General features: G+C 42.3%; 3 protein-coding genes across 3 annotated transcripts in view; all 3 read right to left on the bottom strand.

Annotated features, from left to right (window-relative positions):
• The window catches only part of LOC140133030 (transmembrane protein 14C-like), a 13,366-nt gene extending 9,286 nt beyond the window's left edge, over nt 1–4,080 (bottom strand). The window contains exons 1-3 of the mRNA XM_072152582.1: nt 3,959–4,080; nt 3,501–3,577; nt 1,386–1,487 (exon numbers count right to left, since the gene is read on the bottom strand). Coding sequence (XP_072008683.1) covers nt 1,386–1,487; nt 3,501–3,576 — 178 coding nt within the window. The 5' untranslated portion in view covers nt 3,577; nt 3,959–4,080. The remainder of the gene's footprint in view (nt 1–1,385; nt 1,488–3,500; nt 3,578–3,958) is intronic.
• Nucleotides 4,081–12,849: 8,769 nt separating this feature from the next.
• On the bottom strand, nt 12,850–36,645 carry PAK1IP1 (PAK1 interacting protein 1). The gene is made up of 10 exons (XM_072152579.1): nt 36,367–36,645; nt 32,488–32,650; nt 29,471–29,591; nt 29,257–29,331; nt 27,402–27,454; nt 25,100–25,245; nt 20,014–20,111; nt 19,831–19,930; nt 18,881–19,007; nt 12,850–13,074 (listed from the first exon to the last, which is right to left on the bottom strand). The coding sequence occupies exons 1-10, from the start codon at nt 36,442–36,444 to the stop codon at nt 12,920–12,922; spliced, it is 1,116 nt and encodes a 371-aa protein (XP_072008680.1). The 5' UTR covers nt 36,445–36,645; the 3' UTR covers nt 12,850–12,919.
• Nucleotides 36,646–52,843: 16,198 nt separating this feature from the next.
• Nucleotides 52,844–119,358, bottom strand: LOC140133027 (N-acetyllactosaminide beta-1,6-N-acetylglucosaminyl-transferase-like). Its single transcript, XM_072152577.1, has 3 exons — nt 118,105–119,358; nt 73,594–73,683; nt 52,844–56,529 (listed from the first exon to the last, which is right to left on the bottom strand). The coding sequence occupies exons 1-3, from the start codon at nt 119,066–119,068 to the stop codon at nt 56,339–56,341; spliced, it is 1,245 nt and encodes a 414-aa protein (XP_072008678.1). The 5' UTR covers nt 119,069–119,358; the 3' UTR covers nt 52,844–56,338.
• Nucleotides 119,359–144,179: the final 24,821 nt, after the last annotated feature.

The raw sequence follows: 144,179 nt of genomic DNA, 5'->3' as shown, positions 1-144,179 counted from the left end.
GCAGAGTCTGCAGATCGGTTTCTTATAGCCCTCTAGTAGTGTACGGAAGCACATACTGCATTTTTTAACAGGAATCCTGCTTTTTTCAGGTTTTTCTCTACTCTTTTCCTTTCCTGATTTCTCTTCCTTGCCTTTCCCCTTAGAAACTTGCTCCTAGGGAAGGAAGGCAAGGAGACAATGACTTGGAGCTCACACAAAAAACAGTTGTATATGTTGCCATACAGCACCACTCACGTGCACCGGGGGGTGGAGTAGGCCCAAGTCTGCCTCATCAGCCATTATGATGTCTGGGACGGCCGGCCAAGAAGAAAACGAGTCATAGACCTCAGACCAACTGACTACCCGCTATTTGAGGATTTAAATACCTGCATGGGGAGCCCATCCCCCTGTCGGTGGCTCCTACTGCGTCCCGCGCCCGGTCCGCGGTCACTTCCGGTCGCGACCGGAAGTCGTCATCGAACAGGGGGAATTCTGGGAAACGTAGTTTCCTGCGTCCGCGCGAGAGTCTGGTGACCAGCCCGCCGGAGAGGACGCCAGCCGGAACGAAGATAACTTCCAGGGAGAGCCCGCAGCCGCCGGGCTAACCGAGGATCTGTCCGGAGGGGAACTTGGACCGCAGTCGGCGTAACCCCAGGTAAGGCTTGGTGAGTATGGAGATCCTTCTCCGTTTTTTTTTTTTTTTTTTTTTTCAAAACCTCCCCCCCCTCCCTTAGGAGGAGAGAGACCCTCTCTTGACCTGACCCCTGTAGGGACAGGAAGACACTGGCGGGAGGATGTGGGGGGAGGCTTTTAACCTCTCTGCTTCCTGTCCCTACAGAGGTCAAGGGTCATCCTCCTAGTGGGCCGTCATGGGGGACGTTATGGAAAGGTTTATTACCAAGTTTCCTTTAGACAATAAAAATTAGGAATGTCCATTAACTGACCTTCTCAGACCTCTAGTAACTATGCATGGTTAAGGCCCAGTTCATATCTCTATTAGGTCTAATAGAGACGACCTAATGAAGGTGTGAACAGAGCCCAAGACATATGTGACCTGTAGTGGGGAACCAAAAACTACATCTCCCCTGAGCACACGGACACTGTGCTTTTGGGGGGTGACAATGCTTTATATTGAAAAATCATTGTTAATATTCTTTACTTTTCAAATATGATGAAATGCATCAGAAGTAATGCCGTGGGACAATCCCTTTGATAAAATTTTAAGTACAGCAAAGTGTACGACTATAGCCTTGAGGAATACCCATGGTCTAATGTCATTCCCGCCACCTGTTAGGATCGGCACTTTAAACCACATCTGTTCCCTTTTTTTACATCTGTGTGTAGTTAAGAAGTACATAACAAAACACCAGGGTCTTAAGGACAGAAACCTGGATTAAGATACTTACTCAGTGAAACTAAGACATTCTTTGGGTCTTGTGACATCTGATAGGCTCCAAGGCCAGCCAAACCTCCAAACAGAAGACCAGCGGCGAGAGAAGGAACACTACCTGAGAAGAACAAAAGAAACACAATCAAAAATGCCCAACTTTTATCTCAAGTGAAAAGAGCTGAGCTGCAGTAACTCAGAACAGCCACTACAAGAAGCTGCCAAGCTCCACATCCATGGCTGCTGATATCGGCTGATCAGAGGTGCTGGCTATACAGATATCCCAAGCATAGATCATCAGTATGTTTTGTGGAGTATGGCTAGAAGATACTGCTGATCAGACAAATGGACTCTTAGGAGCCGACTCATGTATTTTTCTTTGTTATTGCATTTTCGTACATTTAATGCTTTGTGCTGTGGATAATATCCTTAGGCTTGCTGTACTTCAGGATTAAAGGTTAATAGAGGCCAAGCTTGCCTGAATATGAATACGTCTCCTCATAAAGTACATCAGATACAATGTTACTGATGTCACCCCACTAGTAACCAGCTGTAGGAGGAGAGAGTTCCTCTTCTTGTCCAGACTTCAGTGTCAGGCGCCATGCACAGGACCTCTAATCCTCCAGCTAAGCTAATCTTTCAGCCATTTCTGCTGGTATAGCACAGAATATCTGAATGAGGAAATATTAGGTAAACAGTGTGGGAGCAGATCTTGCAGTTTAGGGCTCATTCACACGGCCGTTCATGGGGATGTACAAGTCTTTAAGTCCCCATAGACGGTAATGGCGGCCCGGCGGTGGTACGGTGCCACACATGTCTGGCACCAACAGCATGCTTTATCTTTCTGTGAGTGTCCAGCCGTGCGCCACTGTTTTCTATGGAGGGAGGAGGGGTCTCCTCCTCCTTACCTCTGGCACATGGTGGGCATACCGCATGTGAATGAACCCTGGGGTGGTGACACACATGGCATTTTTAGTAGTGCGTTTTCAGATCGGAAAAAAACGAATGCGTTTTTGACTAGTTTGAATTAAGATAGTTGGTCAAACCTGTCAAAAACCTGTAAAATCGGCTCAAAAAACGGCATAAAAACGCCACGTGCGTCACCACCCTCAGACAAACAAGTCTACTGGAGCATACAGCTGGGAGCAGGAGAGAGGAGGGGTAAGGTGTCCCCCTCCATAGAAAGACTAACGGACGGCACCTTATGGCAACATATAGGAAATTTATTCTGTGCTGGATCACGGTTCCCATTATATTTGTGTGCATTAGGCCTTACTTAAACTGAAAGAAATCTCACAACTAGACACAACATCTGAGGGGTCTGTGATCAGAGTTACTGCACCAAGTCATTTAAAACATTTTCTGTGGATATATGGCAGATATCACAAATGGGTTAAAGGGAATCAGCAATTTAGGCCCCATACAGCTGTAGGCTGTGCAAGTTAGTACTCCTGGAGATCTGTGTAACCTTTGTGTAGATTGTTAGCAGCAGGACTAACAAATTCATTTAAATTCCAAAATTGTTGCTGGACTTGGAACACTGCTAAGTTGGAGCCTTTCACCGAACACATCATGGCCTCCAACCCTGGGGTAATTTCTGTAATATTAGTAGAGAAGCCTCCTACTCCAGACACACATAACAGAGGGGAGAGGCTTCAAAGATCAAACCAGTGCACCAAGTCCAGCTACATTTTTTGAATAGAATTCCTTTTTCCACAAACATGATTCTAGCAACAACTCACACAAAAGTATAACTAAACACAGATCCCCAGACATCTGTAGCTTTGTAGGGTCAAAACTGCTGATATTTTCCCTTTATGCTATTCCACTGCCACAACAGCACCAAGCAGCTGAAAAGAAGTTATGGTGCCTCATCTTTACAGGACAGCAACAGCACATGGCCTGCAGCAATTTTCCATTAAAATATTGGACTGGGCTGCAATACCAAGCACTGACACTTTACTATAGCTAGTGCCATGCTTGTGAAATAGTAAAGAGGCAGAGTTGTATTCTCCTGAAACATCTCATCTGCTGGGTGCCGGCTGTCGTAAGTCACCTCTTTCAAAAGGTCAAATAAATAATTTCAGAAAACCCCTTTAAGGTCATGGAAAAAGCCTGTAACACAATATCTTACCAGCTTTTGCGTAGCCGATGATGCCTCCTGTTGCGACCAGAGCTGCATATCCGAAACCAAACCACTCCACACCCATTCTACAGAAAGAATTATATACATTTATACAGAAATTATATTCGGCGTAATCTTGTCTTGTGCAGGGGATAGGGCAGAGGGCTGGTCACAAGACCAATGGGAGTATTGTAGCAGAATAATGACTTGTGACGCAGCATTGGAAATACAGTGTGAACACGCATCTAATAAGAGGGAGGGAGTACATTAGATATCGGAGAGATCCCCCTTCTATACCTCAGGCCTCCCGTACACATCCACTATAATGCAGGAGATAGAACAGGATAGGCCTGCAGCATGAGAGAGAAGGACAGGACCTCTCACCCAATACACTAGCAGTAGAGAAGCTACTCCCTCCCTGTATGCCGGCTCCGGTGTATGCGGGCGTTGCAGGAGCATGAAGTTACCTGGCGACTACAAGTGTCCGGTAATGTGCAGGGGACAGCGGGGACTCCACTACCGCCAGGGAACAGGAGGCGGAACGTGAGTCACATGATCTCTACACGTGTCACCGATAGACTCCGCCCCCAGAAGCGGCGACAAGTGCAGAACTCTCGTGTATATATTTATAGGGTTACCTTGCCTGAGATGGGGCGTATAGTATATATAATGCTGTTGCATTAGCAATGTGTTACATTACATTAATACAATTTTTCATATTTCATTCCTCAATTACAGCGAAGCTGAAGGGCACATGACTGTACACCCTCTGCATGTCATTGTCACAATTAGCTTCTCACACAAGGGGGGGGGGGAGGGGTGGACTTGTTACAAGTGTCTCAGGGCGCATTCACATGATGTGCCGCGTTGTGCGTTGCGTTTTTGACGCATTCCACTGGCTTCGGTCCTGATTACATGCTAAGGTTACATTGCGTTTCCACTGCATTTGCTAAAACGCAGTGTAACCTTAGCATGTAATCAGGGCTGAAGCCAGTGGAATGCGTCAAAAACGCAATGCATCATGTGAATGCGCCCTGAGAGAAAAAGTGGTGTATTTGCTAATGGCAACCAATAAGCGATAGATCTTCTGATAGATCTAATTATAATATTATTGCTTATTACAAGTGAAGTTTCAAGTTGGAAAATCCACAGTGTAAGGCTACATTAACACGATGTATGCCCGCCGTACCGTAGTACGGCGGGCATACATCGGCGCTGCGGAGAGGAGCAGGGGATGAGCGCTGCTCACCCCCGCCCCTCTCCATAGGGAGATACAGCGCACGGCGCCGTAATACGGGAAAAGATAGGACATGTCCTATCTTTTCCAGTGCTACGGAGCGGTACGGTGCCGCACGTGTGCGGCACTGTACCGCTCCCGTACAGGGCCGTGAGCCCATAGGAGCGTATGGGGGACGTATATCGGCCGTATATACGTCGGCCATATATACGTCCCCCATACATGTGTGTGAATGTAGCCTAAGGCTACATTCACACAAACATGTGGCCGTCATACGCGTCAGCGCACAGGAGAGGAGGAGGGGTCTCTGCTGCTCACCCCTGCCCCTCTCCATTGAGATATATGGAACAGGGTACCGTAATTTGGGGAAGGATGTCCTATTTTTTCCCAGGGTACGGTGCCGCACGTGTGAATATAAGTCCGCCAACGGTTGTGCAACGATCTTGAGAATTTAACCTAAGGACGCTTTTAGGGTGCGGTCACACGTACCACTAGGTTTGTAAACGGGGGGCGGACCTCGGCCTGATCACTTATTCATTTCTGTGGAAACGCATGGGATCTGTAACCAGAACCCTGTGTATTGCACATGGAGGAGCAGGGGACACGTACAGTGCACATACAGGATGTATATGGTGACAGCCTGGCAGCTTCCATTACATGGAGGAGCAGGGGACGTTTAATAAGTGGTAGAAATCATTTGTACACCAGTTACATGCAGTCTATAGTTTGTGCCGTGTGAGCACTAAGGGTTAATAGCTTATCTGGACAGAGCTGATACTGTGGATGGCAAGGTGGGGGAAGTGGGCAGCATGAAGAGTAGAATCACAGACTGGGATAGAGGGACTGATAGGGAACATGGGAGATCTTGTACCTCCCTATTCTGTGCAGGAGTCTGCATTCACTGTTCTGTAGACTTCCAGCTCTGCTACATTCACTGACACATGACCTCTTCTCCTATGAGCAGGGAGCAGAAGCTCTTTTCTCCTATGATTCCATAGTGTAAACAAGATAGCCTCTCATATGGATTATGAGCACATGGAGGGGAGGCAGCCACTGCAGCAAAGAGGTAATATGAGAGGGATAACAAAGAAACTACTGAATATAGGTAATAAAGATAATAGGCAAAGTTGTTTTACATCCCAAGAGATATTGATTTGTGAAAAATAAAAAACCTTTACAGTTATTCTTTAAATAATTTTTTGTACAGGATGCCTAACATTATTATGAATGGTTTGCATGGGAAAAGGGGGGAATGTTAACTTTTTTTTTAAATATTAACAATTTTTAATTGTGTTAGGTTGTTTGAACCTTAATGAATCTGAACCCCCAATACGGTACAATAAACTGCAGTTCTGTCTCCAGCAATATGGTAAAGCAACCACAAACCCTGTATTACTAGATACACTCCAGTACAGAGCAGTTGATTTATTTTTTTACTATAACCCCTGCCTCCCCAAAATCCCAAGCAATCATTGTTTTGTTTAAAGAGGACATTTCACCACCTCACACATGTGGAGATGAATTAAGTAGGGGCTGCTACAAAGATTAAAGGGCACATACAATTTTCTTTCTAGACCCTACTGTTGGTCAGATATCAGTCCCAGTATCTGACTATTATAATTGTCTTGACTGTCAGAGAGGAGGTACTGGTGTGGAGGAGTGGACCGCCCAGTTTCTACCTTCGACGAGACGTGCAATCGCCCAGGGTGGAGGACAGGTGGAGGGTGCACAGATCCTTCTCCTCTACACCAGGGATAGAATTGAGAAAGCACTTACCGTATACACTCGAGTACAAGCCGACCCGAGTATAAGCCGAGACCCCTAATTTTACCATCAAAAACTGGGAAAACCTATTGACTCGAGTATAAACCGAGGGTGGGAAATGCATTGGTCACAGACCCCCCCCCCAGTATGTATACAGCCTGCCCCCAGTAGTATACAGCCAGTCCCAGTAGTATACAGCCTGCCCCCAGTAGTATACAGCACTGCCCCAGAAGTATACAGCTTGCCCCCAGTAGTATACAGTCTGCCCCCAGTAGTATACAGCACTGCCCCAGAAGTATACAGCTTGCCTATAGTAATATACAGCCAGCCCAGCATTTAAAGAAAATAATAAACTTATATACTCACCCTCCGGTGGCCCCGATGTCCGCGCGGGTCCTCTTCTGGCTTCGGCGCCCGTCTTCTTTCTTCACTAACTTCGTGCTGGGCGCTGCCATTGTTCTCCCCCGGACGGCGCATAGTATGACGGGCCGCTGCTGACGTCATACTAGGTGCCGCCTGAAGTAAAAACATGGCGACGCCCAGCATGAAGTTAGAGAAGACAGAAGACGGGCGCGGAAGCAAGAAGTGGAGCCGCGCGGACATCGGGGGAGCAGCGCTGCAGGTCGGGGCCACCGGAGGGTGAGTATTAAAGTTTATTATTTTTTAAATATTTTTTATGACTGTTTGATTTATGTATGACTCGAGGGGGCGTTTTGTGCTGAAAAACTCGGCTTATACACGAGTATATACGGTATGTCAGGTTGAACGGCTTACTACTGCTGACAGAAGTTCTCTATGGGCACATTAATCATAGGCTGCCACTGAGTGTACAACAATGTGCCCCCGTTCCCCACTGGATCTATCTGTAGGCTTCAGGTCATGCACTACTAAACTGGGGCACTAGAATTAAGATGATCTTTTATTAGTCCCACAGTGGGGAAATTCAGTGTTACAGCAGCAGAGAGTACAGTTCATTCAATGACAGAACAATAATATTAGAGATAAATGAACAAAGAATAGCCTGTGCCTGAACATGGCAGGCTATATGCATTGCGCAGGCTGGGGCAGGTATGCCTCCCACTGGCTCAGAGAGCCAAGAATTCACAATTACCCGCATTCAAAGTTTTCAGGCATACAAGCTGTGCTAAATGTGTCCCTTTGTGCTAGATCACCTGCTTTACACTACAACCGTATCTGTTCAGACAAGACAGACCTGGAAAAACACCTCCTGGAGCTCAGGTCTGAATTTCTCCAGCTGGGCTACCGACCAAAAGTGACTGATAACCAAATAGGTAAAGCAGCAGCCATCAACAGAGACCATTTACTCACATATAAGGAGACCCAACAGGAGGCCAGAGTACCCCTAGTAGTAAATTACAGCCCAAAACTGGAGATCATACGTCACATTGCCAAGGAACTCCAACCGATTCTACATAAAGATACAAGACTAAAAGAAATATTTCCAGTCCTTCCGGCAACCACCAAACCTGAAACAACTGGTTGTCCGGAGTGCCCCGAGACCTCCATCAGAAAATGGTACCTCACCCTGCCTGCAAAGCAGGTGTAAAACGTGCCAGCACATTCGCACAGGTGACCAGGTACCTGTACCTCAATCACAGCAGGTACATCAGATCAAGGGGACCTTTTCCTGAAGGTCTTTTAATGTTCTCTACCTTATCATGTGTCAGCAGTGTCCAACCACAGGCCTTTATGTTGGGGAAACATGCCAAGAGACTCCATCAGCGCATGAACTCGCACCGATCTTATATTAAAAATGAAAGGAAAGATCTCCCAGTAGCTGCACATTTCTCCAGAGAGAACCACACCATGGAACATTTGAGTATTATTATTTTAATGGGACATTTCAAGACAAAGAGGTTAAGGAAAAAATGGGAGTACAAATGAATGCGTGGATTCAACACCTTACAAAGTGGTCTTAACATTCATGGCAGTTTCATGACCTCCAATGGCCGGTGGCACATGTGGCGTTTTGAACCTGTTTCTGGCCATTTTTAAGCAGTCCATTAAAAAACGCAAGCCCTTTTGAAAAGCGCATGCATTCTTTGAAAATGCATCCGTCTTTGACCCGTTTTAATCAAGATAATTGGTAAAACCGGTCAAAAACACATGGGTTTTCAAAAAACGCATGTGTTTTTTTTTTAACGGACTGCTTAAAAACGGGTACCAAAAACGGGTTTAAAACGCCACGTTTGCCGCCGGCCTACCTCTGACCTGGAAGCCACAAGCAAATAAGAGCCAGGGCTCTCTTGTCTCGCCTCACAGGTTTTTAGTGTGTTTATTGCTGTCCCGTCGTAAATAAGATGCTCCTGCATTTATCAATCTGTTGTGTTGTAGTTTTTTCTATATCCTTTGATCAACACTGCCGTGTATATAAAATGCTCTGAATTTTCTGTTTCATGCATAACATCATGTGTGACCAAAAAAACTAGTATTCTCGAAAGCTCACCATCAAAAATACTCAAAAAGGTATTGCTTGATTTCTTCACTCTTCTTCTGCTTTGCTTGCCACAGTCCTAAACAAGCCTCTGCTTAGAATGTGTAACATCCAAGCACTGCTCCATGTGACTGGGGAAAAGGACAAGAGTGGCATAGTTTGTAAAGAGCAGTAAATCTGCGATGGAGGTGATGGAGGGCGCTGTGCACATGCTGCACAGCTGTTCATTTCCTGTTTTAGTGTCCCTCTGCCCTGTGTGATGCAGTACATTGTATGTTATATGTACATATACAGTATAGACCAAAAGTTTGAACACAACTTCTCTTTCAAAGAGTTTTCTGTATTTTCATGACTATAAAAATTGTAGATTCACACTGAAGCCATTAAAACTATGAACACATGTGGAATTATATACTTAAAGGATACCTACCATTTCAAATGGTAGGTTTAAGCTGTAAACACCGAGCACCAGCTCAGGGTGAGCTGGTGCCGGTGCTTAGTTTCGTTAGTGTTAAAACCGTGGTATCGCGGTTTTAACACTTTTTAAACTTTATAGCAGAAGCCGCTTTGGCGCTGCGCGCGACCATGCGCGCGCAACGCCTGTGGCATTTCCTATGTAGGCGTGCGCACGCAGCGCCGAAGCAGTTTATGCTATAAAGTTTAAAAAGTGTTAAAACCGCGATACCGCGGTTTTAACACTAACGAAACTAAGCACCGGCACCAGCTCACCCTGAGCTGGTGCTCGGTGTTTACAGCTTGAACCTACCATTTGAAATGGTAGGTTTCCTTTGGGTGCTGTCACACGTTGCTTTTACTGCATGCGTTTAAAAACGCATTGCTACAGCTGAAGGGGTATTTCCCTAATTAAACAGCTGTTAACGCTTGCGTTTACAAAACGCAAGCGTTAACGCATGTGTTAACATCGCGGTTAACGCATGCGTTAACCGCGATGTTAGCGCATGCGTTTTGTAAACGCAAGCGTTAACAGCTGTTTAATTAGGGAAATATCCCTTCAGCTGTAGCAATGCGTTTTTAAACGCATGCAGTAAACGCGACGTGTGACAGCACCCTTTAACAAAAAAAAAGTGTGAAACAGCTGAAAACATGTCTGATATTCTGGGTTCTTCAAATTAGCCTCCTTTTGCTTTGATTACTGCTTTACACACTCTTAGATACTCTTGATGAACTTCAAAAGGAAGTCACCAGAAAAGGTTTTCACATCACTGGTGATTAGGTTTAATAATGTGGATTTCTTGCCTTATAAATAGGGTTGGGACCATGGAGATGGAGTTCCAAGACTGCCATTTTATATCCCCTTCCCAGCCGCTTAGAAGATCCGGGCCCAGTACTCACCATGTCTGACCTGGCGGATATTTCAACTAGATTCGAAATCAGCACACTTTATGGAAAACATAAGGGTATCCACCACACAGCAATATCCTTAGAGAGTTTTCATGATTTATTTATTTTCCAAGTTAAAAATGGTTATGACGCCATAATAGATTTTAAAAAAAATGACGCGCTTCAAATGTCGTTGTCCGGTAGTCTGGATTATTATGCTTATGAGCGGCAAATGAAAGCTAAATAGCCAAGTCTCTTTCTGTTCCTTTCCAGATCCCGCATTTTTAACTTGGAATGAAATAAATGTGTTTTTAATCATGAAACCTCTGTAAGGATTTGGCCATGTGCTGGATACCCTTATGTTTTCCGTGGAGATTTCAACTACAGGCGGTACCCTACTAGTTTTATATATAAAAGGAGCTTCTACAAAGAGGAGTCACTTTGCAAGGCTAAGTTCTTCTATGCATTAAACAGATTGGCAGTCTTATGCCACTGATGCTGTGTAATGCTTATTTTTAGAGGGGTTTAAAAACCATATACATTTTTGCCATACCCTGTAGGTTCCAGTATGTGCATCACTCGCAAGTTGCCTCCAATTACAGCAAATGAGTTTGAAAACTAACCAGGTGAACAAGTAAGTGAAATGCCTTTAAATTATGCAATAGTGCCCTCTAGTGGCTGATGCTGGTGTGCACGCAAGCCATAGGAAGATTTGTATTAGTGCCTCCCTCTGCTATACACAGTCAATTCAGTATCAGGAGACATTTAGAAAAATAAATCATGATAAAAGTTTGGAACTGTTCTGCTAGGAAGAAAGATCTCTAGGCTTCAAATATCCTACCTGCATCCGGAACAGCATCTGTGAAACACGGCCACCACAGGGTCCAATTGAACAGTACTTTCACTTATTGTGGCCTTTATGGCTTACATTAAGTCTCTAGTTCTCCAATTATTTGGATCTTCTTCTCCTTTATTTATGGACTATACAATGTATCCATGTCTGTATGATTTATGGTTTCTGTTTTATTATTATACACAGATCGAGGTCCGGGATGGACTGTTTTAATAACTAAAGAGTGCAACTTTATTTGTGAATAACTCATGCTGGATGGTTACAATTTGTGTAGATGAAAATCCTTGCAAGTGAAAACACCATTTTCCACAGAGCACCACTCAAGATGTACAATAAGTTTATGCTAACAACGTCATATATGCTGCACTGATCAATCAGGAATCCTCCAGAGGCACATGCCTTGCTTTGTCTGTTTGTGTTGTCACACTAGATTAAAAGCAATACCTTTTAACCCGTTCACGACCCGTGACGTAATAGCACTTCACGGGTCAGCCGCGGGTGCATGGAGAGGGCTCACGCGCTGAGCCCTCTCCATAGCCGGTAAGTCTTGCATATTGCAGCAAAGGCTTACCGGTAACACCCGTGATCGGTGCTAGACCCTAGGGAGTCTGAAAAATACTAAAAATAAAAAAAAAGTTAAAAAAAAATAAATAAAAAACTCTAAAACCCCCTCAAATCACCCCCCTTTCCCTAGAACTGATAGAAATATAAATAAACAGTACAAATCAAACACATTAGGTATCGCCGTGTGCAAAAAAGCCCGATCTATCAAAATATGATAACGGTTTTTCACTGCGTTTAATCCCGTAACGGAAAATCGGGCCCAAAGTCGAAAATGGCATTTTTTTGTCATTATAAAAAGTGATCACAAGGTCGAACAGTCCTAAAATTGATAACATTGTAAACGTCTTCAAAATCCGCAAAAAACGACACCACCCACAGCTCTGTACACCAAAGTATAAAAAAGTTATTAGCGCCAGATGATGGCAAAATCCCCAAAAAATTTTTTGTACAGGAGGTTTTAATTTTTTTTAAATGTATGAAAACTTTATAAAACCTATATAAATTTGGTATCCCCGTAATAGCACAGACCCAAAGAATAAAGTAGACGTGTCATTTTGGGCGCACAGTGAAATCCATAAGATCCAAGCCCACAAGAAGACGGCACAAATGCGTTTCTTTTACCAATTTCACTGCATTTGGAATTTTTTTCCCCGCTTCCTAGTACACAGCATGGAATATTTAATACCATCACTATGAAGTGCAATTAGTTACGCAGAAAATAAGCCGTCACACAGCTCTGGACATGGAAAAATAAAAAAGTTATGGATTTTTGATCATGGGGAGTAAAAAAATGAAAATAAAAAAACAAAAAAGGGCCAGGTTCTGAAAGGGTTAATAGATCAGGACCAGCAGATGTTATTTTATAGGGACCGTGCAACCGATCTGTGGAGCATGCCTTAGTCCGAGCCATTTTTCATAGATCACTGTAGTTAATAAGGATCCATTAAAAAACATGCTGAGGCAAACTGGTGGTGTGAAAAACTGACAATAGCAGCAATTTTTGCCTGGTTCAAGTGCGGATAGCCTTGAGGGCTTACACTGGGGGCACCTGTGATTACAGACCAATAGTGGATGCTGAGCTGGCAGTGTTATGCTTCACTTTTTAAGATAAACAGAGTTGACTCAGAAAAAATAAAACCCAACGTCAATTACCACAAAATAAGTTTTACTGTGTATACAGCCTCCTTTCATAGAGATAAATTCAATTTTGAGACTTAGTCCTTCTTTTGTTTCTTCCGTTTTTTTCGTTCAGCTGCAATGTTCGTCTTCTCGTGTACCACCTGGTCCACGCTTTGCAGTTCTGTGCTAGTTTCCTCTGCTTGCTCCTTAGGGACCTTTCTTTTCTTCTTGGGACACGCAGATTCTTTTTCTGAAAAACCAAACAAGGTTTATAACCAATGAGTAAACTGTATATAATCAGGTATGACTGGTCCGTAGAACGGTAGGTGCTCTAAACCTCACATACATCAGGATAATATTAGAAGGTGTGTAACACAGCCCCTCATTCATTTACAGGGCCCATTATGTTACAAGAGCATCTGGGAAAAAGAGAATTATTCTCACCGTTAATTCGGTTTCCATTAGTCCACCATGACGGCCCCAACTGGAGGATGACCCTTGACCTCTGTAGGGACAGGAAGCAGAGAGGTTAAATACCCCACCCCGGCATCCGTACACCAGTGGCTACCAAATAACTACACCGGCCTTGGATGCAACCCATTTATTGTATGTTATCAATTCACACATAACAAATAGGCAATTTTAACTTAATCAAAATACAGGGTGGGAAATATATATGGGCCGTCATGGTGGACTAATGGAAACCGAATTAACGGTGAGAATAATTCTCTTTTTCCATAGCGTCCCCCATGACGGCCCCAACTGGAGATGTACCAGATTACATAGTTAGGGGGGGACAACAGCTTGTAAGACCTTCCTTCCGAAGGTTAGGTCTCTAGCACTTTGGACATCTAGCCTATAGTGTTTAGCAAAAGTCAGGTGAGTAGACCAGGTGGCTGCTCTACATATGTCCTCTAGAGAGGCCCCACGTTTTTCCGCCCAAGAGGCTGCCACCCCTCTGGTCGAGTGGGCCCTAATAGTCCCTGAAATGTCCAGGTTGTTGGCATCATAAGCTTCTTTGATGACCGTTCTGATCCACCTGGCGATGGATGCTTTTGAAGCTTTTCTGCCTTTGTTTTTTCCCCTAAATTGTAGGAGAATGTTGTCGTCCTTTCTCCAGGATTTGGTCTCTTCGAGATAATGTAGCAGGCATCTTCTGACATCCAATGTATGCCACTCCCGTTCTTTGGTATGCTTTGGGTTCTGGCAGAAGGAAGGTAGAACAATCTCTTGATTACGATGAAAAGATGATGCTACTTTAGGTGTGAAGGTTTTATCTAACATTAGCACAATTTTATCCTCACACAGTCTAAGATATGGTTCTTTAATTGATAAACTCTGGATTTCCCCTACACGCCTAGCTGTTGTTATGGCTATGAGAAAGGAAATTTTCAGAGTTAATTCTCTGAGTTTAACCGTCTCGAGAGGTTCAAATGGTATTTTTGTGAGGTAATCTAGTACTAACGAAAGATCCCAGTTTGGGATATTTTGCTTTATATGTGGTCTTAGTCTAGCAGTAGCTTTGACAAACCTTTGGATCCATCTGTTTTCTGCTAATGAGGTGTCGAAAAAGGCACTGAGGGCTGAAATCTGGACTTTTAAAGAACTCGTTTTTAGGCCCTTGTCGAATCCCGCCTGCAGGAAGTCTAGCACCTGTGAAATATTAGGGGATAGTTGGTTAGGAGGAGTCCTACCACAAAAGGATACAAATTTACCCCATATTCTTGAATAGATCTTGTGGGTGACTGGTTTGCGGCTTGCTTTAAGTGTAGAAATTACCTCGCTTGACAGTCCTTTGGCAATCAGCAACATCCTTTCAGGATCCACGCCGAGAGCTGGAGAGCCTGTGGATTTGGATGGTACACTGGACCCTGGAATAGGAGATTGTTTACTGGTTCCAGCCTGACAGGTTCTTCTAATGCCATCTTCCCTAGCCACGGAAACCAGTTCCTCTTTGGCCACCAGGGAACAACGAGAATAACTTTCGCTTGGTCTTCTCTGATCTTTTGAACAACTCTCGCTATGAGAGGTATAGGAGGAAAAGCATACATTAGAGGCCCACTCCAAGTTTGACTGAAGGCATCCCTCTGGCCAAACGGAGTATTTGGTTCCAGAGAGAAGAAATGGGGAACCTTGGTATTTTTGCTGGAGGCAAAGAGATCTGTCACTGGTTGTCCCCATTTTTGTGTGAGATGTAGAAAGATGTTCTCGTTCAAGCACCATTCGTTGTGGTCTATAGTCTGACGACTCAGATAGTCCGCTATTAAATTCTTTTCCCCCTTTAGATGGGTGGCTGAGAGAGAGCAGATGTTTGCTTCTGCCCAAGCAAATATTTTGTCTGAGAGACTGAGGAGATCTGGGTTCCTGGTACCCCCCTGATGACGGAGATACGCCACTGTGGTGGTGTTGTCTGAGTAAATTCTTATATGACTCTCCTTCAGGCTTTGAGTGCTGGCTCTTAAAGTCTCCAGGACAGCTCTTAATTCTCGAAAGTTCGAGGAACGGGATCTGATTGTCGATGGCCATAGCCCCTGAATGGGTCGCCCTGCTATGTCTGCTCCCCAACCTGACTGACTTGCGTCCGTCTGAATGTTTATCACTGGCCAGGGATGCCATGACACTCCTCTTTCCAGGTTTGAAGTATTTGTCCACCACTCCAGGGATTGCTTGACTGCTATCGATATCTGGACTTTCTGATTCAAGTGTTGGGGATTTTTGTCCCAGGAGGTCAAAACCCAGTTTTGAAGGGCTCTGGTGTGACTTTGACTCCACTGTACGCTTTGAATGGAGGATGTCATAAGCCCCAGTATCCTCATGGCTTCCCTTATTGTGCAATGATTCCTTTTTTGAAACGTCATAATCTGTTGTCTCAGTCTTGCTGCTTTTTCTGGTGGCAAAAAGGACATCTGCTGGATCGAATCCAACAATGTTCCTAGAAACACGACTTTTGTATTTGGGACTAGTCTGGATTTTTCCAGATTTATCATCCATCCTAACTGTTGTAGGATTGTCCTTGTAATATCTCGGTGGCGTATTAGCTCCTGTTCTGAACCGGCCACCACTAGCAGATCGTCCAGGTAGGGGATGACTAGTATCCCTTTTTGCCTCAGATAAGCTATCACCTCGACCATGATCTTTGTGAATGTCCTTGGGGCTGAAGAAATCCCAAAGGGCAGTGCCTTGTACTGGTAGTGGACCTCTTCTCCCCAAGGCGATCGAACTGCAAATCTGAGGAACTTCTGAGATTTTGGATGTATCGGCACATGGTAATATGCATCTCTCAGGTCTATTGTACACATAAACGCTCCTTGTTGTATCAGGACGACAGCCGAGCTCACGGTTTCCATCTTGAATTTTCGATAGAGTATATGGCTGTTTAATCTTTTTAGATTGCAAATCATTCTGAAGGCACCGTTCGGTTTTTTTATTAAGAAGAGGTGGGAGTAGTGTCCCTCTCTTAACTGTTTTTGAGCTACCGGGATGATGACGTCCAGTCGAATTAGTTTTTGTATCTCCAACCATAATGAGTCTGAGAGATTTTCTGAGGGCTGCTTGGTCAGAACAAATTTTCTGGGAGGAAGAGAAGTCAATTCTAAATGGTAACCTTCCCGAAGAATACTTAGTATCCAGGGGTTTGATGTTATTTGAGTCCATTGAGAGTGGAACTTTAACAGTCTTCCCCCCACCCTGGCGTCATTGTTTTCTATAAGCCGGGGCAGAGTTGCTGGCACTGAGTAGGAAGCCTCTTCCTTTCCCTCCTTTAGGGTAGCTCCATCTACCTTGCTTGCCTTTCCCTCTAAAGGGCTGTTTTCTGTCCTTAGCGTCCCGAAAGGGCTGTTTCCTGGGGTTACTCCTGGACTCCGGGAACCCCTTTTTCCTATCCGCCGCCTTCTCCAAAAGCGTGTCGAGTTCCGAACCGAAAAGATATTCCCCCTCGAATGGAATTCCACATAACTTTGATTTTGACCTGAAATCACCGGTCCATTGGCGAAGCCAGAGTGACCTTCTAACCGAATTTGACAGTGCCCCTTCCTTGGCACTTATCCTTACTCCCTCCGCTGAGGCATCTGCAATGAAGGCTGTAGCTGCTTTTAAGGTGGAGAATGTGCCCAATAACATTTCTCTTGGAGTGCCGTCTCTAACATGACCTTCCAATTCTGAAATCCAATGAAACAGAGTGCGCGCCATGGACGTCGTAGTAATATTAGATTTTAGATTCAACATGGCACATTCCCATGTCTTTTTTAGAAGGCTGTCCGCCTTCCTATCCAGAGGATCCCTTAGCTGAATTGCATCCTCGAATGGAAGATCCGTCTTTTTAGTCATTTTGGTGACTTGAACATCGACTTTGGGGGTAGAGTTCCAAATTTTTGCTTCTGTTTCATCAAAGGAGAGACGGTTTTTAAACTCTCTAGAAATGGAGATTCTACTCTCCGGTTCTCTCCATTCTTCAAGTATCAGCTCCTTAAGAGTGTTACTTATGGGAAACACTCGCCTCTTCTTAACCTTAAGGAGTCCAAATAACTCATCTTGAATGGATTTAGTTTCCTCTATCTCCTCGATCTTGAGGGTATCCCTCATAGCCTTTAGAAGTGGTTCCAGATCTTCTGAAGCTAGTAAATATCTAGATTCCATTTTACATGCTGAATTGGATGGTCCTGGCTCCATATCAATAGATTCCTTGGTCCCTTCCGAGTCCGATGCGGAGTCTGACATGGATTCCATAACTCGTTGTCTTTTATGCAGAGGCTCTTGAGGTATAAGAGCTGTTATAGATGAGGCTATAGATGTTTTAACCTCATCCCTTATAAAACTGCGCATTTCATCCACAAAAGAAGACCTCTCTTCTCTGAGTAGGTTATCCACACAGGTTTTACAGACTGGTTTTTTGTAGTCTGCAGGGAGCTTTTCTGAGCACATGTTGCACTTCCTTGAAGCGGCTCTTTTCGCGCTCGACTGATCTTTAGCTCTCCCTTTATCCTTCTCCTTTTCCCTGGGCTCCTACCAAGGAGAAGGAGAAGTAATTAGTCCTTAACCGGACCCTATGTGATAATACAGGGATATGAGGGTGACCCACCACCCTATCCCTAATTAACCCTACTTACAGGGTTCAAGGATAAGAGATCCAGACTCGCAGCCTCCATGCCATGCGTCTCCATATTCCCAATTGTGGGACCACAGGTATCAGTAAGCCTAAACATTTTAACAGAAAGTGAAATAAATTCTGCTATTAACCAATTGGAATACAAATAAAGGAGTACCTGAGGTATCTTGAAATGAGGGATATACTGCACAGGTCCCTAAGAGAGACACACACATGTATATAGGCCTGGATCTGGATAAGACACATATGAGGCAACAAAACAGCATGTAACCGACCTTGATGGCTGGAAATGCCTAGAATAGCGTCCGATCTCAGGGTATGCTTGAGTCAGGGCTAAAGGAGCGACTGTTAGACCTCAGATCAACATGACTATCTCGCTTTTGAATCTTACCGCTCCACGCTCCTGTTTCCGGGCCGCGCCATCGTGACGTCACATCCGGTCCCGTCATTTCCGGCGGAAGTCGTCACCAGAGTCGGACGGCAGCCGGTTCCACGTGACTTCTGCGATGGACACGCTCCGGGTGTCCTTAGCTGCGCAGAGCTGCGGGCAGAGCCGGAGAAAATGGCGTCTCTGCTTGTGGCAGAGGAAAGGACCGAAGTCCGATCGAGGCCGAGACCGCCTTAGGGTAAGGGACGACTCCCTGCGCCACTTAGGTCCCCCCTCACCGTCCCAACCGCTGGGGATGAGGAGAGACTTCTCTCTACCACCTGCCCTGTGTAGGGACAGGAAGCCACTGGTGTACGGATGCCGGGGTGGGGTATTTAACCTCTCTGCTTCCTGTCCCTACAGAGGTCAAGGGTCATCCTCCAGTTGGGGCCGTCATGGGGGACGCTATGGAAACACAGAGTACAAAATATATTAACATTTGGAGAGAATCTATTCATGGACCTTGGAAACAAAGGGAGGGTTAAAAAAACAAACAAAAAACACACAACTAAATACTCAGCTTACCAGACGAGACTTCAGGGCCTGACTTTTCCGTTTTGCTGTCATCATTGACTCCACAATGCCATACTGCAAGACAAGTTAGCCTGGCTGATGTGCTAACTTCACAAAGCAGTGTGGGTGCAGTGGTCACCTATTAAAACACACACATCATTTTAAGGCCTCGTGCACACAACGTTTTTCATGGCTGTGAACAGGCCACAGTTTGTGCAGTTCTACTTTGCACTGGTCTAATGCACAGCACATTAATACATCTCCCACAATGACTCAATTCTCTCAGAAACCAGGGAGATTCTGGACTGCGACTCAGATCCTTGCTGGCTTTATGCAGCTGGCTGATAAGAATTATACCCATTATTTTTTCAACCTATGATAGTCACGTATAGACCATCTCTACCCATCTATAGTTACTCTGTGCTGCATCTATTGAAGAAATCATATTCCCAGATTGAATTGAAATGGGGTCTAATACTTTGGCCTCATTGCTTGTGTTAGGGAGTTTAGCTTTCCCACAAGGGATAATTCTTCAATTTAGAATATGGTGGGATGGGAGTAGGTATGTAAACAATGCAGCTGGGGAGAAAAGCAAAAAAACTGAATCAAAGGCTGCTGCAGGCTGCAAGAGAGTTGGCATTTAAGAGAAAATAACATTAGGAGATAATGCTCCCATGTCATTTTAATCCACAGGAATAGCCCCATGAGGATAAATCTGACACTTTTCACCATAATCTCAGGGTAGGGAGCTGTAGTCCCTTCTATTCTCCTTCAATTCTCCAGGATGTATGAAATATGACAATTTATTATTGAAAATTTCATACTCTACTAGAAATTCTCCTGAAAACTGGCAGAGGAGCATTACCACCATTCTGGGAAAATGTTAGTGCGACCTCTGCACCCCCTTACATTGATTTATAGTACATGGTCTAACAATGTAAACTCAGTTTTTTCTTTCTCACCTTATTTAAATCTAGTTTCCACAACTTAGCATAACCGTCACTCGATGAAGACGCAATAACAGGAGATCCCTTATACTCAAGAGAATAAAGACTTTTTACCCTGTTAAAAGTAAAAAAAAAAAATAGGTTTAAGAAGAACACATGTTTATAGGTAAAAGGTAAAAGAGAAAAAAACAAGCTTACCTGGTTTCGTGAGCTTTAAACTCACACAAGAATTTTTGGGAGTTTGGGTCATATATCCTGATGAGGTCATCATCTCCAGCCACGGCTAGAAGGGTATCCTGATGGTTAAAAGTTAGAGACAAGTTACACTTACATTTCTCATCCTTACTGAATGTATCTTATAACATCATAGCTTAATTACCGTATATACTCGAGTATAACACCAGGTACCGAGTATAAGCCGAGGGCGGGACCACTGTAGGTTCTCTTATTGTTTTGTAGCTTTGGGTCTTTGCGTTTGGCCAGCACACACAAGGACGTCAGCCCCTTGCGAGCTGAGAAGCGAAACGACCCAAAGAACCCGTATAGGAACAGGAGCATCGGAAGCAAGAAGAGGACCTCGGCTTATACTCAAGTATATACGGTAATAAAAACTGCTTCAATCCAAGCGTCACTATGCCAAAAGATCCAGGGCCTGTGCAAGACACTTGTCCTGCCCCTACAGATTTTAATGGCTGCCGTTCTCAGCGCAGTGAGCACACTGTGCATCATTGAGTGGGGCGGCCTTGCCACAAAGAATAAGACTTGTCCTATACTTTGCCTGATATGCTGTTCGCCCGCTTTTCTGCCTATGGAGGGAGGAGAGGTGACAATCATTCACCTTTCCTCCTCTTGTCGCTGTGGTCGCCCAGGATAGTTTATTCTAATAAAAACTTTTTTTTTTTTTTTTAAATCTTACTGTACCACATTTATGCCCGTGTGCCAAAAATACTACTGACCCAGCAGAACTGGTTTATTTTACGCCAGAAAACTAGGACAAAACTAGGGAGGTGCAAAGTACGACTAGACAGTCTTATACTACGACATATTTATCAATCAGCATCAGACTCCTAAACCTTGTGCAGAATAAGACCGTCTTACCTTAGGACACTTTTCATAAATGTTGTGTGCATCAATTAAAATTTGTGCATATAAAGTCTGGGTATTAAATTCCAGTTTGTTCACACAAGATAATGGCAAGCAATAAATAATAGAACATTGCTGGCATAAGCGAAAGGATAATGGCAATTTCTAATGATATATTCATGCATAATTAATAAATCATAGTGTAAATACAACAAAACATGATGTATCAGAACTCCATTCATCTCAGGAGACAAGTAATTACACCCCCCCACACACACACCAAAATGGATGTACCTCCTATTACAGCCTGTTCTATTAGAACAGTGATGGCAAACCTTTTAGTGACCGAGTGCCCAAACTACAACTAAGACCCACTTATTTATCGCAAAGTGCCAACATAGAAATGTAATTTGTGATTTATACTCCCTTCTCTGTCACAACTTTCATTGATACCAGCCCCTGAGGACACCAATAAAGCAGAAAATAGAAGAAATTTGGATGATCATTGTAGCTTTCCTCCAGGGTGCCATAAACAGGAAGAATTGTCAGTGCCGGAGCAGGAGCTACAATGATTATCCAGATCTGCCCCCTCCACTCATCCATTAGTCCCTGGTAGAGTTCCCACATTAAAATAACTCTGTGCACAGCACAGTCATAACAGCAAAAAAACTTAATAACTAACATTCACCGAATGTCTACTTTATGCCTCCATGGTTTTTTACGCATACTCTTATTTCTGTAGGATGTTATGGGGCTTTGAACGTTAGGTGCAATTTTTCCCATTTTCATAAAAAAGCAAAATCCTGCTATTGAGGGACCTGCTCAGGTTTCAAGTCACTTTGAGAGGCCTAAATAAAAGTAAAAACCCATAAATTACCCCATAATAGAAACTACACCCCTCAACGTACGTAAAACAACTTTTATGAAGTTTAAAGTAAATTTTTTTTGGCTAAATGAATGTGTTTTTCAAAAAAATGGACAAATTCTCAGTGGATAATATACCAAAACGCTCCACAAAATTTGATACCCAATCCCTCCCTCATAACAATACCCCATATGTGGTGGTAACCTGCTGTATGGGCAAACACCAGGGCATTGAGGAGGGAGCTGCGCCATTCAGAACAGATTATGCATTGTCACTTTTTATTGGCTATACAATCTTTATTTTTTTGGCAATTTGGACATTAAAGGGCTCATTTTTTGCGACATGAGATGCACTTTACAAATACTTCATTTTAGTGGGTCATTAGCTTATTCATAAGATTTTATTAACTCTTGAATGTATGGGTGAAAACAAAAATTGTCAATTTTGGTTTCCTTTTTTTTGTATCTTTTGGGGGTCATACACCATACACTAAAAATATTATATTATCTTTATTCTACAGATCACTATGATTACGGTGATACCTCATTTATATAGTTTTTCATTTATTTTTACAATTTTACTGGAAAAAACGAATATAGAGGAAATCTCATTTGTTTTTGCATCGCCATCTTTTCGGAGACATAACTTTAATATGTCGTTTTTTGGGCGATTTTGTGTTTTTTTTTTTTAACTTAATTACATGTGTATAGGGAATGTTTGTGTTTAGGGGACTTTAACCTTAATTCTTTTTATTAAAAAATGTTTTTATTTAATGTTTTTAACTGTTTTAATTCACTTTTACAGGTTAGCTTGAACAAGCGATCCACTGATCACTTGTCCAAGCTATTCTTCACCTTACACAGTGTAATACAGATGTACAGATGCTGCGCATGCTCAGTGTGTTACAGCCAGGTCCTGCCAGAATGCAGGACCCGGTTCCAGGATCGGGGCTGCGATCGGGACCACGGACCCCCGGTAAGCGCTGCGTCAGATTCTTGCTGACCGCGCCGTGTTAGGGGTTACCACCCACGATCGGAGAAATCTCCGATTGCAGGTGTTAGAGGCGGGTGTCGGCTATAATATATAGCTGACACCCGCAGCTTCTGGCCCCGTTCAGGAGCCGGGGCCAGAAGTTTGACGTAATAGTACTGCATTTTGCGAGAACACACCTCTCGCAATGCAGTACTATTACGTCAAATGTCGGGAAGGGGTTAAGCAGACCCTTCATGATTTCTCTGTGCTAGGAGATGCTGTGTGCTGACAATGGGAAAATGATTATCAGGGTTTAGCTACACTCTTATTTAGCTTCTTAACGTTCTACTAGTATCGGACACATAGAGAGATGAGATCCACGAGATGGATATAGAACACAATGGGGCAGATTTACTTGCCTGGTCCATTCGCGATCCAGCGGCGCGTTCTCTGCGGTGGATTCGGGTCCGGCCAGGATTCACTAAGGCAGTTCCTCCGACGTCCACCATGTGGCGCTGCTGCGCTGAAGTTCCCCGAGGCCCGCTGGAATGCACTCAAGTTCACCGGCCTATTCCGCGACACTTTTTTTTTTTTAATTCAGCGGTTTTTCCGAATCCGTCGGGTTTTCATTTGGCCACGCCCCCCGATTTCCATTGCGTGCATGCCGGCGCCGATGCGCCACAATCCGATCGCGTGCGGCAAAATCCCAGGGCAATACAGGGAAAACTAACTCACCTACAACACACGTTGGCAGCTTTGTTATGCATCTTATCTTATCTGATTTGTCTTCATTGGAATACCCCTATAACCCGTTAAGGACACAACTATTTTGTGACAATGCAGAGGTTAAATTTATGAAAAATTTGCCCCAAAAATTCTAAATGATCTGCTTTCTCAGACATAAATAATTTAGGTGGTAAAACTTAAGGAGCATTTCCCACATCTCTGCTTTCATCATTTTTAACACGTCCTATTTTAATACATTAGTTTACAAATTGATCTGTGAATTTCCTTATTTTTAAAGAAATTTTGTAACATACATTTTTGTTTTAAATGAGATTTGAAATATATAATTTTAGAAACCTATTACCCCATTTTCAAAAAGTACACCCCTCATACTATTAGAAACATTTTTAATCAGTCATTGAAACAAATGAAGTTGAAATTTAGACTTGTCTAATTTTGTCAGTAATTCATTTAGTCAGTGTTTTGTCAGCACAGGCAGTCCCCAGGTTACATACAAGATAGGTTTGTTCTTAAGTTGAATTTGTATGCAAGTTGGAACTGTATATTTTATCATTCTAATCCCAGCCAGAACTGTTTTGGTCTTTTGACAATTGGATTTGAAAAATGTTGGGTTGTCATAAGAATCAGGATTAACAATAAAGCTTCATTACAGACACCTGTGATAACTGTTACAGCTGATCATTGTAGCCTAGGACTAAAGCACAATAAATTAACAATATCCAGAGGTCCGTTTTTAACTAGGGGTCGTACGTAAGTCGAGTGTTCTTAAGAAGGGGACCTCCTGTAATTCATTTAGCCCTAAAATGTATACATTAGCAAATTCGCCCGTTTTACCCTACAGGATTTGCCGTTTTTAGCACACCTTCTATATTTTTTTTCTAATTTTTTTCTCAGGTTTCACTCAAAATTAGTAATCCGTAATGTTGGTACAAAAAAAAAAAAAAAAAAGCCATCTTCCAAACGGCTTACGCAAATCGTGAGGGGAGGGGCTTGAGGACCGCAAGTATTACACAGGTAGCTTTGAGCTGACATCCCATGTTTTCTGGTTCGGCTCCGGGGAGGAGATAAGTTACACTACCTGTACGACATGGAGTATTAAGGGGTAAACAAAAGCTCATGTATTTTCTATAATGATTATGACAAGGTCGATGTGAGAAGTTAAAATATCTTAAAAATAGTCAATATACCCATCTATATTCGATGCTCCCCTGCATTTGAATGGAGAGTAGCTGTGCATTAAAAGGCATCTGTCCATTTGTGAGAAGGAAGAGGTCAGTGTACCCCAGTTTTTGAAATGGGTGCAGTTCCTAGAATTGTCAGAGGTGGGACCTGCATCTGTATGAATCCTGGTTTACAGCAAGACAAATTCTACTTTCTAGTGGAAACATTTATTCTTCTGTGTCATGTACAATACTGGGAAAACCTTCCAAATGCGAAGACATTGACAAAAATGCAGTTGTGTGATTTCTTACAGGCTACGGTTTACTAATTTTACAGTGTAGTCCCCTTTATTCTTTGGCCAAATAAAAAAATACATCTGCATTTAGCCAATATTACAGAATATGTTTCGTGGGTAAAAAGTGGGCAAGCAACAGGCTACACTTGTGAATTACTTACAGTAATGAATCGTATTGAAGAGATCCTCGTTTTATTCTTGATTGTTCCAGTAACTGATGCAGTTTCAAGCTCGTATACATCCACCTTGTCATGTATCACTACGACATATTTCTCTCCGCTAGGAGACCATTGAACAATATGGGCAACTGTAAGAGACAGATGAGTCATATTTTACCTAACAATCTAGAATATAATGCATTCAAAGCAGCAGCCTCAAAACCAATGACCTATTCTAAGGTTTTATTTTCGCTTTTACGAAACTTTAGAAGTAAAGTTTTCCCATCATATGGACATACACCATCACCGTATTTTCCTACAACACTGAGGATACCATTCTTGTGATTTCTACAGATCCCTACAACCAGACATTAATAAATGTCATATAATGAAAAACGCGCTTCAAACAAAAGAAAGCGAGTTCTAGAAGCCTCTAGAGGCAGTTAGGCTGATAAATACATATTAGATGTGGATTCAAGTGATTTTATTGATCCTCTATACTTCATATAAGAAAACAAGTTTAAATAGATGGAGAAAGCTGTTTGAAGTTGACCTGCTATAAAAACCCACATCTTGTTCAAGAAAATGAGTTGCAATACCAAAGACTGCCTCTATACAATGCACAGGGTTTGGTAGACTGAAGTAACCACAGCATCCAGGTCAAACAACTGATCAGCAGGCGTTTTGTCTCATAAAAGGGAATCTGTCAACAGTTTTGACCCTACAAAGCTGGTCCGTACGATCTGTGTAATCATGCCTGTGTCGTTTGTGAAAAATGTAAATGCTTTTTTTTTTTTTTTTTTTACAGTCCTGCTGCTACTAATAGCACACACAGTACCCAACACCATCTGCTGCTATATATAGTCAAAACTACCGAAAGACTCCTTAGACATCATCCACAGGCTTAGGTGTCTAAGAGATAAAAATAAAGAGCAGCACTGCAAGAGACAACCACAGAATAGCAGAATTATTCTATTTTCTTGTATAAAAGGTGGTAGCAGCACTATTTAAGTATAAACAATGCACAGCTCATCCTAATGTGCGTGGACTTTTTTATTTCTGGGGTAATGATACAATTCTCCGAATTTTGCTGTCTACTTGACCATGACAGGAAGCATTTGAATGCAGTAGTATGGTCAAGTATGGGAGGCCGCTCCATTGAATATGGGGAAGAGGAGATATATCAGAACTTGTACACAAGGTTTTTTTGGGTATACAGGTCCCAAAATAGTCAAATTGCATCTGTTTTACAAAACCTCCATGGTAAGTTGGCATGCAGGGTTGGGAAGGGGGCCAGGCAGTGTTGGATGGCATTGGCATAGAATAGCACCGCCACACACAAACCAACAAATACATCTAGAGCAGTGATTTTCAACCAGTGTGCCGCGACACATGGTCGGGTGTGCCGCGGGGAAAGTTCCCCAAACTATGGTGCTCCCTGTGTTTTGTTTCCCAGCAATGCGCAGTCACGGCTTCTTACAATGTAGGAGCCGTGTACACTAACACATGCGCAATCTTTAAACCTCGCGCGACAAAATGACGTCACCGAGGCCGGCGCATCATCCTGAGAGCGAAGAGACTCTCGCATTTGCCCAGCTCCAAGGTAATGCCCGCCAATAATGCTGACTATATGAGCTTTTGCCTGAGTATATGAACTGTTGGCAGAATACTCAGCATATGAGCTGGTACTTTTAGTACTCCAGCAGTATACTGCATATAACAATGAGAAATATAAAATGAGAAATACTATAGTCATGAGGCTGGAGTACTACAAGTACCAGCTCATATGCTGAGTATATGAGCTGGTACTTGTCCTCTGGCCTCATGGCCATAGTACTTCTCATTGTACCCCTTTATATTGCAGTATATGAGCCACATAATAATCAGCACCATATACTAAAAAGAGGGAGAAACTGAGAACTGTTGAGGAAGAGCTTCGTGTGCGTCTTTCCACCATTCCTGCCAGGATATCCCTTTTGTGTTTATCGAAACAGGCCCAGGTTTCACACTGAGTGAGTAAAATAAATTTAGAATCTATATTATTAACTATATGTATAATATGACTGTTTTAATGTCATTTTGTGTTATTTTGGTTGGTGGTGTGCCCCAGGATTTTCTAAGTATAAAAAGTGTGCCGCGGCTCGAAAGAGGTTGAAAATCACTGATCTAGAGGATGAAGATTCTAAATATATCTGGTGCAGTGGGCTGACATCACGCGCTGGTGCACCTTTACATAATAAATCCCCTCTAATGTCTAGGAGGCACAGATTAAAATAAATGAGAATAATTAATTGTACAGACTTACTTTGTTTTATATTTTTAATGAATGCAGAACGACCTTCCACAAGGTTCCAGGTTCTAGAGAAAAGAGCACATAGATTAATTGCATGGCCAATGTTTCACATTTGAAGGAAACCTACCAATTAGAAAAGGATCAATGTAAACTAAGCACACTCATATTTAGCTGTTGGTAACCTGAAGCAGGCGCTTCTCTTTACAATCCCAAAACCTTGTAGTTTCTTCAGAAAACAGCTTTTTCATCTATGCAAATTAGGACCGGGCGCTCCTGTGCACATCACACAGGGCACTATTCTGCTTATAATTTATTTACACCTCCTATTCTATCCCACCCCCTCACAGTTTCCAAGAGGTCTGCTTCAATCCTGCCTCCTCTGCTTCCCGAGAGCCAGTGGATGGAAGCGGAGAAGGTGGTGTGAATAAATCATAACAAGAGGGACGAGCGCCTGTGTGATGAGTCTTATTTGCATAGAGTAAAAAGCAGTTTTCTGAAGAAACAACACGGTTTTGTGAAGATAAAGAGAAGCGCCTGCAAAAGGTCTAACAGCTAAATGTGAGTTTGCTTGGTTTCAACTGATCTTTTCAAAGTAGTAGATTTCGTTTAAGCATCATCAGGACACTTACTTATAGATCCAGGCACTGTGACTGTGGTATTCTTGTAATATTTATTACCCATGGCCTTCTTCTAAAGTAAACTTTTAAAATTATTCCAATTAAGCTACCCAATTTTAAAAGTTGATTATAGAAGGAAGGAGGCCAAGGATAACACATATAAGAAGATTCCCAGTGTCATGTTGTCTGGAGCCATGATTAAAGTGTCCCTAGTTTATAATGATCAATGATGGAATATTTCTTTCAATTCCCCCTCGAAACATTGCTGAATACTTAGAATTAAAAGAGAGAATATTAAAAACAAAAATTTAACGTATATACTTGTGTATAAGCCGAGTTTTTCAGCATAAAAAATGTGCTGAAAATCCTCAACTCTGCTTATACACAAGTCAATACAGCCAGCCCAGTGCAGGTCCTCTTCCGTCTTCGGTAACATCCTGCAGGGTGCCGCCATGTTTTTCTCCTGGCCATCGCATAGTATGACGTCAGCAGCGGCCATGTCATACTATGCACCTGCCGACCAGGAAGAACATAGCCACGCCCTGCAGTATGTTACCAAAGACAGAAGAGGAGCCGTGCGGACATCAGGGCCACCAGAGGGTGAGTATATAGATTTAAGGCGGGGCTGGCTGTACACTACTGGGTGTGTCTGTGATCAATGCATTTCCCATCCTCGGCTTATACTCTAGTCAATAGGTTTTCCCAGTTTTTGGTGGCAAAATTAGGGGTCTCGGCTTATACTCGGGTCAGCTTATACGTTATGTAAAAGAGCACTGTGCTCAAACTCTCCAAGGGACTGTAAAGGCAATCTGGAAACTAAACAAATTGAGAGTGGTACATGATTTTGCTAATTTTTCAGTAGTTTTATTTTTTTCTTTAAGGTGGATAACTTCTTTAAAGTGCAACTGTCGTTTGAGATAATTTTATATAATAGTATGTTTGCCTGTGTGTGCGTTTCTGAGTTTGGGTGAACATTTTTCTATAAACAGAAATAAAAATAAGTCCAGTCTTCAGCCTGATAGACAGATAAGCCTTGACAATGGAGAAGTAAAGTCGTTACTAAGGGGCACTTTACAGCCCGTTTTATTACAAACTAAGCAGAAATGACAATCCTGGTATTGAATCGTTTCGATGTATTGCACAACTTAATTATGGAGATATTGTATTATTAACAGGTTAAGCATGGGGGACCACAAATATTTTGCAAATCTAATTTTGGGACCGCTTATGTGTTTGGAAACTGCACTTACCTTAAGCTTTTATCTGTGCCAACGGATAATGCTAGTTTTCCAGATGGATGGATTGAAAGAGACAAAACATGACCCCTGCAGAGAAATAAATATTATCTTACTTGTATATGATCTATAGGCAAGTCCTCCATCTCCAACACTTAAAACTACAGTAAATGAGTATGTACCCATTCATAAAAAGAAATAAAAAATAAACATCCTAATTCTGACTTACTTGTGAGCTCTAAAAGTCTGCTGGCATTCCCACTTTTTCGTGTTCCACACACACATCAATCCATCTTCAGCCCCACTTAACAAATGGGTATTGCCAAAAAACTCCAAGCATGTAATGCTACCTGGTGGAAATATAAATGTGCAAGTGGTTCCAGCAAAGGTGTACAAGTTATGTTTACCACATAAAACTAAAGCATCACATTTGGACAATATGCAATTCATACACTAAATGCTGCAACCCAATAAATACCCCAGAAAAATAACCCCACTAAAAACGCCAACAAGATAAGGCTAGTCTCAAACTGGGGCAGATTTAAGCCAGCAGCATATTACAAATTGATATTCATGCAGAATCTCTGCTGGGTAATACAGTATAGTATTATTACATTGTGTGAGATATTCACAATCTCATATACATTTTTACTGTGTGAAAATTTAACACATGGGTTATATTTTTTTTTGTGCGCCTGCGTATGATGAAATCCCCATACCTCCGGATACATCAAGAGGCGTAGGCCTGCTAATGTATCTGTCAGGGTGGCTTTGAAGCATATATTTACACACAAGTTAGAAATATGTTGCAGCCTATAAAACTTTCACATGGCTGCGAGTGCGCAGTTGTGAGGAGAAACCCCCCCCCTCCCCCCCCAAAGCAATCTGCCACAAAGAGGATTATAATCGCATTGCCTGGTGGTTCGCAAGGCATTGCAATTATTTCAGAACTTCCATGTTAATAAAAAATTTTTAAAATACTGTCTACTAAAATGCCTAGCTGCCAAAATAAATGGAAAACTGTAATGGGATTCAAGGGTGTTTCATAATCAACAATAGAGCTTTTGTTAGCAGTTCATAAACGTTGACTGACATGAGCGTCCCAGATGTGTTGCCAGATTGGCTGCCAAACAGTTAAGCAAGTTGACGCTGGCTGACTAGCCATGGCTGCGATTGCCAAGGGGCATCAATTTGCTGGATTGGCTGTTCGGCAATATGGCCGGGATGCATCCGAATGGAAAGCTACTGTAAAGCACTGCATGTCTTATCTAAATGATGGACAACACAACTGATGCCCAACCGATTATAAGTTTTTGTAAGCAGTTTACCCATTATGGGCAAACTAAGCTCCCATCTATTGCCATAAGACCCTGAGGCCTGCACACCTGATAAATGGATTTAACTCTTGACCTATTCCATTAGTTTCTTTTGATTTTTTTTTTCCAATGACTTTACAGCATTTTTAGGCCTAGTTAACATCTGTGTTATGTCGGCAGTTATTGTAAGCCAAAGCCAGAAGTGGTTGGACACCAAGAACAGGTTCAAGTCTTTCCAGCGACTACAGAGGTAAAGTATATTGGAAATATTTGGACCTGTTCTGAGTGTTTGACCACTCCTGGTTTTGGCTCAGAAAAACTGATGAAAGTAACTGTGGACCTAACGGAGAAGTGAACTAGAAGTAAAATGTTTAAAATTTAATAAAACCTCAGACCAGTCTACTACATAAGCACGTCAACCCCCGGCTTGTTTTCCTTCCTGAAAGACGCTGCTATATGAGATTGTGGGAAACTAATACGCTTGGGCCATCACAAGCTGCTGCTATCCCAGAACATAACTAGAGCTAGACTTTCAAATACAGCTATTTATTCATCAATTATATACACAATTTAACCACAGCAGCTGCACAGACTATTACTGGGCAACAATTGCTGAAAAAAACCACACCTATAATTGGCTTATGCACAGTGGATTTTCCATAAGTGGCTAGGCTATTAAAAATGTATCACTCCAGGATATAAGGACACAAACAATAACTCGTAATGGAACCAGGAATAAAGAGCTCATTCCATGAATTCTTTAAAGTAAGACTATTGGAAATTAAGTTACACTATTTGGATCACAGCAGATTTTTCTTGCTGCTTACTTCTGTTTAGGTTAAGTTTAAAGGTGACAAGAAATCTATGGCAATTTACAGTACAATATAGGAAGAAGAGACTTTAATATCCCCATTCACAGGTACCGAGTTGTAAAAGAGAGCAAAAAAAAAAAAAAAAAAAATCAGGGAATGCAGCATTCAAAACTTATGAGGACGTCTTTAGAACAGGACGTCTGGGAAGGGCAATGAAGAATAGAACGTCATCGTCTGCATTTACTTACTGCATAAAATGTGCTTTTTAACAGAGGCGGCTTCTCACAGATCAAACTATTTATTATGACCATTGATAACATTAGTAGGTTTTACTCAGATCAGTTTTAAAAGATAAAGGCGCACCTATGCACCCATAATACTTGAGTGTATTGAAAGTCTATGGAATCTGTGGATTCATTTTCTAGGTACTACACATAATATTTACTGAGGGACAATTGGGGACTGGTGGAGAATTGGACTAAGAGGACAGAATCACACAGCGCGGTGGATCCCTACTCCATCGTGATACTTGATGACGATAGTGCTGGAAGTTTGTTCTATCGGCAGAGTAAATAGGAGTGGAGAGACGCCCGCGGTATCCACTTTATTCCCGCATGTCCGCAATCAGATGCTGACCACACAAGTGCCAGAATCACCCGTTCGGTCTGTGAGGATACAGGGAGGCGGAGCCAAGGAACAATGTTGAGGAGGGATGGAATTTTTAATGCATAATAAAGGAAGATGTGTCGTTAGTGGAGGAGGCATACTTGCTTTGAGCAAGGATGACCACACCCACAGGACCAGGGACGCAAACAGGCAGGGAGCCAAGTAAATTTTTATATTCCAAAACTTTGACCCAAGTCATGCAGTGTAAGGGCAATGGTACCAAATATTAACCCTAAAAATTCTCTTGTTATTCTGGCATGTAGCAAATATAAATTCCATTCTTCTACTCCTAGTAAAATTATTAAAATGACAGGCACCAAAAAGCCAAGCAAATTATGGAATAGCGAGACACCTGTTCAGGAACAAAAATAAAATATTCTTTGAGATGCGTTGTGGCCTCCATGGGTGAGCTATCACTGCACGCATTCTCCATTAATGCAGTGGTAACATACCATTGTGATGTAGTAAGGCACCATGTTCAACCTTCTTCTTCATATCATAGATCTGAATTGTTTCATCTTTGCTTCCAGTTGCTACAAATCTGTTATTTACAGCTACCACGGATAAAGAGGCTGTATGTGAATGATTGGTGAAATCTGCCGTGGCTGTCCATTGCTGTAAAGAGAAAGAAGATAAAACATGCTCACCAATTTAGAACAGTGTAAAATATGGATTTCCTTCCAAATGAGCCGGATAAAAAAAAAAATCCACAGAATCAGCGGAAAAGGCTACAGGGAATAAGTCTCCTCCCTCATCTCAGCCTGTTGTCCAACCCAACACATTCTCTTTGACCTGTCAGTGATCTAACAATATTCTCATCTTTAATTTGATCCTCCCACATAAGATTTTTCCCAAGCTGCATCGATTTTCTTGAATACCTTGGACTATTAGGCTAATATCCAACTAAAGCTTCAGATGTGCCCTTGATACGCATCTTTTCAGGCAGTTCCATCACATTCCCTTACTGCATGGAACTTCAACTCTACAGTCCTATTCTCCTTGGACTCTGTATATAAGATGATGGCTGAAAGCCCGCAGTCTGTGACACCTGTGACAGGGTGGGAGGGGAGAGTTTGCAGGATCTAATCTGATCTCTGTATCTGGTCAGACTAAGGCTACATTCACACTACCGTATGGAGGACGTATATACAGCCGATATACGTCCTCCATAGACGGCAATGGGCGCACGGCATGCTACGGGAGTGGTACGGAGCAGCACACGTGCGGCACTGTACCGCTCCGTACCCGGGAAAAAGATAGGACCTGTCCTATCTTTACCCGTAGTACGGCGCCGTGCGCCATAACTTCCTATGGAGAGGGGCGGGGGTGAGCTGCGCTCACCTCCTCCTCTCCCCGTGCACTGCCGTTGCCCGCTACGGTACGGGCTGTCAACGGCAGTGTGAATATAGCCTTAGGCTACATTCACACGACCGTATGATTTCTCCAGTCCCGTATTTACAGGCCGTATGAGCCTGTATATACGTGACGTTTTTTATCCGTATGCAGCACGTATGTAATCCGTATTTTATACGTGCCCATAGACTTCTAGGGCATACATAACTGAAATACGGGAGAAAATAGGACATGCTCTATATTTTTACGGTACGGTACACTACAGTGTCACAAACGGCAATATAAATGGTTGGACGTATGAGTCTGGCCGTATGTAACCGGTAAAAAAAAACGGTATGGATACGGCTGTTTTCATACATCCATGTGAATGTAGCCTTACTGTGCTGTATTCACTTTGCTGTGCTTAGAATACATCAGTTACAATTATTTTCTGTTTAATATATGGAAAACTAAGAAAATAATTTTTCAAAAGAAAAAAAAAAAAAAAAAGATGGTGGCTGATGACTGGTTCATAAAGCATAATGTATTTAATCTATTTATTCTTATCCCTTATAAACCTGGCGGTGACCCTATGGCATGCATACCATTAAGGGAATGCACAGCCCTCTATGTCGGCACGTACGCTGTTGCTGCCGAATTAATATTGGAGCTGAGGCTCCAGAGTGAGGCTCCAATGCTTGTCCAAAGCTTGTTTCAACAGTATTGGTGTTCATAGGACACCAATACAGGCAGTCCATGCGTTACTTACAAGATGTTGGTCTATAAGTCAGGTGTCCTTAAGTCAGAGACCACCAGTACTGTTGAAAGCTGTGGCAGAACAGGGCAAAATAAGTCAGCTCCCTGCTCGGACACAGACAGCACAGGAGGTCTGCATCCCAAAGCCAACAACTTGATGAAGTGACGTCACCGCATCTCTGCAGTATTTCCTTGAAAGGGCATCTAACACCAGGATGAAGGACTATATACAAATGAAACTGAGGGGCTCCAGGCTCCATTAGCACATATGGAGCTAGGAGCCCCTCTGGCTTATATGCATACAGTCCTTCATCCTGGTGGTAGATGCCTTTAACCCTTTAAGGACCTCGCCTCACCCTTTTTTGGTTTTTTTAATTTTTATTTTTCACTCCCCACAATCAAATCTATAACTTTTTTTTTTTTTTTTTTTTACACATAAAGAGCTCTATGATCTGTGACAGCTCAAAATGCAGTGAAATTGGTGAAAAGGGCATTTACAGCATTTTCTTGTGGGCTTGGAATTTACGGTTTTCTCTAGGCGCATCAAATGTCATGTCTACTTTATTCTTTGGGTCGGTGCGATCAAGGGGATACAAAATTTATTTAGGTTTTATAATGTTTTCATACATTTCCAAAAATTAAAAACTTGTGTAGAATATATATTTTGTTTAAAATTTTTTTGCCATCTTCTATAACTTCTTTACACTTCGGTGTACAGAGTCGTGGGTGGTAATTCTTTTGCAACTTTTGATGAAGTTTTCAATGCTATCATTTTTAGGACTGTATGACCTTTTGATCACTTTTTGATTTTTTTTAATATATTTAAAAATGGCAAAAAAAAGTGCCATTTTCGACTTTGGGCGCTATTTTCTGTTACAGGGTTAAATGCAGTGAAAAACGTATTATATTTTGATAGAACGGGCATTTTTCAGATGCGGCGATAACTAATGTGTTAGCGATTTTTAGATTTTTACAGTTTATTTATATTTATATCAGTTCTAGGGAAAGTGGGGTGATTTGAATTTTTAGGGGTTTTTTATTATACATTTTTTTTTAAAAAAAAAACGTTTTAATTTTTACTTTACTTTACTATTTTTCCAGACTCCCTAAGGTACTTTAACCATAGGTTGTCCGATTGATCCTACCATATACCAGTATGGCAGTATATGGGGATATTCCTCCACATTCATCACAATGTGCAAATCGCACATTGTAATCAATGGATTGAAACGAGACAGCCTCGAGTGTCAGGGCAACGGATCGCCGCTCCCCGATGACGTCTCCAACACCATCTTTTGGAAGCCGCCGGCAGCTTACCGGAAGCCAGTATTTTTCGGACTACAAGGCGCACCAGAGTATAAGACGCACCATCAATAAATGCCTAGGTTCACATATAAGGCGCACTGGACTATAAGGGGCACCTGATTATAAGGAGAATGGCCAGCAGGTGGCAGACCTGTGCACAGTTCAAGGCAACTGTTGTCTGTCAGTACGGTTCATATATAAGGCGCATTGGACTATAAGGCGCACCTTTGATTTCTGAGAAAATCAAAGGAATTTTTTTGAGCGCCTTATAAGTATTTTTCTTTTGTTTGAATGCCGCTCACTGGTTGTGGATACTGCACGTATATACAGCAGCATACGGTGCATTTTATACGTTCCCATTGACTTATATGGGCCCTATGGGATGGAAATAGAGTGGAAAATAGAACATGCTCGCTTACGGTACGGTGGACAATACAGCCATGTACAAGGATGGCCGTATTGCCCACTGGAATGCATGGGGCCGTATTTCGGACGTATATACAGAAGTTTTTATACGGCCATATGCCTAATTTTTTTTTTAAATTTGTATGGGGACAATAGTTCTATATATATATATATATATATATGTACCCCACGTCCTGTAAGGTACTACAGAATATTATAATCTATATAAAGATTGACCCTACACACAAACAGCGCCTTTATAGCAACCAGGTTTTCAGAATAGATGCATTTATTTTTTACATATTATATCTTAATAAAAATAGAGACACGCAGCCTATGTAGTATCTCTCTACATGGTCTGTAGCAGTGTCCACGGGCTGCTTCTGGTCCTTCAGTGGGAGAACATATATAAGAGAATGGTTACTGATACAGATATTTTACATGCAGCTTCCAGGGCTCCTTGTGCTGATAGCCCGGACACGTACAGATCTGACACCACCGGTGATGGAAGATGAAATACACAACATACAAACCTCCTCTCCCGGGGTCACTCGATAACCAAACAGGATCTGCTCATAGCAGCCGCACAGTAACTCGATGCGATCATCCATGCTGCTTCTACAGTAACATGTGCATCCAAAACAGCGGCGCTTCCGCCCCGGGGGCCCTGCAGCTGAAATCTAGGTGTCCATGGAGAAGCCTGTGCAGGACAAATAAAGTAACTTCACATACAGCCAGTAGTGTATGCATGAGGAAAGCGCCGTCTACGTCTGCTTCGACAGCATGTGACTTTTTATTTTTACCATTCATGGTATGAGTTACACAGGCGCGGTACGGTCAGCCATTCCTGTCATGTGCACTAGACGCCGCAGGGACTGGGCAGCTGAGAGTGTGCTGACCAAATCACACGCAGACCACTATGTCTATATATACACACGTGTATGAACGGTGTCAGGCTTTTAGCACGTTTAGTGGTTTCCCACTCACACACTTTGGGGCAGAAGTAGCAATATGTTTATGGTTCAACAAGAGATGTGATCATGAAAAGGCGGCAAGACGTCTATGGCAGGGGTTTATTATGTAGAAGGCACTAACTCCACAGGTTTGGAGGGTTTTCTGCTCACACCACTCTGGGCATGATGGCGAATGGAACAAGTGGTGGATCATATTTCGTCTCTAACTATAGCAGAAATTTCCATCAGGTCAGACATGGGCTAAACAGGTCCAAATTTTACTTTCCCGTAATGTTATTTATTTTAACATGCCGTGTACTGCGAAGCTGAAAAAAAAATTCCAAATGTGGAAAAATTGGAAAAATTCACGTTCTTGTGGGCTCAGTTTTTACGATTTTGACTGTGCACTCAAAATAACAGCTCAGCTTTATTCGTTGGTTCGGTGCGATCGCGGTGATACCAAATTTATATAGGTTTTATTGTGTTTTAATACATTTTCAAAAATTAAACGAATGTGTACAAAAAAGAAAAAAAAATTTTTGTCATCTTCTGAAGCTAATAACTTTTCATACTTTGGCGCATGGAGCTGTGTGAGGTGTAATTTTTTTGCGAAATGAGGCGACATTTTCATTGCTACCATTTTGAGGTCTGTGCGACATAGTGATAATTTTTTATTCCATTTTTTATGTGATGTAAAAAGGTGTAAAAGTCGCATTTCGGACATTTGGGCGCCATTTCCCGTCTCGGAGGTCACCGCCGGCCGTAACCGGTTTTATATTAGATAGATCGGGCGTTTTGGGACTCGATACCGAATGTGTCTGTGATTTTTACTGTTTATTATGTTTTATATCAGTTCTAGGGAAAGGGGGGTTATTTGAATTTTTTATATTTTATTAATTTTTTTTCTTTTTTAAACTTTTTTTTTCTTTTTTTTTTCACTATTTTTTAGACCATCTAGAGTACATTAACCCTAGATGGTCAGATCGTTCCTACCATATACTGCAATACTTCTGTATCGCAGTACAGGCAGTCCCCGGGTTACATACAAGATAGGGTCTGTAGGTTTGTTCTTAAGTTGAATTTGTATGTAAGTCGTAATTGTATATTTTATCATTGTAACACCAGACAGAACTTTTTTGGTCTCTGTGACATTTGGATTTTAAAAATGTTGGGTTGTCATAAGAATCAATATTAACACTAAAGCCACAGGCTCATTGTAATGGATATGCAGAAGCCATGTATTCTCGGGTCAAACGAAGACCCGAGGCTACCATGGCAACCGATCGCCGCCCCCCTATGACGTTCGGGGGCGCGGCGATCGTAACAAAGATGGCGGCTCACTCAGCCCGTGAGCCCTCTTCATACACTCCTTATACCTCTGCGCCGTAGAGCTACGGCGCAGAGCGTTAAGGGGTTAAAGTATCTATGTGCCAGTATGCTAATGTGGCACAGAGATTTCTATCACAAACTAGCTAAAAGGGGGTGCAAAGTTGGATTAGACAGTTTTATAGTAATCCAAATTTATCATCCAGCTTTCTTCAGTAGAGTGGGCGAGCATGGGGCCTGACAAATACATCAAGGAGCCTAAGCTTCTTGATGTATGCGGCGGAACGGGGGTTAGCATGACCTCTATCATATGCCGTCAAACATATATACATCTCCCTCTAAAACTAAATGGGAACATTACCAAAACCAATCTTACCACATATACACAGCACTAAAACCAAGCTACTGCACAGATATGGTACCAGACCCAAGATTACTACATAGATTCAGGACCAAAACCAAGATCACCGCCTACATACACCAATATAACTACATAGATACATTACCAAAACCAAGCCTACTACACCGAAACAGTACCAGTAAAAAGTTTACTACAAAGATTCAATGCCAGAACCAAGCTTACTACATAGATACATTGCCAGGACCAAGCCTACTTCATAGAAACAGCACCGGAGCCAAATTTACTACATAGAAATAGCACCAGGAAAGAGTTTGCTACAAAGATTCAATACCAGAACCAAGCCTACTACATAGAAATAGCATCAGAGGCAAGCTTACTACATAGATACAGGGCTTGTACCAAAATTACTAATAATACACACAGGGCCAACCCCAGCATTGGGCATACCTTGGAAGTGCCGGACCTCTGGATGTTGGTAATTTACTTTGCTTTAGCCCTAGGGCGGCTAACCCAGAACCTATCTTGTACATAACCTAGAGACTCCTGTATTAATAATATGCATTTTTGAATGTTCAAATAGCACCACCTAGTGGTAATTGCCAGTAAACAGGTATGTCAGTGACCAGAAATGCATAACACATGAAGTCAGGGTCAAGCTCCTAGCCAGGGCTGGATTATAGGGTGAGCATGGGGAGCGCCCCCCGGCGCCCCCACCACTTTGCCTTTAAAGGGGCCCCCAACAATTGTGGGCTATTTGGGCACTCAAATCGCTCACAATGTATTTGGGTCCGGGCTCCCCGAGCCGTATCCAGCCTATGTGCCCTGACTTCAGTCTATGGGAGAACAATAAGTTCCCTGCTCTGCCATAGACGATCGGAGGTAAACAAATATGCATGTGATGTCACAGCGCCACAATGTCACGGCTCCACCTGCAGCAGGATGCCGCCACCTTGGGACACCTCCGATATCCGCTAGTATCCTGACACCCCGAGGGAAGGGAAGGAGGTCAGCACACATTGTATATAGTCGGCACTGTATATAGCTGTTATAGGGGTACTGTATATATAGTTATAATAGGAGTCCGTATATAGTTAGTTATTATAGGGAGGCTGTATATAGTTATTATAGGGGATACATATAGTTATTATAGGGGTTATAGGAGGGTGTATATAGTTATTATAGGGGCATGTATATAGTTATAGGGGCTGTATATAATGCTGTGGGACTGTATATAGGTGATGTTCGGGGTTGTATATAGTTATGCTGGGGTTGCTATACATAGTAATTACTGGGGGCTATATATAGTTATTGCTGGGAAACTGCATACAGTGATTACTGGGGGGCTGTATATATTTATTACTGGGGGCTGTATACAGCGATTACCGCAGGAGCTAAATGTAGTGATTACTGTGAGCTGTATACAGTGATTTCTGCGGGACCTGTATATAGTGATTGCTCGGGGGCTGTATATAGTGATTGCTGGGGAGCTGCATATAGTGATTGCTGGGGAAGCTGTATATAGTGATTACTGGGTGCTGTACATAGTGATTGCTGGGAGGCTGTATATAGTGATTGCTGGGGGGCTGTATATAGTGATTACTAGGGGCTGTATATAGTGATTGCTGGGGGAGCTGTATATAGTGATTGCTGGGGAGCTGTATATAGTGATTGCTGGGGGAGCTGTATATAGTGATTGCTGGGGGAGCTGTATATAGTGATTGCTGGGGGAGCTGTATATAGTGATTGCTGGGGGAGCTGTATATAGTGATTGCTGGGGGAGCTGTATATAGTGATTGCTGGGGAGGCTGTATATAGTGATTGCTGGGGGAGCTGTATATAGTGATTGCTGGGGAGGCTGTATATAGTGATTTCTGGGGAGGAGGAGAATAGTGATTACTGGGGAGGCTGTATATAGTGATTGCTGGGGGAGCTGCATACAGTGATTGCTGGAAGCTGTATATAGTGGTGGCTGGGGGACTGTATATAGTGGTTGCTGGGAGCTTTATATTGTGATTTGTGGGGGGCTGTATATAGTGAATACTGGCCGCTGTATTGTTATTGCTGGGGGACTGTATATTGTTATTGCTGGGGAGCTGTATATAGGAATGGCTGTTCCCTGTCTGGACTACATTCAATGGGGGCCCCCACCATGTTTTGTAAGTCGGAACTGTATATTTAATCATTGTAACCCCAGCCAGAACTTTTTTAGTCTCTGTGACAATTGGATTTTAAAAATGTTGGGTTGTCATAAGAACCAGCATTAACAATAAAGCTTCATTACAGACACCTGTGATAACTGTTACAGCTGATCATTGTAGCCTAGAGCTAAAGTAAAGCAAATTACCAAAATCAAGAGGTCCGTTTGTAAGTAGGGGTCGTATGTAAATCGAGTGTTCTTAAGTAGGGGGCCGCCTGTATATACATATTATGCTGCACATTGTACAGTATGATATGTATATAATATATATGTGATGTATATATGCTGTATCTGTGATGTGTATATGCTGTATGTGTCTGGTGTTTGATGTGTATATTGTATGGGTGTATATATATATGCTGTACACATGGTCGGACTGGGGTGCCTGGGGCCCACCTACTACTACATAGAAATATTCTGGGATAAGGGAATTTCTAAGCACGAGCGAGGGCAGTGAAACAAAGGATAAGCTAATCCCCTTCTCCCTACCTCCCTGCTAGTGACTGCTCTTGGTTTGTGTACAGGGGCTGCAGTGTTAGGGATAGTATAAGAGTTACCCCTGGTTTCCCGGGCTTCTGTAGGTGGTCTCCTTCTTAGTCCCTGGCTTTTATGACCAACCAACCTTGACTATGTAGGTAACATTGGCTCCATGAATGTCCTTATACTTATTATTTAATCTATATTATTTGAGATGAATCAATGCTCATATTACCTATTTGATCTTAACTTTGGACATACTATCTATTTTTTGCCTTGTTACTATATTTCCTGACCAACTTGTTTATATATACCAGGACTACTGTTTTGTCTTTTGTCTTATGCACTATGAGTGCTTTTTAATGGCTTTTAATCATGTTACTGACTTATTTAATAAAGATTTATGAAATTGTATCATGGACACCCTCTTGTACTTACTCTTTGTTTTAGGATTCATAGCGGGTGTTACTTTTTTGGCCCTTCATTTTTCCTTTGTAGGATGTAAGAGTTCACAACTGCACACCAACCTTCCAATAAGTAAATGCTCAAAACCTTTACAAGAACTGGTGACATTAACCCTACATTGGCGACCACGCACCGCATAGACAAGTCACACCAGGCTCTCTGACCCTATAGATATAACAGTACATAGGCTGAGAGCTGTCTCACACTAGAAGATAAGTGACTACAATACTGATCTGACTCAGGAAGTAGTAGCATCTAGTACCTCACAGGTGACATGTCTTCTCCTTCACGTCCAGAATCATCAGAAAATCTGGTAGATGTGGGAAGCTCTGGGAAGCAGATCCCCTTCACTACGCTCCTAGAAATACCACAGTCACTTACAGTATAATGTCACCTGGATAAAACCGTGTCATACACACTGCCCCCCCTCCGGATTTTAATAAGGCCCCCCATACACACTGCCACCCCCCTCCATATTTTATTAAGGCCCCCATAATCACAGCCACCCCCTCATTCCCATCCCTTCCATATTTTATTAAGTCCCCCCATGTACACTGCCATCCCGCCTCCATATTTTGTTAAGGCCCTCCCTCATACACACTGCCATCCCCACTCCATATTTTATTAAGGCCCTCCCTCATACACACTGCCATCCTCCCCCTCTTTATTTTATTAAGGCCCCCCATGAACACTGCCATCCCCCCTCCATATTTTATTAAGGACCCCCATGTACACTACCATCCCCCCTTCTATATTTTATAAAGGCCCCCATGAACACTGCCATCCCCCCTCTATATTTTATTAAGGCCCCCCTAATACGCACTGCCATTCCCCCCCTCCTTATTTTATTAAGGCCCCCCATGCACACTGCCATCCCCCCTCCATATTTTATTAAGGTCCCCCATGCACACTGCCATCCCCCCTCCATATTTTATTAAGGTCCCCCATGCACACTGCCATCCCCCCTCCATATTTTATTAAGGTCCCCCATGCACACTGCCACCCCCCCTCCATATTTTATTAAGGCCCCCCTAATACACACTGCCACCCCCCCTCCATATTTTATTAAGGTCCCCCATGCACACTGCCATCCCCCCTCCATATTTTATTAAGGTCCCCCATGCATACTGCCATCCCCCCTCCATATTTTATTAAGGTCCCCCATGCACACTGCCATCCCCCCTCCATATTTTATTAAGGCCCCCCATGAACACTGCCATCCCGCCTCCATATTTAATTAAGGCCCTCCCTCATACACACTGCCATTCCCCACTCTTTATTTTATAAAGGCCCCCCATGCACACTGCCACCCCCCCTCCATATTTTATTAAGGTCCCCCATGCACAATGCCATCCCCCTCCATATTTTATTAACCCCTTCCCGACATTTGATGTAATAGTACTGCATTGCGGGAGGTGCGTTCCCGCAAAATGCAGTACTATTACGTCATGCTTCTGCGGGTGTCAGCTATATATTATAGCCAACACCTGCCTCTAACACAGATCGCGGGTGTTAAAGTGAATCGGACACCCCCCCCCCCCCCCGCCGGCGGTGCTTACCGGGGGGTCCGCGGTGCCCGGGGCTGCGCGATCTCCTTCCTGTAGCCGGGTCCGTGCCTTCTGACAGGACCCGGCTGTAACACACTGAGCATGCGCAGTGTATTACACTGTGTAATGTGAAGAATAGCTTGAACAAGCGATCTGTGGATCGCTTCTTCAAGCTTACCTGTAAAAGTAAATAAAAAAAGTTAAAAACATTGAATAAAAACATTTTTGAATAAAAATAATTAATTAAATAAAGTTAAAGTCCCCTAAACACAAATATTCCCTATACACATGTACTAAAGAGAGAAAAACACAAAATCACCAAAAAACCCCACATATTTGGTATCGTCGCGTCCGTAACAATCCGTACAATAACTCAGAAACATTATTGGACCCGCTCGGTGAACGCTGTAAAAACAAAACCCGAAAAACACGCCAAAAATGTACATTTTTCATAAAATCTCTGCACAAAAATGTTCTAAAAAGTGATCAAAAAAAGTTATGTGCGCCAAAATGGTACCACTGAAAAGAACAACTCAACACGTAAAAAATGTGGGTTTTTACTTTTATTTAGGTCTCTCAAAGTGATTTGAAACCTGAGCAGGTCCCTCAATAGCAGGATTTTGCGTTTTTTATGAAAATGTGAAAAATCGCACCTAACGTTCAAAGCCCCATAACATCCTACAAAAATAAGACTATGCATAAAAAAACATGTCCACATAGAGAAGACATTCGGTGAATGTTAGTTATTAAGTATTTTTGCGGTTATGACTATGTATGGAAAAAGTAGAACATTTTGAAGTTTGAAAATCAAGAATTTTTCCAAATTTTCACCAAATATCTGATTTTCTCATAAATAAATGCAAAACATATCACCAAAATTTTTCAACTAACCTGAAGTACAATGTGTCACGAGAAAACAATTTCAAAATCACTTGTATATGTTAAAGCGTTCCGAAGTTATAACCACTTATATTGACACCACTTATATTGGCAGATTTGAAAAAATGGGCTGTGTCAGGAAGGTGAAAAGTGGCTTCAGCGTTAAGGGGTTAAGGACCCCCATGTACACTGCCACCCCCCCTCCATATTTTATTAAGGCCCCCCATGAACACTGCACTCCTGCCTCCATATTTTATTATTAAGGCCCCCCTCCTTATTTTATTAAGGCCCCCCATGCACACTGCCACCCCCCTCCAGATTTTATAAAGGCCCCCATGCACCCCTCCCTCCATATTTTATTGTACCGCAAATTTTTTGTACTAACCCTATCCCTAATGAAAACATTTTTTAGGAAATTATCAAAATAAGATAGGACACCGGGTCAGATAAGACTATGTTGGGGGAGGAGGTACAGCAGAACAAAAGGACTAGTGATGTCTCATCTCTAATTCCTGCCATGTACTTCCTCCATGTGGTCAGCAGCTATTGGGGCAGATTATAAGTGTATAAACGTATTTATCAGTGCATACATGTGTGCACATAAGTGTATTTTCACCCCGCTCTCCCCCACCACATCCGCGGCAGGCCACCTTACCTGTCCTCGTTCCCATGATGTATCCTGCGGTTGGGCGTGTGGGCGTCCCTCTCTCCTAGGGCCCATGCGCACCAACTTCCTGACTCTTAAAGGGCCAGTGTGCCCCTGATTGGTGCTGGCCGCCCCACTGATTTAATAAATACCTACATACCTCGTCGGATTTTTGGGCCTCGTGCCCCAGAGAAAACTTGTTTCTGAGCTTGCCCTAGAGTCCTGCATTTGTATTGTGATTTCCTGTTCTCGATTCTGTTCCTGACTTCCCTCCTCTGCTGCCAGCCCTGACCTTCTGCTTTGCCTTTGACTTCGATCCCGTGCTGCCTGTCCTGATCTCCTGCCTGTACCCGACCATGATTCTCCTCTACGACTCTGTATCTTGCTTTGGTTACCACCGCAGACAAAGTCTCGCCTGTGGAGCGACCTTGGGGTATTCCCGCCGCAGCAAGTCCAACCCGCTGTGTGGCGGGTTCTGGTGAAAGCAGGGTGGCACTTAGATTCCACTCCCAGATGTCACCTCATGTCATCACTTTGGTGGTGGCACAGTGGGTCCACCACCCCTACTCCTGACATGTATAAATGTATGTGTTCAAGAGTATATAAATTATATGAGTATACAAATATGTGTATTTCCTAAATGGGTAAGAGGGCCCCATTCAGAATTCTGCCATGAGGCCTTGCCTCTCCTAGTTACATCCCTGATAATGATGTAATATCCTTGTGTGTGCGTGGGCCCTTGATCAGCTAAAATGGTAGGTCAGGAAGGTATTTCCTTCCAGTGTAATTTTTTTAAAATAAATCCCCAAAATATTCCCAAAATACTGAAATACTATCATGCAGCCAGACAAGCATACATGACATATATTTACACTCACCCTTCCACAGTGGGTGGAAATCGAGGCCAGGGCCACACATCCAGTCCCAATCGAAACTATACTGTGGTCCAATCTGGACTTCAACCTCCCCCCATATTCTCTCTATACTTATCCAATACTTGGTTATACTTTGTAATGTTGTATGTTGGGCCCAAACAAAAGGCTCTTGTCTGTTGTATAACGTTTATTCATGATACTCCTCCAGTTGCTTGGGGGCTAATAAAAGTGAGTTGAAAACAAAAGCATTTACCTTGTGCTAAAACCTTGAATGATTTTCTTGTTTTGAATAAGATTATGTGAATAGCTAATGCCTTGGATTTGCCGTTGTGCTGGTAAACAGGAATGTGTGTGTAAAGCCTTTGGATATTCCTGGTAACCAAGCAATTTGAGGCTAAGAGCAAGGGAGCAACTGTATAACCACAATTGTCAGCTCAGTGATGTGAGACGCATTAATGTAATCAATTGTATCATGAGTCATAGATACATAGTAACAAGGACCCATAGGATATTCCATGTAAAGTGATTTCTCTGCAGCTTAAACTGACGCCAGATTCCTGGGAAATAAAAAAAAACTTTATCAGTAAATTCATCTACAACCATTGTTATTAGTACAAGACATGATAGTTAACCTCAAAATAACTGGGCTAGGAAGGATCTTAATCACCAGACACTTTTGATGCTTTTGTGCAGTTGATGATCCTAACTTTTTAAATTATTGGGCTATCAAATAAACTTTTGTGCCATTTTTGTTACACTTAAAGGGAACCTGTCACCAGATTTTACTAGATTAAAATGGTAGTGCTTTCAGGTAGGGTATGAAATGTGCTTCCTAAAATTCCCTCTTTTATGTGAAATCTCCAAAGTCATGGGCAATGAGCAGAGAAGAGTCATATTTTGCCTGAGAGTTAAAAGACTGCAGTGGGTGCAGGGAGTGTCACTTCATATACACCAGTTCTACAGTACCTAGAAACATTGGAGCACATTTACTTACCCACACCCCGGCACTACTCCAAAAACTTAACACACAGATACCTAATGTCTACCAACGGCTTGAAGATGCGCTAGCAAGCGTGAAACGGCCCGTCGCCGTATGGCTCCAGTGTTCCCCCTGTACCACACCGCTTTGCTGAATAAAAAGAAGTAGTTCCACCAGTCCGGTGAGTGCCGCCTCTTCTTCTCTCTATTTGCAAGCCGGGGTGTGGTACCACTGCATCAAAATCTTAAATAATTCCTTATGGGGCCCTATCCCAGATAGCCCTCCAGCAACTCCCTCCCCAGCCAGCCCTCCCACCACTGCATAGAACCATGTCGAAACGGCTCAGGGTACATCTGGGTCACAAGTAGAGCATATAGGTTGGAAATAAGCCCTTTGGAGGATGAACTACGCAGGCTGATCCGCTCAAACTCTGTAAGGGGCAGTATTGAGGTTGAGCCTAAGGTCTGAAGACAGAACCAGTATATTAAGGGGTGGGTATCCGCTACCAGGTTAAATTGGTCAGAAGCCGCACAAAGATCAGTGATAGTAAGTAGGTGTTTGGTTGTCGAATGAGCTAGATCTTTGATGCCGAGAACCTGCATGGGCCTCCAAAATTCCACAAAATCCGCCCTAAGACTCTGAGGTAGGCATGGCGTGTATAGAAAGGGTGTCAGTGGGGACTAATGCATGGCCAAGGTGAACCAAATGCGTCATCTGCACCATATATCTCTGGTAAAAGTCATTGGGGCCAGCAGGGATGTAGTAGAAATCTCCGCTGGCAGCCCCCATATTAAAGCACTGGGATGTGTTGGAGCTATCCAGACTTTTCTCTATCTCTGTCCACCTATTAAAGGCTGGCAGGGAGGTCCAGGAGGTTATATAACGCAGATGGGTTGCATAGTAATATAAGGCTATGTCAGAAAGACCCAAGCCACCTTTAGTTTTTGGTGCAACCAACACTGACTTGGGAATCCTGCGTCTCTTAGAGTTCCATAGGAAGTCAAGAAACAGTGCTTGGATCGTGCACTGGGTAGCCACCGGAACCTGATCTGGGAGGGTCTCATATTGGTAAAGAAACTTAGGCAAGATTGACATCTTTATCGCCGCTATTTTACCCAGAAGAGACAAATACAAAGGGCGCCAGCTCTGCAGTTGTTTCCTGACTTCGTGAACTAAAGGGGGGAAATTTTCTTTATACAGGGAAGATGCGGAAGGAGTAAGTCTTATCCCTAAGTATTGAAGAGAGGAACTACACCAAGAGTAATGGAAATTAGCTAGCAGGGATTGTAATAATGGGGTGGGTAAATTTAGAGGTAGAACTTCCAACTCGGTATGATTTATTTTAAATCCTGACATCACACTATAATCTGCAATGATGGAGTGTAGATTTGGTAGTAATATTAGGGGATCTGTAATGGTAAGCAAAACATCATCAGCAAACAAGGCAATTTTAAATTGCTTGTCCCTTACTGTAATGCCCCTAACATCAGGACTGTTTCGGATAAGTGCTGCTAGAGGTTCAATGCTCAATACATACAATAGGGGGGATAGGGGGCAAACCCTGACGCAACCCGTTGCGAATAGATAGGGGGGCAGAGTGGGCATGGGTAAGTCTAATTTGTGCCGCAGGTGAGGTGTACAGACTGTGTAAGCCCTTCAGAAATGGCCCACGGAATCCAAAACGGGCGAGGCTTCAAAACATAAAGTGCTTTTCTGCTTCCAGGCTAAGGTTTATTTATCAGGTCAATGGTACGACGGGTATTGTCCCCCGCCTGCCTGGACTTGACAAATCCCACTTGATCTTTGTGTATCAGCTGTGGAAGCCAGTCGCCCAGTCTATTGGCCAGAAGTCTTTTGTCACCCCCAAAAAGCCCCCCACCAAATGTGCCCCCGATAATCCTTTCCCTAGCCCCTTTCTATATCTGCCATTTTTTAAAAATTTATGTTTGGAAAGTTTGTTTTAACAGATCCGACCTCTTACCAAATAAGAGCTTGGATCGTCGTATCCCCTGAGCTGGAAGTCAGCCTTATTCATAAGGGGGCCGGCCGACACACCTCCTCCACGCCCCTGTCAGCGGGGATCTGTAGGAGAAGCCGACAACATTGCATATATTGCATAATTGCTGCCTGCTCTCCGTGATGCGGCCGTGCCGCACTGACAGAGGCTGCAGCCGCGGGCTAACTTATTCACATTGCCGACCGCGCTGCTCTAACAGCACGGAAAGCCGGCAGCGATTACGCAATATATGCAATGCTGCCGGCTTCTCCTACAGTACCTCTGAGAAGATTTACTCCAGGGGAAAACATGTACCAGTTTACCGAACAGGTGGTAGGTCATCAAAACCTACATAACTTCGCATTCCAGAGCCCTTGTGTAGTGTCAAGGAAATGAAGTCATGTCGGGGAAAGCTTTGGGGAATCTAGTGTGTGTGTCTGTAAAGAGTATAAAGACTAAGAAAGACTAAGGGGAGCAAACATAGTAAACATTGTGTGGAAAGTGATAGCAAGACAAGAGTGTAAGATACAAGAGTCCAATGAACAGGGGGAGAGCTTTATGGGATCTTGTCAATCCGGACGACTGCCCATGGCCAGGTTCCGGTGCCCTCTGTCGCTTTTTCAATGGTTGGACCTGTTGCTATGTAGGAGGGAGGTCCACCAGGGGAGGTTGTTGGGGCCATTCAGGGAGGTCTGGAGGAGTGAGCTGGAGGTTCTGAAGATCATCTGGGTATCGTAGGGTAGCTGAACGCCCATCTTTTCTCGCCATCAAGCTAAATGGGAAGCCCCAGCGATACGGTATTCCTTTCTCCCTTAGCAGATCCAGAAGCGGTTTCAAGGCCCTGCATTGCAGATGGGACCTCTTTATTATTTCCTCTTTTAGCATAAAGTCATTCACATAGCAGAAGACATCCCGGGGAGGGCCCTGCATTGCAGATGGGACCTCTTTATTATTTTCTCTTTTAGCATAAAGTCATTCACATAGCAGATGACATCCCGGGGAGGGCCCACAGTTTTGGCGCGTAATGCCCTGTGAGCTCTATCCATCTTTATGGGAGTGAGATCTATCCAGGATAGTATTGAAGAGTTGCTGTAAATATCCTTGGACGTCTTCTTGTTCTTGCTGTTCTGGGATGCCACAGACCTTAATGTTATGTCGGCCCCTCTATTGTCAAGATGCACTATGTGATGTCTCAGGTCTCTAAAAGTTGAGTCCTGTGTAGCCACCTGCTGTTGTAGAGTGGAAACTACTGAGCTAGCCAAATTGTGATCATTTTTAAGAACATCCACTCTCTGCGCAACTTGGCTGTGCAGAGGTCTCCTTTAGATAATTGCCTTGGCTGGGCTGTAGGGGGATCAGGTGGTGTGGCGATCCCTGACACTCTCCGGGGTCCGTTAGCTGGTGCTGGCCACTTCAGCTCTCCGGGGTAGAGACAGGAGCTGGGGTGTGTCGAGGGCCTGGTGCGAGTCCGTGCGTGTACTGCGCTGTGACAGAGGAGAGTGCGGCGGAATTGGAGCCACGTGTAGGACTGGAGTGGGCACCATCTTTCCGCTTCCTGCTGGCACCACGTGCTCCGCTTCCTAAAGAAATTCTCCGCTGGCTGGGTTTGCCCCTCCTGGCTCCCTGACCTCCTAGCCGACGTTCCCCTTCGTTTGCCCATATTAAGGTGGGTCGGATCCGCTAATTTTCAGCTTGTGTAACTCTGGGGATGTGGAGCTCTGGCTTCAAGCGTCCGCTCGCATCGGCTTCCTGACACGGCCCCTTGTAAATGCGTATTCTAAAGTATAACGTGCAGGATGGGGATGGAAGCAAGGTATATGGGGACACCGTTTCTAAATTCGCATCAGGGAACACTGGGGTCACGTTATGCCACTGCTAAGCATGCTCAAGTCTTTACTTAGCATCAGAGGCAAAACTATCAGGTCACCTTACTAAATGTTCATGTGCACACAGCATGTACTGTTACACACTTGAGATATAATGATCGCTGCCATCCAGCCATCCATTTCTGAAGGATGAGAATGTGGGAGACAACATTTTCTCATTTGCCTGTATCATAAACAGAAGTCAACCAAGAATGTACAAACCCACAAATGTTCTTTCACTAATAAAACAAATGTTTTTTTATGTAATTAAATTCTGAACTTTAGGATTTTAACCAAACAACAAGTCATAAGAAATTTAGTCATTTTGATTATTTATAAAACAGAATAATAGAAACATTTCATTTATTCTCATAAACACAGAAAACAATATATTACACAAACATTTACATTACATCAGGAATTAAACACAAGTGACACAAAACCCTTATGATTACAACAGTAGGAGAATCATTTACAACTACATAGGTCAGCACATTTCAGTATACTATTTTCACAACCCTGTTAGCCAAGAAACATGAAAATTCTTCTATGATGTTAAATACTTTTGTGTAAAAATTACAAAAGTGCCTAACCAGAACAATTATATTTGTTGGAATCTTTCAGGGCACATGTGAATGAAGCACTGAGAGAAAAACATAACATTTGAGAGATGTTACACTAAAATAATTAGGACATGATGTACTAGTTATCTAAGTGTAACATCTCTCAAATGTTGTGTTTTTCTCTCAGTTCTTCATTTGTAACCTGCCGGATTCAGGGGCCTTTGTGCCCTGAAAGCTTCCAACAAAGATAATTTTTCTGGTTAGGCAATAACGGTATCATTCCTAACGCACTTTTGTAGTTTTTACACAAAAGTATTTAATATCATAGAAGAATTTTCATTTTATTATACAGTAGTTCCATCTATTAGTGCAGAAAACTGAAAATATGCCCATTTTAAGGCTTTAAAGACCTTTTAAACCATGAAGTAAAGCAACACATAAAAGGCATATACTATTGCATAGCTTTATATTAAAAGTGATACTATATGCAGTAGATAATGACATAGACATCTCAGTATTGTGATAATTACAGCAAGGACCAAGCATATGCACAATCACAATGCTCCTCGAAAGGTTATGGAATGACTTCAGCAGAATTCATGTGTTCTAACAAAAACATTAACTTATCTATAATAGGATAAGGCCACACAGTACATTTGTAAAGACTACAGGGATGAACAATGTGCTAAGGGCTATGACTTGGGAGAGTAAGAAAGGCGTTGCATCAGCTTTATTGGACCAGGTGTATTTTACATCCCATTGGATTGAGTTTTTAACTCCAGAAGAAGACAAATTTTGGTAATATGTTGTGGCTAGTGTTGTAGAATTAAAATTGTGTGCCATTGAGGTATTATAATCCTAACTGGGCTTATGTTCTGAGCAGCTCAGGACTGTCTATATTAAACACAGCAGAGATCTAATAACAAGCAGCATCTCTGGTCCATGTAGTTACATAAATGACAGTACATATGAATAGACAACATTCCTCCTGAACAATATGGAAACTTCCTCCCACAAAATCATCTGATTGTCATGGGTCTCATATATATCATATAAGAGACTACATGGTAAACCATGCTGTGTCTACTGGTGCACCCAACACCTACACCTACACTGTAATTACCTGTTTTTTTTACTTTTGTCTTTTCATTTAATGAAGAATAGGAGAATATTAATAAATATGCAGTAGTATTTCACATTTTCTGTATAAGATATTGTTTACTTCACACTACGTTAGTAAACAGTTTCCTATTTCATTGCATTGTACAGTGTATTTATTTACATAAAAGAAATACAAAAATAGCAATTACTGTCACAGTCATAAAAGTCACACAAGTCACACATAGAATCATACTCCAGGAATTTGGGTTATTCAGTGCATTAATGACACAGATGAGGATAGTCAAGACGAGATTTATATGGCAAACTGTATATAAAATAAGGGAGATAAGTACTTACTGGCGCAACTATGTTTGATCGGTGCTGCAATATACTAGATACCTCCTATCATGGTATTCGTAAGGGAATGCAAAAATAAATCAGGTTTATGTATATCGCGCTCCTCCAATGTGAGAAAAGTAGAGAAAAGTTGGTATTTACCTTTAGTTGTTCACGGTACTTGGGTGGAGGGTAGAAAATGGAGAATCAGTGCACTGTTTTGCTTCTGCCACGGATCCGGCGCAGCCCCGGCCGGTGACCGCGTTCGGATGTACGTGGACGCTGTGCGGAGTTCTCCGGTGTCTGCTTCGGTGACGTCACCACTGGAGCTGTATGTTTTGGAGTGTGGGAGGAAACTGGAGGACCCAGGAAAACCATGCAAACATGTTTGCATGGTTTTCCTGGGTCCTCCAGTTTCCTCCCACACTCCAAAACATACAGCTCCAGTGGTGACGTCACCGAAGCAGACACCGGAGAACTCCGCACAGCGTCCACGTACATCCGAACGCGGTCACCGGCCGGGGCTGCGCCGGATCCGTGGCAGAAGCAAAACAGTGCACTGATTCTCCATTTTCTACCCTCCACCCAAGTACCGTGAACAACTAAAGGTAAATACCAACTTTTCTCTACTTTTCTCACATTGGAGGAGCGCGATATACATAAACCTGATTTATTTTTGTATATAAAATAAATGTTATCTGCAAATTACCTTTCCTATTGAGATCTATTTCTATCAATGAGCTCATTTATCCATGGCATATAAAACATTGGCCTATAAAATACAAATATGTATACTATCTATTATCTATGATAATGTTAGGGCCCTTTCTTTAAAGAGTATTTACTACTTTCTTCTCCTCATAGTAGAATCCAGAAAAACTGCCTTTAAATGGTGAAACCCTAAGAAATACTGATCATTATTTTGCTATTTAATGGGAAATACTGGTTCCACGCTGCTCCTTTACCACATATATAACAGAGGGACATATACTATGGCATTACTTCCTTTTCTGTGACACTCCCACTGCCTTTTCTTCTTTCCGTCCCATTTATTTTTTGGGGAAAAAAGGATTTTTCGACTTTCTCCAAAAGGCGGTGTGGTTTTAGTGTTTTAGAAACTGAAAACACAAATACAAAAGCCATCCAGGATTTTGAACCAGAAGGAAAGTTGTCTAGGTGAACTACATGCTCACCACGTTTGCCTGCTGCACAGATTGTCTGGCACTCCTGTGAAAGGAGGTAGGTGCACCACAAATATTACCAGCCGAGCGCCACTAACTTAAATCAGCACGGTATTGCTGAAAGCTATTTGGCAACACAACTTAGCACACATCTCGTTCATTGTGTATGGTACTTTGTAAGCATACCTATACTGTAAAAATGTAAATGTTATCTTTATACAAATTAGCTGCCCATTTCTATCAAGCCGCACCTTTTACAAAGTGAATGGCTGACCACAAAATAACAGACAGACTAAATCCAGTACGTGTTACATAGGAGGCAACAAGGGTTCAGTAAATAATTAAATTTTTTTCTGATAAATAGTTTATCCTCCTAGACAACCCCTTTAAACTGACTGTATACCTTACATGTATATCAGTCGAGATTACTGAGATAAGATAACCATATAATCTGTGTGGGGCCCCCCAACTATGCCCCAAAGACAAATACCAGGAGAGACATTGTCATAATTCAACATCCTTGAGTTGTTGGGGAGATAAGCTAACAAAAGCTCCCATTTATCAATAAATGTATGGTAAAACCATAACTGGACAGACAATAACAAACTGTTAGGTCACACAGGCTCCCTCTCAGCTTGTGGTAGTTATAATATTTTTCACTTTTTGCCCTGTAACCTTTTCTTTACCATCCACCATCAGTCAGAACATTTCAGTACAAACTTATGATTAGCGTTTTATTTTTGATGTTCTGCTTCATGTCACATGGTTTTAGAGCCCTTACATCTCTGTTCGCTGTGTATATATACACCATAACAGATACGTGTTCTTGGATCACACAGCATCTGATACATTTGCTTAAACTGAAAACACAATATGATGTGCTGGGAAACATGGGAAACATAATGAAGTGATTCCCTGTCATGTCCATTCACCTAACCATATAGTGCATCATAGATTCAGCGGGAACATTTCAGCGTAAAGGACATTTGACAGGATGTGGTGTATTTTAATAGCTCTTTCTGGTTTGTACTTGATGCATCCAAAGCCCTCTTCTCGGAATACATCAGAATACTTTTCATGTTACTTAGCTTCCCCTTGTTCATATTGTTACAGTGATACTGTATTTTCTGTTAAGCAATCTTTCATTTCCTATTGAATAATTAGAATTTTATCTAATGGGTATTCCAGTTACATAGAGTAAATGATGAAATAAAAAGTTGCACAATTTTCCAGTTCCCTTAATCACTTATTCAGGGTTTTCATGATCTTTGCTTGCTGTCATCACAAAGGGCTGAAAATATTGATGGCATCTCTTATGTTTAGATCCTCAATATCAGACTGGTGGGGTAATATCAGACTGGTAACACCCAGCACCTACATAGATAAAAGTGGAGCAGGGAAAAAACAGCTATGTTCTCTATGTAGTGGCTGGACCGAGTCACTGCAGATTAATTCTTATTCAAATAAATACGAGCTGATCTGTAGTGACCTGGTCTGACCTCTACAAAATGAATGGAGCTGTCTGCTTACTTTTTCTTTAACTGATTGTTAGCTACTTAGAATACTTCTGCAAGTTGTTCTTTACCTGTCTAAAATTGAGAATCTAAACAATTGATGTTATTAATATTTTTAGCCTGTAAAATAACTTTAAAAAGGCTATTAGTGTCTGACTATTTCACGTACACTTATCACAATTCCAGTGGTGTCCCCTCCCCCACTTTACTGGAGATTAAACATGACACTGTAACATTATTCCAAATCTAATGGGTAGCTGTCCCATTGAGTGAGCGAGGTGACAGTGTGCTCTATTACCACTCTATTCCAACATAGGGTCATGTGACCACCATGTGCCATTTATCACCCATCCTGTGGAGAGTCAATAATTTTTGATAACTCGTTTAAATTATAGTTGTCAGAGCTGTATCTTTTGATGCATCTTTAGACAACACCAGGCAAAATAAATATATATAATGGTCCAACAAATATGTTATGCCACTATGAGAAAGCACTTAGGTATAAAGTATGGATATGGTCACTTTACAATGGCTCCAGTACCTCGGCTCACAGTAATTAAAGAAAAGGAGGAAGAAAAAGTTCTGGGGGATTTTTTAGAGCCAGGCGCCAAATGATGTGTGCACAAAATAGGGGAGGGGGGTATTGGGGTGGAGTTGCAGCGTCAGGCCCCGGAGCTGGAATATGGATCCAGATGAAGTGTGCGAAGAAAAGGAAAAAAGCGGGGTCGAATAGTGAGACGCGCTACATCCAAAGTGATATTAAGGGTTTTATTAGAAATATATCTGACTATATTTCGACCCCGCTTTTTTCCTTTTCTTCGCATAGTTAAAGAAAACACATATTGCTGGAAACAACCAACCAGTGATGTGCTTCTTGGCACTACACCTCTCAGCGGTGTTGTCAGAATTTCTCTTGTTTGTGGAAGAAGTAGAATAGTCACTTGGATATGTAGCACAGTATAAAGCAGAAAATAGGCATCTTGGCTTCCCAGAATTTTATCTTTTAGCAGCAACACATACACATTCCTTGTTACTAACAGTAAAAAAATGTGAATATATATATATTTTGACTAAAGTTTTATTCATGTCCGGAGAAACAGAGAAGAGGAAGTTGCTTGATGATATCTGCTTCTTGGCCTCAAACTGCCTTTTAAGGACAGTTCTTAAGAGAAAGATGTTTACTTTTACTGCTTTTCCATATTAGAGCACATCTATCAATTCTTCATGCTGGTTTTGTGTTCTGCTTACAAGTACCAGTCAGGAAGCACGCTGACCTCACTCTGATTTAGAGTCCGCTCTCTGATCTTCACTTCTAGGCATTCCACAGTCGGAGGGTAAGTTTTCAACTCAAACTTGTTAGCAAAAATGCTATTGGCATTCATTAACCACTGCAGGTCCCCCGATCCATAGATGCAGATATCCCGTATATAATGGCCTAGGAAAGACAAAAATCTAGGTGAACAGAAACCCTTATTTGCAAAACTTTTATGTATTTAAGGTGTACCTCAAGTTTAAGGAATCCTTAAAATTAACCTTATTTATTTTTGTCTGCCTTTGTCTTGGAGAGGAAATCCTAGCAAACCATGTTGGAATACATAACATTTATTGAAAGGGTTATTAGGAAAAAAGCATTTCTGATGATAACTTTATTCTCTTGGTCAATGCAACCAATTTTAGAAACTCTCTATAAACTGCCCAATTTGCAAAACTCCACTCTCAAAACAGCTTTTAAGGAAACTTAAGGTTGTATAAAGTCAAGCGCTCCCCACCTCATAATCCCTATCCTCTGTAATTGACTTTCCTGGTATAATTTTCTCCAGAAATATGGTGCATGATGTCAAGGGGCATTCTCTAGCAGGGAAAGCTTGACTTCAGTAGTAAACTCTCTGAGGATTTTATATTAATATCCATCTTGCTTTAAATATAATTTTTAGGCTACTTTCAGACGATATATGCCCGCCGTACCGTAGTACGGCAGGCATACATTGGCGCTGCGAAGAGGAGCAGGGGATAAGCGCAGCTCAACCCCGCCCCTCTCCATAGAAATACACAGCGCGCGGCGCCGTATTACGTTGAAAGATAGGACATGTCCCATCTTTCTACGGGCTACAGAGCGGCACGGTGCCGCACGTGTGCTGCACCGTACCGCTCCCGTACAGGGTCGTGAGCCCATAGAAGTGTATTGGGGACGTATTTCGGTCATATACACGTTGGCCGTATATATGTCCCCCATACATGTGTGTGAATGTAGCCTTAGGATGATGCCACCACACTGGGCCATGAAAGAAGCATCTGGAAGGTATTCAGCTGTTTGACAACATACTAGTAGTGGTTTATTACGTAAAATGCTCTCTTTAATATGAATACTCCTACATTATATTATGGCTTGATATTTATTATACTCTCCATTGTCTCAGTGACACATTTTTGATATTACATATTCATTGCTTTCTCTAGGTTTGTCTGGGATAACTATCTGTTTGCCACTGCTGTGGTTTAGCATATCTTTTTACTTGAATATAAATTACTTCGGAAAATAACAAACTGTACAAATTAAGTTTGCATAGTTATGTAAATGTTTAGGATAGATGGCAGGACAGTCCCTGATTTCAACAGGAAATGCACCAGTAATGTTGAATACAGTGATAATGCAAAGAGCCCTCGGCTCTCTTCTTTATCACTGAGCCAGCAGAGGAGAGCTGCTGCGGGGAGAGGTGAGTATCTGTCTTTATTATTTTTTATTAAGCAGCAGACGAGAGAGACCATAATATGAGGGGGAACTGATAGGGGTGTCACAATAAGGGGCAGCACACCTTTCCTACAAAATTTGGGAGGTATGAAGTGATTGAATATTATAATTCTACAAAATAGGATGTGGGTAATTACCGCACCCTCACATCGTGGCGATAACCGGGATCCTGCGGTAACAGACGGGATCGCAACTATCACAATCCCACTTGTGTAACCCTAGAGACACCGTGGTCAAAGTGTGACTTCTATAGTGAATTTCACTAAATTGCTGTACTGAATACATTACATTATAGTGCAACCTCATGGCAACCCTGAGGTCTGATGAAGGATCCCAAGGCTGCCTTCAGTATAAGCCTTTTAGATTGTGCTGAATGCACGATCTAACAGTGCTAATGTCAGCCTATGTAATATGCTGCAATACATAGGTATTACAGTATATTACAATGAACAAGTGATCAAATTATGTTTATAATTTTTTTTAAAAAAAGCGCAATTAAAAAAATATTTAAAAATGTAAAAAAACAAATACAACATGAAAAAAGTGAAAATCACAAAAAAATATTAGGTATCACCACATTCGTAACTGCCCGTTCAATAAAATGAAATGTCACAGAACCCGTATGGTGAACTTTGTAAAAAAAAAACACAAAAAACTAATTTTCACACCTGACCTCATAAAAACAGCATAAAAAGTGATCAAAAAGTAACATTTACTCGACATGATACCAAGAAAAAGTACAGTTTGAGCCGCAAAATATAAAGTCTAAAACAGCTTTGTAGAAAATAAAATTAAAAATGTTATGCCTATTAGCCCCTTGTTAACGACATGTGTAACGGTAATTGGTTATAACTACGGAATGATTTGACATATCCAGGTGATTTTGAGATTGCTTTCTCGAGACACATTGGGCACATTTACTTACCTGTCCGCTGTAGTTCAGCGAAAGTGCATTGTCCGACAATAATGCACTGTGCCGCTATTCACTAAGATCATGCTCCCGATATCCTGCATGTGTCGCTTCCCCTCTCAGGTCCGACAGAGTTCACCATCTTTTTAGTGGTGCATGTAAGTGCATTGCGTCACAATTTGAATGTTAAATCCCGCTCTCAGTCCGAATCAGTTGCATTGTCTGACGGCCTCCCCCCTAAATTGTGTCAGATGGAAGCCAGCGCAGCTGCACCAAATATGGATCGCTTGTGCCAAAATCCCAGCACAGACACTTGTTAATTACCTCTGCAAGCCATGTAATCCCCGAAAAAAGTGCACAGGCGGAAGAAAGTGAGCAGCGCAACCCTTAGTAAATGAGCCCCATTGAACCTTAAATTTAAGTTAAATGAAAATTTGGCAAAATGTGTGAAAAAGTTTTCATTTTCAGAGTTTGAAATGTTCTGCTTTCCAGGCAGATAGTTAAACTACACCAAAAGCTAGATAACTAACATTTCCAAAATGTCTGCTTAATATTGGAATTATATTTGATGCGTCCTTCGCTGTTATGAGGCTTAGAAGTTTAGATCCGATTTTTCTAATTTTCATGAAAATAGACAAAACTCACATTTTGAGGGACAACTCATCTTTCAAGTGACCTATAAATTACCCCACTATAAAAACTATACCCCTTAAATTTCTATTAAGTCTTTAAGTGTTGCACATGGGTTAAAAGAAAATGAATTTAGAATTTTAGAAACTTTAGCATTTTTTGGAAAATACATTCATTTAGGCCAAAAATGTCACTTTCATAATGAATAAAATGATAAAAGGCACAAGGCCGGGAATAGAATGGAAGCAGCGCCATTCATAGCAGATTTGTATGGTCACAATGTACAGGCTATAAAATTAACATTTTTTTGGTAATGCAAACATATAAGGGCTGTCACGGGTGGTCCATGGGGCTTGCAGGCATGGTGCAGGCACAGGCTGCCAAGCTCCGTCCGTGCGCATCCCCGCCTCCTAGGGCGCACGCACGGCACCTTCAGGAAATTTAAAAGGCCAGTACACCGCTAATTGGTGCACTGGCTGATCACTTCCCCTTTAAAAACCCTGCACATTCCTTACACTCTTGCTGGATCTTTGTGCCTCACAGCCTTAGAGAAAGCTTTGTTGCGATTTGCCTGCATTCCAGTGTCTCCTGCGTTCCTGTGTCTCCTGCGTTCATGTGTCTCCTGCGTTCCTGACTCCCTCCGTGTTCCTGTGTTACCTGAGACCCTCCGTGTTCCCGTGTACCAGTGTTCCTCCGTGTTGCTGTCCTGTGTGCTGTGTTCCCCCACCCTTCTGCTTGAACCTCCTGTTGCTGACCACGAACCGGACTCTGACGTTGCATCTCTGCCACCTGCCCTGACATTGTGCCTGGACTTTGACCACGAGATTGTCTGCCGTCTCTGTACCTCGACCTTGGCCGCCACTGCAGACAAGTCACGCCTGAGGAATGACCTGGTGGTACCACGCCGCAGCTTGTCTAACCCGCCTTGCGGCGGGCACTGGTGAAGACCGGGTACCGCTTAGACTCCGGTCCCAGGTAGTGGCTTGAGTCATCGTCTGCAGTGGTCCAGAGGATCCACAACTGCTAGCCTGACAGTAGGATCCGGCCATGGATCCCGCCGAGGTTCCGTCTCCTAGCAAGCCAGACCTCGCTACCATAGTGATCCACCAGTACCGGCAGATTGTTGCACAGCGTGATCAGCTGGAGCAAGTCACCGCCATGCTAAAACAACTGTTAGCTAACCAGCAACAGGTTTCTGAGGCTGTTCTAGCGACTCCTGCTGCTCAGACTAGTCTGCCTGCCATTAAACCTAGAATGCGGTTGTCCATGCCCAGCAAGTATGACGGCGATCCCAAGATGTGCAGGAGCTTTATTACTCAGTGCTCCCTGCACATAGAACTTATGCCGACCCAATTCTTTACGGAGCAATCCAAGGTGGCATTTGTAATCAGCTTTCTCTCCGGGAAAGCCTTGGCCTGAGCTACTCCTCTTTGGGATAGGAACAGCCCAGTTACAGCATCTCTGGCAGCCTTTTTGTCTGAATTCCGGTCCGTATTTGAAGAACCGTCTTGGGCCTCTTCTGTGGAGTCTGCCTTATTGAATTTGCGTCAGGGGAATTCCTCCGTGGGAGAATATGCGGTCCAGTTCCGTACCTTAGCATCAGAACTTTCCTGGAATGACGTGGCCTTGTCTGCAGCTTTTAAGAAGGGTTTATCCTCTCAAGTCAAGGACGCTCTGGCTGCTCGTGACCTGCCATCTTCCCTGAGTGGTCTAATCTTCCTTGCCACCCGGATTGATGTGCGCTTCAGGGAACATGCCGAAGACTCACGTTTTGAGCAACTTCCAATTCGTCCACGGCGCTTTTCAAAGACCATTCCAGCCACCAGTCGTACCACCTGCAGAGGAGTCTATGGAGGTGGACAGAGCCAAATTGTCACCGCAGGAGCGTATCAGAAGACGCCAGGGTCACCTCTGTCTCTATTGCGGCAGTCCTGAACATTTCCTTGCGACTTGTCCTATCCGACCCAACGTCCGGGAAACGCCAGCACCTAGGTTTCTTGGGAGAAGCGTCCCTAGGTGTAAACAGTGCTTCTCCACGTTTGTTGATTCCAGTGCTTCTCAGCGTTGGCTCCGGTAACCAGACCCAGGTCTCAGCTTTTTTGGACTCCGGCTCTGCTGGGAATTTTATGGATGTTGCATTAGTTTCCAGGTACCACATTCCAGTGGTTCTTCTTGACAAACCACTGGTTATTTCTTCGGTTAGTGGACAAATTCTCTCGGACCCAGTACGGTACCGCACGGAGCCGATAACCATGCAAGTCGGTGCTCTGCATAAGGAGAGTCTGTCCTTCCTGGTTATGCCACGTTCTACCTCGCTCCTCCTGCTAGCTCCTCCTGCTAGGTTCGACTCGCCAGTCCTTAATTGGAGGATGGGGGAGGTTCTACGGTGGGTTCCAGACTGCCATTCTCGTTGCTTGGATGCTCCTCACCCTGTGCCTCTCATGCTAACTTCCGTGGTTGCCAAGTCTCTGAAGGGCCTTCCAGTTTGCTAACGAGACTTTGCCGACATTTTCTCTGAGAAGCAAGCGGAGGTTCTGCCTCCACATCGCCCCTATGACTGTCCCATTGATTTGCTGCCGGGTACGTCTCCTCCACGAGGTCGGGTTTCCCCGTTATCTGTGCCCCAGACTGAAGCCATGTCCGCTTACATAAAGGAAAATCTGCAAAAGGGGTTCATCCGTAAGTCTTCTTCCCCCGCTGGAGCTGGGTTTTTCTTTGTCTCTAAGAAGGATGGCTCCCTCCGACCCTGCATAGACTACCCCGGTCTCAACAAAGTTACGGTGAAGAACCGCTATCCTTTGCCTCTCATCACCGAACTCTTTGACCGTCTACGAGGGGCCAAAGTGTTTACCAAGCTGGATCTGCGAGGAGCATATAAACTCATCCGAATTCGGGAGCGCGACGAGTGGAAGACAGCTTTCAATACTCGTGACGGGCATTTTGAGTATTTGGTAATGCCTTTTGGCCTCTGCAATGCTCCAGCGGTATTCCAGGAGTTTGTTAATGATATTTTTAGAGACCTGCTCTACTCCTGTGTTATAGTCTACTTGGACGACATTTTGGTGTTTTCTCCAGACACTTAAGGACTAATCATTTATACGCCAAACTCGAGAAGTGTCAATTTCACCTGAACAGTCTTCCGTTTCTGGGATACGTCATTTCTGGCAAGGGACTCCAGATGGATTCTTCTAAATTGGCAGCCGCACTTCAGTGGCCTCGCCCAGTGGGACTGCGTGCCGTTCAGAGATTTCTGGGCTTCTCCAATTACTATAGACAGTTTATTCCCCACTTCTCTTCACTTGTGGCTCCTATTGTGGCATTGACAGCGCAAGAAGAATGCCAATCCTAGACAATGGTCTCCAGCTGCTGAGGAAGCCTTTACTAAGCTAAAATCTGCCTTTGCCTCTGCGCCAGTACTTACAAGACCAGATACAGAGAAACCTTTTCAGTTGGAGGTTGATGCTTCATCCGTTGCTGCTGGTGCAGTTCTTACCCAGAAGGGGTCCAAAGGTCGTATCCTCAGCTGCGGGTTCTTCTCGAAGACATTCTCTCCTGCCGAGAAGAATTATTCTATTGGAGATCTGGAACTGCTGGCCATAAAGCTGGCTTTGGAGGAGTGGTGCTACCTTCTGGAGGGGGCTCGTCACCCGGTTCATATTTATACTGACCACAAAAACCTCCTGTACCTCCAAACCGCTCAGCGACTGAATCCTCGTCAAGCCCGTTGGTCCCTTTTCTTCTCACGATTTGATTTCTTAATCCATTTCCGTCTTGCGGAGAAGAACGTTAAGGCCGATGCTCACTCCCGTGCTTCGGATGTGGTTGGAGAAGACACTGTGCCCAGTCATATTGTTCCTCCGGAACGTCTGGTCCTTGCAGCTCCAGTGGACCTTTGGCAGCTTCCACCAGGCAAGACGTACGTCAGACCTGCCCTTCGAAAGAGGATCCTGACATGGGGACATTGCTCTTGTGTGGCTGGACACCCTGGGGTGCAGCGTTCCATAGTCCTTATTTCCCGTTACTATTGGTGGCCAGATCTGGCCAAAAATGTGTGGGATTTTGTGGGTTCCTGCATCTCCTGTGCCTGAAACAAGTCATCACGCCTCAAACCTGCCGGTCTCCTGATGCCGTTGCCGATAGCCAGCCGCCCGTGGACTCATGTGGCCATGGACTTTGTCACGGACCTTCCATCGTCCTCTGGGAATACTGTCATCTGGGTGGTAACCGACCAGTTCTCGAAAATGTCCCATTTTGTCTCCTTGCCAGGTTTGCCATCTGCTCCGTGTCTTGCCAGCCTGTTCTTCTCCCACATCTTTCATCTGCATGGACTCCCATTGCACATTGTTTCGGACCGTGAGGTCCAGTTTGTCTCCCACTTTTGGCGATCCCTGTGTAACCATCTCCAGGTGAAATTGGACTTCCCGTCTGCATACCATCCTCAGTCGAATGGACAGGTAGAGAGAGTCAATCAAACTCTAGGCTGCTACCTTCGGCATTTCGTCTCGGCCCGCCAAGATGACTGGTCTGCCTTGTTGCCATGGGTGGAGTTTTCATACAATTCACTGGACTCTGAAACTTCTGGTTCTACTCACTTCTTCATTGTTTATGGACAACATCCTCGTCCTCCTCTTCCTCTGCCTGTGTCAATGGAAGTTCCTGCTGCTGATGAGTTGTACGTGATCTAAAGACCATTTGGGAGCAGACTCACCTTTCGTTGATGAAGGCTTCTGCCCGTACCAAGCTCCAAGCAGATAAGAAACACAGGCCACCTCCTGTTTTTTCTCCTGGGGACAAGGTCTGGTTGTCAGCTAGATACATCCGGTTAAAGATTCCTGGATACAAGCTTGGTCCACGGTTCTTGGGTTCTTTCAAGGTTATATCTCGCATGAATCCAGTGTCTTACAAGCTGCGCCTTCCTTCCACCATGCGCATCCCGAACTCCTTCCATGTCTCTCTACTCAAGCCTGTCATTCTGAACCGCTTCTCCCGGCAAGTACCTCCTCCTGCTCCGGTGGCTGACTCCTCGGATATTTATGAGGTAAAGGAGATTCTCGACATGAAGACTGTAAAGGGTAAGCAGTTCTTCTTGGTTGACTGGAAGGGGTTCGGGCCGGAGGAGAGATCTTGGGAGCCGCAAGACAACATCCTGGACCATGATCTTCTACAGAGATTTCTACGGCCCAAGAGGAGGGGGAGGCCGAAGGGGGGGTACTGTCACGGGTGGTCACAATATCGCGGGTCGCGGGCTCACCCGTGCTCCCCGGGGCTCGCAGGCGTGGTGCCGGCGCAGCTCACCTCTCTCCGTTCCGGAATCCATACGCGCACGTCCCCGCCTCCTAGGGCGCACGCACGGAACCTTCAGGAAATTTAAAGGGCCAGTGCACCGCTAATTGGTGCACTGGTTGATCACTTCCCCTTTAAAAACCCTGCACCTTCCTTACACTCTTGCTGGATCTTTGTGCCTCACAGCCTTAGAGACAGCTCTGTTGCGATTTGCCTGCGTTCCAGTGTCTCCTGCGTTCCAGTGTCTCCTGCGTTCCTGTGTCTCCTGCGTTCCTGACTCCCTCCGTGTTCCTGTGTTACCTGAAACCCTCCGTATTCCCGTGTACCAGTGTTCCTCTGTGTTGCTGTCCTGTGTGTTGTGTTCCCGCACCCTTCTGTCTGGACCTCCTGTTGCTGACCCCGAACCGGACTCTGACATTGCATCTCTGCCGTCTGCCCTGACATTGTGCCTGGACTTTGACCACGAGATCTGATTGATGACTTATTTTTTTGCAAAAAGAGTTGTTCTTTTCAGTTGTATCATATTAGGGCACGAAACGTTTTTGATCACTTTTTAAAACATTTTTGTGAGGTTATTTGATTAAAAATTGTATATTATGGGAGGTTTTTCGTGTTTTTTTTAATGCCGTTCACCGAGCGAGTTCAATATTGTTTTAGATTTATTGTACAGATTGATACAAATGTGGTGATACCAAATATGTACTTTTCTTGTGTGTTTTTGTATTTTATATATTTCATTTGGATTTTATATGTAATTGGGCTGATTAGGGGACTTTTATTTTATTTAATTATTTTAAAATCATTTTTACTTTTTGTTTTACTTTTTATAATTGTCCCACACAGGCTTGAAAAAGCGTTAATTTGCTTTTACACTGCAAAGCAATTGTATTGCAGTGTACCATGTAAATTACTGAGCATGCCGACACATGCTGGACCCCGATGCTGCGGCATAATGGATCAGATACCCCGGTAGGCTCACCGGGGGGTCCAATCCATGGGGGTCACATTTACGTGCCGGGTATGAGGTTAAACATTGGGATGTCACTCCCCGGCACCTGCAGGACCCAATGTCTACGTTGGCACATCAGAATAAGTACCCTTAATGACCGCTTAAAAAGCTGATTTTGCGTTCATTAATGGGTTAATACATGGTGATGCAAAAATAAGTGAATTTCTCACAATATGAGTTCTATATTCTGCAAACAAGTTAACCATAAAAAGCTATATATTTGGGGTATCGCTGTAATCGTCCAGGAAAAAATGCTAAAAACCATAAACAAGTTGTGGGAATGCTGGCTGGCTATTTACAAGTGCAGGGGATGGCTATTTACAGGGACAGGGGCCTGTCTACCTATAGGAGCAGGGGCTGGCTATCTACAGGGGCAGGGGGCTGGCTATATACAGAGGCAGGGGGTGGCTATATACCGGGGGAATGCTGGCTGGCTATATACTGGGGCAGGGAGCTAGTATATACTGGGGCAGGGGTCTGGCTATACACTGGGACAGGGGGCTGGCTATATACTGGGGCAGGGGCTGGCTATATAATGGGGCAGAGGGTTGGCTATATACTGGGGGCTTGGGCTGGCTGACTGTATACTGAGGGCAGGGGCTGGATGGCTAAATAGGGGGAATATAGCTATATAGTGGCTGTGTCCAATGCATTTCCCACCCTCGGCTTATACTCAAGTAAATAGGTTTTCACAGCTTTTTGTGGTAAAATAAGGGGCCTTGGCTTATATTCGGGTTGGCTTATACTCAAATATATACGGTAACTCTACAAAGAAAAGAGCAGCTTTTTAGTCCTGTTTATTTTTTCCTGAAACATGCAAAGTCTGTAACTTTTTTGGAAAGTCCAAGAACAGAATGGCACTCACTTTTCTCAATCCACGATTCCTTTATTCAAGCGTTAAAACATCAGACATCTGAGGATGCTGGGATCCACAAGGTAACAGCCTGTTTCGCGCATATAGCGCTTTGTCAAACAGGCTGTTACCTTGTGGACCCCAGCGTCCTCAGATGCCTGATTTTTTTTAACGCTTGACTAAAGGAATCGTGGATTGAGAAAAGTGAGTGCCGTTCTGTTCTTGGACTTTCCACTACTGGCTTCTATTCTATTGGGAACAGAGCACCACAATAGATCAAATTACACCAGCGATTGGAGAAGGTACCGTCCCGTGCTATTGGGGAGAGTTCACACTGTGTTAACAGTATGGAGAGACTTGGGTAGTGCCTGTTCCTCTGCATCTTTCTATATTTGAATCGGTAACTTTTTTGTTTGTGGGTTGATATAATTTTATACATATTATTAAATTATTCTATTATTTCCTCTCCCCCTATGCTGTGCCCCTCAGCACCATGTTATTTTGTTCTCCCAAGCCCCCTCATATAAAAGTGCAATGTTTATTTTACCTCAATGGGTTAATAATTTGTGTGGCTGGGGATACATTTTGTGAATGTGTTACCTGAAATATTGTTTTGCTTGCACTATGCTAACATTACCACAGACTGTGTGAAATAATACACAGGTCTTATCCCCCTGACGCAGGCTCTCTATAAACATATCTGTAAGGTTTCTCATGAAGATTCATTTGATTATTCCCTTGATGTCTAAACTGCTATGGAGATATAACAGAAGAATCTCAAATGACGAAATGTAGCTTCCTATTATTTAGATTGTAGGAGTTAAGTTAATATTTACAGTAACAAAAGGAGGATTTGTTCTCATTCTATATACACATAAAAGTAATCCGTAGACTTTACATATACTCTGACTGTATACAGTGTATGTATATTAAACATCTCAAAAATATTTTCATTCCATACACTGCTCGTGTATTGACACAAATATGTCAGAATGTAGCAGGTTTAGTTTAGAAGGTTATTCATGTTATCACTGTCCAACCAATTGTAGTTTCACGTGAGGCTAATGCAGAGGCCTTACCCATGGCATGTACCTTAGAGGCTAAGTTCACATCTGCCTTAGGGTTTCTATTTTTAACGCATACATTTTTCTTTAAAAAAAAGAGTAAGCTAGAGTACTTACTAGAGTAAGCAGCTCCTGGTGCTACAACAGAAGCTGCAGTGTTACACTGCTAGCGTTATCGGAAAACGCACTGTACAATAGAAAACGCCGGACCGCGCTGTTACCAGTCGGGCATATTCATGAGACCGTATGAAGCTCGGCAGTCACCGCCGGCCTATGGAGTATGAGGGGCGGTCTGGGGGTGAAGCAGAGCTGGACTGCGCGGCAGTGCTTGCTAGTATTATCTGGGGTTTCCGATAACGCTAGCAATGTTACACTGCTGCGTCTGTTGCAGCACTAGGAGATGCTTACTTTAGCAGCATATTGATGGATATGTATTATCTGTATACATAGGGGGCACTTAGCTGTTATCTAGAGAACATTTTATTGAGGTCACAGTCAACAATGAGGAAAACAAGGAAGAAGAGTGCAATGGACTGGCCAACACAGAGGTAGAAGGAAACAGCGGCAGTCTAACAGTAAGTGATGTCTGTTCCCAAGTGCAGCCCAGATGTGCAGTGCATGTAATGTAAATTTTTGGCCTATATTTATAAGTCCAGGATATTATTATGTGCTGTTTATGCATTGCTGGTAAATATTTATATGTGCAGCCTAGTCATTGGTATCTATGTGTTTGGTATATTCATTGCTGGAATATATTCATGTGGTTAATATTTTTGATATAAGCATTCCAGGTATTTTCACTGGAGGGACATATTGTAGTTGTTTCCATAGCAGTTGGCCACTGCTTTTAATTTATTTTTCCCTTTAGGATCGGCCCTAATTCGGCCACGTGGAAGGGAGTAGGGGCGCAATTTTGCTTATCTGTCTAGGGCACCAAAATGCGCATCTCCTCACCCTAATTATGCACTGGTTCACCTTTGTCCTGCCCAGCATAAACCGAGAATAGTCATAACTGTGTTGTCCCTGACAGGCAGAAGTAATCAATCACTGCACCATCTCGCAGCTGCTATGCATGAGTCATCCAGCTCAGGTTGATTAGTCTTGTTTGGATAATTCAGGAAGCTCGGTGTGTGTAATGTGTTTATGTAGACACCCAGCTTTCCCAAGGTCCTGAATTTTATAATTGTTTTTTAACCCTATAGCGCAATAAGACGTACCCTTACATCTTGCTGCGCATGGGGGAGTATGAACAGGGCTCTTCATACCCACCGGGCATTTGCTTCATAATGAAGCAAACGCCCATCGCTAACTCTTTGATTGCGGCTGGCAAAGCTGCCGGTGGCATCAAAGAGCTCTTGGCTCCGATCGTCACTCCCCGTGACGTCACCGGGGAGCGGCGATCCGTTGTCATGACAGCCTCGGATCACATAAAGATCCGAGGCTATCATGATCTAGGCCAGTGATGGCGAACCTATGGCACGGGTGCCAGAGGTGGCACTCAGAGCCCTTTCTGTGGGCACCCGGGCCATCACCCAAGCACACTAGACAGGACTCAAAGAATCTTCCTGCAGTTCCAAGCAACTTAAAAAATGCTGCTTTCATTCATATATTTAAGTGATACTTACTTCACTACTTGGGAATGTAGGAAGAGGGAGAATGAGTAGACAGGGCCGAATTATCTTTGGAGGATTTCTGCGGGCCCTACGATTCTCTGTGTACAGAGGGACACTAGAAAGAAGCTAAAATGATGCAATTTTTCCAACTTGTGCTCAGGAGGCCAAAATGATTGAACGTTGTTGAAGAACAGAGAGCAAAAAGTTACTGCTTTCATTTTTGGTTGGCACCTCACAATAAATAAGGGGGGTATTGGGTTGCAGTTTGGGCACTCGGCCACTAAAAGGTTCGCCATCACTGATCTAGGCTATCTATAGTAAAAAAAAAAAAAGTAAAAAAAGTAAAAAAAAAAAAATTATATTAAAAAACCATAAAAATTCAAATCACCCCCCTTTCCCTAGAACTGATATAAATATAAATAAACAGTAAAAATCCTAAACACATTAGGTATCGCCGCATCCAAAAATGCCCGATCTATCAAAATATAATAACCGTTTTTCACTGCGTTTTACCCCGTAGCGGAAAATAGCGCCCGAAGTCGCAAATTGCATTTTTTTTGCCTTTTTGAAAAATAGAAAACATTCTATAAAAAGTGATCAAAAGGTCGCACAGTCCTAAAAATAAAAGTGTTGAAAACGTCATCAGAAGTCGCAAAAAATGACACCAACCACAGCTCTGTACACTAAAGTATGAAAAAGTTATTAGCGCAAGAACACTGTAAAGTGAAGAATTTTTTTTCTGTACAGGAGGTTTTAATTTTTGTAAATGTATGAAAACATTATAAAACCTATACAAATTTGGTATCCCTGTGATCGTATTGACTGAATGAATTAAGTAGGTGTCATTTGGGGCACACAGTGAAAGATGTAAAAACCAAGCCCACAAGAAATGGCGCAAATGTGTTTTTTCATCATTTTCACTGCATTTAGAATTTTTTTCCCGCTTCCCAGTACACGGCATGGAATATTTAATACCATCACTACGAAGTGCAATTTGTTACGCAGAAAATAAGACATCACACAGCTCTGTACATGGAAAAATAAAAAAGTTATAGATTTTTGAAGGTGGGGAGTGAAAAATAAAAACGCAAAAACGAAAAAGGGCCTGGTCCTTAAGGTGTTAATGAAACCACTTGGCTCAGGGATTAAACAGGATATGTTTGTTCATCATTGTAGAAACAGTATTATCAAGGTATGTTTGGTTCACAATCCATAAAAACAAATAAACTTAGGATAGAAGCCTAAGCATTCAACGGTACCTCCTATAATGTATACACACCCAATACTGTGGCTCTAAATGCAAACACTTATAACCTATTGTGTCCCTGACACCGGAGACAAAGCCAAAGTATAAACCAAACTGAAGTTATAATGTAAAAACCACTTTATTAAATATTGATAAAATCCAATGTAGACACTAAAACAATATGCAATAGCAGATGATGGTACACAGAAAAAGGAATCATCCCACTCGGTCACTGCAGAACCATGATAATATAATCATATACAACCATACTATGTTTCATTAGTGTACATTTGGTTGTCCTTGGCCTATAAAAAATGAAATATAGAATGTTTTCTACCATAAAGAGAGGTGTATTCTTACCCATGTGGTGGATAGTTGTGGTTCCAGTGACCAGGGTGACTCCTGCCGATATTGCATTTATTATAGGCCAAGGGCAACCAAATTTACACTAATGAAACATGGTATAGTTGTATATGATAATACTATCATGGTTCTGCGGTGAGATGATTCTGCTATTGCATATTGTTTTAGTGTCTACATTGGATTTTATGAATATTTAATAAAGTTTTTTTTACATTGTAACTTCAGTTTGGTCTATACTTTGGCTTTGTCTCCGGTTTCGGGGACACAAAAGGTTATATATAAAAACAAATAGTAGATTTTCTTTAACACCTTCAGGAGCAGTCCCTTTCCCATATTATTTTGTTTCCCATAATTCAACTTTATTTTTCTGCATTTATAACCAAAAATGGTTCTGTATCTGTGGTACAAATTGTTCTTCTTAATAGAAGCTGTTTAAATTATATGTAATACACTTGGAGGCTGGAAAAAAATTCCAATTGTGGTAAAATTGACAAAAAAATGCAGTGTTGCTATTTTCTTATGGGCTTTGCTCACAGAGCTAATTGGAGGGATTTATTAAGCTGTCTAGGACAGAATTCCGTCGTAGTTTGCACTGAAAAACTGTCTGCACCTCATTTATAAAGCGTTTTAGACAGTTTTCTGGCTCTCCTACGACTAGCTCGATAAAAGGGGTGTGGCTTAAGAAAAGGGGGTGTAGCATCATACCAAAAAGGTCTGTGCACCAAATATACTGCTACCCCAACAGAATTGTGTCCTAACTGTTTGGCGTTAAGTAAGCCAACTAATAGGAGGGGCAGAATAAAGAATTTATACTAGGACAGATTTATCCTCCAACATTAGACACTTTTATAAATCTGGTACAGAATAAAACTGTCTAGTCTAACTCTGCACTGTCTAAGCCTAGGACACTTTTTATAAATCTGCCCCATTGTAATTGTATGTTTTGTAAATTTTTCCTAAATTTAACCCCTTAACAGCCAGGCCCTTTTTTTTTGCGTTTTAATTTTTCACTCCCCACCTTCAAAAATCCCTAACTTTTTTATTTTTCTGTGTAGAGTGCTGTATCAGGGCTTGTTTTCTGTGTAACAAATTGCACTTCATAGTGATGGTATTTAATATTCCATGTCACGTATCAGATAGCGGAAAAAATCCAAATGCTGTGAAATTGGGGAAAACATGCATTTGTGTCGTTTTCTTGTGGGCTTGGGTTTTACTGTTTTCATGTTGCACTCCAAATGACATGTCTACTTTATTTTTTGGGGTCAGTAATATCACGGGGATTCCAAATTTTATAGGTTTTATAATATTTTCATAGATTTACAAAAATTGAAACCTCCTGTACCAAAAAAAAATTCTTCATTTTGCCACCTTTTAGCGCTAATAACGTTTTCATACTTAGGTGTGTGTGTGGTGACATTTTTTGCAACTTTTGATGACGTTAAAGGAAATCTACCACTTCGGAAACAGTAAAAATCACCTAGAAATACTCACCCCCGCTTCTCTTCATCTTGGCTCCGGCGCTGTGCTCCGCTTTTCTTATTCACGCCCTTGCCAACTCCCTCTCCATTGATGTCAGGTGAGAGGTGTGCATAATTAGCATCCTGGAGCGACAAACATCTTGTCCCCTTTCTCTCGTCAGCTAATTATAAGCGCCGGGATCAAGATCAAAAGGAGCGGAGGTGAGTATTTCTAGGTGTTTTTTACTTTTCCAAAGTGGTAGATTTCCTTTAAAACCTTTGCAAAATATTTTTTGCAATATTTTGAAACCTAGAACTTTTTTTTTATACTTTTGTATAGTTATGCAAGGTATCATATTTTACTAGACAAGCAGTCATTTTAGTTGATAACATTTAGGAAATTGTATGGCATTTTAATCACTATTTCTTCAAATTTCAATGAGTAGCGAAAAGTGGAAATGTGGATGTAAAGGATAGTCATTTTTATATGTACATTTTGGACCACAGGGATATGATTATTTTATTACTAGTTTTATTTATTTACTTATATGTGCATTGTAGGGAAAGGGGTGATTCGAATATTTACATTTTTTACTTTGTAATATTACAATTGTTCCAGGCCGCTTAGGTTATTTAAACTCAAGGGGATCTAGACGCTCATGCAATATGCTGCAATCCAACTGTATTGCAGTAAAATATGAATATTCAGCTTCTCTGCCACCTATTACACCCACTGATGAGGTCAAGGACAGGTGGGGCATTGAACAGGGTCAATAATGTGGCACCCAATGGGGCAGATTTATCAAGCTGTCTGAATGTAAGAATATTTCTAGTTGCCCATGGCAACCAATCACAGCTCCCCTTTAAAATATTCAAAAGCACTGGTAAAATGAAAGCTGAGCTGTGATTGGGTGCCATGGGCAACTAGATATATTCTGACTTACAGACAGCTTGATAAATCTGCCCCAATATCTCTGTAGATAAGTTGCAGTGGAATTGTCTGTAGCTAATCCACATTCATTTATAGCACCAGAATGTTGTATAGGAAATCCACTGTGGTTGATCTCGGCCCCCTGCTACAGCAACATCACAAAAAATGTAACTAGAAACCAGAAGTTTTCATTTTCCCGTTTTAGTCTGGCAGTCACATGGGAGTTTGCTAAATGAAGCCACAAAAGGAATAAACAATTTTTCTATAAAAAACAATGTTGGTGTTGGTAAAGGCAATACACTTTATTCAATAAATTAGTGAACAATGATTATGTCTTTATGTCCATTTATTATATTAAATATTCTCATAATAAAAGCCACAATTATATTACCATGGCAGCCTCCGTGGTCATTCATGTCTCTCCACTTAATGGCTCTGAGATTGCCTTCCCATTGAGCATCTGGCATGGATCCCGGCACATCTATGATTAAAAACATTAAATGAGATCATCAATATTGCAGTATTAAAACAACTTACATGCATAATCAATAAATCAGAGAAAATTAATTGTTAATTCCACTGTGCAGCCAATGCTCAATATTAATGTAACATTGTTGCACAACAACCGTCTTTCTCCTGCAAATTCTGCTCTGTTTTTCTAAGAGTAAACCCGCTGTATAAGCTACTTCCTCTCCAATCACCTTCCGGACCAGGACTATGGATTTTCATATAAGCTCATCCTGATCAGTACTCTCTCCCTGCTAAAGTTTAATACTTAGCTAGCATCTATCCATACTACCTTTCGTATTCTGTTATCTTGAACCTTAGGTTGTATTCAGACTATCCATTTACCTTCTTATTTTGTACTGAATTTGCCATCTTGGTTTTAAGCCAAATTCTGGTGACTATTCCTCTCTGTTTGTTTTATCTTGTCTTCATCTCTGTGTTTTGCACTTTGGCTCAGGAAGGTAACATCAACTAGTTTTCCGCTACTGCTTAGGGTAGGTGAGGCAATCAAGTAGAGACAACTGGGTAAGATGTTTAGTCTAAGGTCCCACTTTATCTTGCTGTGTCACCTATCCATTCCCAGAACTTACATCACATTTATTTAGGGGTTATTAGAATGGACATAATAATACAGACCATTAAACTGTTCCTTATTGTGTTCCTCATGTCTTTTGTGTGGGTGCTGATACCACTACTCATGGCTGAAAAGAAGATGAAGAAGTGCTCAACTTAGTGTGGTACCCCTTTGGCTACAATCAGTAACCTTTCTTATCCATGGCATATCATAGCCAAATTGGGACATTATAAATCAATCAAAATTACATTGACTCATATAGTGTTGAAATAAAAATTATAATTTAAAATATATTTTTAAACTCCTATGTACCATAGTAACAAATTTTGATTTCAGTATAACATTAGTTCCTACTCCTTCTCTGTTCCTTATAAATGTAGAAAATTCCAGTGAAGGTAAACTTATTGAACATGGGTTAAAAGGGTATTCCCACGACAACAAGATTCTTAAATATACTCAAGATAATAAAATAACACATTCTCTAATTCACTGTGTAGGGGTTCAACTCAAATGTGGGGGTTGGCAATAACAAAGCTCTCATGGACAGCACGATTCAAGTTGAAAACTGTGCATTTATTCCACAAAACACCATTATCAAACAAAACATCAAATAAAATCCTTGCCTGTCCGGCTCTAATTTAACGCTTGGCGGCCCTCACTAGCCACTGGAGGGCTTCTCCCTGCCAGTATAAAACATATGTTCAGTAACCCTGTGTCACTCACGTGTGGCTCTCACACAGTCCAGCTTCTGTGTCTCCAGGTAGAGAGCCCCTTCTGACTGCTCCACACCCTTCTTTAAGGGGATTGCACACCTGGTGCATTGTTAGACCCATTAGAATCTGGAAGCTTTGGTCTGGAGCAGTGATCACACTTCTGTCTCACTCTTCACTCCAGCAATTAGGGTCCTGTACCAGGTCTTCCAAGAGACCAACACATGGAAAACAGCTTCCAGTTTGACCCAATGGTCGCTGTAATACATATAAACCTCCATTTTCTCTCCAATTCAATAGTGACCTTGTCACAACTGTTATGAACAAAAATACAGCATTTCACAAATATAATTCTAACCTGTCTCTCTCAGTCCTTGTGTATACAATTTTGGTTGTCCATGGATACAACTGTAAATCTTCTGACTATGGTCGGATTCTTCTCATAAATAGCTTCTCTTGTCTGCCCAATGTAGTGCTCTTTGCCTCCTGCCCCTCCCCTCCTGCATTACAAGACCAGCTCAGACACAGGCACTTTCTGCTGGCAAGCAGCAGTGTACAGAGACTTAATTTACAAGCTAAAGACAGATACAGTAAGTTCTTTACAGCAGAGATGGCTGTGTTTTATTGATGAGGTGAGGGAGCAGAGCTAAGAGTGTCATTGGGGGTCATTTACTAAGGGCCCGATTCGCATTTTCCCAACGTGTTACCCGAATATTTCCGATTTGCGCCGATGTTCCCGGTATTGCCACGGGATTTTGGGGCACGCGATCGGATTGTGGCGCATCGGGGCTGGCATGCACGCGACGGAAATCGGGGGGCGTGGCTCGGTGAACTTCAGTGCGTTCCGATGCTTTTCAGCGCAGCAGCGCCACCTGGTTGAATGGCGGAGAAACTACTTTAATAAATCCCGGCCGAACCCGAATCCAGCGCAGAGAACGTGCCGCTGGATCGCGAATGGACCGGGTAAGTAAATCTGCCCCATTGTGTTTTCTATCCATCACATAGATCTCATCATCTCTCATCTCTGATCTGTCTCATCTCTCTTTTTTATGTGTCAGATACTAACACAAACAAACATGAACAAAAAAGTATGTAAAAAAGTGCAGCAAGGTAAATCAAACACTAGTGTGCTCTAATAAGCCAGGGTAAAAACCGCCACAACTCTAAAGAGATAGCTACAAAACTCACCGACTGAAAAATTGAAAACCTGTGGTCCACAACCACATTAGTATTATGTAAAATATATCACTTTATTAAACATAATTCATTAAAAATGTATACAATGAATACAGAAAGAGGAACGCCAGGCAGTATGTTTAGATAACAGTACAGTAAAGTGCAAAACATAGGGCAGTAAAAAGTGCAGAACACTGGAATTTTACATAGACCAGCCTAGGGAGTGATAGAAGCTAAAACAGCAATTAAACTAAAATTTTAAAGTAAGGGATAAAAATTATCTTTATTGGGTAAACATCGCTAGGGGATTAAATATATTTCAGGGGAAAACCCTTTAAATAGGTTTTCCCCAGAGGTCGCACTAACATTTTTCCAGAAGGGTAAAAATACTCCTCTCACCATTTTTGAGGAGTATTTTTACCCGAGGAAGAGTATGAACATTTCGGTAATACACCGTACACATAGCACACTCGCCGCTCACAACACAACACTCACAGCACAGCACACACTCACCCTGCACACACTCCCTGCTCACAACGCAGCACACACTCACACTGCACACACTCACCGCTCAACACAGCACTGCGCACACACTCACAGTACACACTCACAGCACAGCACACACTCACAGCACAGCACACACTCACAGCACAGCACAGCCTCACAGCACAGCACAGCCTCACAGCACAGCACACACTCACAGCACAACACAGCACACACACACAGCGCAGCACACACTCACAGCACAGCACACAGAACGTTGCACACTCACCACACACTACACTCACACACAGCACACACTACACTCACACAGCAGTGCTCTTAGGTCCCGTCGATCACAAACGCAGGCAGCGGCGGGCAGGTAGAGATGGAGCAGGACGGGGAGCAGCAGCTTCGCGGCCCACATGTCTCCCCTGGGGCCGGCGCTCTCACTCCGGGTCTCTCCGGCGCGCCCCTTAGTCACGTGTCCCGTTGAGCGTTCCGCTCAGCCTGCGCGCTACAGGGAATAATTGGCAAGCGTAACTTTACGCATGGCAATTATTTTGAGGCGTTAATGCGACCTCTGGTTTTCCCATTAAAAAAATTGAAAATTTCAATCCCCTAGTGATGTTTACATAATAAAGATTTCTCTGTGAGATTCTGTGTGCTGACAATGTGGTTAAATTATCAGGGTACGGGTTTATATACACTTTCATTTAGCTTCTGACCATTCACTAGTATCCTTTGGCAAATTTAAAGGGCCAGCGCGCCACTAATTGGCGCTGGCCATTTTCACTAAAACTACTTAAGCCTGCCTCTTCCTGTATCTCTTGCCGGATCTTTGTGCCTCACAGCCTGTGAGAAAGCTTTACTGCGATTATCCTGCGTTCCTGTGTCTCCTGCGTTCCTGTGTCCCTCCATGTTCCTGTGTTACCTGAGCTCCTCCGTGTTTCCGTGTACCAGTGTTCCTCCGTGCTGCTGTTCTGTGTTCCCGTACCCCTCTGCTTGGACCTCCTGTTGCTGACCCCGGATTGAACCCTGACGTTGCATCTCTGCCGCCTGCCCTGACCCTGTGCCTGGACTTTGACCACGAGATTGATTGCCGTTCTTGTACCTCAACCTTGGCCGCCACTGCAGACAAGTCACGCCTGAGGAACGACCACGCTTGTCTAACCCGCTTTGCGGCGGGCTCTGGTGAAAACCGGGTACCACTTAGACTCCGGTCCCAGGTAGTGGCTTGAGTCATCGTCTGCAGTGGTCCAGTGGATCCACTACCCGCAAGCCTGACACGAATGCAGGGGAAGGCCCGATGCAGAGAGGAGCTCACTGCAGTTTCAGACAGGAGAATAATCTGTCCTGCAGGACCCTAGACTTCTCATTTTCAGTCGGATCCCGGGGCAACCAAAATTGTGTGCACCTGGACTAATACAGACAGGTTGGAATTATATCTGTGAACTGCTGTATTTTTGTTAATAATGAATAACAGTGAATAATGAATAACAGTGAGAATGTGTTATCTTGTTATCCTGAGTATATTTAAAATTCTTACTCCACTTTTACCATTTCCTGAGGTACCTTAATACCTACCATCCCTTGCACATAATGTACTATATGTATTGAAGTGAAAAGAGAGACATGCATAACAGTATTATATAACATTTAATGGATTTCATTTTTAGTCATCTATAGCCCCGAGCACAGCTGTCCCCCACATGCTAAATGATGACACTGACATGATTGTACTGACAAGTCCTTTTCCAACCTGTACAAACTTGCAAGAATAAAATTAATAAAAGAGAAACTGCATTATTTTAAACCATTCTCATGGATTTGAGGTGGATGAATAAACTGGCTTCAGTAAGGAAGCTCACCATCACGTTTACAAATACTGAGGTACATCCTGTGTATAAAGAAAATGAGACGTTATAGCACAATAATTTAATTCTCAGTGGAGGATTTATGTTAAGGGGTTCTGGCCACTTACAATATCCCGCACATGACTGTGGGTCCGGATAATTTTACACCTGGTCCAGGAACTGACACAGGCTATGGCTAGTGTACCGGTGACCACCCCCACCCTTGCCTACTCTGAACCCCTTCACATCCACTTGGAGTAGGTGGCATAAAGAAATTCTACCATTCTACACTTCATCATAGATCCAGACACCTGTACATTTTCTTATATTTGTTATGTATGTCCTCCTTCCTGTGAAGCTGCAGCACAGAGGGGCTCTGGTAATGCCCCTCCAAAACCTTCTTGCTCATTAGCATAATTTTAAAAGTTCATTTTAGAAGGATGGAGGCCATGGATAAAAATATAAGAAAATTTCCACGGTCACTGTGCCTGGTTCTATGATTGTGTCCCTTGCTTATCATTCTTGATTCTAAAGGTAGATTTCCTTTTTGGGGGAAAATAGTCACAATTCCAAGGTTTGTATGCCGGTATACTTCATTAGAATATTGTTCAGATTCAGCAGAGCACTGTGAGAGACTACACAAGGCAGTATCTACACTCACCGGCCACTTTATTAGGTACACCATGCTAGTAACGGATTGGACCCCCTTTTGCCTTCAGAACTGCCTCAATTCTTCGTGTCATAGATTCTACAAGGTGCTGGAAGCATTCCTCAGAGATTTTGGTCCATATTGACATGATGGCATCACACAGTTGCCGCAGATTTGTCGGCTGCACATCCATGATGCGAATCTCCCGTTCCACCACATCCCAAAGATGCTCTATTGGATTGAGATCTTGTGACCATGGAGGCCATTTGAGTACAGTGAACTCATTGTCATGTTCAAGAAACCAGTCTGAGATGATTCCAGCTTTATGACATGGTGCATTATCCTGCTGAAAGTAGCCATCAGATGTGGTCATAAAGGGATGGGCATGGTCAGGTAGGCTGTGGCGTTACAACGATGCTCAATAGGTACCAAGGGGCCCAAAGAGTGCCAAGAAAATATCCCCCACACCATGACACCACCACCACCAGCCTGAACCGTTGATACAAGGCAGGATGTATCCATGCTTTCATGTTGTTGATGCCAAATTCTGACCCTACCATCCGAATGTCGCAGCAGAAATCGAGACTCATCAGACCAGGCAACGTTTTTCCAATCTTTTACTGTCCAATTTCGATGAGCTTGTGCAAATTGTAGTCTCAGTTTCCTGTTCTTAGCTGAAAGGAGTTACACCCGGTGTGGTCTTCTGCTGCTGTAGCCCATCTGCCTCAAAGTTCGACGTACTGTGCGTTCAGAGATGCTCTTCTGCCTACCTTGGTTGTAATGGGTGGCGATTTGAGTCACAATTGCCTTTCTATCAGCTTGAACCAGTCTGCCCATTCTCCTCTGACCTCTGGCATCAACAAGGCATTTCCGCCCACAGAACTGCCGCTCACTGGATGTTTTTTCTTTTTCGGACCATTCTTTGTAAATCCTAGAGATGGTTGTGCATGAAAATCCCAGTAGATCAGCAGTTTCTGAAATACTCAGACCAGCCCTTCTGGCACCAACAACCATGCCACGTTCAAAGGCACTCAAATCACCTTTCTTCCCCATACTGATGCTCGGTTTGAGCAGGAGATTGTCTTGACCATGTCTACATGCCTAAATGCACTGAGTTGCCGCCCTGTGATTGGCTGATTAGAAATTAAGTGTTAATGAGCAGTTGGACAGGTGTACCTAATAAAGTGGCCGGTGAGTGTACATGTAAGTTCTAATGTCCTTTCTGAATCTTTGTTAGGCTGAATTTTAGCCTTTTCCATGGTTCAGATTCTGACATCAGGTTTTGTGTACAGTATTTCATACAGACCATACTGTTGGTTCATTCACTTTTAATCAATTGTAATAAAAATGGTAATTTGTGAATAGTTGAGACCAAAAAACTATTTTTCTAAATTGATAACAGAGATTTTGTTTAGTTCATGGATTCCATATCTACAGAAATACTTTATGGCTTTTTAAAAGACCTATAAATTAATTTCTCATAGATTCAAAGCTCTTGGCATCAGGGCCCTCATTCTTATTCCTTCAGCTGACCATGTTATTGCTCATTAATGTTTTATTTGTGCATGTGCCCTTATCAAACACTGTGGCATATGTTGGTGCTATAAAATAAAGATTTATTATCATTACACTGGCCATTTAATGGTTACTATAAAACAGCCTATGCAGGATTTTTCCTTTGCTGCCAGCTTCATCTGAAACAATACCAGCGCTTTCCATAGAAGATAATACTGTAGACATTAGGGACATATCTAGGAGAGACAGAACCCCCTCAGAAAATATACATATTTGTACACTAACATGCGAAAACATTTATACAATGATATATACATATTTACACTTACACAGACCTGTCCCAGTAGCTGCTGACCACATGGGAGTACACAGGAAGTACACAGCAGTAATTAGAGATCCCTAGTTCTCTCTCTCCCTGACATTTTTTTATCTAAACTGACGATTCACGCTGTGTACTGTGGAAGATGTGCACTGTTTAATACATATTGGGGGTCATTTACTAAGGGCCCGATTCGCGTTTTCCCGACGTGTTACCCGAATATTTCCGATTTGCGCCGCTTGTACATGAATTGCCCCGGGTTTTTGGCGCACGCGATCGGATTGTGGCGCATCGGGGCCGGCATGCGCGCGACAGAAATCGGGGGGGGGGCGTGGCCGAACGAAAACCCGACGTATTCGGAAAAACCGCCGCATTTAAAAACCGAAAATGTGTCGCTTGGGGAGCGCTCACCTTCACCTTCTATGGGATGGTGCATTCCGGGGCGTTAAGATTATTTTCGGCGCTGCAGCGCCACCTGGTGGACGGCGGAGGAACTACCATCTTAAATCCCAGCCGGACCCGAATCCTGTGCAGAGAACGCGCCGCTGGATCGCGAATGGGCCGGGTAAGTAAATGTGCCCCATTATGTTGTACAATGTGCAGCATAATATGTATATAATGATGCATATCCTCCATTCTTTAGTGTGTCTGGTTGGATGCTGGGGCCCCCTGACACTGCAGACCCCATAGCAGCTGCTATGGCTGCTACTGCTGTAGTTATGGCCTTAGTAGACTTGTCACATAAATCAAATGATTTAGATAATTATCTTATGTATTTTTGGGATTTCTCATGAAGCTGTGTTTACTGACCTAATTCAATAAACTATTAAAAGAATGTTTCCAGCAATTCAGTTTTGAGTAGTATTTTTTGAGTACCGGTAGTATTTTTTCTCCAGATGCAAAAACTCAAATTGGTCTGGTTAAATAGTATGGGCACAATACTGCCAGATCTCCCCAAGGTTTACCACGTCAGCAGGTTTATTGTTAGTATGATCTGAGTTGATGCATCATTCAGTTAATGGTCTTAAACTATGGCAAATCATAAAAGACGGTGGACATTTATCAGGGCTTGTACACCAGTTCTCCAGTTCTGGTGTAGAGGTTCTGACAAAATCACAATTACTAGTGAACCACATGTAACTGTGATTATTTTACCCTTTATTTCATGGAGGGGCATGATGGGGGTGTGGCCGGTGGTAGAGTGGAACAGTGTGGGGTGTTCCTGCCCAGCACATGCGCACTTGCTACAGCCTGCAAACTTTCATGAGTGAAATTTTGCATACTGCATCTCTATACCATGTAGGACCTGGTGCAGAATAGTAAATCAGCGCAACTGCCTTGCCAATTACATCAGGTGGTCCTATTCTTGCGTTGGAGGTATGGTGACTTTATCATTTGATAATAAATGTCTCACAACATGTCAAGTGTTGAATGATAAATCTGGTGTAGTTTAAGAATGTTTAGTTCAACGTTATACTTCCAGCATCACTTCTACCATCTCCTAAACCAGTTGGGCTGGAAGTGCTGGTGGTCATGGGACTTGCTGTAGCCAATCAGTGGCCTCAGCTGGACCTGGTTATGTAGAACAAATGCCACAGAGGCAATGCTGGAACAGAGAAGCAGAAAAGGTTATGTACACATTGGGGGAGATGTATCAATTTGTCTACCCCAGAATACTAGATTAATTGTCGCCTGGCATGCTGTGCGCCACTTTGAAGGTTTTAGACCATTTTTAGGTTTTCCAACTTGTTTGAAAAGGTTTTGCGGCCTCTGTCAAAGTGGGGAAAGGTCTCACAGGAAATAGCCCATGCACCGTATTATTCAGTCTGTGCACCAGAACATGCGCAGCAAACTAGATCAACTAATAGGAGGTGCAAAGTATGACTCTTCAGTCTTATACTACACCAGAATAAACATTTAGCATCAGACACACTAAGGCCGCGGTCACACGTTCGGCTTGCGTTGCGTTCATAACATTGTATTCATAACTTAACATTGTTTAAATGCAAGACACCGGGGCCTGGTTATCGATCGCATGTGTTTTCAGTGATCGGGTCGAGGCTTGATCCCTATGAGCTAGCATTATAGTGTGTTAAGAACGCAATGCGAGTGGACTGTGTGACCACAGCCTAAATAATCTGGCGCAGTAGAAAACTGTCTAGGTCTACTCTGCACTGGTCTAGTGACCAACAAATTAAAACATCTCCCCATTATTTCTTTTTACTTACACCTTCCCTGGCCTCCATGGGATTTTCCATAACTCTTGGAAAACAACCTTTGCTGTATAACAGGTTGGGTGAGGTATGTAGACCTAATTACTCATAACAGTGTTTTTTCTAAGAATGAGCTGTGGATCATTATTTCTTCAAAATCAATCACAGTTTTTAAAAATTTACTTTAAATTTTGGGTTAGTAAAACAGAGCACAAATTAAGACTTGTATGCAAAAGTTGTCATACAAAAGAGCAAACTAATTTCCGGAAATGTAACATTCTGTTAAGCAGACAATGAGAGTAAGTGTCTGTTCCATAGCAGCATATGCCTCTCACATGCCCAGCCGCCTAGTACACTGCAGTGGGGGTTTACAAGGTCAGCCAAAGCAAATGTGTGAACATGTATATAAACAAGTAACGATGGTTAGGACAATGGAAAGAAATTCATTGTTTGTAGATTGTTTATAGTAACAGAGTTAAAATATATAGTACAATAGAATAGCATAGAAATTTCCTATTGCCTTTGGGATAAACAAGGTGGCCATAGTTTCACATAATTCAACAGGGTGAGACAAGTTAACAGGTGAATACAAGACTGATACAAGACAAAATCATATAGGTCAGTGATGGCGAACCTTTTAGAGACTGAGTGCCCAAACTACAACCATAATCCACTTATTTACCGTGAAGTGCCAACATGGCATTTTAAGCAGTTACTTATTGCCACCTGTTCTTCTACACCATTCAATTGTATCGGCCGCCTAACTCTACCAATACAGTTGAAAGAAAGAGGACAGATGGCTTCTCTCCAGGGTCTCTCTGTACAGGAAGAATGGTGGGTCTATCAGGAGGACCTCCAAAGATATGGACTTCTGTCAACACCTTCTCATTTTTTCCGCAGTTCCAAAGAGCCAATGAAGTGTCACTTTAAAAGAGCAATGAGAGCAGCAACTCTTAAGTTTTGGTGGATTTGGTCCTGTTTGGTGAACTCTGTCCTGCAGTGATGGCCTGAGTGCCCACAGAAAGGGCTCCGAGTGCCACCTCTGGCACCCGCGCCATAGGTTCGCCACCACTGATCTAGGTGAATGATTAGGTAGATAAATACCTAATCAAACACAACAAGAGGAATCATTACCATTAGTTAAAAATACTAATTCATGACAAATTCATAAAAGATGGCAACAAGGGTGAGTACAAAACAATGGTGCTGGGCAGTAAAATGAGATTAAAGTATGGCAAGTGGCAGCTCAATACAAGTCATAGCAGTCTAGCAATGAAGTGCATGTGCTAAAGATTAAGCTAGATAGATTAAGCTAGAAAGAACAGGCAAATATACCTATAAAATCGGTATGCCACTGCAGGATCACATTGCCCAGCACCAGCCCCAGACAAGAGTTTTGGTCAATAGACCTTTGTCAAGGGTTGGTGCTGGTAAGTTTTGTCCTCCTAAAAAACAACAATAAAACTAACTGTGGACCAATAAAATTGAGACTGTAATAACGATCCCCACCTGTGAGACTGAGTCTTTGCGCAACTAACGATGCATGTGGCATCAGACCCGATCCACGGGAGCATCACATGAACCTGCGGATGCCAATGGTGCATCTCCACAGCACATAGGCCCACAGTGGCAAGGAGACATGTGCATGGATGCCATAATCAATAATGAAAAAAATAGTACTGACTAATACTGTAATAGTGTGGTATAGCATTATATGGTAGGAATGATCAGACCCCTAAGGGTAAAAGTACAAAAAAAGAAAAAATAATAATTAACAATGTAAAAAAAATATATATTCAAATCAGCCCCTTTCCCTAGAACTGATAAAATAAATAAAAAAACAAATAAAATCACAAACATAATGGGTATCTCGATGTCCCAAAAGTCCTGATCTATCAATATAAAAAATGGTTATTCCTGGCGGTGAACCCCCATAACAGAAAATAGCAGCCAAATGTCCGAAATGTCCCCTTTTTTTTTACCATTTTGCAATACATTAAACATTTGATAAAAAGATATCATAAGGTTGTACAGTCCCCAAAATGGTAGAAATGTTAAGTGACATCTTATAAAAGCAAAATGAAGAAAATGTTTTCAATTTTTTAAAAATTTATTGATACATAATAGAGCCTATATAAATGTGATATCCCTGTGAGCATAGCAGCCCAAGGAGTAAATAAGAAGCGTCATCTTGAGTGCACAGTGAAAGTATATGGCACAAATGTGTTTTTTCTACCATTTCATAATATTTGGAATTTTTTTCCAGCTTCCCAGTAACTGGCATGGAGTATGAAATGCTGTTACTATGAAGGACAACTTGTTACACAGAAAACAAGCCATGACACAACACTGCTCTGTAAATAGAAAAATAAATAGGTTATGGATTTTTAACTCCTTAGCGCTCTGCGCCGTAGCTGTACTGCGCTGACTCCCGCGAATAGCGCTCAGCGCAGTACAGCTACGGCGCAGAGACTATGCCGGTACAGCGCTGCACAGCAGCCGAACCGGCATCGTTAGCCGCGGGATTTCAGCTGTAATTTAACATGCCTTCTGGGGGTCTTTACCCCACGATCGCACCGTTTTCGGGGGGGGGGGGCGATCACTGTTTTGGCACCTCTGGGGTCCATCTTAAAGGCAAAGTGTCAGCCTATGCATCTGTCAGTGTCAGCCTATGTAATCAGATGATTGCTTGTTCATATCCCATGGTGGATCATGTAAAAAAATGTTAAAAAAAATGTTTTTCAATAAAAAATTACTTTATAAATTACTAAAAATGCCCATAAGCCCCAAAACATATAAAGAGACATATAACGCTCAATAAAGTCTAAATCATAACACAAACCCCACATATATAGTATCACCACGTCCGTAACAATCCATAGAATAAAACTAAATAACTATTGAACTCCGTATATATGATGAACGCCGTAAAAAAAACGTTAAAAACCCGCCAAAAATTATGATTTTTACCTATTATATCCCACTAAAAATGCAATTAAAAGTGATCAACAAAACATATGTACTCCAGAATGATACTGTTGCAAAGAACAACATGTCCCACAAAAAACAAGCCATCAACCAGCTCTGTAGCCAAAAACGTAACAATGGAAGATGGCGATGCAAAAATGATAGATTTTTCCCCACATTAGGGTTTTATTTGGCAAATTTAGTAAAACATAAGAAAAAATATTCATGTCTGGTATCCCCGTAATCGTATCGACCCATAGAATAAAGATAACAGGATTATTAGGATATACGGTGAACACGAAAAAAAAAAAGTAAAAAATCCAGTACAGAATTGATGCTTTTCTACTCATGACCTCAAAAAAAGTTCCTAAATTTTCAACAATAGGTGATACCAACCCCAAAATGGTAACACTGGAAAAAGTATCTCGTCCCGCAAAAAAAAATGCCATCACATGGCCCAAATAATGGAAAAGCTAAAATTTTATAGCCTTCAAAAGGGGGCAACGAGAAAACTAAAATCCTGGCAGCTGCAGGGTGCTCCTTCCCTTCTGTGCCTCGCTGTGCCCCCATAACACAAGTAACGGCCACGTGGGGGGGGGGTCGCTGCACTCAGGAGAAATTGTAGAACAAATTTTATGGTGAGTTTTCTCTTTTTATCTTTTGGAAATGTGTAAATTTTAGGGCTAAATGAACGTATAACCGACAAAATTTGACCATTCTAAATTTCACCGCCATTTTGATTCAATTACTATGAAGATCTGAAGGGGTTAACAATCTTTGTAAATGCTGTTTCTGATAGTTTGAGGGGTGCAGATTTGAAAATGGGTTGGTTATATACGGGGGTTTTTGTTGCTAAATATGTAAAATTTTATTTCAAACAGTATTTATCCCCAAAATAGTCAATTCTAAAAATACGGAAAATTGCTATTCGATTTGTAGGCCGCGTGACGTCAAAATAAATTATCCAGACATTTCAAAAATTATGAAAATGTAAAGTAGACAAATGGGAAATGTTATTCTGCAAGTTATTTAGGTGGTAAATCGATCTGCCTGAAAACGCAGTGATTTTGAATTTCGAAAATGGCAAATTTTTCTAAAAATTCATAATTTTTTTCTTTTTTTTGTAAATAAACGCAAAATCAGCCAAAATTGACCACTAAAATGAAGCACAACATGTGGGGGAAAAACAATCTCAGAATCGCTTTGATAAGTAACAGTGTTCAAAAGTTATAACCATATAAAGAGACGCAGGTCAGAATCTAAAAAATGGGACTGAGCCTTAAAGGAAACCTACCACTTGTAGTGGCAGGTTTCCGATGGCAATATCGGGCACCAGCTCAGGGTGAGCTGGTGCCGGAGCTTATTTTAGTTAGTGTTTTAAACCGCGGTATCGGTTTAAACGTTGTAGCCGGCGCAGGCAGGTACGCGCTCGGCGCTTACCGTGCACGCGGCTACATAGGAAGTGAATGAGAGCCACGTGCACGGTAAGCGTCGAGCGCGTACCTGCCTGCGCCGGCTACAACGTTAAAAAAGTGTTTTAAACCGCGATACCGCGGTTTAAAACACTAACTAAAATAAGCTCCGGCACCAGCTCACCCTGAGCTGGTGCCCGGTATTGCCATCGGAAACCTGCCACTACAAGTGGTAGGTTTCCTTTAAGCTGTAAAATGGCTGCGTCCTTAAGGGGTTAAAGATGGGGAGTGGAAAATAGTAATGCAAGAAACGCAAATGGCCTGGTCCTTAAGGGGTTAATTCCTTAATGGTTGAATACCTTAACCTGTTTTTGGTCTTTAGATGTTAGCCATGGATGCAGGACCAGGTCTCCTGGTGTCATAGACACCTGGAGACACTAGGGAGAAGGAAGATGCGGTTTATTACCCCTTCTCTGCTCCTCACAGCATCACGCTGAAGTAGCATGATGCACAGAGGAGCATAGCCAGCGCTGCTGCTGGCTATAAAAACTCAGCGGTCACGTAACCCCTGGGTCTAAAGAGTTAATCACAGCTATTGGGTCTAATTAGACCCAGTCCAGCTCAAATCAGCACCACCAGTGACAGGTGGTGGTTTTCCTCTGTAACTGAGGCTCGTATAGATGCCTCAAGTACAAGGGAAAACTTGTAAAAGAAAAAGAATAAAGTAAAAAGAATAAAGTAAAATCTTTTATGACCTCATGGTACCGGGTAAAAACACAAATACACAAAATTAATAAATATTCATAGAATATTGACATTTCCCCATATAATCCCCTGCTACACAATAAAAAATACCACCATAGTTGCCCCGTTTTCCTGAGGCTATACATATATATCAAAATGACTGAAACAAAATAGGGAATAATGTTCATTTTGAGTTAATTTGAAAATTAAAAAAAAAAAAATATGTACTACATGTACATGTACTAATATGTAATATAAACTACAAAAAAATACTTTTTTCCACTTTTAACCACAAATAAAAATATAAATGAAAAAAAAGTTAAACTTTTATTACCCTTTAACTAGCTTTATGTGTTCTGAAAAAAAACACTGCAAAAAATTTTTAAGGTAGCACACAAAAAAAAAAAAAGTTATGGCCCTTAAATTGCCGCTTACTAAAATTCACTAAAAATGACTGGTCACCATAGCCTTTTCAGGCCATGTGACTAAGGGGTTAACACACAAAGAAATATTGAGTTTGCCTTTGGGGTTGAAGCGTTAGCTGTAAGCCCAGTTTGAAATCTTCCTTTTTCCTCTGGGACGCACATAGGGAGGGCAAATAGGTAGGCATACCTCCCAACCATCCCGATTTCAGCTTGACAGTCCCAGTTTTTAACCCCTGTCCCGCTGGAACGGGCAGCTAAGATAAAGTCCCAATTAGTCCCTCCCTCCTCCGCACTACCTGTGGTTGTCCCGACTCCGTGTCCCGCCCCCAGCGCCGCCTCCGTCTTCCTGCTGTGTTCAGGTCCGTGGAATCTCCTGCACAGGCCGGCACCTCCCCCATCAACGCCCCCTGCCCAGGGACCAATGAGAGCCCAGTGTCCTTCCCCAGGGCTGTTCTATGAATGGAGCACAGGCTGCACTGAACGTCTCTCAGCAGCAGCCTCAGAGGATTGTCTTATCTGTAAGTGTATATCAGCTCCCTGCCCCCGACCCCCCTCCCCCTCCTTCCCCCCTCTCACAGCCCGGGAGACAGCACATGATGTAGCAGAGCTGGGAGTGTGCAGCAGCAGCAGCAATGTCAGGTATCTGTCACTGCTGTCTGCATAGGCAGCTCAAGTGTTAAATACTTTAACTCTCATAGACCCCCTGCCAAATAGGACCCCCCCCCCCCCCAGTGCCTGCTATTCTGCTTTTATTTTACTAGATGTGACTTAACCCCTTAACCACCAGGCCCTTATTTATTTTTGCATTTCCATTTTTAATTCCCCACTTTAATAACTTGTTATTTTTCCATGTGCAGAGCTGTGTGCGACTTGTTTTCTGTGTAACCAAGTGTCCTCTCTAGTAACGATATTAAATATTCTGCGCCATGTACAGGCAAGTGGGAAAAAATCCAAATGCAGTGATATTGGTGAAAAAACACATTTGCGCCATTTTCTTTTGTTCCCTGTTTCTACAGATTTCACTGTGCGCCCCACATGACACCTCTGCTTTATTCTTTGGTCGGTACAATCACAGAGACACCAAGTTTATAGAAGAATTATTATGTTTTAGATTTTTTTAAAAAATGGAAATCTTTTGTAGAAAAAAATTCTTCATTTTGCCATACTTTGGGGCCAATAACTTTTCTATACTTCGGTGTGCGGAGCTATGTAAAGAGGACCTGTCACCCTGAAAAATAGCACTAGGAGGGCGCGATCACACGGTGCGTTATGTCCTGCGTTTTCATTGTGTTTGAAACGCATTACATCAGCTGAGGAGGCGATTTGCCTAATTACATTACTGTTAACGTTTCCGTTTACAGAACGCACTCTAAACGCAATGTCAACGCATGCGTTAACAAGCGTAAACAGTAATGTTGTGTAATGTAGCTGTTGTAATGCATTTCAAACGCAATGAAAACGAAGACAAAACGCACCGTGTGAAGCGCCCAGCGATGTTACTAAAGTAAGCTACTCCTAGTGCTAAGACAGATGCATCAGTGCTACACTGATAGCGTTACTGGAAACCTCTGATAACACTAACAAACACCGCTGCGCTGTACCCTAGAAACGCCAGACCGCTCTCAAAGGGGTCCGACGTATTCATGAGGGGGCGGTCCCTCTTCCCCTGACCGCCCTGCTCGTTCCATAGGCTGGCGGTGACTGCCGCGTGTCATGCCCACAATCCCACCCCCTCATGAATTTGCCGCTTTGAGAGCGGTCTGGTGTTTGTAGTGTACAGCGCGGCAGTGTTAGTTAGCGTTATCAGAGGTTTCTGTGTAACACCGCTGCGTTTGGTTTAGCACTAGGAGCTGATTACTTTAGTAACATCTAGTGCCGAATTTCTGGGTGACAGGTCATCTTTAAGGTGTCATTTTTGCGGTATGAGATGACACTTACATTAATACTATTTTGGGGACATCTTATTGAGCGGGTGCATGTCACAATAATTCAGTGCATCCGCCACAGTGTGTGTTTTTTGTGTCTTCCAGGACCGTGCATGCTGACGGATTACGTCGATGACCGACATTTCTAACACATAAAATGGTCAACGAGGGTGTGTCTGCGTTCTTTGTTCAATTAAATTTATATTTGTTAAAAATGGTGTGATTTATTTTTTTGCGACACTCTTCAAAGTTTGCCATAGTAGTGGTGCCGGCTAGATGACGGTGTTCATTACTGAGGGCTGGCCTTAGTGTTTGCCTTAATTTTTTTGGCAAATTCACACTAACGCCCATACCATTACCCTGGTACCCACCGCCACCAGGGGTGCCGGGAAGAGCTGGGTACAAACCGGTACCTGACCGTCTATAGATGGAGGCTGTTATTGTTGCGCTGGAATAGCCCCCTAACAGTGGCCTATCCCAGCTCAGTAATGGCAGGCTGCAGCTGCTTTTTTGTATTTGGCTGATTTGAACAATAGGGGGCACCCCATGCCGCTTTTTCCTCCAATTTTTTTGTAAAAATGGGGGAAACAGCCTGGGGACCCCACGCATATTTTTGTCAAAAATTTGAAGAAAAACGGCATGGGGTGCCCCCTATTTTTCAAATCAGTCTGATACAAAAAAGCAGCAGCAGCCTGCCATTACTGAGCTGGGATAGGCCACCGCCCATTTTGTCCCTCTTTCTCCTGCAAAAGTTGGGAGGTATGAGGTAGGGGTAGGGAATGTTTAATATTTATACATTTGATATCTTTGCATTGTTTTGGCAATGTAATATACAGTGCAGTTTTAATGTATTGTTATACCCATGGGAAAAACTCACAAAAAAATTCAAAAATATGTTTAACATAAAAACATGGTTTAAGTCTTGAAGTTTCATATTCCCTCTACTAATGTATTACATAGTTGCAGTACAGATTTTACATTAAAAAAAAACCCTGGATACTGGTGTTTGCTCTATTCACAAACCTCCACTATAGTTTTATAACTTCTCTTTTATATTTCCTTATTTTATAAGATCTGCAAACATTACAGTTCAGAGTTATAACAGTTACACATCACAAAGAGATGAGAGCCATATACATTCAGTTGGAAATTACAGCCAGTCTTAAGTCAGTTCACCATCTGCTTTATGTTGTCACACTGACTTTTACAATTCATTCTGAGACATTAGTTTTGACCTTCCTCTAAGAGAACTGAATTCTCATATTGTTAACAATAGTGCACAGATAGGGTTTGGTATTAAATATATATTTTGTATTTATGTAGAGACACATATATATCTGTATGTGTGACCATAACAGAGCTATCAGTATGGACATATATAAGATTTATTAGACATTGAAAGACATTTTTGGTAAAATATTACAAATACGTAACCAATAGAAGTCAAATGAACAGACAAAAGAATCGAGGAACTGGCTCAGGAATGGGGTTTAGGGTCAGATTTCGGCTAGATTTCGGCTCAGGTTTAGGATTCTGGATCAGGTTGGGGTTCAGGGTTCCAGGTTTTGGGTTCTGGATCAGACAGTATTAAATCTAAGGTACAACTTTAGGGTTTTTAAATCAGGCTGAGGTTCCACATTCTGGATTATACAGGATTGAGGCTCAGGTACAGGTTAGGGGTTCCAGATAAGTCCTGGGTTACAGGCTCGGAAACTGTTTAGAGGTCCAGCAAAACTTAAACAGAAATACTACAAATCCCAGTAAAATGTAAAAGAGTATACATAAAGGCGTTGGCCCCAGTTTTCTAATGAGCTCCATTACATATAGCACATGCAATAAAACTCATTTTTACAAATACATTTTGTTATCCATTTGAAATGATGGAGGCGTACCCTTATTAAGATGCCATCTATAGCAGTGATTTTCAACCTGTGTGCCGTGGCACACTAGTGTGCCGCGACACATGGTCGGGTGTGCCGCGGGGAAAGTTCCCCAAACTATGGAGCCCCCTGTGTTTTGTTTCCCAGAGAATTGTAAAATGAGAAATACTATAGTCATGAGGCTGGAGTACTACAAGTACCAGCTCATATGCTGAGTATATGAGCTGGCACTTGTACTCTGGCCTCATGGCCATAGTACTTCTCATTGTACCCCTTTATATTGCAGTATATGAGCCACATAATAATCAGCACCATATACTAAAAACAGGGAGAAACTGAGAACTGTTGAGGAAGAGCTTCGTGTGTGTCTTTCCTCCATTCCTGCCAGGATATCCCTTTTGTGTTTATCGAAACAGGCCCAGGTTCCAGTAAAATAAATTTAAAATCTATATTATTAACTATATGTATAATATGACTGTTTTAGTGTCATTTTGCGCTAATTTGGTTGGTGGTGTGCCCCAGGATTTTCTAAGTATAAAAAGTGTGCCGCGGCTCAAAAAAGGTTGAAAATCACTGATCTATAGGGTAATGTTAGTCTGTTTCCCCTTATTAGTAGGTCTCACAGTAGCAGGACAAGCCATTCATTCTGCCCTATCTCTTCTACTGCAATGTTCCTCCATCCATCTGTCTCCTGACTGTCACTTCTCTGGCTTGGTGCTCCTCCTTTTACATTCATACAGTTTACTCCTCATGCTGAGATACAACACATTCATTTAGCTATGCTCAAAGCAAAGGATGGCACATGTGCATTTTACCCAGTTCATTCTCTATCCCAGCACAATAATCCTCCTCTTCTGTTTGAATTGCCATAATCCACATATGCCATGTCCCAGCACTGAGGGATTATCATGCCGGAATTGTGGATGAGAGGTGACAGTATCCGCTGTGAGATCAGGTGGATGTAGAGCGGGTGGGACATGCATCTGCTGACTCACAGAACAGGGATCAGCAATGATGTTCTGAATTGCCCTGGCTGTTCAGGTTTTTTCAATGTACTGCTCTGCCGTGTAACATAGAAAGCAAACTAAACAAAAGCCGCTAACCTCCAATGCAGTAAGGTCTTTGTAATTCCTCAAACAGATGGTAATTGGTACCAATATGCCAAGGCCATATCTATAATCTGTGATGGAAACTGATCAGCAGCCTCTAAAGACATAACATGGCAGCTGATCTGTTTAGGGTCATAGTCAGGTTTGAAACATGAAAAAATGTCAAAGGAAAACCATTATACTGTTACAGATACAATAACAAAGAGGTTGTCTCCAAACAGTGGGTATAAATCAGGTCATATGACATACAGCTGTCAGAACTGGAGCTATCTTATGGAGAACAGCTAAAGCATAAGAAGTATAACAACTACCAATGGAATTCAAGAAAGATGTATTAATAAACATGTTTTGCTTGTTTACTATATGTCTTGCGTCACACAGTCTGTTGTATAGAGCAACATATGTATCCATATAGATATAAACCATAGTGAGTAAAAAGCTGGAACCTCTCTTTAAGACTTATACTATTTTTAACTTGACCTCTCAAGAACACTTTGCTTTGTGAAGCGCTTTCAGAATGAATTTTGGGATGTCAGCAATTCCATCAAGTACATTTGATGGTGTGTTTCTGATCACATATTGCTTCATCAAATAAAACAATTAAAAGGGAATTGCGGCAGAATAATAGTAGCTAACATAGTTTTGAACTATAATTTATGCCAATTTGTGACATACATCATACAGTGCACTAGCCACTTTTTGTGCAAAAAGAAAAAGAAAAATTGTGCAAAAATGTGAATCAGCAGGATTTCCCATATCAGGTTAATGGCATGGTTAATGCACAACTCAAAACAAGTATTTGATTGGCTAACCACAGCCATGGCTAGTAGCTAGGGGTGTAGCTAGGGGTGTCAATTGGTCGTATTTGCTGCACAGCCACCAATCCGGCAATATGTCTGCAAGTTACCGAATTTAAAGTTTAGGTCCACTCATCTCTATTTGTTAGCATAATTTTAAAAGTTTATTTTAGAAGGAAGGAGGCTATAGATAACAAATATAGGAAGATTACCACAGTAACAGTGTTTGGATCTATGAGTAAGTGCCCCTCATTTATCATGCTTGAATATGATGGTAGATTTTTTTTAAACTCTACCTAATTCTACCTACCTATTATAAGGGAGTAAATCTAAGTTGGGTGAAATCCTATTACAGCATCCTTTATTTGTTTTGTAGTACATTGCCTTAAAAATAATTGTTTTATAATTCTACACCCGCCTTAATCTAGTAGTCATTTTCTATTGAGCTTTGAACCAATGAATTTGTCATTGTCATGTTCACATGCTATGACACTCAGGTGATTAAATATTAAACCAGTTGGAGATAAAGCACTGTACAACAAAATCAATAAACTACACAATTATTTTATGAGGAGCTATTACCACAGTAAATTGAAGGGATTACTTGATTACAACTGAATACCTATTCTTTAAGAATGTCAATTTAGGTTTACCTGGTTGTGCCCATGCATAGTCAGACATAGTCCAATCAGAGCTAACAGTATCAGACCTTACAAGGACTCTTCCATTTGAGAAGGGGTAGGGTAACACCTATTTGGCAATTTATTTCTATTATATATAACAAGGAATCAACAATTGAGAAAAAATGTTTGGCAATTGCTACTTTGAGGGAACCAATTATGTCAGGTGTGACAAGTGTGAAGTCCTCTATGAGAGCAAAATAGTGTTTTTGACATACTATTAATATTAATACTTTTGATTACACACAGTTAAAGGGATGAGACCCCCACAAAACGGAGGGTTTGATATACCCCCGTGGAACTCCTCGTCAGCTCCCAGAGTATGTTAGCTCCATAAAGATAAATGTGGCAGCCTGCCATGAGCAACCGTCTGCTTCAGTAATCTCGGGGAGCTAACGAGGGGTGAGATGGGGGTAGATCGGACCACCGTTCTTGTGATCCGTGGGGTTTCCATCACTGAGGCCCCTAGGTGCACAGTTTTCTAATGTGTCGGAGAAAGTGCAACCGCAACACAATTATTGCACACTTCATAATTTCATGTACTTTTTGCCTATTGCTGCATCAGCTGCATCCTGTTTTTGGCTTAAACTGAGTAGCTTGAGACAGCTGGGGTGAGGGCTACTTTACGCCCCAAGTAGCTACTTCAAACCCGCAGGAAAAGGAGCTACTACGCTTGTGCATGGCTCTATTAATGTCTGAGACGCACAATAAGTTTGAAAAGATAAGCAGGAGGAGGTATGAAGCGGCTACTGGGGGTGTAGCTAGGCTACTCTATGCCCCCAGTAGCCTCTGACAGAAATTTGCATATTAAACCTTTAACGTCCTTAGACGTAAATGCACGTTCAGATGGGTGGGTATTTCTTGTACCTGGGCGTGCATTTACGTCCTAATCTGATTTCACCCTGACAACTGTACACATCAGCCAGGACTCCAGTGTAACAGCTTAGATCATGATAGCTGCAGATAGTTTAACCCTTTAGGCGCTGCGGTCAAACATGATCATATCACCTATAGCGCCTATAGGGTTTCTAGCCATTTCCTCTACACGATCACCCCCCCCCCCCCTCCACGCCATTTTCGGGGAGTGCATTCAACTCTGTGGCAGCCCCGGGTTGCGGATAAGGACCCCAGAGCTGCCTGTCAGAGACAGGATCTGTCCTTGTGCTTGTCATCCTTTGTATCTGAATAGGTTGACTGCTGTAATGCAATGCCATACATCAGTATGGCAGTGTATTACTTTAAACAAGTAATGATGATCGCTTGTTCAGTTCCCAGAGAGGGACAGTGGAAACATGTAAAAATAATGTAAATAAAAATAGTTGCAATAAAAAAATAAAAAGTGATAAAAATCCTATAAATGGCCTATAAATAACCAAATTCCTACATATTAAAAAGTTAAAATCACCAAACAGTACATAATAAAATAATATATATATTTATATAAAATTATATATATATATATATATATCGCCCCATCCGCAACAACCCATACAATAAAATAAAGTCATAACTAAACTCGTACAGTGAATAAAATGAAATACAAATACAAACACAATAAAATAATAAAGTAAAGAAGTATAATCATCACGAAACAAATAATCCATAATACAGCTTAATCAACCAAAAAATCTAAATTTGAAGCCACTTAGACTATTGTGATGCAAAAGCAAGTAATTTTTCTCTCCAAATGTATTTTTACTCACCAAAATAATTCAAACATAAAAAAGCTATATAAAGATATCACCATAATCATACTGACCCATTGAACACAAATAAAATGATATGTATGCTATACAGTATATAAAACAAAAAATAAGCTAACCCCTTGGCGATGCAAAAGCAAGAGATTTTTTTTTCCAAATATGTTTTTATTCAGCAAAATTAATCGTACTGACCCATAGAACACAAATAATATGATATCTATGCTGTATGGTGTATAAAAAAAAACAATAAAAGTAAAAAATCTATATCAGAATATTTAATTTTTTTACATTCCCCCCCCAAAAAAAGTTATACAAATGTAATCAATGTGCTATAGCCACTCCAAAATTGTGTTACTATACTTCTTGAGGGGTGTAGTTTTCAAATGGGGTCACTTTTTAGGTGTTTTCTTGTTCTTCTATGTTATAGGCTCAGCAAATGCCACATGCGCCAATGCGCATGAAATTCGTCTCAGCAAAAGTTTCCCCTTCAGAAATATGATGGCGATGCTTTCCTTCTGTGCTCTTTTATGGGCCCATAAAGTAGTTTATATCCACATGTGGGTTATTGCCAGATCGTGAGATCGTTATCGTGAGAAACTTCACAAAAAAATTCTGAGATTTGTTTTCACATTTTATCCTGCATGAACATGCAAATTTTAGGGCTAAACAAACACTTTATTGTGTTTTTAAATTCCATATAGAATCTCCATTTTGTTTTATTTCATGTTTGATGCTTAACAACTGTTTTGAATAGTTTGAGGGATGCAATTTAAAAATTTGCTACTCTGCGTGGATTTTCTAATAAATAAAACGTCTATAAATATGAATAAGCCATTAAAATGATTGAATCTTACATTTTCGTGAAAATCTGGAAAAGTGCTGATTGATTTGTACTCCGCCTTACATTCTAATAGAATAACATTTAAAAAAAATTATGTCAACATAAAGCAGACATATGGTTAATGTTAGTTAGCAACCAATTTGGGAGGCTAAACTAACTGTATGTTGAGCATTTACAGATTTTCTAAATGTTTACCAAGTTTACAATTTTTTCATAAATAAATGCAAAACATTTAAACCAGAATATACTCCACCATGTGCTGGAGTGGAGGAGGAGGTGGCCCCTCCTCCCTCCATACAGAACAGCTCGGATGCTCTATCTTTGCTCTATCATTTTGCGATGTACGGATCGGTGCCACACATGTACCGCCGTACCGCCATTGGGCCACCACTGCCGTCTATGGGGACGTCTATGTACATCCCTATGAATGGCCATGTGAATGTGAAGTACAACATGTCACGGAAAAACAATCTGAGAATCACATTGATAATTAAAGCGTTTTAAAGTTATAGTCTCATAAAGTGATGCATATTTGAAAACTGGGGCCAAGTCCTTAAGGTAAAAAAGAGCTGGGTCATTAAGGGCTTTACGGTATTAAAGTTTATTTTGGCAGCAGCTGCATCCAAGTTTAAGCCAAGAACGGGATGCAGCTGCTGCAGCAATAGGCGATATACATTGGGAACTTCTTCAAAAAGTAGTTTTCCAATGGTAAATGTCCTTTAAGTGCAAACACTTTTTTTTGGGAGGAAACATAGTTGGATGTGATCCACAATTGAAAATTTGACCAGGTTTCTGGGGCTCTGGAAACTTGATGATATAAGATTTCTTATAGTGGTTAGATGTTTAGAGACAATGGGCCAAATATGTGAAAAGTGGTGTCAACTGCATTTGTGCAGTTTGCGTCCCTCCATTATGCAATGCTCCACATTATTTAATAGTGGTGCGCGCTCTGGTCTATTTTCAGGATGTGCACACAGTTGCACCATTTCTTTCTTGGTGCACTTTGCTTCATGCTGATGCGACACAATTGTCACAGTAATAAATGTGGCGCAAACTCCGATTAAGCACTACCACGCCCCTTTAGGTGTACAGTTTTCTAAAGTGTTGGACAAAGTGCAGGTGCCAACATTTTGTAAATACATGTGCAAGCTTAGACCAAAAACTGGCAGAATAATATATCTGGACCACTATATTTCACTTAAAGGAAATGTCCTGCCAGTAAACACACATTTTCAGCTAAGCACACTTGTTGGCAAGTTTACTAAAACTGTAGCGTGCAGAGGGCGCCAGATTCTTCATGATTTGTGGCACTCATTCTTCATGAATCTGGCTCCTCTGCACTGCTCCAACAAATTGCACCAACTTTTTTTAAATTGTCGCTCCAGAGTAAGTATTCCTGGTTTATCATGACGGATTAGATTTCCTCTAATGTCAGCAATGATGTACAGTCAAGGCAAGGACATGATAAAATGTATTGACATTACGTGCACCTGTAGTACAGGTAAATGAATGGACTACTGTATACAAGTAATACATTGGGAAAAGTTAGTCCTGTAACTAACTGATAGAAGTGTTGAAGCAGAGACTTCTTTTTGTGAACTCACTAATACAGTATTAGAGATTGGGTTTGTACCATGAGATCTTTTTCAGATTTACTTTTAACCTATTGTAATCCAACTGGCCTTTAGATTTTGTGCAGGTCCTTTTTGGAACCTTTTTATGGGTTCTGATAATTAATGACATGGATGTTAATTTTATACATTGTATATGCCTTTTTTGGCATTCTTTATGCAAAAAGCTCTAAAACCACTTGTAAAATTATTCTGGACAATCCACAGGTTAGTTCTGTTACAATCCTTGTTAATAATAATATCCTAGCAACTCGCTTGCTTAGATGAGAATAGAACACTTAGATAAATTCCATAAATTCTGGAGTCTTTCATTTTACCTTTAACCATTATCAGATTTGACTGGTTAATGTACAACTATGTAAGAGAGTCAAGGTCTCTTTAAAACCAATTTTTCTATAGCGCTTAACACACAAATACACTGCAAATCAGGATGTGTCATTCATTTCCATTTTAACTATTTCAAGATTTACCAAAATAGGTTGTAAACAATAAACACATTTAACCACTTTTACATCACTTTTTGTGATTAGACAACTAATTTATTAATGTATTGTTAATGTATGATTGTATTCTCTTCTGATGGGGTTTGGTCCAATTTATATTGCTGCATTCCAAATGGGTTATGAATTATGTATATTTTATAATAAATGTTAACTTTTTTTTGTTATGTCTTGTTTTTTATTCAAATTCAGAAGGACTTAGAGGACATCTACCACCAAGACTAAGCACACTTACATGCTGGTATGTGCTCCCTCTGCCAGCATTTGCCCTTCTTTTAGCTTCTAAAGCCCTTAATTTTAAAATAAAAAGGTTTAAAAATTATACAAATGACTTTGAGGGGCTATAGTATATAGCAATGATGGTGAATCTTTGCCCAAGTGCCCAAACTTCAACCCAGAACCCACTTATTAATTGCAAAGTGCCAACATTCAGAAGTAACTTTTTGCTAAATTATTTCTCCCTGTTCTGCCACATCTTTCTGGACGACACCAACACCATTGAAAGAAGGGGGAGAAATGCAGATTATATCAGATCAGATTATATCTGTAATAGTTTCCCTTCCTGTTGCCAGAAGCAGGAAGAATTGCCATAGGTTTCCAATGGCTGGTATATAGCCCGGATAACTGAGATACTCTCAGAGATAAGTATTTTAAAACTCAATAATTCAGTTATTGCCTCTTTCAACTAATGCTGTGTTACATTTCAGAATATCAGCAACTCAGAAGTTTATGTGTCAAATGTTGTGTTGCATCAAATGTAACCCCTTCAGGTGTCTAGCATTGGCACTTAAATGTTAAGGCACAGTGGTTTAGCTATAAAAATTGTCTAAAGAGTAACTTTTTTTCCTGAGATGAATTACTTTTAGAGGCTGGTGGGGGAGCATCACTTTAGACACCTTAACCTAGGGCTGGGGTATAATTATACAGGTGAGATACATGATTGTGTTTCTGTATGCTGTACCAGATGTACACCGCTAAAGACATAAGTGCGAGTTCCTGACTATGTCCGTCTGCACACAGAGCCACAATGCTGATGAGTTTTAAAAGATGAGATTCTCATCTTTCAGTTTTTCATCCAGTTAAATCTCTTTGAACTTGCTACAGCAGTACTGAAAACGCCACACCAAAGGGTCCTATAAAGTAGCTAAGTTATAACAGGATGAACATCCTATAAATGATCTTTCATTAAAACAGATACAGGTAGAACATGACCAACAACTCTAGGACATATGCTACTTTTATCTCTTATCTAGGAATAACCATTGGTCCCAAACTGGGTAAATACACTATCTGTCAACACATTGCCATAAACATATTAGGTCTTAGAAATGGAGTCACACACTACTAATCAGCATATGTCCGGAAAGTTAATGATTTCTATGATACACAGTGTGCTGTTTAACCTCTTTACCCATTTTCTTTTACTTCAGCTTTTAACTTTCCAGTCTAACATCACATTAAGCTTGTGATTTTGGATAATCTATATCTATCTTAACAATAACAAATTCTACTTTCCTATGACCAAACAAAGAATAGGACAGGCACTACCAATGTATACAGATAACAAATAAGTCCACGTATCCTAGGAGAGCATGTAACCAACAAAAGAACAAAAGAGAGGATACGTATGATGGACTAAGGTAATATCAAAAAAACTTTATTAATACATAAACACAGTAACAACAAAACCACATAATAAAAACACTTAAAAAGTGCACCATGCAAGGTGTACTTGACCTCCCAGGACCAGTGTGTCCTGGGCTCCCCAGCCCCAAGCCGACCAAGTCAAAACGACAAATGTGTGATGCAGGACAATGAGGGGAGTACTAAATACAGCTGAATAACATCAAATTGCAACAGGCAATATGTGCATACATAAAGTGACCGGTGCAAAAAATAAATGAACCCAACAGTCCTGTATATAGTAGCCTAAATGCCTGAAGTATACGGTACCTAATGTGGATCCATATGGTAAGGTGAGAGAGGCAGAAAGGCAAGGTCGGAGTGGGGAGGAGGAGGAGAGAGGAGCGAACCCCACGCGTATCGTCACCTGCTCCGGTGACTTCCTCAGGGGTGTGTGGCTCAATACTGTCGTGGTCCTGTTTATATGGGGTCCCCCCGCCCATAGGAACAATCCCCGCCCCCACACAAAAAAACCCTATTACCTGCTAATTTGGCAGCTGCAGATGGCATGTGGTGGAATGGATCACGCATATGCGGAAGTGATCTAGATCATGTGACCAGTCAGCTGCAGGAAGTGATCCAGATCATGTGACCAGTCAGCTGCAGGAAGTGATCTAGATCATGTGACCAGTCAGCTGCAGGAAGTGATCTAGATCATGTGACCAGTCACATGATCGGAGTTTACTCAGATGAAAACAAAGACGGATAAATGCGCCTGCGCTGAGAAATGGTGTAACTTGCATCGCCGATTCAAGATAAGTATATGATACAGTGAAGCAAGGATCATGTTTTTGCCACAAAGGACCAAGATGTGTGTAAAATTGTAATAGAGTACTTGACCAGTCACATAGTAAGCGTTTGTTCAAATGAACACAAATACGAATAATACCACCTATATTGCAGATTCTAAATATGTATAAAGAATAATGGTGTAATAACAGAGGACAGAGAAAGTCAGAGTCCTAAAATACGGAAAGTACACTCTTTTTTACGGAAAGAATCGAAAGCGATCACCAGACACCGGTCACGTGATCGGGGTCTATTCAGATGAGAACAAGGACGGGTAAATCCGCCTGCGCTGAAAAATGATATCACCTGCATCGCCGATTCTAGGTGAGTATACAGTGAAACAAGGATCATGTTTTCATAAAAAAATTAAAAAAAAAAAAAAAAAAAAATTAAAAAATTATAAATATATAAAATAATGGAATATAGACCAATCACATGGTGAGAGTCGTGAGCGACACATGATTACTGAGTGAGACATTATGGCCAAATATTACACAAAAACATTTTTTTATTATTATATAGACGATGATCATAAACAATAACTATATTCCAACCAAGGGGTACGATGGCCAGTGCATCTGTAACCCTCTTTTTGGGTGGTAGAGTCCCAACTCAGTGAAGTTGTGCAATAAACAAGTGATAATGGTACAGATCAAAGCCGTGCCAAACCTATGAACACCAGCAGTTTTATGAAAATATGGTCTTATAATAGGAGGCCCAAGCAGTATTCCAACAGAGGGGTACGATGGCCAGTGCATCTGTAACCCTCCTTTTAGGCGGCGGAATATCGACTCAGTGAAGTTGTGCAATAAACAGGTGATTATGATATAAATCAAAGCCGTGCCAAATCCGTGTATACCAACGGTTTTATGAAAGTCTGATCCTATAATAGAAAACCCAAACAGTAGAAACGACAAGATATTATGGAATACAGAAGAGCGTGAGTTATCTGCAGGCGGAATGCCCAATGTTATGCAGCCAAGTGGCGAACTTGGGAAAAAAATAAATAAATAAATAAAAAAAAAATTAATTATATATATATGTCCATAATGAAGGTATCACAGCAGGTAATGTACGAGGATGTAATTATGTCTTAGAGCAGAAAAACAGGTAAGGTGTGGGCGGGGACTACCCCCACGGGCAGGAGGACCACCAAAAACAAAAAAGATACAGTAAAATAGGGTAACAACTCATGCAGACTAACACGTGGGCGCAGCCCAACGCTATCCAGGTCGGGGCTCGAAGGGGTCACCGCATGGTCACCATGGTAGGGCAAAAGGCGTCCAAGGGTGGAACCTCACGTACTGGTAGGTGATGTCCATGGTTAATGTGTCCTGTAAAAACTTCCGGAGGGAGAGGCTTGTGGCAAAACAAAGTTAACAGGAAAAGAGAGACTTTAGGCATCGAGGTCCGAAGTGTATAGTTGTGTAGAATCACCTGGTCTGGTGGTCAAGGTATCCAAGGGTAAAACCTCACATCATGACTCACGCTCTTCTGTATTCCATAATATCTTGTCGTTTCTACTGTTTGGGTTTTCTATTATAGGATCAGACTTTCATAAAACCGTTGGTATACACGGATTTGGCACGGCTTTGATTTATATCATAATCACCTGTTTATTGCACAACTTCACTGAGTCGATATTCCGCCGCCTAAAAGGAGGGTTACAGATGCACTGGCCATCGTACCCCTCTGTTGGAATACTGCTTGGGCCTTCTATTATAAGACCATATTTTCATAAAACTGCTGGTGTTCATAGGTTTGGCACGGCTTTGATCTGTACCATTATCACTTGTTTATTGCACAACTTCACTGAGTCGGGACTCTACCACCCAAAAAGAGGGTTACAGATGCACTGGCCATCGTACCCCTTGGTTGGAATATAGTTATTGTTTATGATCATCGTCTATATAATAATAAAAAAATGTTTTTGTGTAATATTTGGCCATAATGTCTCACTCAGTAATCATGTGTCGCTCACGACTCTCACCATGTGATTGGTCTATATTCCATTATTTTATATATTTATAATTTTTTAATTTTTTTTTTTTTTTTTTTAAATTTTTTTATGAAAACATGATCCTTGTTTCACTGTATACTCACCTAGAATCGGCGATGCAGGTGATATCATTTTTCAGCGCAGGCGCATTTACCCGTCCTTGTTCTCATCTGAATAGACCCCGATCACGTGACCGGTGTCTGGTGATCGCTTTCGATTCTTTCCGTAAAAAAGAGTGTACTTTCCGTATTTTAGGACTCTGACTTTCTCTGTCCTCTGTTATTACACCATTATTCTTTATACATATTTAGAATCTGCAATATAGGTGGTATTATTCGTATTTGTGTTCATTTGAACAAACGCTTACTATGTGACTGGTCAAGTACTCTATTACAATTTTACACACATCTTGGTCCTTTGTGGCAAAAACATGATCCTTGCTTCACTGTATCATATACTTATCTTGAATCGGCGATGCAAGTTACACCATTTCTCAGCGCAGGCGCATTTATCCGTCTTTGTTTTCATCTGAGTAAACTCCGATCATGTGACTGGTCACATGATCTAGATCACTTCCTGCAGCTGACTGGTCACATGATCTAGATCACTTCCTGCAGCTGACTGGTCACATGATCTGGATCACTTCCTGCAGCTGACTGGTCACATGATCTAGATCACTTCCGCATATGCGTGATCCATTCCACCACATGCCATCTGCAGCTGCCAAATTAGCAGGTAATAGGGTTTTTTTGTGTGGGGGCGGGGATTGTTCCTATGGGCGGGGGGACCCCATATAAACAGGACCACGACGGTATTGAGCCACACACCCCTGAGGAAGTCACCGGAGCAGGTGACGATACGCGTGGGGTTCGCTCCTCTCTCCTCCTCCCCACTCCGACCTTGCCTTTCTGCCTCTCTCACCTTACCATATGGATCCACATTAGGTACCGTATACTTCAGGCATTTAGGCTACTATATACAGGACTGTTGGGTTCATTTATTTTTTGCACCGGTCACTTTATGTATGCACATATTGCCTGTTGCAATTTGATGTTATTCAGCTGTATTTAGTACTCCCCTCATTGTCCTGCATCACACATTTGTCGTTTTGACTTGGTCGGCTTGGGGCTGGGGAGCCCAGGACACACTGGTCCTGGGAGGTCAAGTACACCTTGCATGGTGCACTTTTTAAGTGTTTTTATTATGTGGTTTTGTTGTTACTGTGTTTATGTATTAATAAAGTTTTTTTGATATTACCTTAGTCCATCATACGTATCCTCTCTTTTGTTCTTTTGTTGGTTACAAATTCTACTTTCCTGTTATTGATCTTTTATGGTAACATATGAATTAGGTGTAAAACTGTCATCTGAACAAAAAAACGTTAAACTTATCTTAATTCCTTGGCTACATTTAAACTTTACTAAGTTAATATTTTTTGATTTTGTAACTTTCCTTCTCTCTCCCACTGTGTGCTGAAACTTCCTCTGCTGCGGTGAGAATACGGTCAGACAGTAGGTGTTCTCCTTATGGAGAGATTGCCAATTAAGGCCACCTTAAAGGCATGTGTAGACTTAAAGCCATAGATCTTCCACTATGGAATTCTGAGAAGTATGCAAAACCATTTTCCATGGTGTTAAATGGAAAACATTGCCTCCTTTTGCCACCTTGAAAGGCAGCCCCCTTAACACCAGGTATGACCTACAAGAAGTCTAAGGATATGGTATGGGATTAAGCCAAACCAGTATATCTATTCCAGTTTCCAGCTGGGGTCTGTTCCTTCTGGGATAGATATACTGGTTTGGCTTGTAGGACATACTTGGTGTTAAGGGGGGTGCCTTTCATGGTAGCAAAAGGAGGCATTGTTTTCCATTTAACACCTTGGAAAACGTTTTTGCATACTTTGCAGTGAGATTACATCAGGCAAAGGGAGGGGAGAAGTACTAGGAAATAAGGGGTGAGGGTGTACAGTTTAATAGCCCATAAAGTTTCAGCATGGAGAAGCTCTAGTAACACCACTGAAAAACCCTTCTGGCTAATTAGCATAATTTAAAAAATAAGTGTTCCTGGCTTAACATGCTTTTGATGTTAGATTTCCTTTAAGGCTGTATGACTTCTAAGACACTTGTTAGTGGGGCAATTTATGGAGCATGGCATTTTAAACTCAAGTCTTAAAATTCTCCTCGCTGAAGAGATCCTTTATCCTGGATCTACAAAGTGGTTCCGGGTTTTAAGCAGATCCGGGCATAGTCACCACCCTAAGTGGCAAGTGCGGGAACGGGGGAGATTAGCAAGCCTAAACCACCATAAAACTGGTTGAGAAGACATGGTAAGCTACTTATGATAGCATAATATGATCTTCATTTTGGTGCAACATGCATGTTAACTAGAGATGAGCGAACTCGTTCGAGCATTAGCGTACTCGAAACTGCTCGTTGCTCGGACGAATACTTCGAGAAAATGGCAGCTCCCGCCGGTTTGCTTTTTGGCGGCCAGAAACAGAGCCAATCACAAGTCAGGAGACTCTGCACTCCACCCAGCATGACGTGGTACCCTTACACGTCGATAGCAGTGGTTGGCTGGCCAGATCAGGTGACCCTGGAATAGACTAGCCCCTGCCTGCGCTGCTCGGATCATTCTGTGTCTGGATGCCGCTAGGGAGAGAGCTGCTGCTGGTCAGGGAAAGCGTTAGGCTGTTCAATTAGAATAGTGTTAGGCAGGAGTGATTCTACAAGAACCCAACAGCCCTTCTTAGGGCTACAATAACGTTATACTTTTTTTTTTTTTTTTTATTTGCAGCTAGTACCATATTGTGAGGAATTTGCAGGGGGACTTGCTACCGTTGTGTTTAGCTCTTAGTGACACACATATCCACCTCAAACACCAAAGTGGGAAAATTTATTAGGGGTTTGATTTCAATTAGGCACAGTCTTCCATTTACTTTTTATTTTACGTTTATTTTTTTCATAACTCAGCGTCATCTCATCTGGCATAGCAGTGTGCTTTCATACTTGGCTCGAAAATAGCCAAAGGAGAATCCAAACGGCTTACTTACGCCTACAATAGCGTTATATATATTTTATTTCTGGTTGATCTGCTGGTGGCTGTCCTTGCTGCAGTGCATCTACTACCAAATTGTGGAATTTTTAGTGAGACTTGCGAGCTTTGTGTTTAGGGCTAGGGGTAGAGGACGAGGGCGGGGACGTGGGCGTCCAACTACTGCAGGGGTCAGAGGCCGTGGTCCTGGGCGGGGTGAGACACCACCTGCTGATGAGGGAGCAGGGGAACGCCGCAGAGCTACACTCCCTAGGTTCATGTCTGAAGTTACTGGGAATCGTGGTAGAGCACTGTTGAGGCCAGAACAGTGCGAACAGGTGATGTCGTGGATTGCCGACAATGCTTCGAGCAATTTGTCCACCAGTCAGTCTTCCACGCAGTCCACCCATGTCACCGAAATCGACACTCCTCCAGCTCCTGCATCTCAGCCTCCTCCCCCCCAGTCTGCCCCCTCTGGGGAAAATTTGGCATTTGAACCGGCATACTCTGAGGAACTGTTTTCTGGACCCTTCCCACAGTCACAAACCACTTGTCCGGTTGCTGCTGAGCAATTTTCCGATGCCCAGGTTTATCACCAGTCGCAGTCTGTGGGTGATGATGACTTTCTTGACGTAGTGGAAGAAGTGTGTAAAGAGGTGTCCGACGATGAGGAGACAAGGTTGTCAGACAGTGGTGAAGTTGTTGCCAGGGCAGGAAGTCCGAGGGGGGAGCAGACTGAGGGATCGGAGGATGATGAGGTGACACATCCAAGCTGGGTTGAGAGGCCGGGTGAACACAGTGCTTCTGAGACGGAGGAGAGTCCTCGACCAGAACAGGTTGGAAGAGGCAGTGGTGGGGCCAGACGGAGAGGCAGGGTCAGAGCAGGTGCATCAGCGCCAAATGTGTCACGTAGTGAAGCTCCCGTGGCGAGGGCTCCCGCGGCGAGGGCTAGATTTTCAGAAGTCTGGAGGTTCTTTAAGGAAACACCGGATGACCGACGGACTGTGGTGTGCAACCTTTGCCAAACCAGGATCAGCATGGGTTCCACCACTACTAGCTTAACTACCACCAGTATGCGCAGGCATATGAATGCTAAACACCCCCTCAGTGGCACCAAGCCCGTTCACCTCTGGCCGTGCACACCACTGCTCCTTCCCCTGTGTCAGCTGATAGTCAGCCCCCTGCCCAGGACCCTGGCACAAAAACCCCATCGTCGCCTCCACGATCCTCCACAGCATCCACCAGCGTTCAGCTCTCCATACCCCAGACGCTGGAGCGGAAACGGAAATACAGGCAGTCCCCGGGTTACATACAAGATAGGGTCTGGAGGTTTGTTCTTAAGTTGAATTTGTATGTAAGTCGAAACTGTATATTTTATAATGGAAGCTCTAGACAATTTTTTTTCTTTTGCCCCAGTGACAATTGGAGTTTCAAAATTTTTGGTGTAATTTGACCAAGGATTATCAATAAAGCTTCATTACAGACATCTTACAGCTGATCATTGCAGTCTGGGACTATAGTAAAGCATCCAGAGAGCTTCACCAGAGGTCACATGGGGCAGAGGGGTCCGTCTGTAACTATGGGTTGTCTGTAAGTCGGGTGTCCTTAAGTAGGGGACCGCCTGTATAGTGCAACCCACCCGCACGCCCAAGCCCTTAATGTCCACATCTCCAGATTGCTTAGCCTGGAGATGCTGCCCTATAGGCTAGTAGAGACCGAGGCCTTTCGCAACCTCATGGCGGCGGCCGCCCCTCGGTATTCGGTCCCCAGCCGCCACTACTTTTCCCGATGTGCCGTCCCAGCCCTGCACCAGCACGTGTCAGACAACATCATCCGTGCCCTGACCAACGCCGTTTCTGACAAGGTCCACCTGACCATGGACACGTGGACGAGTGCTGCCGGGCAGGGCCACTATATATCGCTGACGGCACATTGGGTTAACTTGGTGGAGGCTGGGACCGAGTCTGACCCTGCGGCTGGTCATATACTGCCGACGCCGAGGATTGCGGGGCCTACCTCGGTCCAGGTCTTTCAGGCCTACTATGCCTCCTCCTCCTCCCACCCCTCCTCCACCTCCTCCTCCGAACTACCATCCGTGGGCATGGCGCCATCAGTCGCTAGCTCTAGGCACAGCAGCAGTGCCGTCGCTAAGCGACAGCAGGCGGTGCTCAAACTGCTGAGCCTAGGCGATAAAAGGCACACCGCCCAAGAACTATTACAGGGCATCACGGCGCAGACTGATCTGTGGCTGGCACCGCTGAACCTGAAGCCAGGCATGGTTGTGTGTGACAACGGCCGTAACCTGGTGGCGGCTCTGCAACTCGGCAGACTGACACATGTGCCATGCCTGGCCCATGTGTTAAATCTGATAGTTCAGCGTTTCCTCAAGACATACCCCAATCTGTCTGATTTGCTCACGAAGGTGCGTAGTTCTGCGGGACAAGTAGCGAGGGAGAGTAGGCGAGCAGGCAGCTTGTCCAGCACTGGCAAGGGTACGCTTTACAAGGCTTTTGCCAGCTTTATGTCACCCCAGCAAGACACTGTCACCTGTCCCCAGTCTCGGCAGAGTAGGGCTGATCTTTACAGAAAGATGGTGAGGGAGTACGTAGCTGACCATACCATCGTCCTAAATGATCACACAGCTCCCTACAACTACTGGGTTTCAAAGCTGGACATGTGGCACGAACTGGCGCTGTACGCCTTGGAGGTTCTTGCCTGCCCTGCCGCTAGCGTCTTGTCCGAGCGGGTTTTCAGTGCAGCTAGTGGCATCATCACCGATAAGCGTACACACCTGTCGACTGACAGCGCTGACAGGCTGACGCTTATTAAGATGAATAAAGCCTGGATTTCTCATAATTTCCAATCTCCACCAGGTGAAGGAAGCTCAACCTGAATAATTTATGCACTCCTCCTCCTCCTCTTTGTACACTAAAGCAGAGGAAACTGGCTATTTTTTGACAGGGCCCACTGGCTCTAGCTATAGTACTTTATGCATTTAATTTTTCTGGAGGGCCACCTACCTGCTCCTCTGGTTTGAAAACTTTTTTGGACTGCCACATACAGGCACTCAATCTATTTCATTTTTCTGGAGGGCCACCTACCTGCTCCTCTGGTTTGAAAACTTTTTTGGACTGCCACATACAGGCACTCAATCTATTTCATTTTTCTGGAGGGCCACCTACCTGCTCCTCTGGTTTGAAAACTTTTTTGGACTGCCACATACAGGCACTATCCAAATTAAATTGTCTCCATAGCAGCCTCCACATGTTGTCTCCATTGCTACCTCCAAAAGTCGTCCATATAGCTGCCTCCATACATCGTCCCCTTATCAAACGAGGTGTGTCAGGCAGAAATTTGGGTTGTTTTCATGGATTCCACATCAAAGTTGTTAACTTTGTCGCCACCCTGCTGTGTTATCCACAAAATATACTGGCAAACTTTTACCATTTACGGATATTATTTCAGCGCTTCTGTTTACATTCCCCTCACCCGCCATATCCCAAACTTATAAGAACGCTACTACACTTAACTTGGTGCAGGCTGGGACCGAGTCTGACCCTGGGGCTGGTCATATACTGCCGACGCAGAGGATTGCGGGGCCTACCCCGGTCCAGGTCTCAAAGGCCTACTATACCTCCTCCTCCTCCCACCCCTCCTCCACCTCCTCCTCCGAATTACCATCCGTGGCCATGGCGCCATCAGTCGGTAGCTCTAGGCACAGCAGCAGTGCCGTCGCTAAGCGACAGCAGGCAGTGCTCAAACTGCTGAGCCTAGGCGATAAAAGGCACACCGCCCAAGAGCTATTACAGGGCATTCCACATCAAACTTGTTAACTTTGTCGCCACCCTGCTGTGTAATCCACAAAATATACTGTCAAACTTTTATCATTTACCGATATTATTTCAGCGCTTCTTGCGCATCTGTTTCCATTCCCCTCACCCGCCATATCCCAAACTTATAAGAACGCTACTACACTTGATCTTATACAAAAGGTTCTTAGAAGTGCTGTTTGGGGAGTAGCCTAGAGACAGGGGCTTGAACCACTCAGCCGTCATCTTATATACCAGGTCCAGGGTGAATGGGACTGCAGAGAAGTCTGGTGCCTGTTGGTTGCTGGATAGCAGATGGGAGGACGACACAGGACGGGTTAGTAGAAGAGTTAAAACTTCATGCAGTTAATGAGTGTTATAGGCTTGCCTAAAGAAATGGGTTTTAAGAGCACGTTTGAAACTTTGGAGGTTAGGTATTAGTCTGATAGTCCGGGGCAGAGCATTCCATAGAATTGGTGCAGCTCTAGAGAAGTCTTGGAGACGCGAGTGGGAGGTCCGCAGTAGGGTAGAGGTTAATCTAAGATCACTGGCAGATCTAAGAGCACGGGTTGGGCGATAGACTGAGATAAGAGAGGAGAGGTAGGGGGGTGCAGCATTATACAGAGCTTTATGGATGAGGGTTATTATTTTAAACTGTATTCGAAAGGAGACTGGCAGCCAGTGCAGTGACTGGCATGAACTGTAGGCATACATGGTCCCCTTATCAAACGAGCTGTGTCAGGCAGAATTTTGGGTTGTTTTCATGGCTTCCACAACAAACTTGTTTACTTTGTCGCCACCCTGCTGTGTAATCCACAAAATATACTGGCAAACTTTTATCATTTACCAAAATTATTTCAGCGCTTCTTGCGCATCTGTTTACATTCCCCTCACCCGCCATATCCTAAACTTATAAGAACGCTACTACACTTGATCTTATACAAAAGGTTCTTAGAAGTGCTGTTTGGGGAGTAGCCTAGAGACAGGGGCTTGGATTGGCGAAAGCTCGCCTGGCAGCGGAGCGCCAGCTCCATGCCAAGATCCAACTAACATAGTTTTAACTGCAGCACCTTTAATCTACTACTAGTTCACTGCCTCCATACATGGTCCCCTTATCAAACGAGCTGTGTCAGGCAGAATTTTGGGTTGTTTTCATGGCTTCCATGTTAACTTTGTCGCCACCCTGCTGTGTAATCCACAAAATATACTGGCAAACTTTTATCATGTACCGATATTATTTGAGCGCTTCTTGCTCACCTCCTTTGGTTCCTCTCTGCCACCCATTGGTTTGAAGCCTGAGTCCATTTAGGGTATGTCGCCATGCCACTCTCTAGCCTGCCGCTGCTGCTGCTGCCTCTGCATGCCGTCCCCTATAGTGTCAGGGTCAATTATTGGATGTTTTAGATGCTATCTAGCTTCATTCTGTCAATCTGTCATGGCCATGCTGTTGCCCATAATTTTGGCATAATGGTGCATTTAAGCAGCCTCAGAGGCATCCATGCATGCTGCCCCTGCTGTTTCCTGTCCATTTCCGTGGTGTTTCCATCCTTTTCTGAGGTTCCCAGGTGTTTGGCCAAGCTTCCCTGTGCAGAGCCTTGGTCCCCTTGAAAAAAAGCATCGGGAAAAGTTTGTCTCGAATAACGAGTACCCGAGCATTTTAGTGCTCGTTCATCTCTAATGTTAACATTAAGTTATAATAAGCTTACTTAAAGAGTTGCAACAGTAATAGTATACTATACAGGATTTTCTCAAGGACCGAGCCTACATTGATTCCTCTTATTTTTGAGCTTGAACTCTACAAATCAAAAATATTGCATTACATTTCCACCAGTTACATTTCTCTCATGTATTCCTTTTTATTTATATAGGACACACAGATTACACAGAGCTTACCAAATCAGTTCCTGTCCCATGGGGCTCACAATCTAATCAACCAATCAGTATGTTTTGGAGTGTGGGAGGAAACCCGAGGACCCGGAGGAAACCCACCCAAACACAGAAAGAACATACCAACTCTTTGCAGATGTTGACCTGTATGGGACTTGAACCCAGGACCCCAGTGCTGCAAGACTGTAGTGCTGACCACTGGTGTATCAGTACTTGTACATAAAATGTTCATCGAACTGGAAAGTGTATTTGTCTTGTATGACTGTTGTGCAGCATTATTGCTTCAACCTAACAGATATTTTGTGAATATTCATGTTCCATTTGTTCAATAAAACAGAATGAAATCTACAAACATAAAAAGTGATGAAAAATTATCCTGTTTGTAAAATACTTGATTTGTATATCCTTCAATTCTGATTTTTGGAAATAAGTCTCTAGGTGTATTTCTGAATGGCTGATTTCATATTTCATTTTGTTAACGGTAAATCTGGATTGATGGAATATTTCAAGTATATAAAAGTTATCAAAGATGTAACTTAAAGCTATTGTGCTCCAAAATAACAAAACAACAACATTTGTACCAGGCTCCCAAATATAATGTATTGTTTATAGTACTAGTCTTTTCCTTTGGGGAAGAGACACTTTTTGGGCCCACAAAGGTTTCTGGCCCTGGTAACAACTGAACCTACCAATTGATGAATCTGTTTATATGTTGTCCAAATAGTGTTATAAGGGGTCTCCCAACCCCTTTCACAATGGGGAAAATGTACTACGAATTATATTTTATATGCCAGTCCCCACCAGTGCATGATGTCCTGGATCTACTAAGCGGCTATTAAGAGGCTCTGTACTTCACCCAGTCATACCTAAAGTGGCAGAGAAGGGGCCTTTTACATCCGTTCCCTGCCATTGGCATATAAATTCTCCTGAAATTCTGTCTAAAGAAGGGGCCAGGCACCTAAAACATAACATGGCAATTTCATCGACACTGCTCAACTGAAAAGTTTTGTTTGTGTGTTATAGCATGCTATACCCAAAAATGTTAACATGAACATACTACGCACAAATGGGTGAATATACTTTGTGCTATATATCAACAACAAAAATTGAACAAACCAAATATAGGGAAAACGGGAGCAACATGTGTATTGTACCATAAAAGTGTACTGCAAATTATATTATATCCCTATGTAGTTTGACACCATGTGGCTTGTTGGTAGTCATAAAGAAAACCTATTGTTCCTCCTTGCAAATGGGAAGAATTAATCCAACAAAATAGCACAAAAAGATAGTAGCTCAAAATGTTTATTTTATTATAACAGAATAACAAATGCTGGTTAAAAAATGGCCCCACCACAGGGGGAACACAAGGCAAAGTTGTATACCAGACAACAGATCAGGCTAGTAAACAATGTGAATGTGTAATGAGGCCTCAGTGGCCATTAACACATGTATATGGTACTAATGGGAAGCATGGACGAAAAACAGAAGACAAATAACAATAGAAAATGATGATCACAAGTAAGACAAAGGCTTACCCATGTTGCACTGATCGCTGCCTGGAAGACAACGGCCCCGACGCGCGTTTTGGCTGGTTTGCAGCCTTCGTCTATTATTACACATTCACACTGTTTACTAGCCTGATCTGTCGTCTGGTATACAACTTAGCCTTGTGTTCCCCCTGTGGTGGGGCCATTTTTTAACCAGTATTTGTTATTCTGTTATAATAAAATAAACATTTTGAGCTACTATCTTTTTGTGCTATTTTGTTGGATTAATTCTTCCCATTTGCAAGGAAGAACAATAGGTTTTCTTTGTGCTATATATGTAAACTGCTGTAATGAAATTAATAAGAAGAAATCCACTAAAAATATGTGAGCTAAGTGTTTTGCTAGGTTACAACTGAACCTCTGTACTCACTCAAGTAACCTCCCTGAAGGTTATAAAGATTGCCTAGTGAGGTGATAAGGCTGGGTTCACATTGCATTTTATGTATATGCTCAGCGTATATGTTCGGAAAGCTCCTGACATATAGCAGCAGACGGAGGCATAATTGTTGCCTCCATCTGACCACTGTACGTTGGATCCGCCAAAAAAGGCGGAATGGAAAGATGTAGCCAGCTACTGCCTCCTGCTGAGTAATGTATACGCCGTATTGCAACCCTCTTCCTGGCTCCCTGAGCAGATACGTTGGGTATATCGGTCAACAGAAGGGAAGGACCCAATGATGTCACTATCCATAGAAGGACAGTGATATCACTGGGGAAACACTGTGTACATCGGAAGAAGCCAATCGTTGGCTGATGTACACTCCTCCCACCATCCCACTCTAAAATTTGGTTCCTAGCCAAATTTGGTTCCCACTGTAAAATTATACAGTTCTCCCTAACGTGTCCTTAAAATGTATGGCTAAAAAAGCAATGTGAACCCAGACTAAGCATTGGTTCCAAGTTTGGCTAGGAACCAAATTTACTTCCTCATTCATATTGTGGATTGTGGGTGGTATCCTGGCTGAAGGTGAAGCCCTATTTACATTCTAGTCTATTTAGTTTTGGCCATAAATTGAAGATTTAATCTAAGTGACTTCCCATTGGACAATTTTTTTGGTGAAACTCCAAAACTGCTCAAGGAAACTTCATGTCACTTAAGGGATAATTTATCTTCTTGGTTTTGTACATAAAATCTAAATATTTATTAATCTGGATAAAAAAAATTCTTGTAATGCTGTCTAGAAGCAATGTCATCTCTCTGCCTTCCACAATGTTCTCCTGCCTGAGAGCTTGCTTTTGTCTTCGTGTTCTCCCACAGGAAGCTGACTATATACAGTGTCCCTGTTCCTGCTGTGTTGCATTTTGTTGTTTGTCTTATATGATTTTGTACTTGTTGTCTACTGTGACTTGTGACTGCACTCCTGACCTTGTATTTGTGAAATGTTACCTACTTGCTTTGCATCTTTCACCAGTCTTAGTTACAATGTGCTGCACAGCAGCTTAGCCTTTCCCACACAGGGCAGTTGTCGCCCACACTAAGACTACTTCAAGAGGAATCCGTTTGGTGGTATCTTGCTGTGAAGTTCAGATGTATGGGGTTATAGGGTAAAAACCAGAAGATCTCTTCTAAGATCTGAGGACTATCCCTAAGCCAAACTAATTTGGTCATCATTTCAATTCTAACAGTTTTTTTATCAAACACCTATATACAGTATCTACTGTAATATATTTTATTTATTTTACGCTACAGTTAGCTTCTACGTTTTAGCGAATGTGAATGCTGCTTAACTGGCTACCCTATTTGAAAACCTTTACCCGCCTGTCAGTCATTACTAAATGGGATGGAAGGGGGGATATTTTAGACGGTGTAGAGGTGGGAGTAATCTCTTATGAATACAGACTTAAACGCACATTTAAATGACATTTGTCATTAGTCTGGGATTGTGGGCCTGGTTTTTTCCCTGCTTTTCTGTATCCTGGTGTTTAATACATCTGGCGTTTGAAGAGTTAAGCTTCTTCAGTTAAGCTTTAAAACTTAAAAAAAAATCTAGAATCTGGTGATTACTCAGGCATAACTGCAGAAAGAGCAACTATGGCAAAATTTGAAGGAAGGATTTCTTTGGTTGTGTGTTTATTTCCAGCTCAGCCATATTTACTTCAATGGAACAGAGATGGTATGGCAGATACAATTAGGGAGATGTATTAAGCCAATTTTTTCAGACTTCTGCTGTAATTTGCGCTTTTTAAACTGTTTTCAACACTTTTCCTAAGTGTACGACCAATAGGTGTTGTCTGTGAAATGAGGGCATGGCTTCCAGAAAGTAGCTCATGCGCCAAATATTTTTAGAATTTGCTCCACATTGTGACGCACAGTTTAGACCAACTTTATGAAGGTGTAAACCAGAACACAAAAGTTTTAAACTGCGCTACACATTGTTACGCCTCCTTCTAAATGGTAGGTTTCCTTTAAGCTGATCTGATGATCAGGATTTAGTATGCACTGAAACAAACAAAAACAATGTTGTCTATTTATTAAGAACTTTTACATGGTGGCTTAGTGGTTTGCATTTCAGCCTTGCAGCACTGGGGACCTGGGTTTACATATTTTCCTGGTTATTTTGATGTATAGTGTGTTGTGTAGCCTTCAGTTGCTGTAACTGATGAATAGGTGAACATTATGCTCATGGTAATTTCTAGTGTTCATCATGATTGGAATCTCATTAAAATGTTTCCAAATAATTTTTTTTTCCAGGAGGTTTTAATTTTTGTAAATATATGAAAACATTATAAAACCTATATCAATTTGGTATCCCCGTGATTGTACCAAAAGAATAAAGTAGACATGTCATTTGGGGTGCACAGTGAAAGCCGTAAAATGCAAGCCCACACTAAAAAAGCCGCAAATGCATTCTGTCACCAATTTCAGTGCATTTGGAAATTTTTTCCCGCTTCCCAGTACATGGCATGGAATGTTAAATACTGTCACTATGAAGTGCAATTTGTTAATCAGAAAACAAGCCCTCACACAGCTCTTTACAAGGAAATATAAAGAATTTATAGATTTTTGGTGGGGAGCAGAAAACCAAAAAGAGCCAAGTCGTTTAGGGGTTAAGGGTTTAGCAGAATCTGCTAAGAGTCAGGTAATAGTGTACACTTTAAATCTCTATCTTTCCTGATTAATTTTTTCCCAATTAATTTACCATCACTATGATAGCAGAAACAATGAATAAGTGATAGAATAGGTTAAAAAGCCCGCTGACCCAATCGACTAGACTCATAGAGGTGACATTAATGCTTATGACCAATCAGTTTGGACCAGTGTTTGCTCCTAATATCAGATAATAATGTATTAACATTCTGTACAGGGTTTCACCTTTCTCTGGATCAACAGTAAAGAATTATAGGTGGAATGTGTATTTTTTAAACTTTATTAACTATACAGGGGAGTCAGATATTTTAGGCAAAACAATGCTAGCCACATTCTAACTTCACATTGTATACAACAGAAACATTTTTGAAAAGAATGTTATTTTGTGTTTATCCCTGTAACACAAAGAAATTTTACTGCATTTAACTGGTTTTCATAAGATACTACATACCTGGTATTCTATTTAGGGTCACCCAGTAATGTTCATCTGGACTGTAAGTGTCCTTAGACCATTTCAGTAGATCCAAGGCTCTCTGATCTTCCAGAACAAATTTAGTAAACTCTCTCGTCAGGGCAACATATGCAGTCCCAAAGTATATGGTGATATTATGAGGAGGAGGAGGCTTTTGAATATTTGTTCTTCGCACATAAGAATGTACTATATCCTCACGGTGAACATATTTGGTGCGGGGGACGGCATGACCTGGAGGTAGGACACCAGGAGTAATATTTTTTCCATTAAATTTTTTTAAATGTTGTACAATCTCCTTATTTGTCTTCAAAGGGAAATCCTGTCCACACATATTGATCACGTACCTCCACTGCACCTCTGATTTCAGCAGATCTTTCATGCAGTTCAGATCAGCCTGCAGTCTCGATATTCCAGCATAAACCACCGGCTCCATTTTCGAGGCAAGAAAAGCATTTGGAAAGCAATTAACAAAATCATTAACTTCCTGCAAATAATCCGCACTCGCCTTCTCATCCACATGGATACAGTACACATTTTGGGGCATGTAAATAGCGCGAAACAGTCTCTCAAATGTATCAAATTCCTTGTGCACTGTCATCATGTAAGCTAAAGGAAAATCTGCCTCTTCGTCAGACAGTGGAGCAGTGATGTAGTGATTCTGCTTTATATAATCTTGGCAGTTATACCTTTCATAAGAGTTGATTCTGGTAGGTTGGAATTGTGATTTTTGTCCATTTAAAAGTGCATTACAGGCTTCTAGTAAAAGGATTCTTTCCTCAGTTGCATTATACCTATGAAACACTTTCCACTTCATCAAGTTGTTGTTATAATATAACAACAGTAGGGTCACACTTAATACAGGAATAGGAAACATGCAACGCATCCAAGAAGTCATTATTAAATAAGAAGAGATCTTATACCTCCATCTACTTGTGCGGCTCATCTAGTGCACAATCCCAGAATGCTGAATGCTGCATTGTCTTGCCTTTGTAGAAGCCTCCTTTCTGGCAATGGATTTGTCATCTCTGTTCGGTGTGTAGCAGCACCAGTCTGTGTCCTCTCCCTTTCTTCCTATGATTTTCTGCAAGCTGCATGAGGCTGTGATGACCTTCTGTTCACTTTAACATTTGCATATGAAAACCTGAGTGCTCTCATTGGTTAAAGCTCCGGCACCTAGTAGCATGTCACTGACTGCTTAATCCGTCCTTTCCCTTTTTCCTTGCCTATGTTTCACCAGCAATCCCTGCTGCTGCCTCTGTTCTGTATGGAGGGATACTGCAGCATCCGGGTAACAGCTAATTATATTTACGGACACTTTTGTAGCAATTGTGTAACTGTGGTCTACTGTACAGGAATTAGTTCTGCAAATGAAAGAATTATGCTCTCGTTTCATTTAATTACATTAGTAATTTCTGCCTTCACACATTTTATTTTCTGCTGATCAGCACTTATCTAAAAGAAAGAAAATTATCTCATACTAGCTGAGTTAAAAATTCCTCAATTGTGTAATGTCAGTGGTTGAAACATTCTTGTAAATATATTCTTTGTAGAATAACAATTCTACATGCCTTTCTTTTATAACGCTATGTTGTTCCTTATCTCTGTTATTTCTTACTAATAATATATGCACAAGTGGGCTTTAAAGGTTGGAATATGTCCCTGTACTCGTTAACCAGGGGATTATATCTAATTAGAGTCTGACACACCATCAGATGTACCCCTCAAATAAGTGGGCAACATCCAACATTTTGTTTTTCACAAATAGCTATTCGGATATAGGAAAAAACAAAAAGAACAATGTTTTCACCTCACCCACTTCTTGTAGCCACGTGTTTGATGCCGGTGCACAGACAAACTGAGGCGGATCAGTACAAGTGCAATTGGGGAAGACGGTGAATCCAGCAACCAGGCAGGTATGAAAGCAAATAGTTATAATAAAACTTGTAAAACTTATAACTAATTGCTTTCATACCTGCCTGGTTTCTGGATTCACCGTCTTCCTCTATTGGGATGTAAAACAATATTGCCTTTTATCTGTGTTACCTATATACAGCAGTTTCTTTGCTATCATCCTCAGTTTAGCCCGTCTCTATACTTGCTTGGTCTCTCAGCTTTCTGGTTACTGTTATGAACCCTACATTTTTAAACAGGATACTGAGTTAAAGAGGGGAGGGGTTGCTGCTCCCTGCTCACAGAGGAGGATGAAGGGGAGGTCTTGTGCTTTCAGTGTATTTTCTTGTAGGAATTTCACTGGATTTACTGCTAAATTATTTATTATTTGTTTATTAAATAATAAATTATATATTATATTATGAGACAGCACAAAGTATCATGGGAACTGTGGGTATTTGACTTAGCGTCAGTGCAAATACAGGGAGAGGTTAGTCTCTGCCCACTTTCCCACTGATGAGGAAGAGAAAATGCCATAGCTTTGCAAAGAAATGGGTGAGTGACACAATGGGGCACATTTACTTACCCGTCCATGTTGCGATCCCCGATCCGGAATGTCCGACGATCAAGCATTGTGTCGTTATTCATGTAGATCGTGCGCCCGATTTCCTGCATGTGTAGCTCCCCGCTCAGCTCCGCCGGAATTCACCTTCTTCTTCCTGGTGCATGTAAGTGCATTGTCTTGCGACACAATTTTAAAGTTAAAACGGCCCGCCCCCCGATTTGTGTCCCATGAAAGCTGGTGTGTGCAACACAATCCCCTTCAAAATGTGGCGCAAATCGGAAAACGTCAGAATATCAAAAGTTTGTGCGGTCTGCGGACTATTAGTAAATGAGCCCCAATATGAGTATCATTAATTTTATTTTTAACCCCTTAACGTCAGCCCTTTTTCGTGAGCTTGGATTTTATGGCTTTCACTGTGCACCCCAAATTACATGTGTACTACATTCTTCGAGTCATTGCGATCACTTGGATACCACATTTGTAAAAGTTTTATAATGTTTTCATAATTTTACAAAAATTAAAACCTCCTGAGCAAAAAAAAAAAAATATTCATTTTGCCATTTCTTTGGACAAGCCAGAACACACAGTCAGGTATTTATAGTTGATATCGGAAGTGGCATTATCCATTGTGAGAGGGGGTGTTGTTGGTTTATACCTACCTGTGTAACCAACATTGTATTTCATATATGCACTTGGTACATTTTTAATTGATTTTAATCTTGAGTTTTCCGTGTACGTCTTATGTATAACCCAATAAAGATTCTTCTACTTTTTGCCTACTTTTTGCTATATTTTTCCTTATGACACACTTTCTTTGTTCTTGGTATTTGTGATCATTTTGCCATTTCTGGCGCTAATAACTTTCATACTTCAGTGTACAGAGCTGTGTGCAGTGTCATTTTTTGCGACTTTTGATGACGTTTTCAATGCTACCATTTTAAGGGATGTACAGCCTTTTGATCACTTTTTAAAGATTTTATTATAATTTACAAAATGGCAAAAAAGTGCCATTTCAACTTTGGGTGCTAATTTCTGTTACAGGGTTAAACGCCAGATATAGCCATTATTATATTTTGATAGATCTGACATTTTGGGATATGGCGATACCTAACATGTTTACTGTATATACTCGAGTATAAGCCGACCCAAGTATAAGCCGAGGCCCCTAATTTTACCATTTTTCCAAACATCTGCAAGTTATTCTTCACACATATTGTTCTTCAAATACTATTGCAGAGAACATCGTTCTGCACGCGTGTCTCCGGAACAGATCGCAGATGTTCGCGAACATCTGCAATCTGTTCTGCAGTGTTCTTTCACTCTGTTCTTTTAGTGAAAACATCTGCACTGAACAGTGCTCGTTCAGTTTTAAATTTTACTAAAAAATGCTCGGGTCTCCCATTGATTTCAATGGGGCTCGTTACTCGAAACGAGCACTCTAGCATCAGGAAATGTTCGGCTCGAGTAACGAGTACCCGAGCATTTTAATGCTCGCTCATCTCTAATCCTAACATATACTGCCATACCACTGTTTGGCAGTATATGGGGATTTTCCTCATCATGCATTACAATGTGCAAATTTCAATCCCCTAGTTGTACTATTGTAACAATTTTCTGTGGTGAGTTATAAGGTATAGTAGCAAGCCACTTACACATGTACCTCACTGAGGGGTGGGACAGGCCACATTAGCATACAATAGCAGGTGAACAGCCACCACTGAGGGAGGGGGATTAAATCCATGGAGCATAAATTGCTTCTGCTGAACCCCCTAACTGGATAATGCTTGTATCTCAATAGTAAGGCCCGTTCCACTCTTGCTAAGGCCCTCCCTCCGCATGCCAGTTCCGTTCCAGTTTGCAGCGTTTGGGCCGTGCGATCCGGGCAACATGCATTGCGAGTGTGATGTGAGTTCATCGCATCACACTCGCAAGTGTAGAACGGACATAAGGGTTGTTAGTTTTATTCTTTTTGCATTTCTGTTTGCATTTCTATTGTATATATATTTCATTGTTACTGTTTTTTCTATTTTTATCTGACAATTGTTTTTATTTTTAGCATTGCACATCCAGGTATGAAATTTTTAAAACTTCTTTAAAAAGTCTCTCCTTGTAGTCTTAAAGAACCTTTGTTCCTGAGTAGATTATGTTACCAGTGTTAACTTAGGAAATAGCATCTCTAATTATCTTATGTTCATATATAATAACTAGTATTCTAAATTAATATGATGGAGGCCCCTATTTCGTAAATTATTTTGCAGTACACATGGTAGCGGCATATTTTGTATTTACAGTGGGTACGGAAAGTATTCAGACCCCTTTAAATTTTTTCTTTCATTGCAGCCAATTGGTAAGATCAAACAGTTCATTGCAGCCAATTGGTAAGATCAAAAAGTTACACTTTGCACCCCATCGTGACAGAAAAAAACATGAAATGTAGATAAATTTGCTAATTTATTAAACAAGAAAAACATGGAAATTTGACATGGTCATAAGTGTTCAGACCCTTAGCTCAGTATTGAGTAGAAGCACCTTTTTTTTAAAACCGTTTTTCATTCAGGTTTTTTTATACCTCTTAATGTGCAATACAATAACGGCATTCTTTGGCCCGGATTTTACAATGAAAGCATCAGAAGTTTACAATCATAGTTTTACATTGCAGACATAAGAACCCAACTTACTAGTGCTAGTTACAGTTTGTAAGAGTGCTTCAGATACAATTCATTTTCCTTGCTTTCTGAAATAAAAAGAGAACATTTTGAACTAGTGTATCTATGAGTCTTTTTGAGAATAATAAAACAAGTTTTTCGCACCTGGATTTGGGGATCCTCTGCCATTCTTCCTTACAGGTCCTTTCCAGTTTTCTCAGGTTGAACGGTGAACGTTGGTGGAAGCCATTTTCAAGCCTCTCCAGAGATGCTCAATTGGAAATAGGTCTGGGCTCTGGCTGGGCCAATCAAAAATGGGAAGAGGTTTTCATCCAGGATATCTCTGTACTTAGCCACATTCATCTTTCCTTCAATTGCAATCAGTCGTCCTGTCCCTGCAGCTGAAAAACACCCCCATAGCATGATGCCGCCACTGCCATGTTTCACTGCTGGATGTGTATTTGGCAGGGGATGAGCAGTGCCTAGTTTTCTCCACACATACTGCTTAGAATTCACGCCAAAAAGTTCGATCTTCGTCTCATCAGACCAGATAATCTCATTTCTCCTAACCTGGAATTCCATAAAGTGTACTTCCGTCAGCACACTCTGCCATCAAGCCCTAACTGGTGGAGGGCTGCAGTGATAGTTGACTTTGTGGAACTTTCTTCCAACTCCCTACTGTATCTCTGGAGCTCAGCCACATCGTGCTGTTCTTCTTTACCTTCCTTACCAAGGCTCTTCTACCACAACTGAATAGTATGGCTGGACAGCCTGGTCTAAGAAGTGTCCATTTAAAGGACACCTGTCATCAGGTCTGTGTCACTTGTCCTGTCACTACTACCTGTTGGAGCAGCTCACAAGGATCCCATCCCAGCCTTTATCTAGTTATTTCATACATTATTCATTGTAAAATCATCTATTCTTTATTATGTAAATGAGGCTGGTCACATGGTCAGAGGCAGTGATGTCACCCCTGTTACCCCTCCCCTCTCCTCCCCCTGCTCATGTCTGTGTGTAATGTATATTACACACTAGTAAGGCATTACTAGTGTGTGCTGCATCCTCCTAATACACAGGTGAGAGACACAGACATCAGCTACACATGAATCTGACAAGTTCTGCTGTAACATGGCTGCCTGAAGCTGCTGTATCTCTCCTAAACACACACACATGCACACACAGGCTGCAGGGGGCGTGGCCACCAGCACCAGGAAGCACATCATTATACAGCCTCACATCATTATACAGGCTGTCAGTCAAGCACTGGGGGTGTGGCTGTGCCTCCCGCTCATGAATAGAGTGGACAGCTTGAATATGCTAATGCTTCATTGGACATTTCACAAGTCATTTGCATACAGCTTTAGGACCTCATTGCTTAGGATTACAGGCATGTAGAGGGACAATGAAGGGATAGAGGCAATGCTCTCTAATGGCAGTTTATGAAAATATATTTAGTTTAGGGGGGTTATTTTGCATGACGGGTTCTCTTTAAGGAGGGACAGGGAAAAAGGGGTAAAAGGAAGCACTATGAAAGACCAAATTGAGTCTGAATAATTGTAGTAAAAAATACTTTATTAATGACTATTTAATACATAATGATAAAAGCAGGATGAAAATCCTCAGACAATGCTGAGGGGGAATGACAAGGCGGCGACAACAAATGAGAAATTCGTCACCCCGGGCAGACATAGGAGGAATTACACATGGACAAAGCATGCACATGTAATAGGTAAGGACAGATGGTACATATAATGAAGGCAACAGGTGTAAGGTAGCACACAGTTGCTTAACATGCATAAACATAGTTAATGCGCACAAACAGGTAGAGATAATACCTTACCAATGAACAAAAGGTGAGATGAAGTGGACCTCCACTGTCCGGGATGGCGATATCCCCGACGCGCGTTTCGGCTCGTAACAGAGCCTTCGTCTGGGGGTGAGGATTGTCTGAGGATTTTCATCCTGCTTTTATCATTATGTCTTAAATAGTCATTAATAAAGTATTTTTTACTACAATTATTCAGACTCAATTTGGTCTTTCATAGTGCTTCCTTTTACCCCTTTTTCCCTGTCCCTCCTTAAAGGGGTACCTTTTGTTTTTGGTAAGTGTGGCTATAGATCGGATGATGAGCTCTTTCCAGAAGATTTTATACAGACAGAACGGACCATGTCACGGCAGGGAGTATTAGTCTAATTTTACAGAGCTGCCCTTGGCAGAAAAAGTGCCCATATCCGGACAGAAACAGATAGTAAAACGTCACTTTTATTATAACTATTTAAAATAATAGTAGCATTGCTACACGGTGCTCCATGAAAGAAATAGTACTTAAAAACACAGTGTGACTCAGTTCTCTGGGTCTATAGTGACCAATTTAGTATTAATATATGCTGTTTATACAAGTAGCCAACACATAAGGTCGTGGGCACAGGGCTGTATATAAGGCGTTTATTTTCACGCTCAAAGTTATATCACATAATATGTGTAACAGCATAGGGGATTACGCACTAGGAACTATCCTCCGTGGATGTTACAAAGGGCCACAGAAATAGTCAATAATATTCCCAGAACTGACCTTATCGTGGACAGGGATAGGAGAAGAAACGATCATGGTTCTGCTGTTGAACTTCCAATTACTTTCTCTACATCGGTTAGTTCACTGTACCACCAGATCGTACGAATAATTAAAAAATATTTATCCTTGTTGCAAATGGACAGTTCTTTATCGGGTTTAACTAACTCCAATATTAAGTTTATATCTAAAAAGGCACCTACATTAGGAAGCATTTTAGCACGCAGCCTTTTCTCGACGAGAGAAGAAAAAAAGAATACATGGTTGACCACAAAAGGTTTTTTTTTAAATGCGGGCATAATAAATGTATATGCTGTAATCATGCGGTTCCCCAAAAGTTTTTTCAGTCGGTAAGTACGAACCAGAAATATGACATCAGGGGTTACATTAATTGTAATACCACTTACATGGTGTATATGATTACCTGTGAGTTATGCAATGTTCAGTACGTGGGATGCACCAGCGGGGCTCTTAAAGTTTGCATCAGACGACATTTGTCTGACCACATAAAAAAGAAGCTGTGGGCATCTCTATAGCATCTCGGCATTTTCAGATGGTTCATGGGGGTGACTGTGGATCCTTCTCATGCCAAGGCTCGGGGAGGTGATTTAAGAAAGAAGATGTTTAATCGTGAAACGTATTGGATATTTTGTCGGGAAACCTGCATCCCGAAATGGTTAAATAAATGCCTTGATGTGATGTGTCAATTATAACTGTCATCAACTATCCATTGTAGCACATCCATCACATATTATGAATATTTGTGTTCGTTACATACATGTATTCTCATTTTAATGTTGTTTGTATGTTTGCAAGGCATTTAAAGGCATTTAAATTTTACTATACAGGCAAGTAACCAGCCCATTGGCTGAATGGCACCACGTGACTCGCATTTGAGCTTTATATGTCCAAGTCCATTGCAATGTCATTTAGCCATGATTAAGGATACATTTTTTATCTCGACTCTACTTACCTTCCATGTCCGTTGATTTTTATTCCTGTATGTGTATGTTATTTTACAAATAAAGAAATTCAATATTTAACAATATTCTGGGAGTAGACATTTGCTCTTGAAGCCAGATGTGTTCGTTTGTGAGCTATTATAGCCATTGTTTGCTCTAGAAGAATACAATTTTTTATATCTATTGTTGGTTTTAGAGGTATGGCCAGGATAAAGTCATACACATGCTGCAACAAGTGCTTTTGTAATTCCATAATTCCGGCTTCTGAATGGCACCTAAAGCCCCACAAAAGCCCCACTCCCATACTGCATTGTAGTAATTTACAATCTGTTCATTTGACCTAACAGACACTCTTTATAGTGCCATCATAGAAAAGATAGGAGAGTAAGTGCAGATATGGGGAGTATAATTACTTCTAAAATAGCTAAGAGTGGTAGAGCAAAAATGTGGATCCAGATAACAAGTCTGACATCAGGATTCCAAGAGCAGAGTACTGATAACACAGTATAACTGTCTGGATGTACATTTACTCCGGCTAAATCTGTTCTGTGAATATCCATATCACTTATTGTTTAATAAAACTATTATAATCCATGGTTATACAGAGAACAAAGGCATGACAAATGACTATTTGCTCAGGTCTTCCTTTGTATATCCTCCAATACATTTTAAACAAAAGATTTTCGGCACCCTGAGGTTCACTGCTGCTCGCGATGCACATGTCTGTAAATTATCAGGAAATGTTTGCGACAACGTAGAATGACCACAAGTACAGATTGTATCATAGCAGGCAAACGTCATGTGCATGAATAAATGCAAACATATATTCGTGCTCTACTCCTTAAAGGGGTATGCCCATGAAGACAAGATTCTTTTACTCAGCATAACAAAAGAACATATTCTCTAATTCACTGTTAACAAAAATACAAAATTTTACAGATATAATTTCAACCTGTCTCTATCAGTTCTGGTTTGCACAATTTTGGTTGCCCCCGGGATCCGGCCAAAAATCTTCTATGATCAAGCACGGCAGATTCTTCTCATGACTAACTTCTGTCTACAGGATGCAGTGTGTAGACTGCACCTCCCCCCTCCAATACAAGACGAGCTCACACACAGACACTTCCTTCTGGCAAGCAGTGTGCACAGGCTTTCTCTACAATCTACAGGCAAGATAAGATCTTTATAGCAGAGAAAGGAGATATATAGCAGGGCTGACAGTGTGCGTTATAGGTCAGTTAGCAGAGTGTCATTATATGTTATATCCATCTCATGGATCTCATCATCTCTCATCTCTCTCTTTTATGTGTCAGATACTAGTGAATGTTCACAAGCTAAACGAAAGTGTAGATAAACCTTGTACCCTGATAATCTAACCACTTTGCCAGCTCACTGAACTAGATAGATCATATTGGGGCTTATTTACTAAGGGGCCGAATCGCCGGGTTTCCCGAATATTACTGATTTGCGCCGGTTGTCCCTGAATTGCCCCGGGTTTTTGCCGCACGCGATCGATTTGTGCCGCATCGGCGCCGGTTTGCAAGCAACGGAAATTGGGGGGGGGGCATGGCAGTCGGAAAACCCTAGGGATTCGGAAAAAACACGGTACTTAGAAAAAGAATTTGTGTCTCTTGACAAGCACTTACATGCACCGAAGAGAAGAAGGTGAACTCCGGCGACACCTGGTGGACACCTGGTGGACCTGAAGGTCATGCGCCGCTGGATTGCGACTGGACCAGGTAAGTAAATGATTTCCAATGTGTCTGCTTAGAGAGTCCCTGCCCCCACACCCTGGAATCCTACACTGAACATCACTGAGTTAAAGGAGCTAAAACTGCAATAAAACCGAGTACAATTGTAAAGTAAGGGGGGGGGTGTTACAAAATTATATTTATTGTGTAAACATCACTAGGGGGTTATAATTTGAGATCTTTCTTTTACGGTTAAACCGCTTCAATTTTTAAAGAGGACCTGTCCGGACAATTTGGGACACTAAACCAGCCACAGGTCCTAATGGATCAGTGTTTTATTGTCCCAAATCGCCTTTTAACAAGTCCCTCTCAGGTTGCTTTAAAAAAAACCTTTATACTTACTTAGAGATGGGTTCGAAATAAGGACCTGTAGGTGTTTAGTGTCTTATATTGCCCTGACAGGTCCTCTTTAAAACAGTCACATCTGCTGTAATGATCATTCTCACCACTTCACCATGGCCAGAAGTGGAAGACTCTTTCAGTACCTTTAAACATTTACAATTCCCATAAAGTATTTCCACCACAGATGTCTACTTAAGATAAGATAAGATAGTACTTTATTGATCGCCTACGGGGAAATTATTTTGTACATAGTGTCCCGGCAATTGATACAAACAGTAGAGTTAAATTTTAACGTTACATACAACACTACGAGAGGCGACTCTTTCTTACGTGTAGCTCGTTCCTTGGTTTCTATTTCTTAGTTGCATACAAACATCATTTTATTGTTACACAGGTCAGGAGCTGTTAGGGGGAGTCGCGAACCCTCTATGAAGGTTATGGAATCTGGACATTTTGTAATAGCATCTGTAGATCCTGCCTGAACAGGCAATGGTTAATCGGGTGTAAGTTATTGACCAATGATGTTTCTGCAATGTACACTGGGGTGTGATTGGAGAGGTGTTACCACCTGGCCAGGAGGATAAAACCCCTGGTCAGGGAGGAGCTCGGCCTCTTGGACCTCATGCTCCTTCTCTGGAGCCTGTCTTTTACCAGCTGTCCAGACCACATGGTATGAGTGAAGAGAGAGACACTACACCCTCAGTACTGACACTAATCCCGGGACCGGAGTCAGGAGACTCCAATCCGGAGCTGAAGCTTCCACAGTTTGGACACAGCTCCATTCCCCGGCTGCATCTACTACCAGGCTGGTGCACTATTTCTGAGGACCCTCTCCATGACCACTCCAGTAATCCGAATCTGCTGTGAGACCATTTAGGCCCATTGCCTGCTGTTGTTCAATAGAGAACCGTGAGTTATTTTGCACAACGTTGCCTCCATCTGATCTCTGGATACGGTTGTCACCACGACGGGCTCCCCATCCATTATCCAGGGACTCATCCTACAGACACTTAGGGGTTGCCCCAGGGAGAACCAGTACGTCAGCCTCTCCCTCCAAATTTCTTGCACACACCACCTGCTGGAGACCTACCAGGCTGTAGTACAGCCCTCCGGTCCACATGCCAGGCACTGTGACACCAGCAACTAAAACTAAATCCCTCTCTATGTAATAGAGTTTCCTCAAGAATGTGTTATAATATTGTAATGAATGGGAAAAGCTGTTTAGATAACGAGCTGCCAGCTCAGAAGGGGCATTTATAAAACCCCTTGTGGTTAGAAAGTGCTGGGTTCTCTGCAGAGGAACAGTGCATAAGTCAGTCACCAGAGATCCCTATCAGCACATCGGGGTTGCTCCAAGGAGAAACCTACACCTTAAGCCTCTCCCAATATTTTCATGCTAGCTAGATCCTTGATCCTGGTTTTAGATTTGTTTAATACCTTTTAAAATTTATGATTGAAACTTGGACTAAGCATCCAGTTTCAAAAAGTTAACTTCATATTTTTGTGTACAGGCAGTACAAGATGGGTTCCATAGGTTTGTTCTTAAGTGGAATTTGTATGTAAGTCGAAACTGTATATTTTATCATTGTAGATCCGGACAAAAATTTTTTTGCCCCAGTGACAATTGAAATTTCAAAACTTTGAGCTGTTATTGGACAAAGGATTTTCAATAAATCTTCATTATAGACACCTTGCAGCTGATCATTGCAGCCTGGGACTGAAGTAAAGCATTCAGAGAGCTTCACCAGAGGTCACAGGGGGCAGAGAGGTCCGCCTGTAACTAGGGGTCGTCCTTAAGTTGGTTGTCCTTAAGTAGGGGACCGTCTGTAGTTCCATTTTTAGTCAAATGATGATGTTTTTAGTCAAATGATGATCAGGTTAAAATGGTTGTCCAAGTTTAAAAAAATATTTTAAAACTTTAGCGTGCAAAAAAAATAACAGGAAATTACTGCAGTGTATACACACATGACAGCAGTAACCAGGAACTGGCTACAGCAGTAGTGGCAGTGCGCTTGTTATGGAATAATCACTGATCCCAGTGATTGGCCGCCATGGACACAGCATGTTATCACCACATGAAATCCAATAATAACTGATGAACTTTGCATCTGGGGTGGACTTTCCTAGGTAGCATAACTTATTTTGTCCGTTTCCAGCATTTCCTGAGGTTTAGGCAGGAAATCCAGAACAACCCCTTTAATTCTCAACATCATAAAATACATCATCAAATTACATCATACATAATCAAATACAGATTATGGTGTTTATGCTGAAAAAATGATACCACTTTAATCAGTGTTTTCTGCATGAAAGACTGAGGGAAGCTTGATTTCTCATAGACAAAAATGTGGTTAAATTATTAGGACTAGAAATGAAGATTTGTCTCCCTCTAGCAACAAAACCACCATATTACAGTACATTCTCAGTACTGAAGTCCTTTGTATTGTAGTCCTTTGTAAAAATATATTAAAAAACGGACTTGGCATTGCTTTTGACATGTCTATTACACGACAATTTGCATTACTAAAACAGTAACAGTAATTTTACTAAGAAACCTGTATTACTGTTATTCTTCTTTGTTAAATGAGAAATTTCAACATCTGATCTGTAGCAGCAGTGGTCACAGCAAAAGGAACTGCACAGTTAAAGGGTCAAAGCAAGAAGATTTATTTTATTATTTTATTTAATCCTGGTAAAACCACTTCAATAGATTGGGGATTATTTATTAAGGGTAAGGGTCCACACGCAAACTTTCGTTGGATGTTCCGGCGTTTTCGGGGATTGCACGGCTTTGATAGTTATTTAACAGGGGTCTGTGCTGGCAGGGGTCTGAACGCACGCAGATTTTGGCGCAGCTGCGTCGGCTTTCATGCAACAGAAATTGGGGAGCGGGCAGTCGGACGACCTGACGGATTCGGACTGAGGACGGGATTTAACTTTCAAAATGTGTTGCAAGACAATGCACTTACATGCACCAGGAAGAAGGTGAACTCCTGCGGACCTGAGCAGGGAAGCGACACATGCAGGATATCGGGCGCGCGATCTTAGTGAATTGCGGCACAGATCATTATCGCTGGACAATGTACTTTCGGGACACTCCGTGGACCGGGGAAGTAAATGTGCCCCATTATGTTATTGTCATGGTATGTAACCACATTTTCCATCATGCTGCAGCTGCAAGGATTTTCTATTTTTAATGGCTACAGTTCAGGGAACAAAGAAATGAAGAGGGAGGCACCATATGAAATTTAAACTATTTGAGGCTCTAATATATAATATTAGTGGGCCTGAGATGTTTCAGTTGCCCCTCCTCCCCCCAATATTTTTAACTTGTATTGAAATGTTATACTATATAGTGCCCCCATATATTTTAAACTTATATTACATGAGTCCCCCCCCCCCCAAAATAATTTATACTTTAAGTTTAAACTATCTGAGGGGAGCTAATATCAAAATACATTTTCTAAGGCCATTATATGTAAATTTATCATTTGGTGGGCCTTTTATATCATTTATTCGAGCAATAAATAGTATTGTTAGGGGTAAAAAGATTAAGGTGGTGGGCACAGTATGGTTGTTGGTATTTTGAGGGGCAAATACTATGTGGGACATACTGTTTATCCACGTGACATTATAGTGTATGTGACTGTAGTATTTTGGGGGGCACAGTGTGGAGATGTGCTGTGCAGAACTGAAGACAATTAAGCTAAAAATACTACTACAATAAGTTAAAAAAAATGGAGAAATCATAATGCACTCCTACACCCAAAGGAGAAGACTTTGAAAATATGTAGGGGACCTAGCACAACCAAAACTGTATACAATGTCTATCGGCACATATAGCAATATATGAACTAGAAAGAAAGAAGAGGAATGTGCCATATGACAATACAAAGTCCCATGCTGTCCACAGTCAGGGTGGTTCAGTCGGTGGATTGGGAGCCCTCCCTTTCCAATCCACCGACCGAACCACCCTGATTGTGGACAGCATGTGACTTTGTCCCACACAGCCTCCTGACCTGTCTTACTGACTTGTAATGAATGGACACTTCATACGCTCTCTCTGACTTACCTCTAGATACAATAGGGATAGCACACTGCTTTTTAGACCATTGTTATATTTCTACTACTGTATTATCTATATTAGAGCTTGTATTGTGTGCCTACTTAGATATTATTTGTTTGACTTATATACCATCAAGGGTGGTTCTTATACCTCCTTTTTGTCGGTGGAGGAAATGGTTTGTTGGACTGCCTTACCTGGCAATACCAACTATATGGTTTGATATGTACTTGGTACATTTTTAAATGTTTTTATGTTTTCTATCATCCCTATGCCGGGAGATTTGCTTTGTTTTGTATTTGAATAAAGGTTTACTCTTGTATTGTCATACGGCACATTCCTCTTCTTTCTTTCTAGTTCAAAGGAGAAGACTTGTCACCTGTGAGGTTCAAGATCCCGCTTGTGCTTGTGTCTAATAATTACTGTAATCACTGACTAACCCTTTTGATTGTTAGACTTCTCTCCGAATGTTTAGTGTCAGTGAGCAAATGCTGCCTTCTGTATGTGTTGTGGGAAGCCCTGGAAACCAGGGATAATACTTGGTTATACACTGGTAGCAGCCATAGCAGCTGCTCTGGGGCCTAGAGTGTCCCTTAGAAGGGGCATAGTGCAAAAATTGGCTCTTGGCAAGCAAAGAGGGGGTGCTTTTTTTTTAAATAAAGTGCCAACACCCTTGGAACGTCCAGGAATCCCCTTACAAGAGGCAGACAGTTTCAAGTTATTTTGGGCATAATGAGAGGGGGGTTCCATAAAGAATTTACATTTTTTTATATCATTTACCACGTTTGTATTTTTTTGGGTCAGACTGAGGATATCAGGTTGTAACTTTCTTTTGTATAGCCCAAAGGCACTATATTAACATGTCAGAAGCATCGACTCCACTATAACAACTTTTAATTATCAATATCGCTACCGGTAGCTGAGAACCATCTTTGACCTGCATTTTTATTGGGTAATTCTGCTGTAAGAGCTGATTGAAATAAATTACATCCTGTTAGCTGAGAAGAAATAAGTCTCCTGTCCCTTCAATTGGTCCAAAAGAGGCAACTGTTCAATAAATCTCATAGAATGTGCACCACTGCTCCATTCTCCCATGTAGGGGCATAACAGAATACCTAGTAACACCCAGGGATATTTGCAACTCCTTGTTGGGCACTTAGGAATACGGGACTCATAGTCTCAAACAGGGCTGAAATAAGGGTGGTGGAGACCCCTTGGCGCAAACTGCTGGGGCCCCTTCCCACAAGTTTTGTCAATAAAGTAAATACTAAAGTAATACATATATAAAGGCACCAACAATAAATATACACAATCCCCAGTAATACATATATACAGCCCCAGTAATAAATAAATACACCCCCCAGTAATATATATACAGTCCCCAGTAATAAATATATTTCACCCAGGGAAAACACCAACAAATTAGTTCCCCCTCATCCTATCCCCAGCCCCATTATATTTATTGACTTTTTATTTAGATTTGTGTTTTCATACTCAGTTTAAAACGATCCGACCTCTTATCAAATAAGAGGTCGGATCGTTGTAAAAGTTCCCTAACAGTCGGCCGTATTCATGAGGGGGCCGGCCGACACACCCCCTCCACGCCCCTGTCAGTCAGGGGCCTGTAAGACTCGCCGGCAGCAGTGCATGTATTGCGCAATCGCCTCCGGCTCTATGTGATGCGGCACGCTGACAGCGGCCGCAGAGGGGCTTATTCACAGTGCTGGTTGAATGTTCGCCCGCTATGAGCACAGCGCTGCGTCACATAGAGCCGGAGGCGATTGCGCAACCTGCCGCCGGCGAGTCTTACAGGCCCCTGACTGACAGGGGCGTGGAGGGGGTATGTCGGCCGGCCGGTTCCTTAGGGAACTTGTACAACAATCAACTTATCAAATAAGAGGTCGGATCGTTTTAAACTAAGTATAAAAACACAAATCTAAATAAAAATTCAATAAGTATAAAGGGGCTGGGGATAGGATGAGGGGGAACTAATTTGTTGGGGGTGTTTTCCCCGGGTGACAGGTCCTCTTTAAGGTAAATAAGACGTACTCGTTTCGCTTTTCAGCTTAGTCATGGTCTACCCACATATAAAATCCAAATTCTTTTAAAGGAAATCTACCATTTTTTGTATGCATTGTGAACCAAACATACTTTGAGAATGCTGTAGCTACACTGATGCAGTGTAGTGTATCTTGTTTAATCCCTGAACTGAGTCGTTTTGCTGAAAAAATTATTCTAAAATTATGATAATGAGGCTCTGTCACCCCTGTGGCTTCTCCGGCCCTTCTCCTCTCACCCTAATTATGCACTGCTTCAGAGAATGCCTGATATACCGGAATATACCATTCATACAACGATGGGAAGGATACTAGGATAAAGACTAGGTCTGGGAAATAAGACTCCTTAAAGAGAACTTGTAACCAGATTTTACCCCATTTTAACTACTAGCACCCTCAGGTAGGGTAGGAAATATCCTTTCTAGAATTCCTCATCCATTTACCTATAAATATGACTCTTCTACCCTCATTTTCACACGAGATAAGTCAAGTTTAGTAGTTGCAGGGCTAGTGTCACTTCAGAAGCGCATAACTTCTGTTCTGTATTACCTATAAACATGCTTTTTGTGTATTAAAGATTAGGATCTCATCACAACTCACACTCACACTCATACAGGCTGCTAAATTCATAGTTGGAAATGCAAGATAAACCTGTATGTCCCTTCCTGTAGCTCACAGAACGATGAGCTTGATGGGATGTGAATAAATGAGATTCATATCTTAAGATTTGTATCAGACACAAAAAGAACCAAAGATAGGAGCACCAGAAATGACACTACCCCTGCAAACACTAAACACTTGACTCACCACCTGCTGGGGGCAGCAGGGGAGGAACCAAAACTGGGGGCAGCAGGGGGGGGGGGCAAAACTAGGGCAGAGGGGTAAACTAGAACTGGGGGCAGGAGGGGGGGACTAGAACTGGGGGCAGGAGGGGGATCTCGAACTGGGGGCAGGAGGGGGGGACTAGAACTGGGAGCAGCAAGGGGTGGGTAAGCTAGAACTGGTGGCAGGAGGGGGGGGCAAAACTTGGGGCAGGGAGGGGCTGAAAACTGGGGGAAGGAGGGGGAACTAGAACTGGGTGTAGGAGGGGGGACTAGAACTGGGGGTAGGAGGGGGGACTAGAACTGGGGACAGGAGGGGAAACTAGAACTGGGGGCAGGAAGGGGGACTAGAACTAGGGGGCAGTATTATAGTTATATATTTGTACATAGGGGGGAGTATTATAGTAATTATATTCTTGTACATAGGGGGCAGTATTATAGTAGTTATATTCTTGTGCATAGGGGGCTGTATTATAGTAGTTATATTCTTGTACATACGAGGCAGTATTATAGTAGTTATATTCCTGTACATAGGGGGTAGTAGTATAGTAGTTATATTCTTGTACATATGGGGCAGTATTATACTAGTTATTTTCTTGTACATAGGGGCAGGATTATAGTAGTTATATTCTTGTACATAGGGGCAGTATTATAGTAATTATATTCTTGTATATAGGGGGCAGTATTATAGTAGTTATATTCTTGTACATAGGGGGCAGTATTATGGTAGTTATATTCTTGTACATAGGGGCAGTATTATAGTAGTTATATTCTTGTACATAGGGGGCAGTATTATAGTAGTTATATTATTGTACATATGGGGCAGTATTATAGTAGTTATATTCTTGTACATAGGGGACAGTATTATAGTAGTTATATTAATGTACATAGGTGGCAGTATTATAGTAGTTATATTCCTGTACATAGGGGGCAGTATTATAGTAGTTATATTCTTGTACATAAGGGGCAGTATTATAGTAGTTATATTCTTGTATATAGGAGCAGTATTATAGTAATTATGTTATTGTACATAGGGGTCAATATTATGGTAGTTATATTAATGTACATAGGGGGCAGTATTATAGTAGTTATATTATTGTGCATAGGGGTCAGTGTTATAGTAGTTATATTTTTGTACATAGGGGGCAGGATTATAGTAGTTATATTCTTGTACATAGGGTCTTTTAAGGGGTCTTTTAATGTACCTCGCTCTAATTAGGTCCAGGAAGTGATACCAATCAAAAAGAACATACTAGAACAAACCTATATAATGATATGTGTGTCACAAGATGATTTTCATTTGAAATAACATATAAAAAGGCGGCCTGAGGTATTTTTGGCTCTTTTGGCGGAAATGATTCTGTACAGCTATCATCTACCAGACCCTGTGCTGCTATGTGATGATAAAAAGGTGATGACGGTCTTCTATTTATAATAGAGATATAATTAAAGGGATTTTGGCAAGTATTCCAGATTTTCCTCGTGACACACCTTTCTGCTATGGTGGTTAACAATAGTAACTGAAATGAAAACAGATTTACCATGGTAAAAGAAGAAAATATCTAAATAAGCTTTTGAGTGGTGTTCCAGTTTTAGACACTAGATAGGAAGGTTTGGATCAGGATCAATTTATTATTTTCATTTAAAAAGAGAGGTTCTTCTAAAAGATGTGAAACCACCGGTCTAATATATAAAGCTGAGTGTGTGCATGTGTGTGTGTGTATGGATGTATGTGCAACATCCCCCACCGGGGCCTAACCTTTTCCTTGGGGCCTGGAGGCAGCCGAGGCCCAGAATACCGGAGTGGCTGGCGGTTGCAGCCTAGGCACGCTGATGTCACGGTGCTTGGTATGGGGACCGGAGGGCTGTCCTACAGCCTGGCAGATCTCCCGCAGGTGGTGTGTGCAAGAAATATGGAGGGAGAGGCTGATATACTGGTTCTCCCTGGGGCACCCCTTAGTGTCTGTAACATATGTCCCTAAGTAATGTATGGGGAGCCCGTGGTGGTGATACAGTCGTATCCAGGGATCAGACGGAGGACGTTGTGTAAAATAACTCATGGATCTTTATTGGAACAACTGCAGGCACCGGGCCAAACGATCTTGTAACAGATTCAGGATACAGATACAGGATATTCCAGATTAATTGAGTGGTCATGGAGAGTGGTCCTCAGGAATTGATTTGCCAGCCTGGTAGTAGATGCAGGCTGGGATGTAGCTGTGTCCAATAAGGGAAGCTTCAGCTTCAGCCTGTGTCCTGGGAGGAAGTTCTATGTGCAGCACTAAAGGTGTGCTATACACACTCTCTCTCTATATGCTCTGTCTCTGATCACGGACATCCCTACCCAGGGGTTTTGTTGAACCCTGCTCAGGTGGTGGCAAACTCCCCAATCACACTCCAGCGTACAGGTTGGAATACAATTGGATAATAACTTTCAGATACTTAACCTTTGCCTGTCCAGGCAGTATCTACCGCTGCTCATACTCAGGGTCGGATTACCGTTGGTGGGAGCCCATTGGATGAAGTCCAGATAGGGAACAGCAATCACTATATACTGCTCCCCGGAAATACAGTAACTATATACAGCCTCCCCAGTAATCACTATATACAGCCCCCAGTATTTACTGTATATAGCCCCCCAGCAATCACTATATACAGCTCCCCCAGCAACCACTATATACAGCCTCCCCAGCAATCACTGTATACAGCTCTCCTAGCAATCACTGTATACAGCCTCCAGTAATTACTGTATACAGCTCCCCTAGCAATCACTATATACAACCCCCAGTAATCACAATATACAGCCCCCAGCAATAACTATATATTGCTCCCCTAGCAATCACGATATACAGCTCTTCTAGCAATCACTATATACAGCTCCCCCAGCAATCACTATATACAGCTTCTCAGCAATCATTATATACAGCCCCCCAGTAATCACTGTAGACAGCTCCCCAATAATCACTGTATACAGCCCCCCCAGGCAATCACTGTATACAGCTTCCCTAGCAATCACTGTATACAGCCCCCAGTAATCACTGTATACAGCTCCCCTAGCAATCACTATATACAGCCCCCAGTAATCACTATATACAGCTCCCCTAGAAATCACTATATACAGCTCCCCTAGCATTTACTATATACAGCTCCCCTAGCAATCACTATTTACAGCTCCCAAGGCAATCACTATATACAGCTCCCCCAGCAATCACTATATACAGCTCCCCTAGCAATCACTATATACAGCTCCCCAGCAATCACTATATACAGCTCCCCCAGCAATCATTATATACAGCTCCCCCAGCAATCACTGTATACAGCTCCCCAGCAATCACTGTATACAGCTCTCCAGCAATCACTGTATACAGCTCCCCATCAATCACTGTATACAGCTCCCCCAGAAATCACTATATACAGCTCCCCAGCAATCACTATATACAGCTCGCCAGCAATCATTATATACAGCTCCCCCAGAAATCACTGTATACAGCTCCCCCAGCAATCACTATGTACAGCTCCCCCAGCAATTACTTTATACAGCTCCCCCAGCAATCACTATATACAGCTCCCCCAGCAATCATTATATACAGCTCCCCAGCAATCACTATATACAGCTCCCCAGCAATCACTGTATACAGCTCCCCAGCAATCACTGTATACAACTCTCCAGCAATCACTGTATACAGCTTCCCAGCAATCACTATATACAGTCCCCCAGTAAACACTATATACAGCTACCCCAGTAATCACTATATACAGCCCCCCAATAACTATGTATACAGCCCCTTATAATAACAATATACAGTCCTCCTATAACTATATATACAGTCCCCCTATTAGAACTATATAGTCCCCCTATAACTATATATACGGCCCCCTATAATAACTATATACAGTCCCCCTATAATAACTATTTGCAGTCCACCTATAATAACTTTACGCAGCCCCCCCCCCACAGTAATCACTATGCACAGCCCCCCAGCAATAACTATATACAGTCCCCCTATAACAACTATATACAGCCCTCAATAATAACTATATACAGTTCCCCTATAACTATATATAAAGTCCCCCAATAATAACTATATACAAAACCCCCTAACAATATATAGTCCCCCTGTAATAACTTTATACAGTCTCCCTATAATCACTACATATAGTCTCCCTGTAATAACTTTATACAGTCTCCCTATAATCACTACATGCAGTCTCTCTATAATCACTACATACAGTGTCCCTATAATCACTACATGCAGTCTCCCTATAATCACCATATACAGTTCCCCTATACTATATACTATTATAATTATATACAAACCCTAACCCCATGTAATAACTGTATACAGCAGTAGGTAAAATAATAAAATTGTACTCACCTTTCATCATTCCCCCCAATAAGCGCTGTCCTCATCTTCCCTTGCGGTGTCATCTACCCTCGGGTGGATATCGGAGGTTCAACAAGATGGTGGTGCCCTGCTGCAGGCGGCGCTGTGATGTTTCGGCGCTGTGACGTCACACGCTGCGACGCTAGTGGCAGGGCGCCGCCATCTGGCTGAAGCTCCGATCGTCTATGGCAGAGAAGGGAACTTATTATTTGGAACTGTGGGCGATTCAGGCATTCATGCAACCGCCTGAATCGCCCACATTTGGTGGGGGGCCCCTTTAAGGTCAAAGTGGTGGGAGTCCCCCTAGGATCGGGCCCTGCTAATACCTAATGTCCAGTGATAGAACTTTCCGCTAAAGGAATCTGCCATGTCCCATTTACAATTACCAAATTTTGAACAGTTGCTCTCCGTTACTCAGCGAACGTCATAGACCAGATTTTGAGCCAAAATCCCCCCACCCCCACCCCGCGCTTTCCAAAATACACTTATCAGCCACCATATACAGGAGCCATTGTCTGCTGCTGCTGTGCCAGTTAGAAGCTGAGCCGTGATAGGTTGCTATTCTGCCACAGGTCACTAACCCCTTATGGACGTAGCCAGTTCATAGCTTAAAGGGGTTTTCCAGTTTCAGCAAATATTTGAGATGGTTTGTGTAAGGAAAAGTTATCCAATTTTCCAATATACTTTCTGTATTAATTCCTCACAGTTTTCTGGATCTCTACTTGCTGTCCTGCTATAAAAAGCTCAGATTTTTACTTTAAGTGAATAGAATCTGTCCACGTAATGTGATGTATATGCAGGTGCAGAAACTGCACAGAGCTCCTATTACGGTTTGTGCACTAGCGTGTCCATCACATCACATACACAGATTTCTAACCACTGGAAGTAAACATAGAAGTTTCCTATAGCAGGGCAGCGGGACACTTTTTTGGCTGCGGAGCTGGTTGTTGATTTTTTTGCAAGACATGTACTTTGCAATAGTGTGGGATTAAATAGGTAAAAATCATAATTTTTGCAGGTTTTTAACAGTTTTTTTTTACAGCATTCATCATGGGGGCTCAATAATTATTATAATTTTTATTATATGGGTTAATAGGGATACGGTGATACTATATATGAGGCGTTTGTGTTATGATTTAGACTTTTTTGGGCACTATATGTCTCTTTATATGTTATGGGGCTTATGGGCATTTTTATTGAATAACATTTTTTTTACTAGTTCCACCATGGGTCCTCTGATTGCTTGTTCGTGATAATACCCTGCAATCCTGATGTATTGCAGGGTATCAGCTGTGTCAGCCTATGCACGTCATCGTATCACAGACGGCATCTTACAGGCACTGCCTGCGTACAGCCCTGGGGTGCTGATTGGAACAAAGATGGCACTGGGGGCCGTTAGAGGGGCAAAGACCCCTTACTGGATAGAGACAGAAAGACACGCAGGGAGAATTAGTAACAGAGAGACACGCAGGAAGAGTGAGTGATAGAGAGACAGACAGGGAGAGTAACTGAGAGACAGACTGGTAGAGTAAGTGAGTGACAGAGAGACAGGTGGGGAGAGTGACAGAGAGACAGACAGGAAGAGTGAGTGACAGAGAGACAGACAGGGAGAGTGAGTGACAGAGAGACAGACAGGGAGAGTGAGTGACAGAGAAACAGAAAGGGAGTGTGAGTGACAGAGAGACAGCCAGGGAGAGTGAGTGACAGAGAGACAGCCAGTAAGTGTGAGTTAGAGACAACCAGGTAGAGTAACTGAGAGACAGACTAGAAGAGTAAGTGAGTGACAGAGAAACAGACAGGGAGTGTGAGTGACACAGAGACAGACAGGCAGTGTGAGTCAGAGACAGGGAGTTGAGTGAGTGACAGAGTGACAGCCAGTGAGTGAGAGACAAACAGACAGGCAGAGTAACTGAGAGGCAGACATGAAGAGTAAGTGAGTGAAAGAAAGAGAGACATGCAGGAAGAGTGAGTGAGAGACAGGCAGGGAGAGTGAGTGACAGGGAGACAGCCAGTGAGTAAGAGACAAACAGGTGGGGTAACTGAGAGACAGACAGGAAGAGTAAGTTGGTGAAAGACAGAGAGACAGCCAGTGAGTGAGAGACAGATAGGTAGTTAGACAGGGAGAGTGAGTGACAGACATGGAGTGTGAGTGACAGAGAAACAGACAGGGAGTGTGAGAGACAGAGACAGGCAGGGAGAGTGAGTGACATAGAGACAGCCAGTGAATGTGAGTTAGAGACAGCCAGGTATGGTGGTAGAGTAAGTGAGTGACAGAGAAACAGACAGGGAGAGTGAGTGACAGGGAGACAGACAGGGAGCATGAGTGACAGAGAGACAGACAGGGAGTGTGAGTGAATGACAGAGCGATAGATAGGGAGAGTGAGAGACAGGGAGAGTGAGTAAGTGAATGAGTGACAGGCAGGGAGAGTGAGTGCGAAACCCACAGGGAGAGTGGGTGAGAACCAGAGAGACAGGCAGAGAGAGTGAGTGACAGAGAAACAGATAGGGAGAGTGAGTGACAGAGCGACAGACAGAGCGTGTCAGTGACAGAGCAACAGACAGGGAGTGTGAGTGACAGAGAGACAGACAGGAAGCATGAGTGAGTGACAGAGTGGCAGCCAGTGAGTGAGGGACAGACAGGCAGAGTAACTGAGAGACATGCAGGAAGAGTAAGTGAGTGACAGGCAGGGAGAGTGAATGAGTGACAGAGAGATAGCCAGTGAGTAAGAGATAGACAGGTAGAGTAACTGAGAGACAGTTAGGAAGAGTAAGTTAGTGAAAGACTGAGAGACAGCCAGTGAAGTGAGTTAAAGACAAAGAGACAGGCAGGGAGAGTGAGAGACAGAGAGACAAGCAGTGATAGTGAGTTGCAGACAGAGTTAGAGACAACCAGGTAGAGTAACTGAGAGACAGACTGGAAGAGTAAGTGAGTGACAGAGAAACAGACAGGGAGTGTGAGTGACACAGAGACAGACAGGCAGTGTGAGTGAGAGACAGGGAATTGAGTGAGTGACAGAGTGACAGTCAGTGAGTGAGAGACAAACAGACAGGCAGAGTAACTGAGAGGCAGACATGAAGAGTAAGTGAGTGAAAGAAAGAGAGACATGCAGGAAGAGTGAGTGAGAGACAGGCAGGGAGAGTGAGTGACAGGGAGACAGCCAGTGAGTAAGAGACAAACAGGTGGGGTAACTGAGAAACAGACAGGAAGAGTAAGTTGGTGAAAGACAGAGAGACAGCCAGTGAGTGAGAGACAGATAGGTAGACAGACAGGGAGAGTGAGTGACAGACATGGAGTGTGAGTGACAGAGAAACAGACAGGGAGTGTGAGAGACAGAGACAGGCAGGGAGAGTGAGTGACATAGAGACAGCCAGTGAATGTGAGTTAGAGACAGCCAGGTAGGGTGGAAGAGTAAGTGAGTGACAGAGAAACAGACAGGGAGAGTGAGTGACAGGGAGACAGACAGGGAGCATGAGTGACAGAGAGACAGACAGGGAGTGTGAGTGAATGACAGAGCGATAGATAGGGAGAGTGAGTAAGTGAATGAGTGACAGGCAGGGAGAGTGAGTGAGTGCGAAACGCACAGGGAGAGTGGGTGAGAACCAGAGAAACAGGCAGAGAGAGTGAGTGACAGAGAAACAGACAGGGAGAGTGAGTGACAGAGCGACAGACAGGGAGTGTCAGTGACAGAGCAACAGACAGGGAGTGTGAGTGACAGAGAGACAGACAGGAAGCGTGAGTGAGTGACAGAGTGGCAGCCAGTGAGTGAGAGACAGACAGGCAGAGTAACTGAGAGACATGCAGGAAGAGTAAGTGAGTGACAGGCAGGGAGAGTGAATGAGTGACAGAGAGATAGCCAGTGAGTAAGAGATAGACAGGTAGAGTAACTGAGAGACAGTCAGGAAGAGTAAGTTAGTGAAAGACTGAGAGACAGCCAGTGAAGTGATTTAAAGACAAAGAGACAGGCAGGGAGAGTGAGAGACAGAGAGACAAGCAGTGATAGTG

Source organism: Engystomops pustulosus, chromosome 5, assembly GCF_040894005.1.
Source record: "Engystomops pustulosus chromosome 5, aEngPut4.maternal, whole genome shotgun sequence".
In the NCBI taxonomy this organism is placed as follows: domain Eukaryota; kingdom Metazoa; phylum Chordata; class Amphibia; order Anura; family Leptodactylidae; genus Engystomops; species Engystomops pustulosus.
This window is presented reverse-complemented; position numbering and strand designations above follow the sequence as displayed.

What these genes read in the sequence shown, in the direction of transcription:
- LOC140133027 (XM_072152577.1), bottom strand. Translation starts at nt 119,068, where the DNA reads ATGAGCCGCACAAGTAGATGGAGGTATAAGATCTCTTCTTATTTAATA. An exon ending in GACCCTAAATAGAATACCAG is followed by an intron (nt 73,684 to 118,104) that starts GTATGTAGTATC and finishes TTTTAATCATAG; the next exon opens with ATGTGCCGGGATCCATGCCA. An exon ending in TGACCACGGAGGCTGCCATG is followed by an intron (nt 56,530 to 73,593) that starts GTAATATAATTG and finishes TGTCTTTCCTAG; the next exon opens with GCCATTATATACGGGATATC.
- PAK1IP1 (XM_072152579.1), bottom strand. Translation starts at nt 36,444, where the DNA reads ATGGATGATCGCATCGAGTTACTGTGCGGCTGCTATGAGCAGATCCTG. An exon ending in GGCACAGATAAAAGCTTAAG is followed by an intron (nt 27,455 to 29,256) that starts GTAAGTGCAGTT and finishes TCTTTTCTCTAG; the next exon opens with AACCTGGAACCTTGTGGAAG. An exon ending in GGAAACTAGATTTAAATAAG is followed by an intron (nt 19,008 to 19,830) that starts GTGAGAAAGAAA and finishes GTGTTTTAATAG; the next exon opens with GTGACCACTGCACCCACACT.